The sequence below is a fragment of the Megalobrama amblycephala genome, linkage group LG1 (assembly GCF_018812025.1).
Source record: "Megalobrama amblycephala isolate DHTTF-2021 linkage group LG1, ASM1881202v1, whole genome shotgun sequence".
Lineage (NCBI taxonomy): Eukaryota > Metazoa > Chordata > Actinopteri > Cypriniformes > Xenocyprididae > Megalobrama > Megalobrama amblycephala.
In genome coordinates this window covers 68723948-68868126 of record NC_063044.1, presented here as the reverse complement: position 1 = coordinate 68868126, position 144179 = coordinate 68723948, and the positions used below count along the sequence as shown (strand labels likewise).

Here is a 144179-nt window from a genome sequence, read left to right as displayed (position 1 = left end):
CATTTATTTATTTATTTTGGCAAGGCCAGAGAATGTTTTGGCAGGACAAACAAATATATAGTCCATATTTTTGTTTTTTAGCTAGTGTAAAGAGCTGTCCATGCCAGTATCAACCCTAATCATGCACTATAAGGCCCGCTCCTCTATATCCAGTCGTTTAGCCGACGACCTTCTGACATCGAATGGTAAACCCAACAGGTCAGTTGTCATAGTCCAGAGAACCGAAGCAGCACGAGAGCATCTCTTATATGATTGGTGCCCCACTGTCACATGGGTTTGATGAATAAGTGTGACACCAGCATCAGAATCTCAACGAGCAACAGTTTTTGAACGGCCTTGCATGTAGGCTAACCATTTTCAGAAACTAAAAACTTTAAAGAAACTTTAGAAAATAATAAAAATAATTTAAAAACATAAAAAGTCCACTCAACCACACACAAATTAAAATCAGCATCAGGAGAGTCGGAGCATGTGCTACGGAGTTCGACCCTGCGTCTCAATCAGCTTTCTAGGTCGTGAATCAGTATGAATCATGTAAATGAATGTGGCCGACTCCCTGATCAGTGCCCTGAATACTGAACTAGGGAGCTGATTGAGTCTCCAGCAGAGAAGCCACAGGAAGTGATGTGGAACATGGAGTGGAGCTGCTGTTCAGATGTACTTTCACTAAAGTGACGCAGGTGGACGTTTTATCTGTCTCGTTACTGACATTTCAAATGTGACCTGTATTCTTGTTTGTGTTTATGGTTATAACCAGCAGAAAGAAAATGTAGCCTTTATTAGTCGTTTAGAGGAACATGTGTTAAAATTATTGACTAAGTACCCAAAGTCCATGCTTATATTTGGTGGAGATATTAATGTGGCTTTAGATAGCAGCATAGACAGATGGACTCAGCTCAGAATTTCACAAGCTGTTTATTCATAGTACAGCACCATTCTTATTAAAGGTTTATGAGGAAAGTATAGAGAAAACATTACTTCCAGCCACATTATGTCAAGGATTAATAACGCTTATCCCAAAATTAAACAAAGATCTCTTATTAATAGATAATTGGCGTCCAATTACATTATTAAATAATGATTATAAAATAATAGCTTTAGTTCTAGCAAAAAGATTGAAATATGTTTTGAACTCTATCATTGACGAAACACAGTCAGGATTTATGCAGAAAAGACACATTTCCAATAATATACGATTAGTACTAGATATGTTAGATTATTCAGATTTAATAGACAGTGATGGCTTCATTTTATTTTTAGATTTTTTCAAAGCTTTTGACACATTGGAACACAAATTTTTATTTCAGGCTCTGCAAAACATTGGCTTTGGCGATTCCTTTTGCAGAATGGTTCAAATGCTTTACATATAAACGGAAACAGCTCTATCAAATTAAGTAATGGTACTTCATTCTAAATTCTTTCTAAAACGATGAGTTCGTCAAGGACGTCCAGTTTCCCCTTACTTATTTTTAATTGCAACACAGTTCCTTAGCACACATATCAATAATAGTCAGTTAAAGGGCATCACAATTGGCAACACTAAAATAGAAATTACTCAATTAGCAGATGATACAGCCTTATTCTTGAATGATTCGCTTGGGCTCTAATTTATAAGCATAACTTTTCGTCACATAGATGTTTTATTTGGAACAATAAGAACATTTTATTCAAGAATAAGTCTCTGTTTTATGATAGTTGGTTCAGTAATGGTTTATTTCTGGTGGAGCAGTTGTTTAATGAGCAAGGACTTTTGTTCAGGTACTCAGAATTTATTTTCAAATACCAAATACCAATAACCCCAAAAGAATTTGCTATCCCTTCTGGTTTATGTATGCTTTTTAAAAACTCTAATAATTCCATCTACTGCATCCTTTCCTAGACCTTGTGATACTCCTATTGGTCAAATGTGTTTCTCTGAGTCGAAAGCCAAAAATTATAAAATAAGATCTTTATTTCTTCAGAATTTGATTTCTGTTCCTCCTGTCATCTCCTTTTGGAATAACTTGTTTGTTAACCTTAATTGGAAAAAAATCTGGTCTCTACAGCAAAAATTCTTTCTCTGAAAGAAATTTCCTTTAAACTCATACACAGGTTTTACCCTGTAAAGAAGTTTATACAAAGATTTAAAGCTGATCTTGAGATAACATGCTCTTTTTTTTCGAATTATGATGAAACCGTGGTACATTTATTCTGGTCATGTTACAACACTCAGAAGCTTTGGAATGATATTGCTGTGTTTGTCAAGTGTAAAATTTTGCCAGGCTTCTCAGTACATATGAGAAATATTATATTTGGGTATTATGACTCAGACCCCACAAATGACAATATCTGTTTTGTTATAAATCTAATTTTTTTCCTAAGCAAATTTCACATTCACAAATGCAAATTCTCCAATTGTAAACCTGTCTTTTCTGTCTTCCTAAAAGAAATGGAAAATTATTTAAATGTAATTTCAGTATCTACTAGGGGTGTGACGAGATCTCGTGGCACGAGATCTCGCGAGACTAAACTGTGACGAGATTTCTCGTCGAGGCGAAAAGTAGTCTCGTGATGTTGCCATGACAGTGTTAGGATGATTAGGACAGAATATGCCACCGCTACGTTTACATTATGCCTCCACTGTCGTTTTGCTTTGTATTTAAATAAAAAAAAACATTTAATTCAGTTGGATAACGGTCGCCGCCGCTCCATATTTACAGAGTACGCGCGACCGTTGAAAGTGAAAGTAAACGCGCGCGCGCATTCCAACGTGATTTCAATACCCCGCATTTTGAAAGCGGCTCACTGATGAATACAGATATCTCTCAATATGAAAGCTATTTTAGGCTGGGCAGTGTAGTTGTAACCATCTCTCAGCTCTGTATCAAAGAAACATTTGGTCTTATTTGATCTTTGAATATTGAGAGAGTGCGATTATGGTTGCACTTATTGTAAAGTGTTACCATAAAAATGAATAACAGTTTTCTCTTCTTATTATTTACTAGTACAAACAATAAGGTTTCATGTGTTAACATTAGTTAATGCACTGTGAACTATCATGAACTAAAAATGAATGACTATTTTTATCAACTAACAAAGATTAATAAATACTGTAGCAAATATATTGCTCGTTGTTAGTTGATGTTGGTTAATACATTAATGTTAATAAATGAGACCTTATTGTAAAGTGTTACCATTTTTATTTATACTGTTTTTATTTCTGTGATCAGATTGTGGAGAGGAGTTCAGTTAGGAGGTCAAAAGCTGTAGAAGCTCATAATTCATGTACAGTAAGATCTGAAGAGACTGAAATCATACAGAAGAGAAGTCCGTCAGTTGAGTTAGTGGCAAAACCTTTTACATTACTTGAGTATTGTTGTCTTTTACTGCATATGATAATTCAGTCTCAGAAAGTAGAACTGAAATGACATTCATTACAAAATGATTAGTTAAAACGTTTCAAATACACCTGCAGAATATTTTTTCTAGTCATGTATTTCGCCATCTTGTCTCGTCTCGTGAACTGAATCTCGAGTCTCGTCTCGTCTCGTGAGATACTGGTCTCGTCACACCCCTAATGTTGACAGTATTTGTGTGGAGTGAATCATATGAATATGAATCAATATGAATCAGATTGACAGGTCTGAGAGATTTGATTCACACATCTGTTTATTTCTCACACTTTCCTCCATCGTCTGATTCCAGCACTGAGCTTTAACAAACACACACTTCAATCATATTTCATCAACAGTCTGTCATTAATGTCCTTATCAAAGATCTTTTTCAGTTCATGATAGAGATTAAGCTGTTTAGATTAGTAATAAACTATAAGATACATCAATCATCTTGAGCTTTATCAATGAGGCATATGTTCAGAAATATGTTGTTTTGATCATCTGTCAGATCTCTGGCAGTCTTCTTATAGACACTCAATGAGCTCTTTCTGTTTCTGACAGATGACCTCACCATGCAGATCCATGACAGTATTTCTGGAAAATACTATAGTACTCTTCTCTCTTCTTCTCAGCATACATTACAGGATCATTGGCTTCTCTGAACAGTCTGTGTTGGTCAGTGATCGTCTTGTTTGCTCTCTTACAGATGGAAAGAACCAAATCCATGAAGAATTCATTCCTGAACACATAATTCACTCGTTCCTGATGTTGTGTTACTCTTGCCTTGATGTAATCTGTGAGTTGTTGAATGTAGCTGATGTTGTAGCCCATCTTTGAAATGTTAAATGACTGAATCATTCTGTCTGTCTGCTGAACAACATCTGAGACTAATGATCTGATTTGGGCTTCATCTTCTTTAGATAGAGAACCAAAACCAAATATGTGATGCCTTAAATCTCCTGTAATTCCTCTGGATCTCTTTAACCGTATATAATCTGAATAACTGGGCACAGAGAAAATATCACTCCTCCCCCTCCAGTGATCTACAGGAACACTTCCATAGACGTCACTGAGCATCTCTCTCACATCTCTCATTACATCAATGTCTTTGATCGCAGGAGTGTCTCTGATGATCTTCTTCACACTCTGTTCCCAGAACAAATCAGACTCTTTCTTCAGTGTTTCTTCATAATTTGTTTTGTATTTGTGTTTTAAGGCGAGTTCTTTGCTCTTTTCATAGAGAGTGTTTTCATGATGTGCTCTCATAACATCAATCTTCATCTTCAGGTCTCGCTGCTGAAGAACCTCATTTAATTTCCTCTTTGTTTCTCTCACAATGTTTTCCTGAAGGTCTTTGATTTTGATTTCAAATGATGTTTTCCACTGAATCAGTATATCTTTATCTCTGTCATACTCAAAGAACGCTGACATTGATTTTTTCACTTCTTCACTTGTCTTCTTCAGTTCTCTTTGAAGATCAGTTTGCTCAACCTCATGAATCGCTCCATTTTCTATTTTGTTGTGTAGTTTGTTCTCAGTTTCCATCATGGCACTGCGAAGACTCCAGGTCCACTTCCTGTATTCTCTCTCCAGTTTCCTGTAGGCTGAAATCTCCAGAGAATTTCTGAAGCTGAAGACGAATCGTTCATTCAGTAAAGCCTCCCAGAGATCTTTAATACAATCTTTTAGGTGTGTCAGTGTCATTCCATGTGATCTTGAGGCATGAGACATAATAGTTTTCTTCAGTTCTTGAATATTCTCACAGTAGTTTGGGTTTGGTGGAGCCATCGGTGGGTTTCCCTCCCAGAGCTGAGCGAAATACTTCACATCTTTCTGGACATCAAATCTAATGACATCACTGAAACATTCTGCATCACAGACTTCCTCTTTAGCAGCGAGTTTTGTCATCTCATCCAGTTTATCCTGCAGTCGTCTTCTTCCCTCCATGTTTTTCTCTCCAGCTGTGACGTCTGGAATGTTCTGATGCACAAACACACAGCTGGGATTCAGTCTGACCTTCTTCATCCTCAGAAAGGCCTGAACAACAATCTGAAGAACGTCCTGCATCTCATACGGGTTTTCTCCAAAGATGTTGATCAATGTCAGATTTCCAAGACCAACAACAAATGTGGCCAATTCATTATCATGATCTCTTGTTGATCTTCCAGTCAGTTCTAGAGCATGAAGACCTTCAGTATCAACAACCAGAATATAGTCAAAGTTCATCTGTGTTTTCATCTCGTCTGACACTCTGAGCAGCTGCATGAAAGCTCCTCTGGTTCTCCTGACAGCACTGACGGCAAACTGGAGTCCAAACATGGCATTCAGCATGGTGGATTTCCCAGAGCCACGAATCCCTAAAACTGACAGCACAAAGACTCTCTGGTCTCCCAGTTTCTGGATGAGTTGATCTAGAACAGCAGAGATCCAGACCACAGGAACATGAGCAGCATCTCCATCCATCAGCTCCAGTGGAAATCCAGAGATCATCATCTCTGCTGCAAGACTCGGGAGAGAAGAGAAGTCAAACTGCAGGTCTCTCTTGTTCCTCCTCACATATTCACATGATTCATAGATCTGACCGATCTCCCTCATGATGTGCTCCAGACCAAAGGATGCAGCTTGAAGATCCTCAGATATTCTCTCAAGTTCAGTTTGTTCAACTCTAAGTTGTTCAGATTTATCATGACTGTCTCTCAGCTTTAAGATTGTTGACCACTTTTCATCATATCTGTGATGTAGAGCAGTGAGATCAGCTGATGTATATTCATCCAGGAGGATTCTGATCCATTTAAAAAAATAAATTTTCTTGCATGTAGCATCTGAGTGAATTTCTTTAATAAAGACATTCATAAACTCACTGATGTCAGATTCATGCTGCTGTGTGCGGATTTTCCTCATCTCTGTTTGTTTTCTACATATTTCCATTTCTAGTTCATCTCCTCGAGGTCGATGTAGTTCTTTGTTCTTCTGACTCCACTGATGCCACAGTTTCCCCTGATGAGGCAGAAATGATTCTTTGATTTCTGTCAGATCTTTCTTCTCCAGTAAACTCATCATCTGCTGTGCTGCTGCTCTTCCTCTCCTGCAGTCTTCATCGTCTTCCTCATCTACTCTGATGTCTGAGTGTTTGGACACATCTTCAAGTCTGAAAGTGGAAGATGATCCTGAGAGACAAACATTTATTGCTCTTCTGAGTTCTTCAGATACATCTGACTGATTTCTGTATTTCAGACCAGTCTTGAATTTCCCTTTCTTTATCTCAGTTATAGTAGATTCATCCTCAGTAAAAAGACAAATGAGTGGCTTTCTGATTCTGAACAAGTTTTTAATTATTTCTGCATGTCTGTCATTTCTGTCCAGTCGTGGCAGAAGAACAACATTGACTGAGCTAATTTCAGTGAGGATCTGCAGCTGTTTCTCATGGTCTCCTGCATCACCGTGTAGATTACAGAACGAAACACAGTCACTGAATTTATCCGTGTTTTTCCCAGAGGGGCAGAACCAGGCGATCTCCACCACTCCATCCATCAGGACTCTGGTTCTGCTGCTGCCTGGGCAGTTCCTGTGGAAGAACGTGTTGTGTTTCTCATTGATCAGACTGTTCATCAGCTGAGACTTGGATGAAGACACAGAGCCAAACCTGAAGAAAAACACCATTGGAGTTTCTGCCTTGTAGATCGGCTGGGTTTGACTGATGATCTCATTGTTGGTGTTTCTGATCCTCCAGCTCTTGTGGATTTGTCTGAATGTCCAGAGAGGAAACTCAATCTGTTGTGTGAATGGATCAGGAACAAGCAGAGGCAGAGCGTACTGACACTGGGACAGTTTAGTGACCATCAGCTGCTTCAGGAAACCATCAGCACAATGAAACACGGCCATCTGGACATCCATCGGGTGGATTCGCTCAGACTGACTGGTTCCTTCTTTAGACAAAGAGATTTCATCAAAAATATCAAACTCATCTTCAAATGAATCATAGTCTATTTGTTGTGTGTGTTCATTAGTATCTCTAACATGAATGTATCTTGCTCTGTAGTTCATCATCAGTATTTTTTGTAGGAAAGTGTGAAGCAGCTCTTCTTCAGCACAAAACTCATGAGACTGTAATGAATGAACAGTTATCTGAAGAACATCTGCAGCTCTTAGTTTGTTGAGGTGTCTGACTTCAATGTGACGTCTCTGAAATAGATGCTGTATTTTTTCTGCCATTCCAATGTCTTTGTTTTCTCTCTGTGTAATAGACAAAACAATAATACAATTATTTGAGTTTTTCAGTACTCACCTTTAACTGCTTGTTTCCTTGTACTTTGTCGAAAGGCATTTGATTTTAACACATTTCACTGGTTAAATCATGATAAAAAGTTCATGAGAAATAAATAATCTCATGAAGCTGAATATATTTCTATTCAGTCATTTAATAAATGTTTTTCTTTAGCTGATATATGTGACCTGTGCAGGCAAAATTAGTCACAATAAGCAAATTTTCACAAATAAGTTATTATTATTGTCACATTCTCTATTAAAAAAAAATGAGTCCAAAAGAATCAGAATGGGCAATGATAATCATGTAATCACCGTCTCGAAGGATGAAGTTCGGAGGGCCCTAAAGCGAGTGAACATCAGGAAAGCAGCCGGGCCTGATGTCATTTCTGGTTATGTACTGAGATTCTGCGCTGATCAGCTCACCGGTTTGTTTATGTCCATCTTAAATGAGTCACTTGCTACCTCTGTGGTTTCCTTCTCCTTTAAAAAATCTGTTATCATCCCTGTGCCCAAGAATAAACACTCTTACCTGAATAACTATTTTCCAGTTGCCCTCACATCAAAAGTCATGAAGGTTTTTGAGAGACTCCTCCATCCCTGATACTCTGGACCCTCTTCAGTTTGCTTATCGACCCAACAGATCTACTGAGGAAGCCATCTCTCACATCCTGCACTCTTCCCTCACACACATTGACAGCAACAATGGGAATTATGTAAGGCTGCAATTCATTGACTGTAGCTCAGCTTTCAATACAATAGTCCCCATTAAGTTAGCTTCAAACTCAGGGATCTTGGCCTGAATACTTCACTCTGTGACTGGATTCAGGACTTCCTGACTGGCAGACCTCAAGGGGTGAAGGTAGGCAAGTTCACCTCCAACTCAATTACCCTGAGTGTCGGAGCTCCTCTGGCTGTGTCCTGCTCTACTCTCTCTACACACATACAAAAAAAAACAAAAAACCTGTACACAGAATCTCTCAGTCTACAATCTGCATTTAGAAGGATGTACTGTAACTCCATCATTGACAGTTAAAGATCTGGGTGTTATATTAGACAGCAACTTGTCCTTTGAAAATCATATTTCATATGTTACAAAAACAGCCTTTTTCCACCTCAGAAACATTGCTAAGATACGGAATCAGGGGCGGAGCTACGGGTGGGCCTTGCCCACCCAGTCAGATCCAGGAAAATATATATATATATATATATATATATATATATATATATATATATATATATATTTAAAAAAAAAAAAAAAAAGTTCTAACGTTTAACAATTCTTCAATAACTTTTTTAAATTTGATTTGTTTTTTTTCATGCATTAAAACTCTTATTAAGTTATTATTAAAACTAAAAAATATGCTAATTCGTCTCTTCTTCAGTTACGTCAGTCGCCAGTAGTAGCTATGTTCTTCGCGCAAATATCCAGGTTTCAACCAGCAACGCCCTTTTTATATTTAAAAAATGGCTAACCAGCTATCTATGATGCATTTAATATAGAAAAACGACTTGACAAAGATGACAGGATGTCGTAACAACTTTTATCGTTTGAACGAGAACTAACAGATTCCTAAATGAACGATATCAGCATCTTCAATTCAAAACCCAGCCGACTTTGACTTGTTTAGAACAGACATCAGCCATACAAGGTAAGCTATAGGTGTAGTCTGGCCCGCCGTGGCATGATAATCGTGCAATGCAATATTTTTTATGTAATTTGTGAGCAAGGGGATTTCTGAAATGTTTTAATAATTCAATATAATAGTGCCGAGATTCTTCAAAGCAGTGAAAAAATACAAAACTTCGCCACAATAATTAGTGTGCTGTAAAGGTATCGTTGTAGAAATTTTGGCAAGTGTTTCTGAGGTTCTGGGTTCTAATCTGCCCTCATATCTTTTTTTTGTTGTTGTTGTTGTTGTTCTCATTAAAACCAAAGGTGTTCATCAGTGATTGTACATCAAGAGCAAGGACACAATGTGTGCATTTTGTTTTGTGCTTTTACCAGAACGAAACGCTCGATTGTCTGTGTGAAGACTGCGCATGTGCACGAGCGCCAAGAGATGTATCCCTGCCTCTGCTGAATTATTTATATCCCCGGTATGATGCTACTCCACAAACCACCACAACAAAATACCAAAAAAAAAATATATATATATATTTTTTAAACATCGCCAAGTAAAACGCTGCGTTTATATAGAACTGTCTCTTTAGGACCACAACAAACGGGACACTTTTCAGACGCGCATTCCGGCTTCAACTCAGCACCAGGCGCAAGTCAAACGAGCGTGGAAAAGGTGCTGATGACGACGAGGGAGCTTCAGCTGAACAACAGTGAACTGCGGTCAGATGAGATGTTGTCAGGCTATGTCAGTAAAACTCAGAAAAATAAACATGACTGTCCAATCAGCCGTTATACTGTGCTCATGGCGCGCACTCAAGAATTGCATGCGCAAATGCGCCGGCGCGCACTACATAATTAATTTATTATAGCTTAAATAAAGTGCAAAAGAAACTACGAGCAATGACCGTCATTGTTCTGTTGTAAGTCAGTTCTGTTAAGTCATGAAATTGCCAAACATGCAATTAAAGCTGCCTCAAAACTGTGCATGCATGTATTTGTTGATGTAACAGATGTTATATCAATTTATTAATTTCACTCAAAATCTCTCCCAGTATTTTTATATTGATTTTTGTTATTTGAGTTGTTTTCTACGCTTATAAGTTCATTTTCTTCTGTGTTTGTAGTAATTGTTAAAAAAGTGGTACACTGCTCCTTTAAAAATTGAGTTCCGGTCGCTTTCCTATCAGTTCGCAGTAAACGCAGCTGAAGGAAGGTGAGTTCTACTTAAGCTCTGTCTATAAAGTTTAAAATTAGCTATTAAATGACAGGAAACAATCTATTTTTGTGTTAAAAATCGTTCTGGAACATGATGTATTTGTTTTGAGTGAAATTGTCTGTTTTGACCGGCAGGTTGATGCTAAAAAGGCCACAGATTGTCTTTTGATTTTGTTTTCATTTTTATTATCACAGAATAAAAACAAGTGGTCTGAGGAATCTATGTTGTCCGGTCTCATCTATAAACCACAACGCAGAGTGAAGGCGCAGGCCGGTCACAATGGTGCCGTGACTTTTCTCTGATGCAAGTCATCGTGGATCCTCTTTGATCAACATCAGCTTGGTCGCCGAGGTTTGCTGCATTCTGGAGCGTCCGAATTCTGCCTGTACCTGTGCTGAAGAAAAATAAAGTTTGGGCATTAGACTGCACATAATTCAGAAAAAGACTGAAAGCTCATATTTTTAGAAGAAAAAAAAAAACGGAAGAAGAAAGGTTTTGAAATTGTTATACCATTTGTGTTTGATTATTTGGTTTTGCATTACTTTTAGCTATGTGCACATGTGAACAGTTTTTTTCTGTGGTCATTAACTGTTCTAATTTACCTTTGATTTGTAAATATTCAAGATGTCACAAAATAGTGATAAGACAAGTTACTCTCCTAGTGATGGGCAGTGTTGGGGAAAGTTACTTTTAAAAGTAATGCATTACAATATTGCATTACTCCCTAAAAAAGTAACTAAATGCGTTACTTCGTTACTTTTTATGAAAAGTAATGCGTTACGTTACTTTTGCGTTACTTTTTCTCACCGGGGCTGGGCTTGCTTGTTTGTTTTTTAATAACAACAAAAAAGTTCTATTTTTGGCAAAAAGGCCCTTTCACACCAAAAGTGAAATCAATAAGCCTCAGGCTGAAGGAAATGCACATTTACACCTGTACAGTAGAGGGCGCAGCTCAAACAAACCTTTCAGCTGTGCTGCTATTCTGGATTAAAGAAGAATATGATACAGAAGGAAGTTCTAGTTCTTATTTCTAAATCTAATCTAAAGTATTTTTTGCTTATTAGTATGGTTGAATTAGGTATATTGAAGGTCAGCAGCAAAGACATTGGTTAATAATTGAGATTAAATACATAAAGTATATTTGTTTAATTTAATATAGTTTATTATTACAGGTTTGCAAAAATTGTTTTTATTCATTTTGAGGAATACTGAATGTTTTCGTGCAAGTGAGATGAGTAAATGCATGTTCACATTTAGTCTAAAACTACAATAATCATCATGTTCACACAGCGCACACAACACCCTCTGCACTTTATTTCTCTCAATATGGGGACAGGAGATCTGTCAGTCGATAAATTTGAAAAGTAACTTGCGTTACTTATTTGAAAAAGTAACTCAGATATTTTGTTGTAAATTGAAAAAGTAATGCGTTACTTTACTAGTTACTTGAAAAAGTAATCTGATTACGTAACTCAAGTTACTTGTAATGCGTTACCCCCAACACTGGTGATGGGTTTGAATTGGGTTTTGCTAGGGTTCGTATCTTTGCTGAACTTGAACAGACACCACTCAGAAGGACAATTAATATTGGTTCTCCTGAATTCTGTTCTACCCGTAACCCTGCTAGAGTGCAAGCTACTGAATCAGAAAAGTGTGAAGGTGCTGCTTCAGACAGTCGAGATTACAGTAATGCTGATTTAAGTAGTTTAATCACACAGCTTGCTCAACAAATAGGGCAGTCAATATCTGATCAGCTGAAAAAAGGCAGTGAAAAAATGAGTGTCCTGATATTCACACGCAGAGCGCAGGGACGAGCCAAGTTTTCATGGAGTCATGGAGTCACCAACATGTTCTTTTTCCAACATTTGTGTTATGGTATGAAGTTAGTGATGAAGCCTGATGTTAAAGCACCTCCATGTTTCAGAGGGGATGAATCTGACAAATTATCAGTACACGAATGGGAAGAACTCATGGATGTTTATTTGAGGAAGAAGGCGTTCCTTTAGCTGAACAAGCTGACGAAATCATGTCGAACTTGATGGGGAGAGCTAAAGAATTAATCAAGATAGCATTACGCAGCAATCCATCACTGAACCCAAAAACAAACCCGAGGATTGTCACAGACATACTCAAACAGCACTTCAGCGAATTAACATATTAATCTATGCCGCTTGCAGACTTTTATGGTACTTTACCTGTAGCAGGGGAGAATGCAATGGAATATTGGATTCGGCTTAATAAAGCTGTTGATGTCGCTGACGAGTGTTTGAGGAGACAGGGCAGAAGTATTGAAGATCCTACCCGTGAGGTGACGCAAATGTTTGTTAAACATTGCCCTGACCAATCTCTTTCTGCTATCTTAAAGTTCAAGTCTGCTGATAGGTGGACGGCGGCCGAAATACAAGAACGTCTTGATGAATATCAAGCTGAGAAAAGAGCACAAATGAAGGCACAGTCCAACCGTTCTTCCTTTGCGAAAACTGTGGCTACTAATGCCCAAATGCCGAATTTGGATGATGGGACATCTGGGATCGAGCCGAAAGTGTCAGCAGGTCAAGGTGGGATACCAGTTACTCCTACAGTTCAGACAAGTGACAGCTGCACTCAGTCCCTTATCAGCCTTCTCGATCGTGTGCTGAAACAAAACATGCAAAGCCCTTCTGTACCTGTAAATTCATTCAGACATGGGAATGTGAGCAGGAAGTTTTGCAAAGTTTGCAGAGGCATGGATCATTCTACAGTTGCACATTGTAGAAGAGACGGTTTATGCTTGTTTTGTTTTGAACATGGACACAGGAAAAGAGAGTGCCCTAAGTGGAACAGTCCTGACAGTCTGGAGGTGAACTACTCACCACAAGGAGCTGGTCCTTTAAACCATTAGACCCACATTTGGAGAGGGGATGTGTGGGTGAGAATCAAACCCTCATAAGTGATCTGGAGCAGTATGAGAATGCATGCCATACAGCATTTGATGGAACTTGTGTGATATACGCACAAAATATGCAGAATATAAAAGCTTTTGATGATCTTTTCTATACTTCTGTGGTTGTGAATGACCGGTTCCACATGAGAGGAATGCTTGACACTGGCTCCATGTCTTGTACCCTCAGTGAGACAGCTGAACAAAAGTTGTTGGCTGAAAATGTTGTCCTGGACAAACAGTCGCTACCTGAGAATATAATTCTTGTTGGTGTTGGGGGTAAGACCGCACAGCCAAAATGTTTGTACGAAGTTACCATGACAGTGTATGGTATCAGCTGTCGAGTTCCACTTCTCATTGTTCCAGGACAACATGATGATTTAATTCTCGGCACCAACTTGATCAAGCACACCGTGAATCAAATGAAGAACACAGATGAGTATTGGGACTTCATATCGCAAAGGGCTACTCAGTTATCGCCGGACGGCGAACACTTTTTGGATGTGATGTCAAATCTCACACGCTGGCGACATGATGAGATACCTAGCAAAATTGGAACAGTGAAGCTCCAGCATGCTGTCACTCTTGCTGCAAGACAAGAACACTTAGTGTGGGGAAGACTGCCCAGCAAAACTCCATTGTCCCTTGGGAGCACCATTCTCGTTGAACCAACTTCCTCCAAGACTATGCCAAGCTGATCATAATTAATTTTGGTGGCTAGAAAACAAAGAAGAGGTTAAGCTCCTTTGCTAAGAATTGTGATTCTTTTGGGATTCCAAAGAATAAACAGGAGGATTTTAAAGGTGTTATTCAACAAATAGAATGGGATGATCTTTTATTGGGTGTTGACCAGGAGGAAGATAGTCAGATTTTTACAAGAAGACTAGAAAATATTATTAAAGATTATACCTGCAAACTTAATCATAGAAAGATAAAAAATAAGGTCCAATGGATAAATGTAAATATTTTGAATTTGATGAAAGAACGGGATCAAGCCCTAAAACTTTCACTTAGAAGCAAATTGAGCCATGATAGATACCGATTTAATATGTTAAGGAATTGTGTGGTAAAGAAATTAAGAAAAGCCAAAGCTGACTTCTTCCTGGCTATAATAGAAAAAGCAAGTGGCAATCCAAGAATGATCTGGAATGAGTTAAAAATATTAACAGGACAACATAATGTAGATAGGAAAATTTTAGAACTTAAAATAAAAGGAAAGATAATAAACAATCCAGTTGAAGTAGCAGGAGAATTAAATCATCACTTTATTGACTCTGTAGCAACTATTGCCCGTAGTTTTTCGCCTGAATACATACAGGTTCTTCTCAAAAAATTAGCATATTGTGATAAAAGTTCATTATTTGATAAAAAATTAAACTTTCATATATTTTAGATTCATTGCACACCAACTGAAATATTTCAGGTCTTTTATTGTTTTAATACTGATGATTTTGGCATACAGCTCATGAAAACCCAAAAAATCTAAAAAAATTAGCATATCATGAAAAGGTTCTCTAAACGAGCTATTAACCTAATCATCTGAATCAACTAATTAACTCTAAACACCTGCAAAAGATTCCTGAGGCTTTTAAAAACTCCCAGCCTGGTTCATTACTCAAAACTGCAATCATGGGTAAGACTGCCGACCTGACTGCTGTCCAGAAGGCCATCATTGACACCTTCAAGCGAGAGGGTAAGTGTGGCAAAAAACGCTGCACAACGAGAAGAGGTGACCGGACCCTGAGGAAGATTGTGGAGAAGGACCGATTCCAGACCTTGGGGGACCTGCGGAAGCAGTGGACTGAGTCTGGAGTAGAAACATCCAGAGCCACCGTGCACAGGCGTGTGCAGAAAATGGGCTACAGGTGCCGCATTCCCCAGGTCAAGCCACTTTTGAACCAGAAACAGCGGCAGAAGCGCCTGACCTGGGCTACAGAGAAGCAGCACTGGACTGTTGCTCAGTTTTGCATGTCATTCGGAAATCAAGGTGCCAGAGTCTGGAGGAAGACTGGGGAGAAGGAAATGCCAAAATGCCTGAAGTCCAGTGTCAAGTACCCACAGTCAGTGATGGTCTGGGGTGCCATGTCAGCTGCTGGTGTTGGTCCACTGTGTTTTATCAAGGGCAGGGTCAATGCAGCTAGCTATCAGGAGATTTTGGAGCACTTCATGCTTCCATCTGCTGAACAGCTTTATGGAGATGAAGATTTAGTTTTTCAGCACGACCTGGCACCTGCTCACAGTGCCAAAACCACTGGTAAATGGTTTACTGACCATGGTATTACTGTGCTCAATTGGCCTGCCAACTCTCCTGACCTGAACCCCATAGAGAATCTGTGGGATATTGTGAAGAGAAAGTTGAGAGACGTAAGACCCAACACTCTGGATGAGCTTAAGGCCGCTATCGAAGCATCCTGGGCCTCCATAACACCTCAGCAGTGCCACAGGCTGATTGCCTCCATGCCACGCCGCATTGAAGCAGTCATTTCTGCAAAAGGATTCCCGACCAAGTATTGAGTGCATAACTGAACATAATTATTTGAAGGTTGACTTTTTTTGTATTAAAAACACTTTTCTTTTATTGGTCGGATGAAATATGCTAATTTTTTGAGATTGGGTTTTCATGAGCTGTATGCCAAAATCATCAGTATTAAAACAATAAAAGACCTGAAATATTTCAGTTGGTGTGCAATGAATCTAAAATATATGAAAGTTTAATTTTTATCATTACATTATGGAAAATAATGAACTTTTATCACAATATGCTAATTTTTTGAGAAGGACCTGTAAATGTGTGTCCAGTTAATACAATGGAGCCTGCTTTTAGTATAAGGCCTGTTACTGAATTAGATGTTATGAAATTGATTAGATCTCTTAAACCTTCCAGAGCAAAAGATAAATAAATATGGTATGGATGTAGTTAAGCTTAAAGAGTCTAGTTCGACATTAATTAAACTTATCACTAGAATTATTAACCTTTCAATTACTCAGGGTAAATTTCCAAGTGTTTGGAAGCCAGCCATTGTTGTCCCAATATTTAAAAGCGGAGATCCACTCTCTATTGTTAATTATAGACCAATCAGTATTCTACCCACTGTTTCTAAGGTTATGGAGAAATTGGTTGCAGAGCAGATTACTTGTTATTTGAATGATAGTTCTTTTACTTTGCATCCAATGCAGTTTGGCTTTAGAAAAAAAAGTACTCAACTGAGACAGCAAATTGTTATTTTATAGATAATATTAAAACTCTTTTAGATAAAGGTGGTGTAGTAGGAGCTGTGTTCCTTGATCTGAAGAAAGCCTTTGATACAGTTAATCATAGAATTCTCATATCAAAGTTATCTAGTTTTAATTTTTCCTTGCATACACTTAATTGGATAGAATCATACCTGTCAGATCGTTCTCAGTGTGTGCGAGTACAAAATTATCAATACAAAACTGCTTTATATTTTGCTTTATATTTAAATGATCTTCTTTCTATATGTTCTGGTACTAATATACAAATGTTCACAGATGATACTGTTATTTATTTACATGGTAATACTTTGTCACAAGTTTCTAATGAACTTACAAATTCTATGGCTAACGTATCAGCATGGTTAAAAGAAAATTGTTTACAACTAAATGTGTCTAAAACAGTATGTATGTTTTTTTCTAAGTCAAACAGTATTATTAATGAGCCAGATGTTTTTGTGTCTGGGGTGAGGCTGCAGGTAGTTTCTCAATATAAATACCTTGGAGTATTGATTGATTCTAAACTTACATTTAAAGCTCAGGTAAAAAAGGTCTGCAAGCAGGTTAAATTCAATCTTTATAATTTTAGGCTCACTAGAGATTGTATGTCACTAGAGGCTGCTAAGATGTTTATGCACTCTATGGTTATTCCTCATATTATTTATTGTCTAACAATCTGGTCTCAGGCAAGTTCAGTGACTCTAAAACCATTAGAGGCTTTATATAAACGTACACTCAAAGTTCTTTATAAGAAGTCTGTATATTTTCATCATTGTATAATATTGAAAAAATATAATTTGCTGAGTTGGGAAAATATGATTAAATATGCCAATGTGTGCCTGATGTATAAGATTATCTATAGTTTAACTTCTCCCCCTCTCAGCCAATTAGTTACCATCAGAACAACTGCTTATCGCTCCACAAGAGGTGCGTTAAGAGGAGATTGCATTATACCACTCCGGCAGAGTAATTTTAGTCAGTCTGCTTTCTCTGTTAAAGCTGCACGGCAATGGAATGCTATCCCAGCAACTATAAGGGAACTAGATACATATCAATTATTTAGAGTTCATGTGAAGAAATGGTTTATTAATAATCAGGTCTGTCAACATTGAATTTATACCTGCTGGCTGTACATTTATTGTTAACTTTTCTTATTTTACATTGAGTTGTTATATTGAGATGGTTTTTATGTAGTGTGTTATGTATTTTAACTATATATGTATTTTTTTAGGGTGACTTGTAACATTCTGTCCAGGGACTACAGATGAAAAATAGCCTTTCGGCTAATTCTGGTGCATTTACAGAAATGTTTTATTAATGTGCAATGTCCCTGTTAACTAAACAAATAAAATAAAACAAAATAAAAAAACAATATCATGGTAGCCCGTGTGATAACATCTATGTGGGGTGATAGGTGGATACCTATGAAAATAACCAACCTGACCAACCTGTCACGCTAAGGAAGAATCGGAAATTGGCAGATGTTTCACCTTGTCTGGCTGCAGAAGATTTCCCAGTCTTTCAGGGCACTGGAAAGATAAAGGAGGTTAGTTCAGGGATGCAAGCTACTCCAAATTGCACTTTAAATTTGACACTGCAAGATGTTGGGTTAAGTGAAATTGACATTGATCTCTGCAAAGTCACTGATGCATCTAAAGAAAAACATGTACAGTTATTAGTGAGTTACAATGATGTGTTTTCCAAACATCCCTTGGACTGTGGAGAAGCTAAGGCATTTGAACACCGTATCCGACTTACAGATGAGAGGCCTTTCCGTTTACCATATCGGAGGATCCCTCCTGCTCATTACCAGAAGTTGCGTCAGGTGTTAACCGAAATGGTGGAGCAGGGGATAATTAGAAAATCAGTCAGCGAATATGCATCGCCCTTGGTGCTTGTATGGAAAAAAGATGGGAGCCTACACATCTGTATGGATTTCAGGTGGCTTAATGCGAGAACACTCAAAGATGCTCACCCACTCCCTCATCAGTCCGATTGCCTTGCTGCTTTAGGAGGTAACAATTACTTCAGCACCCTGGACTTAACCTCTGGATTCTATCATTTGCCCATGCATGAACAAGACAAAAAATACACCGCTTTCATTACTCCCATGGGACTAAATGAGTATAACCGCATGCCTCAAGGCCTGTGCAACAGTCCAGCTTCGTTCATGCGGATGATGCTGAGCATTTTTGGGGATATGAACTTCAGCAGTTTGCTCTGCTATTTAGATGATTTGCTTGTGTTTGCACCTAGGGAGCAAGAGGCTTTGAGCAGGCTTGTAATGGTTTTTCAGCGGCTTCGGTTACATCACCTCAAACTGAGTCCCAAAAAGTGTCATTTCTTGCGTGATTCAGTGAAGTTCTTGGGTCATATCATTTCTGGCTATGGTGTCTCTGTGGACTTCACGAAGGTGGATGTTATATCCAAAATGAACAAATTACAACTTATGGAGGAAGATGGCTTCACTCCATCAGCGCGAATAATCAAGTCGTTTTTAGGAATGATTTTCTACTATCAACACTTTATTCCTAATTGTTCTTCGATCGCCAAGCCTCTCTTTGCTCTAACTGCAGGTCAGAAGAGAAAAGTTAAAGGAAGAGTTAGGAAGCCTGTTGGCACATTCAGAAAGCTGAATCCAAGTGATTGGACATACGAATGCGATATTGCTTTCAATACACTCAAGGAGAAGTTGTTGAACTGTGCTGTGTTGGTACATCCTGATTTCTCTAGGCCTTTGATTCTTTCAATTGATGCATCTCTGGATGGGTTAGGGGCTGTGCTATCCCAAGTTCCAGTTGGGGAAGAAATAGCTCGGCCAATTGCCTTTGCCAGCAAAACCCTGACCACGTCACAGAAGAAGTACCCTGCGCACAGGCTCGAGTTTTTGACTTTGAAGTGGAGTGTGTGCGAAAAGTTCAGGCACTGGCTCAAGGGGCACAGCTTCACAGTTTGGACTGACAACAATCCACTTACGCACATTATGACTAAGCCAAAACTCGATGCCTGTGAACAAAGGTGGGTTTCAAAATTGGCCCCTTATTCTTTTGACATCAAACATATTGCAGGAGTTAAGAACATTGTGGCTGACACCTTAAGCAGAGATCCATTTGCAAGATCAATTAGTCATAGGCTCATGAATGAGAGTTACAACCGCTTACTTACCGAAGCTGATGCTGTAGAAGAAGAAGGCATACAGGATGTGTTTCGTCTGAAGGTTGAGTGCCACAAGATAAGTGATCAGATTGGATGTCAATCAAGCTGTCACGTGCAGTTATGTGATCCAGCAGCTGTTAAGACACTTTGCCAAGTCCAAGGTGATTGGGAAACAGCAGCAGTGACACGAGCAGTTCAGTTAGTGCAGTTAGTTCAGCAGGCTGCAGCCACTAGCCAAAATGAACAACCTCTGCTTATGTTCTCTCATGACGAGTTGGAGAGAAGTCAAGAGCTCGACCTTACCATTTCCAAGGTACTCCCTTTCGTACTCCGTAAAAGACGCCCTTCCAGACGAGAGAGAGAAAAGCTCGACTACAAAGCGTTGGCTCTTGTCAAGCAATGGGATCACCTAAAAGTGTGTGATGGATTCTGTACAGGGTAACTAAGGACCCAATAAGCAGACAGAAGAGACATCAGTATGTTCTGCCTCAGAGCATGGTAGAAAAAGCCCTACATGGTCTGCATGATCTTGCCGGTCACCAAGGACAGGCTAGAACAGTTCACTTGGCAAGACAGCGCTTCTTCTGGCCCAAGATGGAGCGTGAGATCAGAGAATACGTGAAGTGTTGCAAGAGGTGTATTCTGGCAAAAACACCTGAGCCAGCTGCTCGAGCTCCACTGGAAAGCATTCAAACTTTGGTTGGTTGGTTTGTCTTGATTTTTGGAGTGCAGAGGATAACAAACAGCATTCAGTGGATGTGTTGGTTCTGACGGACCATTTCACTAAACTTGCACATGCCTTTCCTTGCATCAACCAGACAGCTAAGCAAGTTGCTCGGAAGTTATGGGATCATGGGTTCTGCGTGTATGGTTTCCCTGAGCGGATCCACACGGAACAAGGAACAAATTTCGAAAGCGAGCTCACTGCTGAATTGTTAACACTTTCTGGGGTCTCCAAATCTCGCACGACTGCATATCATCCTATGGGCAATGGTATCACAGAGCGGTTCAACCGAACCCTAGGGAATATGCTCCACTCCTTGCCCTTGAGATCTAAGGATAAGTGGCCGCAACAAATTCAGACTCTGACCTTCGCGTACAACTCCACAGTACATGAGACGACGGGTTACGCACCTTTCCAGCTCATGTTTGGACGTGTCCCACGATTACCTGTGGATGTAATGTTCAAAGATAGATTGGATAGATTGGCGCCGCCCCCTTTGCTGGCGACTCTGCTACCACTGTGCGTCGAATGTTTGTGTTTAATGTTTTTTATTTTATTTTTTTATTTAGTTTAGTTTAATTTTAGATTTTTAGCGTGATCGGTTCCTGATGACATGATTATGGTTTCACTTAACAATTGCACCTTTGTATGCCTTTTGTGGCTGTGGACATTGATTGTTTGGAACGCCACACAAACACTCCAGGTGATGAGAGAGCCGGGCTTGCAGCCGGAATGAGCTTCTTCGGCTGCGGGTTTCTGCTCCAAGTTTATTGGACCCTGATGTCGATATGTCAGAAATCATGCCCAGGGCCAAAGGAAGGAAGAGAGGGAGCAGAGGTGGTGTCCGGGTTAGAAATCATCGGCGGGGATTTAAACCTGTTCTACCTTCGGTAATTATGGGGAATGTCCGCTCCCTGGTCAACAAGGCGGACGAGTTGACGGCCTGCTTGAAGTTCAATCGTATGTTCCGACAGACCAGTTTAATCTGTTTTTCTGAGACGTGGCTGTCGGACAGGATACCTGATTCTCATGTAGATATTGAAGGTTTCACACTTCATAGGATGGACAGAGAACAAGCAAGTACTGGTAAGAAGCAAGGTGGAGGTGTCTGCCTGTATGTGAATGACCGGTGGTGTCATACTCAACATGTTACGGTAAAAGAGAGAGTTTGTGACCCGAACATTGAGCTCATTGCAGTGAGCTGTCGCCCTTACTATCTACCCAGGGAGTTTTCCCATGTTATTGTTATGGTGGCGTATATTCCTCCATCGCGTAATGGGAAATGTGCCACTGAGACAATTTCGAGGATTATGCATAACCTACAGCATTCTTCTCCTGATGTGTTGGCTATCTTAAATGGGGACTTTAATCACTGCTCTCTCTCCACCACTTTACCGTCTTTTAAACAAATGGTGACGTGTCCTATGAGGGGTGACAAAACTATTGACTTGTTTTATACGAACGTTAAGGATGGCTATGTTACAAAATTGCTTCCTCCGCTGGGTAAATCCGACCATAACCTGATATCCTTGATGTCCAAATATTCACCGGTGATACGGAAACAGTCGACTACGTCAAAGACTGTGCGCATCTGGTCAGAGGATGCCTGTGAATCACTAAGGGGGTGCTTTGAATGCACAGATTGGACTGTGTTTTTTGATGGAGATAGTGATTTGGACAGTATTTCTGACAAAGTGACTTGTTATATTAATTATTGTGTTGAGTCTTTAATCCCTAGCAAACAAATTAAAATTTTTCCCAATAATAAACCATGGGTTACCAGAGAAGTTAAAGCTGCTATTAATAAGAAGAAAGCTGCTTTTTATAGTGGTGATAAAGAAAAGATTAAAGATGCTCAAAGAGAGTTGAAAGTCATTATCAAACAGGGCAAACAAAAATATAAGGCAAGGGTTGAAGGAAATGTGTCCTGTACCAACACAAGAGGGCTATGGAATGGTATGAAGTCTATTACTGGATATGGGGCCAGTAATCCCAGTTTATGTCAACTGGGTATACAGGCTAATAATGCCAACGCTTTTTTTGCCAGGTTTGATGAATTTGACTTTTCTTCTCTACATGAGAATGTTCTTTTTAATCTTAGGCAGAATAGCCTTGAGGATTGTAGCCCAGCTATTAATATTAACATTGAAGAGGTTCGTCAGAAGTTAAAGCGTATTAAATCTAATAAGGCAGCAGGCCCCGATGGTGTTTATCCACGCACCCTTAAAGTGTGTGCTGATCAGCTATGCTCCATCCTTTATTTATTGTTTTCCTTGTCTCTGTCCTCTGCAAAGATTCCAGCTATGTGGAAAACATCTTGCCTTGTCCCTATTCCCAAAAAAGCTAAGGTGTTCAACAACCTTGCCAATCTGAGGCCTATTGCTTTAACTTCTCATATTATGAAGTGTTTTGAGAGGGTTGTATTGGATCACCTGACTAGGCAGGTGTCTGTTTTTCAGGACCCCTTGCAATTTGCATATCGGAAGGGTGTTGGGGTAGATGATGCTTTACTTTTTATGGTCCATAACATTTATAGTCATCTTGAAACTACTGCCAGCTCTGTTAGGATCATGTTTTTTGATTTTTCGAGTGCTTTTAATACTATACAACCACATATTTTAGCCAACAAATTAATTGATTGTAAATTGCACAATACAACCATTTCATGGATTTTAGATTACCTCTTATCACGACCGCAGTTTGTTAGGCTTGGTAAAAATCTTTCTGATACCACTTTAACTAATACTGGAGTACCTCAGGGCACAGTCTTAGCTCCCTTCTTATTCACACTGTATACTGCTGACTATAGGCATAGTCAGCCATCCAGTTGGATACAAAAATTCTCTGATGATACTGCCTTAGTGGGCTTACTTACTCAGGGTGATGATTTGGCTTATAGAAGGGAGGTTCAGTCCTTTTTCAGCTGGTGTGAGTCTAATTTTTTAAAACTGAATGTAGAGAAGACTAAAGAACTTTTGATCGATTTTAGAAAGAAAAAAGAGAAGGTCCTTCCAGTCACAATTAATGGTCAGTTGATCGAAATTGTGCAGTCATATAAATTTTTAGGTGTCCACTTGGACGAAAAATTGAATTGGAAAGAGAATACTAATGTCCTAATGAAGAAGGCCCAGTCGAGACTTTTCTTTTTGAGGAAACTTAGATCATTTAACGTTAGTTCACAGTTCTTAGATGTTTTTTTATCAAGGGATCTTAGCCAGTGTTCTTTTCTATGCTGTACTTTGCTGGGGGGGCAACATACCTGTTGAGGACAAAAATAGGATAAATAAACTGATCAAGAGAGCTGGTTCGATTATTGGTCTTACTCCAGACTTATTAGAGGTCATTGTAGAGAAGAGGACAAGGTCAAAATTAAAAATCATTCTGCTTTTTGAAGGCCATCCACTACACTTTTAAAGAACTTAGAAGCTCTTTCAGTGAGCAATTAGTAATGCCTCGGTGCTCTAGTGAACGAATGAGACGGTCTTTTGTCCCTGCAGAAGTTAGATATTTTAATGAACACTGTTAATTTTTTTCTTAATTGTGGAACTGTATCATGTCTTACTGGTCCTTAATCATGTATTTATTGTTTCTTAATTTAACTGTGTGTTAATTGTGTGCTGAGTTTGTTGGTTGTATTGTCGAAGTTGGTGGCAAATCAGTTTCCCTACCGGGATTAATAAAGTTTTTCAATCAATCAATCAATCAATCAATCAATCAAACAAGTATCGAAGGATCCAGTGATTGTTGATTACAGCAGCTATGTCGCAACTTTAATGTCTCATCTTCACGAAGCAGCTGAAATTGCTCAAAAACATGCTGTGCAGGAACAGAGGAAACAGACAAAGATTTATAACCGCAAGCTCAAGGGAGTACATTTGAACAATGGAGATAGAGTGCTCATTGCCAATAAAGGAGAAAGAGGGAAGAGAAAGTTGGCCGATAGATGGGAACCTACTGTGTACACCATTGTGGATAATGACCCTCAGACACACATATACAAAGTGAGAGATGACAAAGGACACATTAAAGTGGTACATCGAAATATGCTCTTAGACATCAGTTTCTTACCAGTGACTTGTCTTGAGGATGAAACATGTGGATCTTCAGTTGCTGATTGCACAAACGATTCTGACTGCGAGAGCCAATCAACAAACTCCACTGATTCCTTGGAGGACGAAGATCCTGAAAACAGAAAACATTCATTAGTATTCAATGACAATGTCTCAAAGAGTTTGAAATCATTTGATGTACAAATGGAACAGGAAGAAGATGAGAGTGATAGCACTTACTGTGTTGATTCTGCTCCAGACAGTCAAAACCAGTTGCTCCCTGATAAAACACTGAGCGCAGGAACTTCTGATTGTGATAAAGTAATGGCAACAGTTGACTTTACCAATTTAGGTATCACTGACCCCGACTTACCTGTCTGTGATGATGTGTCAGTGTCAGTTCCTGACCAAGCGCAAGGCATGGTTACAACACGAGCTGGTAGAGTAGTAAAAAAAGTAAACCGTTTGATTGAAACCATGGGCCAAAAACCATTTAAAATGGCTAAGTTGTCAGACAGGTTTCGGAAAAATCTCAGTCACTTTTGAGCCTATTCTAATCTTTATGATTGTGTAGGATGATTACTTTCTAAATATATATATATATATATATATATATATTTTTTTTTTTCTCTTCCTTCTTTATCTTTTGAGAAATCTTTTTTCATTAAGTGTAATATACAAAATGTGAATGAGGATTTGTTGCAAAGGTTAAGTGTGGTATGATGTACTTGGCAACATACTTTACTAAGAGGTTTTGAGGTCTGATCACCCTCAAATTTTCTGTATCTGTTAAGACAGATAGCTTTCATTGCTGTAACTGGAATTTTTGCATTGTGATTCTTTAGAAAAAATCCTCTTTCTGTACATGCAGAATTTTGGTGAAATTAGGGGAGGTGAATGTAACAGATGTTATATCAATTTATTAATTTCACTCAAAATCTCTCCCAGTATTTTTATATTGATTTTTGTTATTTGAGTTGTTTTCTACGCTTATAAGTTCATTTTCTTCTGTATTTGTAGTAATTGTTAAAAAAATGGTACACGGCTCCTTTAAAAATTGAGTTCCGGTCGCTTTCCTATCAGTTCGCAGTAAACGCAGCTGAAGGAAGGTTGATGCTAAAAAGGCCACAGATTGTCTTTTGATTTTGTTTTTATTTTTATTATCTCAGAATAAAAACAAGTGGTCTGAGGAATCTATGTTGTCCGGTCTCATCTATAAACCACAACGCAGAGTGAAGGCGCAGGCCGGTCACATTGACATGGTTTTAAAGCTATTGTTATCCAATTCATTGGCTTTAAAACGTCTTAAAAATGCACATATGTACACCAAGGATATCAAATTTTCTCGGGGGAGCAAGCCCCCGTACCCCCCTAGCAAACTACATTTTCTGACCTCTGAAATTATGAAACCTTGCGTATGGCCGGCTTCTTATGAAATCTGAGGTAAACGTGTATTTATACAAATGAGCGCACTTTTGGACTAAAAGTTTGAAAATAAATGGGACCAAACGCGATTGGATGTAGAGGTTTGTGTCTCGTTATTCTATTATTAACTACCGATTGATTTTGCATTTCTATCAGATATTAAGAATTATTAGTGTCATTGTAGTGTTGCAAATATCTATCTAATACTTCAAATCTCAAGGTTAAATCTTTTTTTTTTTTTTTTGTAAAAATGTTTCTGTAACAGCTGCCAAAAATATTATATAGCTCCATGTGTTTTTTTTTTTGTTTTTTTTTTACAAATTTTCCAAAAAAAAAAAAAAACCCTGGCTGTGTTTAAGTTCATTTGTGATTTGTGTTTCAGAAAGATTCTCGCAGAAAAACAGCTGAAAGCGCACCCTGTTTTTTATTTATTTTATTTTACAAAAGTACAAGGTTTTGTTGTTATTGTGAGCGTACACGAATAAAAGTAGACCATTTGTAGTCTTGATGAAAGGCTTGTTTCTGTCATGAGGAGAAAATCCACCAGAACGCGCCGGCGCGTTCGTCGGCCAGAGGGATAAAAATAGCCAATTTAGTTTCATATTTATATTTAAATATTGGGCCATAGCCTAATATTATTTTTTTTAAATGTCACCTATGTTGATTATGAAAAGTGAATAGCATGACGGATGCACAATGTCGGGAGACATGCAGCGGGTCAGATATGAGTTTGACCACTTCATTAAGTTTTGTTTTATAGTAAGCCTTTCTTTAAAGTGAATTTTGTTTTGTAGAAATTGTATCTTAATTTCAATCAATGTTTCATCAACCAATTGCCTATATTTAATAAATAGGAAGAAAACCAAGAACGTCGAGTGGAATTGATTGAAGTGCGTATGTATGAAAGTTGTTAAGGTGTGGATCTTAATATTGGTGGCAAGATTGTCCAGGCAGAACAATAAATCACTTGGTCCATGTCCACAAAAAGATTCTTTACTGTTGTCTTTGTTCATACATCAGTATGAGTGTGTGGTTCTATAAATGAACAATAATAACAATAATGAATATATATAATATATACAATTATGAGGCAGAAACAATAATAACAATAGCAATGATACATAGCATACAGATTTGGACATAGTTAGAAGCCCAGCAGGTGTATATTTCCTCAGATTATACATATATTCACTTTAAATCAACAATCAAATAAAGCAGAAATAAAAATCTCCACATCATATTTAAACAGCTGCATTCAAAGTCTGCTATTCAGCGTGTCTTATGCTGAAATGAATGCGCGATTGAAGTTACGTGCGCATTGACAACTTCAAAGGGATTAGCGAACATTTAGTCTTGCAATATAACGTAGAACTAACTAGATCTAACAACAGATACATAATAGGGTATTTAACTACTTACTTTTAAGATGTACGCACACAGTATGAACAAAAATCAGCAAAAAATCGGACCAGATCAGCACGATCAAATGACGCAGTTTCAATACAAGTCTGGACACGAACAGTCTTTAGGCTTGTTCGACATGCATCGGCGCTGCGCAGACCGATCGGCGTATGACATCAAAGTACCGCGAGAGCGATTCAAAAGCATAAGGAGTTGGATGCTCTCCAGTCACTCTCGCGGTACTTTGATGTCACACGCCGATCGGTCTGCGCAGCGCCGATGCATCTCGAACAAGCCTTTTGATTGACATTCAGTTCTGCTGATTTAAACCAATGAAATTACAGAATACTAGTCAGGTGATTCAAAGATGATACGTGCATCCTGCAGTGCAATATAATAAATATCCAGCGGAGGGCGCTAACGTCATTATTAAAGCTTGGCCTTTTGTACAGCGCAAGTGTTTCTGCTGCCTTTGAATAAGGCTAAAGCAATATTCTGTTTTTAATGAATTTCTTAAATAAATAAATAAATTCATTCGATGAATCTGAACATATGTTTACATGAACGCTAAATAAAGTGATCGGGTTAATGTGTGCACGTTTGTCACTTTTTTTTTTTTTTTAGAATCGTAAACTGATTTTTTTGTTATTTTTATTTATCCATATAGCTGCCTGTTACCATGCCAGGTTATTTTCAAATTTGTGATTATTATTATTATTATTATTAGGTTATTTTTTCAATCGGTTGGTGCTGTTGGTTCATGTTGTAACTGCAGTTTTGTCTTGTTCTTATCTCGTAGATTTACTTGAATTAATATTGTCACGTAATATTATATTAAATAATGTAATTTGAACTTGCCATTACTTGACTTTTTGTGAATTGACGCCACTGAGGGTCGGCCCATCATTTTTTTTCCCTCCCAAATTAAGCTAGTTGAAAAACATGGGATAATGCAAATTATTCTGGCCCACCCACACTTTTAGAGGCCCACCCACCATCCACTTTCTGCCTCCGCCACTGTACGGAATATGTTATCTATTTCTGATGCAGAAAAGTTAGTTCATGCTTTTCATGACGTCTCGACTAGATTACTGTAATTCATTATTAGCTGGTTGTCCTGCTTCTTCAATAAACAAGCTACAATTAGTACAAATTAGTAAGTCTTGACTTACCAGGTCAAGAAAGTATGATCATATATCACCAATCTTATCATCTCTACACTGGTTACCCATTAAGTTCCGTATCGATTATAAAGTATTGCTAATGACCTATAAGGCTCTAAATGGTTTTAGCTCCTGTGTACTTAACCGATCTTCTATCGCCCTACAATCCTTCACGCTCTCTAAGGTCACAAAACTCTGGAGTTCTGGTTGTACCTAGGATATCTAAGTCCACTAAAGGAGGGAGAGCGTTTTCACATTTGGCTCCGAAACTCTGGAATAGCCTTCCTGTTAATGTTCGGGGCTCAGACTCGCTCACCCAGTTTAAATCTAGATTAAAGACGCATCTCTTTAGCCAAGCATTCACATAATTTTCTGTTTGACTAGAGAGTACATCAGCTTCAGTTTGGATCCAGCCTCTTAAGAGGACCTCAGATGACCAACACCTGTGAAGAGATGGCGCCAACTCCTGCGAGGACCTCAGCAGATGCAACATGCACATTCCTAAATTTCTATATATCCTAATTATTTTTAATATGTAATTCATTTTTCCAGGAGCACATTGGTTCTACCTTCAATTAAACTGCTATCAGTGTTTGTAAATTAATTGCCCAAATTATTACATTATTAGATAACTGCATTCTTTAAATTGTAATGTTGATATGCATTCTCTATAAAGCTGCTTTGAAACAATATGTATTGTGAAAAGCGCTATACAAATGATTGTGAATTGAATTGAACATGACTGTGTCTCCACTCACAGCTCCACTTCTATTATCAAATTTGCTGATACTGTGATACTGTGTTTCTTAGCCTTATCCGGCAATAATGAGACAGCACACTTGGACGAAGTAGAGAAATTCACATCACGGAGTGAGGATTACTGTCTCTCTCTAAATGTGAGCAAAACCAAAGAGCTGATTGTGGACTTTAGGAAGAGACAGCAGGAGAAGGTGAAGGTGTGGAGAAGGTGAGTAGCTTCAAGTACCATGGTGTCAACATCTCTGAGGACCTGACTTGGAAATCACACATTCAGGCTCAGGTGAATAAAGCCAGGCTAAGACAGTGCCATCTGTGACAGCTGAGTAAATACAGGTTTTGCCAGCAATCCTGAAAACTATTCAGGAACCATAGAAAGTGTACTAACTCAGTGTATTTCAGTGTTCTGTGGGAACAGCTCCAGTCAGCTGAGCACATCTCAGGGTCTACTCTGCCGTCTCTGCAGGACATCTACCTCAAACGCTGCAAAAGCAGAGACGCTAAAATCATCAAGGGCTCCAGTCATCATGGTTACTGTCTTTTCATCCAGCTGCCATCTGGTAAGCACTTCCATAGCCTGATGGCCAAAACTGAGAGACTGAGAGAGCTTCTTCCCCCAGGCCATCAGGCTCCTAAACTCAGTCTCTTAACCTGTTAACCGTCACTGGCACGCCGACGCACCAAAGCTTCTTTGTTTAAATTAGCTCAAATTTACTGTTAAATGTGATGCAATTACCTTGACAAACTATACATCATTAAAAAGATTTAAGACTCAAGCTTCTAATTTTAATCTTTATTTTACTCTCAACATCGTATAGTGACCGTTATTTGTTAATATGAGTCGGGAGTTATGAATATGAGAAACGGAGTCGTTACCTTTTCATTGAAATATGATCATATTTCAGCGTCAGCCTCAACCATTGAGAAAAAACTCCTGTGAGATCGTCATGAAAAAACTCGACAAAATAACATCCCCCAGGGCTTTTAGAGTAATATTTATTCAATTTTTACCCAAAACGGGCCGTTGTCATCATATTAACGCTGTATACACTGATCTACTGTGTTTTCAACTCACACCTGCAGCCGGAGGGCGCTCTGTACACACTTAGAATAGGCCAATTTCACACTTCCGGGTTTTGGGCTTCCGGAACGATCCACGCAGTGTAAAAGTTTTTCCGGTTACAGTGATAGATAGCCTCGATCAGAACCAGCTCGGGAATCAAAGTAGTTTTTTTACGAATTAAATGTCATGAAAATGTTTGAACGTTCTTGGTGAATTATTTGTGAGACTATAGAGCTCTCATTAAGAGCTAAATTTAATAAATAATTCAAAGTGATGGCGGTTAAACTGATTGTATTCTTCGTGTCTGTTTGGCGCGGCTGTGCATTAGCGCGTTCCATGTGCTGTAAAGACAGTGCCTGCTTCTCAACGTGCATACTATCCATCCTTAATAGTAGTCTATGTGTAATATTCAGTACTATTTAGGGTGGATAGTATGCACACTGGGATGTATAGAGTGTTTTTAGCGACGTTCTGGGGAAATGATCAGCTGGCAGCTCCCTTGTCCCACAAGCCTGATCCTCTGATTCATGAAACAGGACCGCTAGCTCGCACCTTGGGTATTTCTGGATATAAACACTTCAGTCTCTCATTCATATTTTCCTGTCGTCATCATCTTAAAGTGTGTATTATACACAGTATTATTGTGCTGTTGCAATATTAATGCAAAGACTAATAGTTGTGTATAGTGTAGTGTTGGAAATTAATTATGTTGTAGTTTAATCATTTTAATCGATCAGGATTAGTCATAACATATGCTTGAATGTGGGATGTGATGCCATATGAGATTAACATGCTACATATTTTTAAAATGTATTAAACTCATGACAATATTATGTAGGCTATCTCACGACTTTATATCCCCCATTAAAGTATATATTGGGATTTCATTTTTTTAATGAATAAATTATATAAATAATGTTCGTCGTGCGTGATCCGATCGGGGAAATTGCTGAATGAGTAGCTGCGTAGCCTTTACTGTATGACAGCTGGTAATATAAATCCACCTGCCGGAAAATTCGAGCAACGGTCTGAGTGGCCGTATAACTACAAACAAATAGAAAATAATTTCTTTGTAGATTATACAATAGAAACTTGGAAAACAGACAAAACAGAAAAGGTTTTCTCAATATTTGAGAAAAGAGCATATCAATCTAATAGCCGTAGACGCATAGCGGAATTAACTTCACCCTGCCTCACGTGATTTCCGATTCTTGTGAAAAAGGGCTATTATGACACGAGGAAGAAAAGATCATGTGACCTTCCAGGCTTCCCTACATCGTTATGCTATGCTATATAATCCTATGTTATTATCAGGTATATTATGTGTAAATTGACACTTTTGAAAGTAATAAATACACGATTGTGACGATATGTGGTTTATATGTGTTCCCTTTTAAAGGCTACACTCTAAGCTGCGCTTTATTCAGCGCAGTGGGAACGTCTTTAGTCGTGACCAGCTGTGAATATATGTGTAAAACACTGTTCCACTCTGTGAAGTTGTGTGTGAACGTTTGTCTCAATCTGTTCCTCCTTTCACTCTGCAGTGAAAGTGAATGTTGCATATATATACATATATATATATATATATATATATATATATATATACATATATATATATATTTATATATTTATTTATTTATTAGGGGTGGGCATAGATTAATTTTTTTAATCTAGATTAATCTAGATTATAATCTAGATTAAAATGGCTCATTTGAATTCTGCCGAAGACATTCAGAATATGTGAGATACCCAAATTGTCCCTGCGTCCCAATGTCCATACTATCCATCCTAAATAGTATGTGAGATTAAAATAAGTGTGTCCCAAAGTATGTTGAAAAGAGTATGCCAAAAGTCCCCAGATGGTCTACTATTTCCGGTAGATTTTCGAAGTGTGGATCCGTGCACACTATTGAGGCTAATATTGCCCACAACCCATTGCGCGTTGTACGAGGATTCAGTTCAGAACTACAAACACGAGTAAAAAGTGTTAAAAACTACAAAACATAGCGAATATGCACGATCGACGCTGAGAGGTTGTTTGAGGGACTAATAATCAGTTCAAACTGATAGAAAATATTTTGCTACACACTCAAAAGTAAGTACTTTTTTTTTTCTTCACAGAAAGAGTACATACTTTTGGGCGTAGTATAAGTAGGCGAATTGGGACGCAGCAAATGACTAAAAGTAATCTGCCATTTTGTCCGACAAAGCAGTCAGGAGTTAGAAGATTAACCTCGGTGGAGTTAAACTTGAAAAATTGTGTATTGACATCTTTCCACGTTTGAAACAACATTGATTCTCATGTTCATTCATGTTTATATGAATGCCACTTGAGCTGAGGCGCTACAGCAATCTGTCTCGACCATGGTCACGACACATTAAAGAGCAACAAAACGGTTTTTATTGTTTTAATTTCTTAAACTACACAGTTTTAAAGCTGGGACTTTGTTTAATATCATACCTGCTCTGTCTTGTCTGTCGACATGTTGTCAGTGTCCTCTTTGCTCCATGATGCATTTATCACTGTGTGGCGACACAGCGCCACGGCTTGACAGACAAAGCAACAGTAACTAAGGGGGGCAGGTCTTTGCGAAGGGTCAATTCATCCGCGCTAAAATATCAAGGTGAAAGTCATCATAGCTTGCGTAGAATACACCCAGCTCCCAACCCCACTTTGAGAATAGATTAACGGCGATATTTTTTTTATCGCCCGATAAGAGTCTCACGTTAACGCAGCACGTTAACGCCGATAACGGCCCACCACTAATATATATATTATATTATATTATATTATATATAGAGAGAAAGTATGACTGAACAAGGTAGACGGTGTGTTCCTCCGTGTTCGCGTCCGATCGCCGAAACGGATGCACATTCATACTGTTTTGTTGTTTGGGGGAAGAGCACGCTGTCCTTGCGTTGGAAGGCGGCGAGTGTGAGCATTGTGAATTGTTCACAGTTAAGATGCTTCGTGCTCGTCTCTCTTTCTTCCAGGGATCAATACCCGCATTACGATCGTGGGGCTCGCAAATGGATCTCGCTGATGAACGGGAGACGGGTCCTGCCCTTTAGCCCGATTTGTCACCTGACTTGCGGATCTCCTCGCGAACTCCGGTGCTTCTTCAGCTCACACGGGGGACGATGATTCTCTTTTCGAGTTTGCTGTCTCTGAGCGTTCCTCACATGATGATAAAGCCGTTGAGGAATTACTCGAGGTAGTAACTCGAGCTGTGGCTAGATTACAGCTAGACTGGCCACAGGAAAAAGAGACCCCCAAACCATCTAAGCTTGAGGATAGGTTTTTGTCCGGTGAAGCACGGGGGTATACGATGATGCCACAGGTTGAAGAGACGCTGGCGAGCTATCTCTCGCCTGTGTCAGCATCATCGTTAAAGAAACCTACCCTCCCCACAAAGCCCTGTAGAACCACCTCGGCGCTTGTGGAAAAAGCTTTCCAGGCTGCAGGTCAGGCAGGTGCTGCGCTGCACACTATGACAGTGTTACAGGCGTACCAGGCTGACCTGTTGAAGGATCTGAGTGCTGGCACTACCATCTCAGAGGAGGCATTCACAGAGCTTCGTCGAGCCACAGATCTGTCTCTCCATGCCACCAAGCAGACGGCGCGTGCCATCGGCCGTTCTAAGGCTGCTATGGTTAGCACGGAGAGGCACCTGTGGCTAAACCTCACGGGCATCAAAGATAAAGATCGTGTCTTCCTTCTTGTTGCCCCCAGTGTCACCTTCTGGCCTGTTCGGAGACTCAGTCAACACAGTCGTGAGCAGGTTTCAGGAGGTGAAAAAATCAGAAGAAGCATTCTTGAAGTTCCTTCCTCACCGCACTCAGGGGGAGGGTCAGCCACCCAGCCCCAACCCGGTCCTTCTAAAAGAGAGGTTCAGAAGCAGAGTGTGGCGAGCCGAGCTCCCCCTCGTAAAGACTGGGGACCGTCTCGCCGCCCTGCACAACCTCCCAGGCAGGACCTCAGGACTATTCTTCTTCTTCAGAAGAAATCCTGACGGTCTTGCGCCCAGCCCTGTGGGGATGACCCCCCTCAGGACGGGGCGCGTATTACATCTAAAACCTCCTCCTTCCCAACATCTCCACATAAACCCTCCTTCCCCGCCACCTCTGGTGCTTCGGGGGGGCAGCAGTTTCCAGCGAAATGTTAGGTGTTCCGTTAGCTCCTGTAATACATCAGGACGCGGAACACCTAGTATCCCCTCAAAAGGAAGTGTCAAAATTAGTGCCCATTTCAGAAAGCCTGGCAGCGTGGAAACTACTGCCAGGGATTTCTGCGTGGGTTCTAAAGACAGTAGAATTCGGATACAGAATCCAATTTTTCCGTCGTCCTCCGCGTTTCAACGGCGTGGTCTCCACTACCGTGAAGCCGGGGCAAGCGACGTTACTGTCACAAGAGCTGCAAACTCTTCTGGAGAAAGGGGCCATAGAACGTGTTTCCCCTCTTCAGAGAGAGTCAGGTTATTACAGCCGATACTTCCTAGTTCCCAAAAAGGATGGGGGGCTGCGTCCAATTTTAGATCTTCGAGACTTGAACCGTTCAGTCAAAGCTCTCAAGTTCAAAATGTTAACAGTAAAGATGATTGTGTCGCAAATCCAACAAAGCGATTGGTTCGTCACGATCAGTCTCAAGGACGCATATTTTCATATCGAAATATTGCCACAACACCGGAGGTTCCTGAGGTTCGCTTTCGGGGGCGAAGCTTACCAGTATTGGGTTCTTCCATTCGGCCTAGCCCTATCACCCCGCACATACACAAAATGCATGGATGCAGCACTGGCTCCGTTGCGACTCCAGGGCATTCGCATTTTGAATTACATAGACGACTGGCTAATATTAGCTCAGTCACAATCAGAATCAGAATCAGAATCAGAAAGAGCTTTATTGCCAGGTATGTTGTTTACACATTCTAGGAATTTGTTTTAGTGACAGAAGCTCCACAGTGCAACAGAGTAACAGCGACAAGACAAGACACATAATAAAACGAATAAAATAATAATATACAAATTTACAAGATAGACAAAGTGCAAAAAAAGCAAAAGACAATATATATTATAGACAATTGTATGTACAATTATGTGTGCAAATTGAGATATAAATAAGTGTTTTAAGTAAATAATGTGTAATAGTGTTATGTGTTCCGTGTTTGTCAAGTGTTCATGAGATGGATTGCTTGAGGGAAGAAACTGTTCCTGTGTCTGGTCGTTCTGGTGCTCAGGGCTCTGTAGCGTCGACCGGATGGCAACAGTTCAAAGAGGGAGTGTGCTGGATGTGAGGGGTCCAGAGTGATCTTCTTTGCCCTTTTTCTCACTCTGGATAAGTACAGTTCTTGGAGAGTGGGGAGGGTTGTGCCAATGATTCGCTCAGCAGACCGGACTACCCTCTGTAGTCTTCTGAGGTCAGATTTGGTAGCTGAGCTGAACCAGACGGTAATTGAAGTGCAGAGGATGGATTCGATGATGGCAGAGTAGAACTGTTTCAGCAGCTCCTGTGGTAGGTTGAACTTCCTCAGCTAGCGAAGGAAGTACAACCTCTGCTGGGCCTTTTTCACAATGGACTCGATGTGGTTGTCCCACTTCAGGTCCTGGGAGATGGTGGTGCCCAGGAACCTGAATGACTCCACTGCTGCCACAGTGCTGTTCATGATGGTGAGTGGGGGGAGAGCAGGGGGGTTTCTCCTGAAGTCCACGGTCATCTCCACTGTCTTGAGCGTGTTGAGCTCCAGGTTGTTAAGACTGCACCAGACAGCCAGCTGTTCAACCTCCAGTCTGTAAGCAGACTTGTCACCGTCCTGGATGAGGCCGATCAGTGTGGTGTCATCCGCAAACTTCAGGAGCTTGACAGAGGGGTCTTTTGAGGTGCAGTCGTTGGTGTACAGGGAGAAGAGCAGTGGGGAGAGAACACAGCCCTGAGGGGCGCCGGTGCTGATGGTGAGGGTGCTGGATGAGAATTTTCCCAGCCTCACTAGCTGCTGCCTGTCTGTCAGGAAGCTGGTGATCCACTGACAGACAGAGGTGGGCACGGAGAGCTGAGTTAGTTTAGGCTGGAGGAGTGATGGGACGATGGTGTTAAAAGCAGAGCTGAAGTCCACAAACAGGATCCTCACATAAGTCCCTGGTCTGTCCAGATGCTGGAGAACATAATGCAGTCCCATATTGACTGCATCATCCACAGACCTGTTTGCTCGGTAAGCAAACTGCAGGGGGTCCAGTAAGGGTCCAGTGATGTCCTTCAGAAAAGCCAGAACCAGTCTTTCAAATGACTTCATGGCCACAGACGTTAGAGCCACAGGTCTGTAGTCATTTAGTCCAGTAATTTTGGGTTTCTTTGGGACGGGGATGATGGTGGAGCGTTTGAAGCATGAGGGGACTTCGCACAGCTCCAGTGATCTGTTGAAGATCTGTGTGAAGATGGGGGCCAGCTGGTCAGCACAGGTTTTCAGACAGGCTGGTGAAACGCTGTCTGGGCCTGGTGCCTTTCTTCTCTTGTTTTTTCTGAAGACCTGGCGCACGTCATCTTCACTGAACTGAATTGCAGGTGTGGGGGAGAGGGGGGTTGATGGAGGTGTGAATGGTGATTTTTCAAACCTGCAATAAAACCCATTCAGATCGTCTGCCAGTTGTTGATTCTCCACAGAGCTGGGGGATGGTGTCTTGTAGTTGGTGATAACTTTCAGACCTTTCCACACTGAAGCTGTGTCATTAGAAGAGAACTGATTCCGAAGTTTATCAGAATAATTCCTCTTTGCCACTCTGATCTCCTTTTCCAGTGTGTATTTGGCCTGTTTGTACAAGACTCTGTCCCCTTTTCTGCGAGCATCTTCTTTGGCCTGACGGAGCTGGCTGAGTTTTGCAGTGAACCAGGGTTTGTCGTTGTTGTAAGATAAATGAGTCTTTGTAGGAATGCACAGATCCTCACAGAAACTGATATATGATGTAACAGTCTCTGTGAGCTCGTCCAGATCGGTGGCAGCAGCTTCAAAAACACTCCAATCAGTCCATTCGAAACAGGCTTGTAAAGCCCGCTCTGTTTCGGTGGTCCATCTCTTTACAGTCTTTGCTACAGGTTTAGCTGATTTCAGTTTCTGCCTGTAGGTTGGTATGAGATGAACTAAACAGTGATCAGAGAGCCCCAAAGCTGCCCGTGGGACAGAGTGATATGCATCCTTTATTGCTGTGTAACAGTGATCCAGTGTATTACTGTCTCTGGTGGGACAAGTAACATGCTGTCTGTATTTTGGAAGTTCACGTGAGAGAACCGCTTTATTAAAGTCCCCGAGAATGATAAGAACAGAGTCCGGGTGTTGTTGCTCGCTCTCTGTGATCATATCAGCGAGTATCTGTAAAGCCGAGCTCACGTGCGCTTGCGGAGGAATGTAGACGCTCACCAGAATGAACGAGCAAAACTCCCGCGGCGAATAGAACGGTTTGCAGTTAATGAAGAGTGTTTCAAGATCTGGACAGCACATCTTCTTTAGCACCGTTACATCTGAACACCACCTTTCGTTGATGTAAAAGCACGTCCCGCCGCCGCGCGATTTCCCCGTTGATTCTGCGTCGCGATCTGATCTAAACAGCTGAAAGCCCGGCAGACTTAACACGCTGTCCGGAATGGCGTCGTTCAGCCAGGTTTCCGTGAAGCACAGAGCAGCCGAGTTCGAGAAATCTTTATTTGTCCGGGAGAGCAGAAGGAGTTCGTCCGTTTTGTTGGGCAGAGAGCGGAGATTCGCCAGATGGATGCTAGGCAGCGGCGTTCTTAATCCGCGCTGTCTGAGCTTCACGAGGGCGCCGGCACGCTTTCCCCGTCTGCGTGTCCTGAAGCGTCTAAACAGCGCTGCCGCTCCGCCGACTACAACATTCAACAAAACGTCTGAATAATCGAAATCCGGTAAAAGATTTTGTGGTGTGTACTGCCGAATGTTCAGCAGTTCATCCCTGGTAAAACTGATGGTGTTTGAAAAACAGAAAACAGGAAAAACTAACAAAAACAGAACAAACACTGAAGAGCTAAGCACTGTGGCTGCCATGCGCGGCGCCATCTTGTTTCTTGGCAGAGAGATGGCATTAAAACACAGAGATGTCGATGGCATTAAAACACAGAGATGTCGTTTTAGCTCATCTAGTTTCTCTAGGGTTTAGACTCAACGAGAAGAAAATCGTTCTCTGGGTTGGACATATTTAGGGGCCATTTGCGGGCACAGTTGTCTCCCGCTCGAGTCGAGACCATTCTACACACCCTGAAAAATGTCAGGCTAGGCCAAGATTGTACTGTTCTACAGTTTCAGAGAATGTTAGGTCTCATGGCATCAGCGTCCTCGGTCATTCCTATGGGCCTGCTGCATATGAGACCGTTTCAGTTGTGGCTCAAAGCCAGGGGGTTTCATCCAAGGGCCAAACCCCTGAGGCAAATAAGGGTTACGCACCGCGGGCTTCGTACCCTGTCTGTGTGGCTCAGACCCCGGTTCCTCACCTTGGGTCCCACTCTAGGGGCGCCATGTCGTCGCAGGTTGCTAACGACGGACGCCTCCCTGACTGGCTGGGGATCGGTCTTAAGTGGCCGTCCAGCCCAAGGGGAATGGGATCAATTCTAGGCAGTTGATGTGCCAGACGAGCTGATGGCCCCAGCTCGTCTGGCACATCAACTGCCTAGAATTGATGGCTGTATTTCTGGCCCTGAAATACTTCCTCCAGCAGCTGAGGGGCTGTCATGTCCTAGTGCGGATGGACAACACAACAGCAGTCTCTTATATAAATCGCCAGGGAGGTGTGCGTTCGCGCCATCTCAACAGGATAGCACGACAGATCTTTCTCTGGGCCCAGGGCAAATTCCTGTCACTGAGGGCAGTGTATATTCCTGGGGACCAGAATGTGGGAGCAGATTTACTGTCCAGACAGAAACTACCGAGCGGGGAATGGAAACTTCTCCCCGACGTAGTGAAACAGATATGGCTGAGATACTATGAGGCGGAGGTGGACCTCTTCGCCTCCCATCAGACAGTGCAATGTCCCCTTTACTTCTCTCTGAGTCACCCAGCCCCCCTAGGTCTGGATGCGATGGCGCATACATGGCCTTCGATGCGCCTGTATGACTTTCCTCCAGTTGCTCTGCTCCCGGGAGTTCTAGCCAGAGTTTGCCAACAAGGGACTTGCCTCTTACTGATAGCGCCGCATTGACCGAACAGAATATGGTTCTCGGAGATAATATCTCTCCTCGACGGCTCGCCTTGGGCAATACCGAGCAGGAGGGACCTTCTGTCTCAGGCGCAGGGGACAATATTTCATCCCTGGCCGGAGATGTGGAATCTTCATATTTGGCCCCTGAGGGGAACCAACTGAGGGACACAGGACTTTCACCTGAAGTTATCGAGACTATTTTAAATGTTAGAGCTCCCTCTACTAGAGCAAGTTATACCAATAAATGGGGTGTCTTTGAAAGATGGTGTACTGCACATAATGCAGATCCAGTAAACTGCCAAATTGCTACAGTTCTGGACTTCCTGCAGGAAAAGTTATCGACAGGTACATGCCCCGCCACTCTCAGGGTTTATGTGGCCGCTTGCCATGCTCCGATTGACGGGGTACCATTGGGCAAGCATGTCCTGCTCTCTCGCTTCGTTCGAGGAGCTAGGCGGCTTAGGCCCCCTTCTAAAACCAGGATCCCTTCATGGGACCTAACAATAGTCCTAGAGGGTCTGGTTGAGACCCCCTTTGAACCGTTAGAGTCAGTTTCTGACAAGCTGTTAACTCTGAAAATGTTTTTTCTTATGGCTATAACTTCTCTCAAAAGAATCGGGGATTTGCAGGCTCTGTCCATTGTGCCATCCTGCTTAGACTTTGCCCCAGGTATGGTGAAAGCTATTTTGCATCCTCATCCTGTCTATCTGCCTAAGGTTCCTTTTTCGAACTTGCATCCGGTCGCTCTTTAAGCCTTCTGCCCTCTGCCGTTCACAACGCCGGATCAGGAGAGACTTTACAGACTGTGTCCAGTCCGTGCTCTTCAGACTTATGTCCACCGCACCAGCCAGTGGCGTAAGTCAGAGCAACTGTTTGTTTGTCATGGCGGCCATAACAGGGGTGCGGCCGCCACGAAACAGACCATGTCACATTGGGTGAGAGATGCTATTGCCCTTGCTTATGAGGCGCGTGGTCAAACTTTGCCAACGGGCATTAGGGCTCATTCCACCAGGGGGGTTGCCTCTTCTAGAGCTATAGCAGGGGGCGCCCCCTTACAAAATGTTTGTGATGCGGCAGGTTGGTCCTCTCCGCACACATTCATAAGGTTTTATAGTTTGAATGTTCATGTTACTCCGGGCTCTCATGTCATTGAGTCGACATCACAAGCTAGTGTCTAAGACTCTCTGTGCTTGTGACACACTTCACAGCCAGGGGTTCTGGGCACACAGTGCGGCGGCGTGGGTATTTTCGTTCCCACAGCACTGAATAAAGCCCAAATGTAGCCTTTGAAAGGGAACGCCCTGGGTTATTTCACTGTAACCCTGTTCCCTGAAAAGGCGGGAACGAGAAGCTGCGCTTTATTCAGCGCTGTGGGAACGTCTTTAGTCGTGACCAGCTGTGAATATATGTGTAAAACAACATCAATAAACTTGACCTATATTTATAGCCTTGCGTGACGTCATTGGAATGCGTCGTAGCGAGGCTATAATTAGATGTGCCACCTGTACATCAGCAGATATTTTGTCTGAAGAGCAGTCCAGGGACATCTCAGTGCGGCAATGAAGCGCAGCTTCTCGTTCCCGCCTTTTCAGGGAACAGGGTTACAGTGAAGTAACCCCGGGGCGTTCTTCACGACATGTCAGGTATTCATAATAGTAGATTATATTTATATTGCAATGCTAATCGAGATAGCTTTTCTCATTGTGCAGAATAGCCTAAAATGATATATTTTCTGTCTGATTTTTGATCTGAAGCCACATCACATCACAAAAGGTTATTTAACACTGATCACCGTGTTTTTTTTCTTATCAGTGTGAAAGAGACTCAAAATACTCCGTCAATGTTGCACCTACAATTAAGAGTTCTACACCATTTTAATCTGTGGAATATCTCCTTTTATTTGTGTACAATCAGAGTAAAAAGAAAATGCTGTGCTTTTTGTAAAATAAAGAAAATAAACATGATGCGTGATCTGTCATTTCCCTCTGAACGAACTCCAATCTGATAGTTCTCAGAAAATGAACTGTAACTTAGTGAATACTAATCACAAAAAAATCATACTTATGTCTAACAAAACGTTGAAATGTCAGGTAAAACAAACATTATGTGTTTATGTAATCTGTATGAAAAGAGAGCCATGTCAGAAGTCGGTGATTCAGCTCATTACCCACTAATGCAGCCACGCCCACGGAGTGAGCGCTATTCAGAGGCAAATTCAGTGGCAACACATGCATACATCGTCTCAATCGTGTATTTATTGCCCAGTGTTTATCTGGATGTAAACGCCATGGTTAGCAACCTCTGGAAGACATGCAGGCTGCGTCCGAAACTGCCTACTTCTCTACTATTTAGTAGGGGAAAAGCAGTAGGCGAGCGAATAAGTATGTCAGAAGCAAAAAGAGTAGGCGAAAATTACCTGGGTGACGTACTAATTCTCGCGAGATTCGGCCGTGCGCCTTCTTAAAGTGCGTCCGAAACCGCCTACTTACCTACTATATAATAGGGGGAAAGCAGTAGGCGAGCGAATAAGTATGCCAGAAACCAAAGTAATCATAAATAAGTAGTCGAGAAGTTCCCGGATGGCCTACTGCTTCCGCCCAGATTCTGAAGTGTTCCTCGATGGATACTTTTCTATCCCAGGAGGCCACGGGAGAGGATACGTCATATCAAACACGGAGGAGAAAAGCGACGCGGATGCTGTCAAATGTGAGTACTGAAAACCAAAAACACATTTGTTGAGCTACTGTAGAGTAAACTGCTGAATGTGTAAAGATGCAGTATAGTTGTGATTTTACTGTAAAAACATGTTTTAATTTGTATAGATAACAGGGAGCTCTAGTAAACACACATAACTTAATTCTCCGAAGAGGATACATCTTAAAGATGCTTACTAAATGTTTATTTAACATCTGACAGGAAAATAATAAGAATATATAAAGTATTATGACTTATGCATGATGGATTATGTTCCATGAGTGATGTGTGTGTGTGCTATTATGTAGAATTCACTGTTGTCTACACTGTTTACATTACATGAATGCAAGTAATGTAAATAAACAAATGTACACTTAACTAGACAGACATAAGTTATCTATTTTATTTGTCTGTTAGTACTTTTAATAAAACAAGGAACATTTGTGTTGGATAAAAAGTGAGTTAAAACAAATCTTCAACTACCTCAAAATTTAAGGATTTGTAGATTTGAGCACATAAATCTCAGAGGAAACTTGAATCTTGTCTGATGTTACAGGGACAGAAATTAATACAAAGTCTATTTAAATCTTAAGTTGTAGTTTATTTTAATTATTGTAATTTCAAACAGAGTTATTACAGCACTTTTCTGATTCTTGATTCATTTGTTGCAGAGCTTTGTGTTGGAGCAGGACCTGCAAGGAAAGATGACAGTGCCATTTGTGAAAGAAAAAAAAAAGGAAAACCTGAAACAAAAATATAAAGTAAGATAATTTTGTTACTTCTAATACAGAAATCAGATGACATTGTGCTGCTAAAATGACTGCTTTTGTATTATGATTGTGTATTTTTGTAGGATGTGAATGTCCTCAGATGGGTGTGAGCACTGAGGATGGAGAGACACAGCAGATCCTGGGAATGGTTCAGTGTCATGGATGAGACTCTCCATCACTCCTCCTGCCCTTACTGCCTCATCTGACCTGATGTTGATGTGATTTCTTCATCCTCAGTGAGTCCACAGCCAGCGAGAGCATCTAGACAAAGACCAAACAGTGAGGATGTGATTTTGGGTCAAGTTTGTTCTGCTGGTTTCAGTTCATACACTGAAGCTTCAAAAGCATCATCAAATAATGTCATGAAGCTTCTGGACGTCAGGCTCCATTGACTGATATTGTAGAAACTAGCTGGACAAACTTGATCAAAATCAACTTTTGTGTTCAGAAAAAAAAAAAAAAAAAAATGAACACAGGGATTGAACAGCGTGAAGGCAAGTGAATAATGACTGAATTTATTTGTTTGGGTGAACTAACCCTTTATGCCCTCAAATAGCGTTTGTGCTCGAAACACTAACAAAAAAGGATTTAAAAAAAATCTAATTTACATTTGGCAGATGCTGATATCTAAAGTGACTAACAGTGCTCTTATTACAGGGATGATCCCGTTGGAGCAACCTGGAGTAAAGTGTCTGGATCAAGCACACACTGGTGGAGACGCTGCAGAGATCAAACCAGCAACCTTCTGCTGACCAGCTCAGTGGTTTAGGCCACCACACCACAAAAGTCATGAAGCTACGACAGAAATGATCATGTAATTGTAAAAATATGAAATGAAGTATGGCAAGAAACTGAATGCTGACATGAATGAATTGTAAAATGTTTTAATCTGTTTATTCAGTCATGCTGATGGAGAGCACATGAATGTTTGCAGCAGACACAGCAGAGCCAGATTGTCCCGCACATCTTCTCCCACTCTTGCTTCAAGCTTGTGGGGTTCAGAGGATCATCACCATGGTCTTCCTCATCCTCTGGATCAACGATGTCCCCATTGAGAAGAGCAGCAGTGAGGGACATGATGATGAAGTTGTTCATCAGCTGCTTCATCAGAATAAAGCTGCAGAATCGGCACAGCTGTGTGAGATGACAGCAGGACTGTAAATACGTAATTGTTAGAGCAATACATTTGAATAAAGCTTTGTTTCGTGTGTTGTTGACTTGTACATGCATTTATTTAATTATTGTCATTATTACTTTTAGTAATTCTTTACTTATTAATTATGCTATTATCAGTAAATGTATATATTTTATTACTTAATGCTTTCATTGACTGTAAATGGAGATGTATTCACATCAGCTGTATTTGTCTAGTGTGTGTTCATGCACAGCTGTCATATAACAAAACATTACATTTTGCTTGTTTTACTAAAGAAGTAATATAAAAAGTAATATAAATAAGTTTTGGTTTATGGTTAATGTTGGGGTGTGCTAGCAAAGCAATTCATTCTGAGGTAATCTTAATTTCAAGTAGATTTTACTTAAATTTTTTGAGTATAAAATAAACAGTCTTCTTCAAAGGCGAGATCTTCGAGCAGCTGCTGATGTCTTCTTTGGCTTCAGACATTGCTAACACTGAGGAAAACTGCACTAGGTAGGGTTGTGGAGTTACTGGTGCTGTGAGGTGTTAGTGCACCTGTCACTTATCTTTATTTTATTGCAGGACCTATAATAACATACAAGATCAGGGAAAATACCAGTTGTATCTTTAACAATGAACAATAATAATGAAAAAAAAAAAACATAAAAATGTGTTTTGTATACATCATCATTTGAAATTATATACACACAAAGCATGATGACAAGGTTAAATATTTTGAATACATAATGCATAAAAGTATTTATTTATTATTTGTAAGCCTGAGGGATGAAACGAGCTAATTCAACAAGAAAAAGGGGAAAAATTTTGATTTATGCTTGTGGATGGACATTTTTGCATATAAAATAAAGAAATTAATATTCACACGAATTTGGGTATTTGTAACAAAAAATAAACTCACATTATAAAAATATAAGAACTTTAAATGAACCCAAAATATATTAGTTGTAGCCTACTACAATTACAAAATTACTGGCAGCTGTTTCTTCAACAAGACCACAAAATAAGCAGTTTATCAATATCAAGATATTAACAGGTAGAAGAATTAAACCTGTAATTCATATCTTTTAAGTTGTTGCACTTGTGATAACGTCGTAGGTCACATGATGACGTCAACATGGCGGATTATTTTCGGATCTCGCATACTCAACGAGATTTGGCTGTTAAGTACCTACTCTTTTGGCGCTCGTTAAGTAAGTACTTATTGAAATTAAGTACCTACTCATTGAGTAGGCGGTTTCGGACGCAGCCGCAGTTAGTTCCTGTTTTCTTTTCTTCTATAGATTAATTTTAGATGAGTTTTTGTTTCTTTAGCGCCCTCCAGCTGCAGTATGAATTGTAAACACCATTCATGGAATAGCCTCTTCTTCTTTAGATGAATTTGTGGACTAAAAATGCACAGAGAGCGCCCTCCGGCTGCAGTATGAATTGAAAACACCAGTGCTCATTGTGATGCTAATGAATATTAAATAAATATTATTCCTCTGTATAGAAAATTGACATAAATATATGAGAATCCAATATTTCTCCAAATGTGCATGCTTTTAAACTAAAAGCCTATATTCAGACTCTTTGCATCACAGAAATACATAATATTTTAAAGTATAATATAAAACCATTATTTTATATTGTAATAATATTTTTCTGTATGTTTCATATACCATGATGAGCTTGAGACATCACAGAAGGTTTTTTTTTCACAGCCTACCTGACTGAAATGCCTCATTAATATGCAAGTCATTTCAGGTCATTACTATGGTTACATGGTTTTAATCTTATAAAATGTCGTGTTTTGTTGGTGTGCTAAGCTAACATGCTAACGAGCCCAGAGATGCACCTGTTCTGAGCTAATGCAAATAAATAATATTGAATTGTACAGCTCACTGATTTTTGTTTTCTTTTTTTCAAGAAGGGCATTAGATACAGTTTCAAAGAAGGTGAATTGAGAAGTTTGGTGAAAGAAATGAGGGATTAAATCTTGAATAGGACATTGTCAGTCTAATTATAATATAGACAAAAGAAAAGAATAATTAGAGAGTATATTTATAGTATACTTTATGAGAATAAAGATATTTCATTAAAACAAAATTCTAATAACTTTTCAAAAATTTTAAGCTATTTTTAACTATTTTCTTCATTGTGACAATAATTAATTATGACTTTACAATGAACTGTAAAGTGTCTGCTTTCAAATGAGACCTTACTTATGCTTTTAGTGCAAAGGGTTCATGAACTGTATCTGATTTCCCTTGTGAAAAAGAAGTGCACTTAATTGTATTGAAAGTGTACTTTGTGTGTACTTCAAATCTTAAAGTATACTTTTTAAAAAGTGCACTTGCAGATAATACAATATAATTAAATTTAAAGGCCACTTAAGTGTACTTAAATAGAATATACTTTAATGACAATATTTATTATCATGCTTAAGTGCACTTTTTAAAAATGCACTTCGTAATAATGTCAAATTAAGTTGTACTTAAAGAAAGTACACTTTAATGACAATATTTATTAACACGCTTAAGTGTACTTTTTAAAAATGCCCTTTGTAATAATGTCAAATTAAGTTGTACTTAAAGAAAGTACACTTTAATGACAATGTTTATTAACACACTTGAGTGCACTTTTTAAAAATGCCCTTTGTAATAATGACAAATTAAGTTGTACTTAAGGAAAGTACACTTAAATGACAATATTTATTAACACTTTTTTAAAAATGCACTTAAAAATGCACTTATGTAATAATGACTTAAGTTGTACTTAAAGACAGTACACTTTCATGACAATATTTCTAAACATGCTTAAGAGCACTTTTTAAAAATGCACTTAATTTTTACTTAATTATGACTTTATAGTGTTAGTTTTCTACATAATATTTGACAAAATGTTTTTTTTTTTTTTTTTTTTACGGAGTGCTGTATTTGTGATACTTAATGCAACAGTGCTATACTTTACATATCTGTATAATACTTATAATATCATTGTTGTTCTAAGTTGATTAAACCTATTTAATTGCAAGCAAAAGTTTAACAGATCTAAAAATTAATTTGAATTCATATTCAGTTAAAATACATTTAATTTTAAGTGTATCTCCCTCCAAGCATACGCAGACACAAGTGGTTCTCTTTTAACTGGTTTAATTGAAGGCTTCAATTCTTCAATTCCACCGTGAAAACTAAATAACAAATGACAATGTAAAAATCAAATTGGCTTGAAAATGAAAATGTGCGCAACAGATATGATGACATTTTATAGACACAAAAAGCAGACAAATAAACAAAATACCTCGTTGGCTGCATGCTGAACGAAAGGGAAATAATCTTTTAATTTTCCTTGAGAGTGTTCAAGTTCTTTTTGTAGGGAATAAAACTTTTTTGGAGCATACAAAATGTCCGTGCTTGCCGCTTGCTTGCAGGAGCTGAGAATCTGACGTGAAGTCAGCATTTGCGCATAAACTTGAAGCAAGCCTTCAAAATAAAAGTACTGCAACTTATAATAAATAAAATAATATGACTTTGTCCTGCTTCGGTTTATACAGTAATCTGAGCTCCACTGTAGCAGGACATGATGGAGGAACCTTGAGAACCACACTCTCACCTTTGACCTCTTCAATGACTGGATAGGCTGGTTTGGATGGAGGAGTAAAGCAAACACCTTCACCACATTCACTTTCATACAGAAGAATGCAGGAACCAGGATTATTCACCATTTCCTTTGATGACACAATAAACTTGGCTGGTTCACGGTCTTTTGAATCTATCAAATTCTTAAAAATCATCAAGTTTCTCCTCATAGTCTTCTTAATTTCAGTACTGAGCCAAGACTTCTGCTTGAAATCAGGATGTTTCTCATCAGTTTCTTCTTTTGTTGAAGGATTCAGATTGGCCTTTTGTTTAAGAAGGAGCCTGTCTGAGCAGTTCAATGATGTGAACGTGTAACTGACCAGATTTCCAATCTCCAGATCCATCAAGATGGCATCTATGTTGACTTCTACCTGTGCACCAGCATCCTTCAGCTGTCTGAGGACTGTTTTAATGATCTCAGACTCTCTTTCTCTCTCTTTCAGCCATTCTGTGAGGTCACTTCCTCTGAATGGAGATTCATCATGCTCTTTTAGAAGTTCATTCAGCGCAGTTTCCTTTATCACATTCCCACGGATGTTTGGCAGCAAAGAGCCAAGTTTACTCATGAGCCTCAACTTATATGTGTAGCAGTTCTCCTTCATTTCCAGTATTTTATCATGAAATGCAGCAAACATCAGAGCAGGAGAGTCTTTCAGAAGGTCACTGCATTTCATCTCAGCAGTATTTAAACTCTCAATCACTGATTCAATCTTCATGATTAGATCCATGCTGATGTTTTTCTGAAGTTTTGAAGCTCTTGAGTGAAGTTTATCCAGAGGATAAAGCCAAACTCTCAGAGGAACCCCAAGGTCTTCCTTCTCTCCCAGGAGTTTTTGATTTTCTTTCATCAGTTTTGGAAGATCAGCAAAAACCTTCATTGCATCTTCAAAAGAGGTCGGGTTAGACGGTAACTGGAAGTCGCCATAAAATGTACAAGTGAAGTTGCTGACTGCAGATTTCTGATTGTCATTCATGCTGAAATCAACGTTCGCATCTACTGCAATGATGCCCTGCAGTTTCTCAAGGACCAGTCTTACTTCTCCTTCTACTTTGGTTTTGTCCTCATCAGATGAAACTTCTCTGTCAAACACAAAGCAGGCGTCTGCTCCATACAGTATTGCCGTCACTACATGTGTGGCGATATCGTTATCATCGTCGGAAGATTTTCAGGAGGCAACTGATTCACGGTCAGTTCATCAAACCTGCTGGTTGAATGATAATGCAGTGTCAGTCTCTGCTGTAGGAAAGACGTCTTGGTGTCTGTGAGATATTTCGCTGCTCCACTAACTTGGATGAGATCACCTAAAAGACTCAGTTTGAGTCCACCGTCAACATTCATTAATTTAGATTTGTCCTGAATAGAGTCTGAAGCTGTGATATTGAATCCTGTGTTAATCTGTGTACTAGTGCTTGTATTTTGCTTCAGCTGTTCTTTATCCCAAAGTCTGATCCCTGAAAAAAAAAAAAAAAAAAGTGTTTTAACTCTCAACAGTGAATTAATTAGTAAAATTACAGCATCAGTAAAACAAAGAAAGGGTATACATCATTTTCTGTGTTTCGCTCCATGTCTCCAGAGCTTTCAGTGTGTACATAACCATGGATGAGTTTGACACATGCTCAGTACAATTGCTTTTATATACTCTACCAGACACCAGAGGGCAGCACTTAGTCTCTTAGCACTCAGTCTCTGCTAAGTACAGTTCCCTTTCAAAGGGTTCACTCCAAGCTGCACTTTATCTATGGGAACATCTTTAGTCGTGACCAGCTGTAAAACATAATATATGTGTAAAACAACATCAATGAAATTGACCTATATTTATAGCCTTGCGTGACGTCATTGGAATGCGTCGTAGCGAGGCTATAATTAGATGATCCACCTGTGCATCAGCAGGTCTTTTGTCTTCAGAGACCATACTGTGAAGTGTGTGTGTGAAGCAGCTCTGCTCAAACTCTTTTCTTCCTTCATCGCTTTGTTAGGAGTTAGATTTGACAGGCAGTACGTAGAACTTTCTCTCCCTTTGTTCCTTTTTCAACTCTGTCTGACAAGTGAAAAGTGAACACACATATATGATATATATTATATATTTGAGAGAAAGTCATCTCTGAACAAAGCAAACGGTGTGTGTCTCCATGTTCCCGTTCCATCTCCGAATCAGACACACACCAGTATTGTTTTGTTTGTTTGGGGAAGAGCACGCTGCCCTTGCGTTGTAACAGGGTGAGTGCGAGCATTGTGAATGTTCACAGTTGAAGTGCTTCGTGTTCGCTTTGCTTATTTCAAAGGGGCAGCACCCACAATGTGATCATGGGGCTCGCATGGTGATCTGGCTGAGGAGCGAGAGACGGGTCCATACTTTATTGCTCTCTCTCTCTCTCTCTCTCTGGATCGTGATGTCCTTCATGAGACCGAAGTGTGCCTCGGCGCTTCTTCGGCTCGGGCAGAGGACAATTAAGTGTAATGTAATATGAGTTTGGTTCTATGAATATGGTTTGGTTTGGTGAATATGGTTCTCGGAGATAATATCTCTCCTCGACGGCTCACGGTTGGCAATACCGAAGGGGAGAGACCTTCTGTCTCAGGTGCAGGGGACAATATTTCATCCCCTGACGGAGGTGTAGAAACCTTCATGTTTGGCCCGTGAGGGGAACCAACTGAGGAACACAAGGCTTTCACCTGATGTTATTGAGACCATTAAATGCTAGGGCTCCCTCCACTAGATCAAGTTATGCCAACAAATGGGGTGTCTTTGAAAGATGGTGTACTGCACACAATGTAGATCCAGTTAACTGCCAGATTGCTACAGTTCTGGATTTTCTGCAGGGAAAATTATCAACAGGCACATGCCCCGCCACTCTCAGGGTTTATGTGGCCGCTCTCTCGGCTTGCCACGCTCTAATTGACGGGGTGCATTTGGGCAAGCATGTCCTGCTCTCTCGCTTCGTTCGAGGAGCTAGGTGGCTTAAGTCTCCTTCTAGAACCAGGATCCCTTCATGGGACCTAGCAATAGTCCTAGAGGGCCTGGTTGAGACCCCCTTTGAACCGTTAGAGTCAGTTTCTGACAAGCTGTTATCTCTGAAAATGTTTTTTCTTGTGGCTATAACTTCTCTGAGAAGAATTGGGGATTTGCAGGCTCTGTCCATTGTGCCATCCGGCTTAGACTTTGCCCCAGGAATGGTGAAAGCTATTTTGCATCCTCATCCTGACTATCTGCCGAAGGTACCTTTCTCGACCTTGCATCCTATCATTCTTGGAGCCTTCTGCCCACCGCCGTTCACGATGCCGGATCAGGAGAGACTTCACAGACTGTGTCCAGTCCGTGCTCTTCAGACTTATGTCCACCCCACCAGCCAGTGGTGTAAGTCTGAGCAACTGTTTGTTTGTTATGGCAGCCATGGCAGGGGTGCGGCCGCCACGAAACAGACCATGTCACATTGGGTGAGAGATGCTATTGCCCTTTCCCATGAGGCGCGTGGTCACACTTCGCCAGTGGGTATCAGGGCTCATTCCACCAGGGGAGTTGCCTCTTCTAGAGCTTTGGCAGGGGGCGCTTCCTTGCAACATGTCTGTGATGCGGCAGGATGGTCCTCTCCGCACACATTCATAAGGTTTTATAGTTTGGATGTTCATGTTACTCCGGGCTCTCATGTCCTTGAGTCAACATCACAAGCTAGTGTCTGAGACTCTCTGTGCTTGTGACACACTTCACAGCCAGGGGGCCCGGACACACAGTGCGGTGGCGTGGGTATTCTCGTTCCCATAGCGCTGAATAAAGCGCAGCTTAGAGTGTAGCCTTTGAAAGGGAACGCCCCGGGTTACTTCACTGTAACCCTCTTCCCTGAAAAGGCGGGAACGAGAAGCTGCGCTTCTTTGCCGCACTGAGATGTCCCTGGACTGCTCTTCAGACAAAATATCTGCTGATGCACAGGTGGCACATCTAATTATAGCCTCGCTACGACGCATTCCAATGACGTCACGCAAGGCTATAAATATAGGTCAATTTCATTGACGTTGTTTTACACATATATTCACAGCTGGTCATGACTAAAGACGTTCCCATAGCGCTGATCTAGCGCAGCTTCTCATTCCCGCCTTTTCAGGGAACAGGTTTACAGTGAAGTAACCCGGGGCATACTGTACTGCTAGTCTAGGTCAGGTTAAAGGATTAGTTTACTTTCAAATTAAAATTTCCTGATAATTTACTTTTTAGATGTTTATGTTTAGATGTATTTTTTCATCCAAGATGTTCATGTCTTTTTTTTTCTTCAGTCGAAAATAAATGAAGGTTTTTGATAAAAACATTCCAGGATTATTCTCCTTATAGTGGACTTCAATGGCCTCTCCAAGCGGTTGAAGGTCAAAATTACAGTTTCAGTGCAGCTTCAAAGAGTTTTAAACGATACCAGATGAGGAATAAGGGTCTTATCTAGAGAAACCATCACTCATTTTCTAAAAATCGGACGCAGCCATCGTCTAGCATTAGCTCTCTTCTTCTTCTTCTTCTCTATTAGAATTAAGGCAGTGTAGATGCTGCTAAGTGTATTACTCCCCTCCACAGGTCAAAGTAAGAACTAAATTCTCATATACAATAAGCTAGTGTAAGTATGGATTAGAGGGCAGTAATACACTTAGCAGTGTCTACACTGCTGTAATTCTAATAGAGAAGAAGAAGAAGAGAGCTAATGCAAGACGATGATTTGTGGTTAAAACGTGTATAATTTTATTGTTTTTTAGAAAATGAGCAATGGTTTCTTTAGATAAGACCCTTATTCCTCATAGAACGTTTTGAAGCTGCACTGAAACTGTAATTTTGACCTTCAACCGTTTGGAGGCCATTGAAGTCCACTATAAGGAGAATAATCCTGGAATGTTTTCATCAAAAACCTTCATTTCTTTTTGACTGAAGAAAGAAAGACATGAACATCTTGGATGACATGGGGGTGAGTAAATTAATATGCAAATTAATAGTAATTAATATTTCTCAGTTTTTTTGTTTTTTTTTATCACATTATTATTATTATTAATCTGTGATAATGTTATATGTTGGTACCTGGTATGAAGGCGTCCTTTCTGCAGTCATACAGCATGCCGAGCTGGAAGGGTCTCCCAAGAGCCACTGTTTTGATCACATTCACTCCCACTGACTCCATACTAAAAAAAAGAAGAAAAAAAAAATATGAGTGAATTGATCTTTTGTTAACTTAAGTTGACTATTTATTGTATAAAGTTTGAGTGTTTCTGTTACAGTCGAAGTGTAATTTATCATTATATATATATATATATATATATATATATATATATATACAATTAACTGAAAACTCAACAATAAGGTTACATTAGTTAACTACATTTGTTAAAATTATATTTTAATACTTTTCACAGCATGGTTCTGTAATCTTGGTTAATACTAATTTAAAAATGTATTAATATATATTTTTAAAATGATAGAGTTGTGGCTCTGGTTATGGGCAGCCCCTCATTTCTTTTTTTTTTTTTTTTTTTTTTTGGTTAGGACACTAACATTTTTAAGTTTGTGTTTTTGTGCTCGCCATCTAACATTACACTCTGACACACTGTATTTCTCCGCTGCCTAATGACAGTTTGATGAATCCACTGCATTTAGCGGGGTCATTTTACACATATTTGGCACTCTCTATTGTGTTGCGGGTGTATTGTTGATGTGTAAAAGTTTTTATTTATTTATTTCTTTTATTGAATTTTAACAAGAACAAAACATAGTTTACATACAAGAGTACATATAACCATACATGTCAGGGGTAAAACAAAAAGAGAGAAGAGAAAACAAGGGGAAAAAAAGGCATTTTTCATTTCTATTAAACAACTGTATTGTTTTCATTGCTTTTAAGTTTTTTTTTTTCTTTTAGATATTGTCTCTAAATATAATTTAACATCAATTTTAAATTGTTCGAAATTTGGCATTTTTTCATTCTATTTGACCATGAATATAGTAACGGGCAATTATAATAATTAAATCAAATATTAACAAAAGATTTTGATCAACATCAAATGAAAAACATCTTAGCATAACTTCAACTTCTTCAAAGAGTCATAGCTTTTCTTGGTAAGTAAATATTAAGTTCTTTCCAAAACATTTGGGTCTTTGGACACTCCCAAAATAAATGATTAACAATTTTAAATTTTACAAAACCCACAAATATCTTCCATGTTCACTTCAAAACGCTGTACCACAAGTGTCTTACTGGGTAAACTGGATGAAAAAAAATTCATATGAAACCTCTTTCACTTTATTTGTGATGCAATACTTATGAGGTGTCATCCAAATGTTACTCCAATCAAGACATTTTTTAAATAGAGAATGATAGTGAGTAGTAACAGCAAGTATACTTTTAGATTGAAGAAGGGAGCACAAGAAAATATTATTACATCCAGAACTTGTGAAATCCTTGCCCTGCAACATAATACAAGAAGTAAAGTCTTTAGCTGTTTGTAAAGAATGATTATTAATTCTAATAGCCTCAAAATTTCCTTGGGAATTGCCTGTAAAACCAAACAATATTGGACAGGATCGACTAAAAAGTTCAAAGTATAAACAAATTTAGGATAATTGTATAAAACACCATCCTTTTTCATCAGCTGTTTAACCCAATATTGACATGTAAAAATCTAGACCCTGAATATAAGACAACCCCATTTTTTCAGATGCATTTCCAAAAAACATAGTCTCATATCTGTAACAATTTGGTAAATTCTAAAAATGAATAAATGTATATATACAACAATTTACCAGTTGGAGTGCCCTTAAAGGCCACCGGGAAGCACTATATCACAGACTGAACAAAAACTACATTCCCCAGCTATGCTTTGCCCTGTATCAGCACTGATCATCAGCAGCTGTTTCTCATTAGCTTGTTAGCCATGTCTATAAAAAGCCTGGTTCATGCACTCACTCTTCGCAAAACACTGTACGTTTTATCTTATACTGCAACTTTAAGCCAGTATACTGGTTTTCCTTGTCTTGGTAGTGATGGGAAACCGAGGCTTTCTTAAGCGTTTGAGGCTTTTATCAAATTGTTGTGAAAACGGTTCATTACTCGAAGCTTTTAACACTCTCGGGTCGGCGGTCACGCCGGCGTGATCACCGCGTTTTTTTTCTAACCAGTGTGAAAGAGCAGGGCAGGACTTAGGGTGGTGGGGGCCCCTGGGCTTGAGTCACTTTCGGGCCCTACCTTCTATACATTACTTTAAATAGAACAAAATGATACATACACAAGCTATGTATTAGAGCTACACAATTCTGGATAAACTGAGAATAAAAATAGAGATCACGATTCTGAACAAACAACTAAACAAAATAACATAATTTATGTTTATTGCTGAAGTCTATAAAAATGTTTAATTAATCTGAATCATTTATTAAAAAAAACTTAGGTTTGAATGAATGATTCAATTCCTCAATCAAATACACTTGTTTCATAGATGAATCAGCATTTTGAACGAATCTCCTGAATGAACGATTCAATGACAAATGTTTTTTAAGTCATTTGTCGCCATCTGGTGGCGTAACAATATAATCGATCCAATCGTTATTTGAAGTGCAAAGCTACTTTCAAAAGGTGACTAGTACAGTATACAGAGTTACATGTTAAAAAAAAAAGACCGTTATAATTTATTTATATGATCAATGATTAAAAAAGTTTTTCTAATAAATAAATAATGATTAAAAAAGTTCAAAGTGATCATGGTGTTTATTGCAATGCACAAATATCTTGGTCAGAATGAGAATAAAACACTTATTTACCTGGAAAACATATTGAAAAACAAACAAATACCTTGTAAGGTTGCAATCATTACAAATCATTTGTATTACATATAAATAGCTAAATCTATGAGTGTATAAATCTTTNTTTAAAAAAAATGTTCTTGGTAAGTACTGACATATTGTATAGATTATATACATCTCCAGTATACATATAGGCAGTGTTAGGCTGACTTTGACCTACAGTATGTCTACTACATCACATAAATTACAATCTTAGAGAATAATATATAACAAAATTAAATAAGCATTTTCTCATTACCATGGCATTTTAAAGATCATTAGATGTAATTTAGTACTCTAGCAAAAATACATAAATAGAACTTCATAGAACATGCCTAACTTTGTTCAAATTTAGTGGTAGGCTAATATAAGATAGCAATTTTAATATAGGAAGTGCTTTCAATTGCAAGAATATAGCAAAATAACTCATTGAACAAAGTGCAAGATAAATTGTGTGTGTGTGCGTGCAGTACGTAAGTGTTGTAGTGAAAAATCTAAACTATGCACACACATTAGAAATGTACAGTCAATAAAATAAAATAAAAATAGTACACTATCATATCTTAAGAAAGCAAGACATCAACAACAGAATCCAGAGGCTGATCATTTAAAACAACAACAGGCAAGGTAGAGAAAGAGAGAGAAAGGTAATCAGGTTATGACTTCATGTATGTCATCTCATTTTAAAGATATTAACATAGTACTATTTAGAAGTGGCATCTTCTGGATTTCTTTGCAGCAAAGTCTTTGATCAAATCAGTAAAATCCACCTTACGTAGAAGGTCACTCTCAATTGACATCAGAGTGAGATTATTTAATTTCTGCTGGACAATTGTGGATCTTAGTCTATTTTTTACTAGTTTCAGTTTGGAGAAACTGCGCTCCCCACTTGCATTTGTGACTGGTAATGTCAGGTAAAGTCTGAGAGCAACATCCACGTTTGGGAAGATGGTCTGTAGTTTTCTTTTTTTAATGCACAAAAGAAGTTCCCTAGCAGATGATGGCTCATCATGGCAGATGAATTCTTTGAACTGGATGATTTCTTCGCAAAATTCATTTTCCAGGTCAGTGTGGTATCTCTTCTGTAGATCTGCTGCTTTTTTATGAAGATGTTCTGCAGAGAGGGTAGATATGTTGTTCAGGAAACCAAAAGTGCTGTTGAGGTCATTATAGGACTGAAAACGGCGATCAAGTTCAGCCAGCAGCCTATCCATCACAACTAGAAACACACCAGATGAGAACCGTTCTCTTCCTGATAAGTGAACCTCAGGTGTTGCAGACTCACCCACGTGAGTCTTGCGTTTTCTTTGTCTTTGTGTGTCTTGTTTGTATGTTTCTGAAACGGTGGGAGACATCGCTTTTGCTTGGTCTTCAAACAAATCAAATTCATCTCTCAAACCAACAATATATTCCCGCAGTGACCTCACCAAATCAACAGCATTGCACAGGTCCAGGTCTACAGCTTGAAGTGCAACACTTGTCCCATGAAAGCGTTGGAGAACATAATTCCACATAGTGCAAAGAAAAGCAGTCTCAAGTCTGTTCATTTTTTTATGCAGTGACCAAGCATCATTTTGTGTTGTCGGGTTCTGTTTGCTGTCTTCTGCAATGTTCATCAGTGACTCTTGAATATTGGCATAATTTCTGCACAGTGCCTTGGTGGCCTGTGCATGCGCAGCCCACCTGGTGTCAGAGAGAGATTTTAGGGTCTCAATGCGGTGGTTTTCATTAGGCTGCAATCCTGCAGTTACCACCTTCCATCTAGCTGTGGATTTCGAGCAGAAGTTGAACAAAGTCTGAATGAAGTTAAAAAAATCGGCGGTCTCTGTGCAGCAGTTCACGCTATTAACTCCAGCCAGATTAAGCGTGTGCGCGGCGCACGGCACCCATTCTACTAGTGGATTAATGTCTTTGATGTGAGCTTGCAGCCCGTTGTACACTCCTGCCATGTTTGCGGCATTATCATAGCACTGTCCACGGCAGTTACTAATATCTATGTCCATCTCATGTAAAACTGTGAGCACTGCATCACAGAGTGCCTTCCCTGTGTGGCTAGATATAGGGAGAAATTTTAAGAATCGCTCTTCTACGAGGCCCTCGGGTGAAACATACCTTATAATAAATGTAAGCTGATCAATGTGCGTCATGTCGGGAGTTGAATCGATGCAAATGGAAAAGTACTTTGTCACTTTCACTTCAGCAATGATTTCAGAAAGCACTCTATTGCTCATTAGCTCGATAAATTCGTCACATGTTTTTGATGAGAGATATGAGGGGGTTCCTACCCCAGCGTTGCCATATAACTGTATGTGTGATTTCAAGAATGGGTCGAATTCACTGATCAGTTCCAGGATTCCCATGTAATTCCCATTGTCAGCTCGACCAAATATTTCACTGGAGCCTCGGAAAGCCAATCCCCGCTCTGACAGAAATTTTACAACTGCAACCACTCTTTGCAAAACTTCACTCCAATAATTGCATTGCGACTCGAACTGCTTTTTAAGTTGAGAATCTATAACTCCGTCAGCTGCTGCTCTGTTGATGTAATTAAACATAGCCTTTCTATGACTGTCACTATTCTCGTGCTCGGCAATGCGTCTGGTAGCATGTTTCCAGTCATTATAGCCAGACTCAAAAAGGGATTGACCGTCACCCTCGCCAAAAAGGCGGCAAGCAAAACAAAACACACAACCGGTGGATGGTGAGTAGAGCAACCATTCTCTGGGCAAGTACTCACCATTCAAATGCTTGCGTTTGAAATGAGTTTTAGAAAACAGTCTCTTCTGATGTTTGTAGTGGCGTTCAGAAGCCTTGACATTAGCATCCTTATTTTGAACGGACTCCGGACCTTTTCGCGCCCAATAAGCACGCACGCTTTCATCAATTTTACCCCAGCGAGCAGGATCAGTGGATAAAGAATCTGTAGATGGACATTGTTCGGTCGCTGTTTCTGACTGAAGAGATGATGATTCATTGATGGGCTCCCATGCTCGTGAATTCAAATCGTCTCCAACCGTTTCTTCCAACGGGTTTGGGTTGTTGTCCCCTGGATTCTCCGCTTGCACATCAAGCTGTGGTGTCATGGGTGTAAAAAAGTCCAGTAATCCTTTTCATTTTACTGATAACTTCCTTTTTGCGTTGCTGTCTTTCATTTTTTTAATTTTCTTTTAAGCGCGCCACTCTGATACTGTTTGTCCGCCATTACATCACTGTCTAATGCACAGGTTTTTTCAACGGCAGTAAACGAGGCACTGCGTAACTGCCAATAACCAATCAGCAAACCTCAAGATGACTGACATTTAATTTAGCTAATTAAATTAAAATTTTCATTGCAGGGCAGGACCAGGTAACAATGCTAGTCCAATCAACAAACTTTAAATGAAAAATTAAATGACTCACATATTATTGAAAAAATCTAACGTAAATGGGCGGGGCCCATGGGCTTGAGCCCAGTCAAGCCCAATGGTAATTCCGGCCTTGGGTAAGATCATATTTACTGTTTTATGGTTTTTAGATGTTATAAATCATTAAATATAGTCCATACTTAGATTATAAATGCATTTGTTTTTTCTAGAAACCATCTTCATGGGCTCGTTGTGATCAGAATCATCGAAAATGGCGACACTTCCTGGTAAAAACAAAACAAAAACACTGTTTAGCCTACACCGTTAAAGTAATAAGAAACAATTTACTTGGATTGTCTTGTAGTGTGAAGAGCTTATTTAGTTCAGAGATAATGTTCTTCGAGAGTAATATGAATATCAAACTTGACATTGAGCTGGAAAACAAATTAATGACATTTTTACTGACGGTTTTAATATCATTTGAGTTCTGTTGTCTTGTCTGTAGCAGATAACTTGTATTTTGCTCCTGAACTTGTGGAATGATAATACACTGGAGCAGGAGCACTCTAACTTCCGCCATTTTCCATAAACATATATTTATATATTTGTACTGCTGAATGCAAAGGAAGATATTTTGAAGAAAGGCTGCTTTTGGCCAACATTGACTTCCATAGTAGAAAAACAAAATGGAGTCATGGTGGCCCAAAGCAACCTGGGCTGCGTTTCCCAAAAGCATCGTAAGCCTAAGTTGATCATAAAAACGATCGTACGAGTGATCTTAATATTAAGGCCTGTTTCTCAAAAGCATCGTAACTTAAGTAGCACTTGAAAATGATCTTTTCTTTTCATATTAAACAACAAAGACTATTTAAGAGAAATACAGTCAAAACCTTAGCTATGTTCTACACATTGCACTTGAATGAAGGTGTAATCTGCCGGTTGTCCTGTAGGTGACCTCATAACTCTGTCTTCTTACGATGCACTTAGAGCTTTACTATTACTCCAGAGCACTCGTAGATCTACGATCATTTTCAAGTGCTACTTAAGTTACGATGCTTTTGGGAAACAGGCCTTAATATTAAGATCACTCGTACGATCGTTTCTACGATCAACTTAGGCTTACGATGCTTTTGGGAAATGCAGCCCTGGTTACTTAAAAATGGAAAACTCTGTCATCATTTACCCATCAGGTTGTTCCAAACAGGTATACATTTCTTTGGTCTGTTGAAAACAAAGGAAGATATTTAGAAAAAAGTTTGTATCCCTTTAATGATTGAAATGAAAGTTTTCTGCTGGCCTTTAGACACATACATGTATTTCTAGAAGTTACATGCCATATCAGAAAGTGGAAGTGTTTTGTGATGGGTTTTGTGCTCTTGAAATGATCTTTGCAGATTGATCTCATGCACTGTACAACATCAGGAAGTTCAGGCCCTTCCTAAATGAGCATGATGTCCACGTCACACCTCTCTTAGTCGCTGCTCGTATCAACTTCAAGACATTGATACTTGTGTACAGAACAGCCACGGGCTCCGCACCCTCCTACCTCCACTTCCTCTTACAAACCTACATCCTGTAGTCAGAGAATAAAAACAAAATTAAAACATTTTAAGCTTAAGAGAACATATAGCCTAATGCACTCTAAAAAAATAATGTTTATGTAAATTTATGCAACTGTTTGCATCAGTCCTTTTGAGTTATGAAAACTTGTAAAGAAATTCATTTCAGCCAAAGGAATTAGCTTGTAAATTGAATGAACAAAGATATTACTTGTCACTGGCATTAGTGCATTCATTGCTCAAAGTGCAGCCAGTGTTTCAACATATAGACCAGAGTTTGAGTCTCAGCTTGACTGTCAATCCTGTTTCCCTTTCCTGTTTAATATACAGTATTGCCTAACAAAGGTACAAAAAGGCCAAAAAAAAAAAAAAAAAGTAAGCTTTCACTTTTTTTTAATTTCCCTTGCTGTTCTAGCCTGTGCTTTATAGACAACTGTTTTTCAAGGTAAATGTATCTTATTGTGGATCGATGAACACCAAGTCTTTAGCAATCATTTTGTGTTCTCTCAGGTCTTGTGAAAGGTTTGTGTACCTTCTTTAAAGGGCAATTTTCAATCTCATCTCCTTAATTTAGTGAAGATCAGACCACAATTTTTTAAATTAATCAATGCAGAAATCCAGGTAATTCCAAAAGGTTCACAGTTATTTTTCCTTGCAACTGTGTGTTTGCCATAGTATTGATTTCCTCCCAAAGATGTTTTAAACCTTTATACTATATATTTTACAGATTTGGTCAGCCAGAGATGTACAGACATTATGAAATAGTCTGCGCATCTCTGTGTGACAAGATATTTCATATACAAAATAAATAGGTTACCGGTTCTGTGCAAAAAGAAAATGCGTCATCACAGAAAACACTTTCACTTTCTGATACGTCATGTGACTGCCAGGAACTGTTATCTGTGTCTATTAGTATAAGGGGGTCTGTAGAGAACGTTCAGAACCTCTGGAGTTGGACAGATGAGACCCACACAGAGAAATCAGCACTCAGGTTTGACTTTAATTGCTTAATTTGATCGATTTAGCAATTATCAGAGTTTGGGCCGCAGTACCACTACAACATAAAGGAGGTTTCACACCGGAGGCGGTCCATTATCAGAAAGACACATGGAAAGCGGCAAATCGCAGGCTTATTTGGTGGAAGACGTGTGCAATATTATAAATATTTATTGTTTGAGTACACATTCCGTGTTGTGGTGGTTCTAAATATTATTATATGGCGTAGAAATAATAAAAGATCCCGCTTTCACATGTGCTGAAAAAGCATGTGTTGAGTCATTCTATGAAATGGACGCCATTTTTCAAAATTTTCATTAAGAACAAACTTTTTTTTTTTAAACAAACCTACAACTTGAAAGATATGTTAATCCTCCAAAAATATATATGTATAAATATATAAAATATATATATAAAAAAAATAAATATATAAAATATTTTGTGCCTTAGGTGGGAAATTATATATATATATATATATATATTACAGTACAGTCCAAAAGTTTGGAACCACTAAGATTTTTAATGTTTTTAAAAGAAGTTTCGTCTGCTCACCAAGGCTACATTTATTTAATTAAAAATACAGTAAAAAACAGTAATATTGTGAAATATTATTACAATTTAAAATAACTGTTTTCTATTTGAATATATTTGACAAAGTAATTTATTCCTGTGATGCAAAGCTGAATTTTCAGCATCATTACTCCAGTCTTCAGTGTCACATGATCCTTCAGAAATCATTCTTATATGCTGATCTGCTGCTCAAGAAACATTTAATGTGTACAATTGTACAAAATATTTGTGTACAATATTTTTTTTCAGGATTATTTGATGAATAGAAAGTTCAAAAGAATCTGAAATCTAATCTTTTGTAACATTATAAATGTCTTTACTGCCACTTTTGATTGATTTAATGCATCCTTGCTGAATAAAAGTATTCATTTCTTTAATTTCTTTTCAAAAAAATAAAAATAAAAATTCTTACTGACCCCAAACTTTTGAACGGTAGTGTATAATGCTACAGAAGCTTTGTATTTCAGATAAATGCTGTTATTTTGAACTTTCTATTCATCAAGGAATCCTGAAAAAAAAAGTACACAACTGTTTTCAACATTGAAAATAATCATAAATGTTTATTGAGCAGCAAATCAGCATATTAGAATGATTTCTGAAGGATCATGTGACACTGAAGACTGGAGTAATGATGCTGAAAATTCAGCTTTGATCACAGGAATAAATTACTTTGTCAAATATATTTCAATAGTACACAGTTATTTTAAATTGTAATAATATTTCACAATATTACTGTTTTTACTGTATTTTTAATTAAATAAATGTAGCCTTGGTGAGCAGACGAAACTTCTTTTAAAAACATTAAAAATCTTAGTGGTTCCAAACTTTTGGACTGTACTGATATATATATATATATATATTTCCCACCTAAGGCACAAAATCTTTATTAATATTATCCTTTTTATTCAGCCAAGCCAGCCAAGTGAATGAGTGAATTAATGAACCAAACAGTGTTTCCAAGTCTGGGGTTTTCCTGCAGAATTGGGCTAGGCTACTTGTACACTGTTGCCGCGGGTTGTTTTTCATGTCCACGGGTTGAAGCAGGCCCAAATAACATGATATTTAGCTCTTGGAATGCACATTTTACCAAGGAAACCCTGCCAAAAAACAAAACAAAAAAAAAACCTTTTACCCCACAGAACATGATTTTTATCGGGGTTTTTTATGGGCCCTGCCTAACAAAAAAAAAAAAAAAACAACAACAAATAAACAATGTAAAAAAAATTAAATAGTTTCCTGCTTTTGTTCTTGGTGGCTATAAGGCTCAAACGTGGGGAGTAAAGATGGTGATCAAGCCAGACTGTGCTTTTATCTTCATTTCGACGTTTCATCTGGGATCTGTTGCACACAATGGATTGTCTGTAACTTGTTGCCGACCAGCCCCTTTTCAAAGTTGGCCAGAAATTATATGTCCAAAACCAGCCCACAACACCCTTTTTTACTTATATTTCAACAAGAATATACAGATAAATAACAAATGACAAACAGAAGCTCTTATGCAAACATTTTGAAATCTAAATTATGAATAGGCACTTGAAAATGCACCACAAATTAAAAAGTCAGTAAATTAAAATGGATATCACACAGCAGTATGGATTATACTCTTCTATACATTATTACACCACTGTATGAAAATGATTTTGTCATGACTTTCTTTTAATTAATATTTGTAAAGGGGATTGATACGTAACAGTCGGTGTTATGTTGAGATTCGCCTGTTCTTCGGAGGTCTTTTAAACAAATGGAGGAAGGAGGAGGAAAAGAAGGAGGAAGCAATGGAGTTTGAGACTCACTGTATGTCATTTCCATGTACTGAACTCTTGTTATTCAACTATACTGAGGTAAATTCAATGTTCAATTCTAGGGCACCTTGAAAATATTTATGTTTATTATGTTATATTGGAATGATATAAATATCTACAAACACAAAATGCAATGACATTATATCTATGGGAAATTACATAAATAAAAACAGACAAAAAATAAATGTTTTAAACTCAACTAACTCCATCAGAGTGATGGATATCCTAATAATTAACTAGTTGTAGTGCAACTTCTGCATATCCATCAGTGTTTCATGTAAATTTATAAAAATGGATTACAATAATACAAAACTAATGTGGGCAGTGTCATTTGAGATCAAATAGAAAATGTATGTTCAGTATTTCAAAATTGCACCCAGCTTTGAGGCTGCCAGTAGGGTGAAAAACATATGGCTATGGCTATCGTGGATGAACATTAATCTTTTACATTTACGGACATCAATTTATCTGCTAACTCTTAGTTAACCATTAATATATCAGTGAAGCAAAGATGTAACATGTCATAGACAGATAATAAAATGTAATATTTGTTGAGTATAATTTAATAGGTCGTCGCAATTTGCAAGCATGTGTAATTAAACTTTAATGACGTAATTGAAACAGTGCAAGTGTGCAAAAATGTTAACTAGTACGTATATGATTAATCAAAAATGTCATAGCGCTACAGGCTGCAGTGAGGACCTCTTGGCCCATACAGCTCTTTGTGCGGTGGTTATATTATAAATAGTGTTTATAATATTGCATACATTCGCTGCAACCAAAAAAAACCTGCGATTTGGCGCTTTCCGTGTATTACTCACTGAAAATGAACCAAACACTTTAGCTTTCCATTTCCGCGACCCGTGTGTGAAACTGCCTGTATGTCTGAATGGTACTTCCGGTGTGGTGCCGAATTCCTACCCCTGCCAAATTATTATCCACCTAGTATTGGTAGGTTTGGGATTAGGTGTAGGATTAGGCAATCAGATAGCGACTTCAACAAGGGGTGTAATAATTTCATCTTTTAAATTGGTTCATGTATCTTAAAGCCTTAGAAAACGGTTCAATTTTACTTTTTATTTAATATTTTGGTGAAATCAAGCTCTCAAAATTAATTGAGGAATTGTGAAATCGGGCTACAAATATCTTTACCATTGTTCAAAATCCAATGCCTAGCACATTCAAATATTGAAATTATAGCGATGAAAAAAATATAGCACACGTACGTCTGCAAGATGTCTGTTAAATATCACTTCATCTGGAAAGCATCTGATAGACGTCTTTAAGATGTCAGTTTTGTATTCTAAATCATAAACATCTTAAAGACATCTTCTAAACGTCTATTTGACATCTGACAGAAAACGTCCTATAGACGTATAGCAGATGAGCAAACACTCTAAAAAATACGTCTTCCAGATGTAAACACACACATCAAATAGACGTCTCCAAGATATACGTGTGCTATCAGGGATTAGTATCAGGGCTGCATTTCCCAAAAGCATCGTAAAGGCCTGTACACACCGGGACGAATATCGCACGCGTTTATCGCCAGCGTTTTTCGAGACGTTTTTTGTGTTCACACCCAAGCGATTTTCACCAAGTCGTGTTTTACTGTAACTTCAGCAGCTCCAGGCACGTGAACAAAAGCACCAATCTCATTGGTCGGCCAGTTTTTAACGCAGCGCGTCAAACCAAAAAAACGAACCCGAGGCGTTTTTTAAAAAATGACGCTTTTACGCCTCGCATGTTTCGCGTCGGTGTGCACACTCACATTGGCGCCTGTTGTTTAGTCACGAGGCGTTTTACGTCGGCGAAAATCGCGCGCGATATTCGTCCCGGTGTGAACAGGCCTTAAGCCTAAATTGATCGTAGATCCTACCCAGATGTGTTGGTGGTGGTCAAATCATAACGTCGTTAAACACGTTTAATTAATCTCATACATTAACTACAATAGTCAAAAATATAAAGTTACACATGTTTGTGAACATACCTAAAAATGATGCACGTGATTAATTTTATTTTCTTTTCCGCTTCTCAATGCCAGACTGCTGGGGCACGTTCAAGCTCAAACCGGTGTGCAAAGTTTTGCTACGTTTTTCGGGTTGAACGACAAGTTTCCTGGAAACGGTGTGCAACGGGTTTGAGATGGGTGTGTCAGAAATGTCAGCCCAATCAGTGGCAATATGTATATAAACCACGCAGTATTAAAGAGACAGCTCACACAATGGGAATTAATGTAACATAAAAGTACTATACTTATATATTTTGCTATTGTACACTTTAATAAACTTTTCTATACTCCTCTGATTATATAATGGTAAATGTTACAATATCAAAGCACAACAACAGTGATCAGCAATAATGATGAGCCTAATACAAACAATAAAAATAATATAGATCATAACATAGTCTTGGAGGTAAGAAGTGGATTATCCTTCATCTAAAATGTTTGTCTTTTCATCTTGAAATGCAAGGCAAGTGTTGTATCACAATAATTAGAAGTTTCAACAAATCCCTTCACTCAATTTGGATGTTCTCTTTTATTCAGGATGGCAAGGGCAGTGACTGTAACATCGAGTGTATTTTGCAGTATTTATACCGACTTCATCAGGCTCCGAAATTTATTCAAAAAGAACACAAAGAATGGCCTTCTCAGCTGCCATAGTTTCAACGCTTGCGTCATCAGAACAGAGTGTTCAACGCACCTGGGAGTTTCCTACGCAAACTGCGTACTCTGCGTATATGGAGCGGTGGTACAGACTTGATAGCCTACTCAAAATACGTGCTACAAATTATTTAACAATTAAAATAAAATTGCCTGTATGTATAGTATTTTATGATGTTATTTATACTTTGTAATTATACATTAATGAAAACAAATATTTTGCAGAACACGCTAGCTTTGCACATTTACAATGTGAGAAGAGCAAAATTACACATTTACAGTGTGTAATTTAGTAATATTACTATCTGCTGTGACCAGCAGATGGCGCTAGTGTACTACCACATGTATGGATTGTCAAATACCATAAAGTTTTTCATTATTGACACTGAGTCTGTTATTACGAGAAATATTCTCAATATAGTGAGATGCTAAGGCATAATTATAAGAAACTTTCTGTATATTTATTTTTTACTCAACTGTGGCAGAAACGGGCTTCCATATAGGGCCTACCTCTGATGTTTGCCTACTCTCGACGTGTTGTGTGGTATATGATGTGACCTATTAATTTTTGCCATTCCTTCCAGTTATATAATGACAGATCCAAATCGAGATGATGCCATGGACACTTCTGCAGAGATAGACTGTGGAGCACATGAACAGTGTAACTCTGATACATCAGACAACAGCATGGGTAAGAGAACAATATTTGATGTTTTTGCCTTGTTCAATAACACTTGTTTATATATTGTGGTTAATTCATGTGTTTAACAACAGTTCTCTGGTGTTTATTATAGAGATCATATTTCCCAATATGACCATTGTAATAACTGGAAATTCTTCATCAGTCCAGTTTGGAAATGAAAACATTCTACTAGGACAAAAACAACCAAATATTGAAAATGCTGCAGTATCTGGGATTGTTCATTTACAGAAGAAGATATCAGAACGTCAAGTCTCTATGATCAACATGATTGACTTACATGATGAATACCTGGACCATGACCATGTGGATCATCTCATTGATGAGCTAGTGAATAAAAATGAAATTCACGCCTTCATCTTTATTGTGCGACTGGGTCAATTAACAGATGCTGATAAGATGGGTCTTGAATGGCTTCAGAGAGTGTTCGGTGACAAAGTTCTTCAGTTTGTGATGTTTCTCTTCACTTATGAGACAGGAGAAGAGTGTGACTCTATAATAGATGATCTGAAGAACAACCCTGTTCTGGAGCAGCTGCTGGAGAAATGTGGAAGATATCATACCTGCAGCAAGATGATGAACAGCCATTCAGAGATGAGAGAACTGATGAAGATGATTGATGATCTGTTTAATGAGAATAAACAGCAGTGCTACACTGGAGAGATGTTCAACACTGCATCAATTAGGAGAAAAAAGCTGGAAAACAGTGAACATGGTGAGAAAGAACACAGATGTTTCCTGAGGTCACATGTTGCTTTTCTCTCTAATGTTTATTTGCCGCATGACTTACAAAACATCCAAAATTCCAAAAAAGTTCCTCTTTTATGCTTCAGAAGAAGTATGGCACACACACATCATGTCGCCCCTATTTAGCTAAAACAGCTCTGATGTGTCAAGGCATTCCCTTCAAACATTTCAGAATCTTGGATTGTAATGCATCCTGATTGTCCCAAAGCCTTGTTAATGTGCATAAAGACTTCATCCTAGTCTTTAAGATTGTACATTTTAATTTTAGAAATGGTGCCAAATGTATTATATATTCTTTTAAGCGTAATTTATGATTCTGGAAAATCTGGATTTTGGAAACCCCAATTCAGACAGGATTACTTTCAGGACATATGCACTTTAAAAATAAAATGGACATCTGTAACATCCATTGTCTGTTCAAAAGGGATAAGCAATATCTTTAAAAATCACAGAAATGGGTCTGTCTGCAACCCAGTCTCATATAAATTACCTATCAAGAATATAATTAAATACAATCACAGAAGGGTAGAGACACTGGATGTATAAAAGTAAGGCGTTTATTTTCACAACCAGATGTAACAACAGCAAGCAGGTGATAAAATAGCAATACTGAAGTAGAATAGAGATGAATAGAGAGATAATACTGTCCTTAGTAGTTGCGGGATGATGAATGATGATCAAAGATAGTATTCCACACAACACGAGGGTGAGGGACTTCACACACATCAAGAGTTGAAACATAAAGGACAGGAGACAAACAGAGCCACATCTAGATTCCCAACGAGGTCCTTATGGGGAGCATACTTGTAAGATACTAACAAGCCCAGACAATGAGTGTAACTGAGAGTGGGTCCTTTATACTGAACATAACGAGTGAGATAATGGCGTGCAGGTGTGCGTGATCAGTACTCTGGTGACAGAGAGCGTTGTGATTGGTTGATCGTGGAGCCTGGCGTGTCTGTGACAGGAGTGAGATAACATGTTTTAAAGGGATAGTTCATCCAAAAATGAAAATTATCCCAAGCTTTATCCTCCCTCAAATCATCCTAGGTGTATATGACTATCTTCAGACAAACACAATCAGAGTTACATTTAAAAATATCCTTAGTTCTCCAAGGTTTATAATGGTCATGAATGGCTGGTCAAATTTTGAAGACAAAAAAAATGCATCCATCCATAAAAAAATTAATCCATACGACTCCAGGGGGTTAATAAAGGCCTTTTGAAGGGGATTGATGTGTTTGTGTAAGACAAATATCCTTATTTAAAACTTTATGAAGTAAAATAACAAGCTTCTGATGGACGACCGTACGCAGAATGCGCACGTCAATTTGGGCGGAAGAGCAACCTTTGACCCCACACAATGACAGCATAATATTTTCCCCAAACCAGTTCAGCGGAAATCCTGCCATGCAACCAATTTCATTGGCTAATGTAACAGTGATGGGTAGGTTTAGGGATCAGTGTTTGGTCTAGGCAATCATTACCGTGATTGATATGGCCAATGAAATGTTTAGAATTGGCTCCAGGGCAAGATTTCCACTGAACTGATTTGGAGAAAAAAGACATGCGGAGGGCGCAGAGGAGAGAGCAAATCAAAACACCGATAAGGAATTAGAAGTCTAAAATGAGAAATGTAGAAGGATTTCGAAATAAAGGCCTGTACACACCGGGATGAATATCGCACGCGATTATCACCGACGTTTAACACGTCGTGACTAAACAAAGGGCGCCAATGTGAGTGTGCACACTGACGTGAAAAACGCGAGGCGTAAAAGCATCATTTTTTAAAAAATGCCTCGGGTTCGTTTTTTTTTTTTTTGGGTTTGACGCGCCACATTAAAAACTGGCAGACTAATGAGAGTGGTGCTTTTGTTCACGTGCCTGGAGATGCTGAAGTTACAGTAAAACACGACTTGGTGGCGCTCAAGCACAAAACGGTCTTGCCAAGCACATATTGATACCAAGACGATGAAGAGGAAGTAAGTAGACGAGGAAGACCCCTACAAACCCTCCCTGCATCTCAAAACAGCTCCCTAGTTTCCTAGGTCGTGTATCAGTATACCATTTAAATGAATGTGGCCGACTCTCTGATCAGTGCCCTGACCAGTGAACTAGGGAGCTGATTGAGACACACGCTATGGGTGCTCTGACAGTTCTTGGCCACACCAATAGATATGTATTATTTCTGTATTTTTTACGTTTTTTTCTTTTAAATTCAAGAAATATAGTTGAGAATGTCTATTTCATAAATATGTTTATTTGCACTACCGTTCACTTGAGCTACTGTCATTGTGACTTGTTTGCACTACCGTTTCTGACTACCATCTCTCATATGTTATATATGCCATTTAATATCTGCATTTTTATCTTCTTTAACTTTATTAATATCATAAATATGTTTATTCGCACTACCGTTCAGCACAAGCGCCACATACTGTCAGGGAGTGAATTTGCACGTTCACTCTGCGCATCACCAGTGAAAACTGCTCGGGTATGAACACAAAAAACGCTAGCGATAAACACGTGCGATATTCGTCCCGGTGTGTACAGGCCTTAAGAGAAGAGGAGCTTGAGTTTGTTGCACAGCCCTAATTGTTTGAACCGCAAGAGGAGTCTAAGCTTATGATACTCCTACAACCTGCATCATACATCACGTCAGAGGATTACTCATTTGGTGCAAGTCAACTTGCACATTTTGTGTACGGTCGTCCGTCAGAAGCTAGTTAGACTAGTGAATTTATAAAGTTTCACTTTAGAAGGCCTTTATTAACCCCCTGGAGTTGTATGGATTCATTTTTTTTATGGATGGATGCATTTTTTCATCTTCAAAATTTGACCAGCCATTCAACAACCATTATAAACCTTGGAGGACTAAGGATATTTTTTAAATATATCTGAAAGAAGGATGATTTGAGGGTGAGTAAATCATGGAGTAATTTTCATTTTTGGGTAAGCTATCCTTTTAAGTGCTTAAACCTATATGCAGCAGGTAACATGAATAAGTCATTGAATTTATTGAAGTTTATTTTATATATGTTTTTAAGACTTTTCTAAATAATAAAAAGAATAATAAAAATGAAATAAAATAAATGATGAAGCTGCTGTACTGGACATGGTCCGTGTACTTTTGCGTCCATTCGTTTTTCCTTTTTTAAACCAGAAATGAAATATGGAAAATGGGGTTTCTTTGTTTTTTATTTTAACACTTATGAATAGAATTAGCAGATACGATGTAATTTTCTTTATGCAATATTATTATTTTGTGAAAAATAATATAATTGATATACAACTTGTTTTTTAATATGTAAAACTGCTAAATTTAATTTACAGTGTTTTTAATTTACAGTGTCAGTGGCTAAAGCGCCCTCTAGTGGCTTTTCCTCTGGTGTCAATAGATTGACTCGCTTCAAGAGCCTGCCTAAATGACATTGATTAATTTTCATTTGTTAAATTACTATTGTTATTATTTTTTACATTTTTATTTTAACCTGAACATTACATTTCTAAACCTTGTAGCCTCTTGTTTAGCACTCTAACATGACCGAGTTCCCGCTTGTGGTCTCAATGCCCTCGTTTTGCTTTTACTCTGTTTTATATGAATAAAGGCCAAAACGACATCTAAATTACTGACTTTTTCGTCTGGCTCTGTTAGGTGTTTTATATTATTTTATATTGAGAAATTGTTTGGTATTAGGAGTCTATAGCTATGCTATTGCTGTTCAAATTGAAAAATATAGCCTACCAACATTTGTGATGACAAAATTATACCCCAATATGTAATTTTCATGAAGACATAATTCCCATACCCTTTGCCTCAGTGGAGGTTTGACAGGAAATATTTTTCAGTTCTCACTGAAAGCAATGCGTTTCGGCCACGTCACTGGGACATAAACTATTTTCTCGCACATTTTCTTGTCATCAACAGCATCTAAGGCTAAGACAATGGCATCGTGGAAAGTGGAAAGGACAAAGTGGATGGACAATATGTTTATGTTAAGCATTTATATCGGTTTTCTATAACGCTAAACATTGAAAGAGCGTCGATCACACGAAAATGCGTATCAATAATACGAGTGTGCAATGTCGTGGAATGTTTACGCCAAAAAGAGTTTTGGTGTGCATATGGTACGTAGTTTTTCGCGTGCATATGATATGCACTTTATGGCGTATTATACGCACGAACCCCCCACCCACCCCCATCCTACCCAAGAGCGTGTCATATACACGCCATAAAGTGCGTATCATATGCACGCCAAAACTCATGTTGGCGACCGCAGTAAAGATAGTTTGCGGTTTGATATTCAGATTTCTTTTGGCTATAAATACGCAGTGCGCTGTCATAGACATGCAAATAATACCAAATATCGTTCTCCATGATTTGTGAATTAAGGTGACGCTGTCCTTTGGGCTGAAATCAGTTTTTTTTTTTTTCGTAGCGACTCTTAATTTTATAATGGCTATAGCTCCAAATGTTGGACACTTAGAGGAATGAAACTGGTGTCATCTTCACCAGCTTGATCTGTGAATTTTTTCACAGCAAAGCTCTTGTCCGTAAACCCCTTGGAAAGTCCGCCAGTAAGGAATGTGAAATAAAGGCGTTCTTCATGTTTAACGTCTATTACCAATGAACACGCAGACTGCTGGAATAAAATAACATTGTTTTAGGTCGAGCTCGATTTGTGAAAACTTTCACAATAGCTTTTTATCTCGTGGTCGTGTTTCTCTTTGCTCTGCCCCCCGTTTTTTGTATAATATGATATATATATTTATATATATATATATAAAATATGATATATATATATATATATATATATATATATATATATATATATAATTATATAAATGACCTTGTACAGATAATGTACATCACTATTCTCATCTGTGAAAACTTTCACAGTTCAGTACGGGTCAGCTGACCCATCCCAGGGTCACTAACATTGCTATTCTGATCTGTGAAAACTTTCACAGTTGAGTTTTGGTCAGCTGACCCTTCCCTGGGTCACTAACATCACTATTCTGATCTGTGAAAACTTTCACAGTTCAGTACGGGTCAGCTGACCCATCCCTGGGTCACTAGCATCACTTTTCTGATCTGTGAAAACTTTCACAGTTCAGTACGGGTCAGCTGACCCATCCCAGGGTCACTAGAATCACTTTTCTGATCTGTGAAAAATTTCACAGTTCAGTACTGGTCAGCTGACCCCTCCCTGGGTCATGTACATCACTATTCTGATCTGTGAAAACTTTCACAGTTCAGTACGGGTCAGCTGACCCCTCCCTGGGTCACTAACATCGCTATTTTGATCTGTGAAAACTTTCACAGTTCAGTACGGGTCAGCTGACCCCTCCCTGGGTCATGTACATCACTATTCTGATCTGTGAAAACTTTCACAGTTCAGTACTGGTCAGCTGACCCTTCCCTGGGTCACTAACATCACTATTCTGATCTGTGAAAACTTTCACAGTTCAGTACGGGTCAGCTGACCCCTCCCTGGGTCATTAACATCGCTATTTTGATCTGTTAAAACTTTCACAGTTCAGTACTGGTCAGCTGACCCTTCCCTGGGTCATGTACATCACTATTCTGACCTGTGAAAACTTTCACAGTTCAGTACGGGTCAGCTGACCCATCCCAGGGTCACTAGCATCGCTTTTCTGATCTGTGAAAACTTTCACAGTTCAGTACTGGTCAGCTGACCCCTCCCTGGGTCATGTACATCACTATTCTGATCTGTGAAAACTTTCACAGTTCAGTACGGGTCAGCTGACCCCTCCCTGGGTCACTAACATCGCTATTTTGATCTGTGAAAACTTTCACAGTTCAGTACGGGTCAGCTGACCCCTCCCTGGGTCATGTACATCACTATTCTGATCTGTGAAAACTTTCACAGTTCAGTACAGGTCAGCTGACCCTTCCCTGGGTCACTAACATCACTATTCTGATCTGTGAAAACTTTCACAGTTCAGTACGGGTCAGCTGACCCCTCCCTGGGTCATTAACATCGCTATTTTGATCTGTTAAAACTTTCACAGTTCAGTACTGGTCAGCTGACCCTTCCCTGGGTCATGTACATCACTATTCTGACCTGTGAAAACTTTCACAGTTCAGTACGGGTCAGCTGACCCATCCCAGGGTCACTAGCATCGCTTTTCTGATCTGTGAAAATTTTCACAGTTCAGTACGGGTCAGCTGACCCTTCCCTGGGTCACTAACATCGCTATTCTGATCTGTGAAAACTTTCAGAGTTTAGTACGGGTCAGCTGACCCTTCCCTGGGTCACTAACATCGCTATTCTGATCTGTGAAAACTTTCACAGTTCAGTACGGGTCAGCTGACCCATCCCAGGGTCACTAGAATCACTTTTCTGATCTGTGAAAACTTTCACAGTTCAGTACGGGTCAGCTGACCCCTCCCTGGGTCACTAACATCGCTATTTTGATCTGTGAAAACTTTCACAGTTCAGTACGGGTCAGCTGACCCATCCCAGGGTCATGTACATCACTATTCTGATCTGTGAAAACTTTCACAGTTCAGTACAGGTCAGCTGACCCTTCCCTGGGTCATTAACATCGCTATTTTGATCTGTTAAAACTTTCACAGTTCAGTACGGGTCAGCTGACCCTTCCCTGGGTCATGTACATCACTATTCTGACCTGTGAAAACTTTCACAGTTCAGTACGGGTCAGCTGACCATCCCAGGGTCACTAGAATCACTTTTCTGATCTGTGAAAACTTTCACAGTTCAGTACGGGTCAGCTGACCCATCCCTGGGTCACTAGAATCACTTTTCTGATCTGTGAAAACTTTCACAGTTCAGTACGGGTCAGCTGACCATCCCAGGGTCATGTACATCACTATTCTGATCTGTGAAAACTTTCACAGTTCAGTACAGGTCAGCTGACCCTTCCCTGGGTCACTAACATCACTATTCTGATCTGTGAAAACTTTCACAGTTCAGTACGGGTCAGCTGACCCCTCCCTGGGTCACTAGAATCACTTTTCTGATCTGTGAAAACTTTCACAGTTCAGTACGGGTCAGCTGACCCATCCCAGGGTCATGTACATCACTATTCTGATCTGTGAAAACTTTCACAGTTCAGTACAGGTCAGCTGACCCTTCCCTGGGTCACTAACATCACTATTCTGATCTGTGAAAACTTTCACAGTTCAGTACGGGTCAGCTGACCCCTCCCTGGGTCATGTACATCACTATTCTGACCTGTGAAAACTTTCACAGTTCAGTACGGGTCAGCTGACCCATCCCAGGGTCACTAGCATCGCTTTTCTGATCTGTGAAAATTTTCACAGTTCAGTACGGGTCAGCTGACCCTTCCCTGGGTCACTAACATCGCTATTCTGATCTGTGAAAACTTTCAGAGTTTAGTACGGGTCAGCTGACCCTTCCCTGGGTCACTAACATCGCTATTCTGATCTGTGAAAACTTTCACAGTTCAGTACGGTTCAGCTGACCCCTCCCTGGGTCACTAGAATCACTTTTCTGATCTGTGAAAACTTTCACAGTTCAGTACAGGTCAGCTGACCCTTCCCTGGGTCACTAACATCGCTATTCTGATCTGTGAAAACTTTCACAGTTGAGTTTTGGTCAGCTGACCCTTCCCTGGGTCATGTACATCACTTTTCTGATCTGTGAAAACTTTCACAGTTCAGTACGGGTCAGCTGACCCATCCCAGGGTCATGTACATCACTATTCTGATCTGTGAAAACTTTCACAGTTCAGTACAGGTCAGCTGACCCTTCCCTGGGTCACTAACATCACTATTCTGATCTGTGAAAACTTTCACAGTTCAGTACGGGTCAGCTGACCCCTCCCTGGGTCATGTACATCACTATTCTGACCTGTGAAAACTTTCACAGTTCAGTACGGGTCAGCTGACCCATCCCAGGGTCACTAGCATCGCTTTTCTGATCTGTGAAAATTTTCACAGTTCAGTACGGGTCAGCTGACCCTTCCCTGGGTCACTAACATCGCTATTCTGATCTGTGAAAACTTTCAGAGTTTAGTACGGGTCAGCTGACCCTTCCCTGGGTCACTAACATCGCTATTCTGATCTGTGAAAACTTTCACAGTTCAGTACGGGTCAGCTGACCCCTCCCTGGGTCACTAGAATCACTTTTCTGATCTGTGAAAACTTTCACAGTTCAGTACAGGTCAGCTGACCCTTCCCTGGGTCACTAACATCGCTATTCTGATCTGTGAAAACTTTCACAGTTGAGTTTTGGTCAGCTGACCCTTCCCTGGGTCATGTACATCACTTTTCTGATCTGTGAAAACTTTCACAGTTCAGTACGGGTCAGCTGACCCATCCCAGGGTCATGTACATCACTATTCTGATCTGTGAAAACTTTCACAGTTCAGTACAGGTCAGCTGACCCTTCCCTGGGTCACTAACATCACTATTCTGATCTGTGAAAACTTTCACAGTTCAGTACGGGTCAGCTGACCCCTCCCTGGGTCATGTACATCACTATTCTGACCTGTGAAAACTTTCACAGTTCAGTACGGGTCAGCTGACCCTTCCCTGGGTCACTAACATCGCTATTCTGATCTGTGAAAACTTTCACAGTTCAGTACGGGTCAGCTGACCCATCCCAGGGTCACTAGCATCGCTTTTCTGATCTGTGAAAATTTTCACAGTTCAGTACGGGTCAGCTGACCCTTCCCTGGGTCACTAACATCGCTATTCTGATCTGTGAAAACTTTCACAGTTCAGTACGGGTCAGCTGACCCCTCCCTGGGTCACTAGAATCACTTTTCTGATCTGTGAAAACTTTCACAGTTCAGTACAGGTCAGCTGACCCTTCCCTGGGTCACTAACATCGCTATTCTGATCTGTGAAAACTTTCACAGTTGAGTTTTGGTCAGCTGACCCTTCCCTGGGTCATGTACATCACTATTCTGATCTGTGAAAACTTTCACAGTTCAGTACGGGTCAGCTGACCCTTCCCTGGGTCACTAACATCGCTATTCTGATCTGTGAAAACTTTAGTATAGTGATGTACATGACCCTGAAAGTTTTTACAGATCAGAAAAGTGATTCTAGTGACCCTGGGATGGATCAGCTGACCAGTACTGAACTGTGAAAGTTTTCACAGATCAGAATAGTGATGTACATTATCTGTACAAGGTCATTTATATATATATATATATATATATATATATCATATTATACAAAAAACGGGGGGCAGAGCAAAGAGAAACACGACCACGAGATAAAAAGCTATTGTGAAAGTTTTCACAAATCGAGCTCGACCTAAAACAATGTTATTTTATTCCAGCAGTCTGCGTGTTCATTGGTAATAGACGTTAAACATGAAGAACGCCTTTATTTCACATTCCTTACTGGCGGACTTTCCAAGGGGTTTACGGACAAGAGTTTTGCTGTGAAAAAATTCACAGATCAAGCTGGTGAAGATGACACCAGTTTCATTCCTCTAAGTGTCCAACATTTGGAGATATAGCCATTATAAAATTAAGAGTCGCTACGAAAAAAAAAAACTGATTTCGGCCCAAAGGACAGCGTCACCTTAATTCACAAATCATGGAGAACGATATTTGGTATTATTTGCATGTCTATGACAGCGCACTGCGTATTTATAGCCAAAAGAAATCTGAATATCAAACCGCAAACTATCTTTACTGCGGTATTTTGGCGTATATATTCTACGAGATTACACACGCGTACTATTGATATTCTCATGTGATAGTGTTGTGCCTTCATATTCAGCCTGGCCTACTTGTCTGCATATCTTTATTGGTCATTTTAATATCAGTGTCTTAATGCATTAAGCGTTTTCTTCATAACTGTGTTTTATTTTCCAGGAAAAAGCTTAACGTGTTATTAATTGTGTTCATAGTGGGCTGCTTATAAGGTGTAGTGAATTTGCTCCGCCAATATCACCTACATTTATCCACATTAAGCGCTTATTTTTCATGGTGAGTGGTTAGAATGTCCAGCTTTGCTGGACGCGTTTGCCGCCATATATAGCATCTCTTGGACATGCTGCAGTATCGGACCCCTCGTGAGTGAGAATGGGGTGGAAATCAAGTCAAGTATTCTCATGTTTCAGAAACATGGATCTCGAAAGTGTGGGAGAAATAACAATTTTACAAAAGAAAACTTGTAAATTGACATTTATTCGACTTTAATCTGTCCTTTTTTTAATTTTGGTTTATAAAGATGCAAAACGGAATAAACAAATATCTGAAAAGAAGTCAATATTTATTTTGTGCACAAGAAATTTGTGCATTCGGTTTTAATTTAAATTTTGGTATTTACCATAGCATTTAAAAATACATCAACCGTTCGTTTTTTGTTTTTCTTGACGTGGTTAAAAACGAAAAAGGAATGGACGCAAAAGTACATGGACCGGACACTCACATTCTGTTTACTTTCTGCTTCTTTTAAGATGATGAAGCCAGAAGAATGGAGGACACCACAACATCAGAGACTGGAGAAAAACACAAGGTGAGCGCCTGGACATTTTAAGAATTAGCTGCATGAATAAAACACAATACATTCTTTTTTAATGTTTTACTTTTCTGTTTCAATCAATGACTGATGATGTGGTGGTTAAGCAAGCAACAGTATTCACTTTGAATCAATTTTAGTACAAAAGGCCGAAGGGACGCTGACACAAACGTGTCTCCGGCAGAACACAACACACACACAGCTGCGTTTCCCTTTTATTGCACAGAAGCGCATTTTTAAAGGATGCGATGCCAAGAGAGAGGCCAATTTGCTTTCCCAGATGATTAGCAGCTGGAATCTGGAGCAAGGGGAAGAGAGAAAATTGAGAGGGAAAATAGGACATACCCACAAATCACAGTTTAATATTATATACGTCCGAGGACATAACATAATAAATGAAAGCCATCTATCAGTAATACAAATGTCAAGGATAGCTGCATTCACAGTCACTGCAGTTGCTTACAGGTTTAAGCACTTCCCCACTAATATGGGTAAGTCTTGAAATGTTTGATTTATTCAACAGATTAAAACATCTGCTTGAATATGTATCTGTATGAACAGCTGAAGTTACAACCACATTCAAGTAACCATAGTGACATAATCAAAAATGTTTTATTACAGTTGACAGAATGTTTTTAAATAAATGAGTCCATAAATAAAAGGTGTTGTCACGCCCATAAAATAACAAAATGCTCTATGAATGCAACTGTATGAAGTGGCATTGCCATACTAGGCATTATGATGTTGATGTTTAATTAGAAATAAAGTCAATCTGGTTAGTAATAAGTGAAGGTGGTTGTCAGGGACTTAACTCAGGCCCCGTTTACACGTACATGGTTATTTTGAAAAACGGAGACATTTCCCTTCGTTTGCGCCTTTCGTTTACACGCAAACGGAGAATTCGCCTCTGAAAACGAGTCTTTCTAAAAACTCTGGCCAGAGTGGAGATTTTGAAAATCTTCGTTTGCACGTTTGCATGTAAACTGAGACAAACGGGTATTTAGGCAGCCCACGTCACAGTATGAGCCAGAGCTCGCACATATGTCAAAAGTGCGACCTATGTTTACATGTGATCATGGAAGTGTTCAGAGTAGCAGTCGCATTTATGTTGGTGCAAACTCTTCTCGTGTGTTTGCATTTGCAAATACAGCTGCTCCATTATGTCGAGGAGCAGAGACGAATGAGTGCTCGGAGATCAGCAATTTTGCAACAACTTTGAATCACTTCAAGAGGAATTCGGGATTCTTTTTCGGGATTCTGATTGGCTTACGTGGGCTTGAGCTGCTCGTTACACTCTTGACATCATATATACACGGGTACGTGTAAATGAACACTTTTCTGAAAACTGACATGTGTGCACAATGTTATTTTTGAAACCGGAGAGGTTGAAATGTCCGTTTATGAAAATAGCCGCCCACGTGTAAACGTAGCCTCAGTCACGCACTCAGTCACCACCATCATCAATCACCACGTTCACCAGATCACAATCACCTGACTACTGATTCCCTCCACCTGTCAGCAATCAGCTCCAGCTCCTTAAATACTGCACTCCATCTGTTCACTCACTGTCTGGTCTCATCCTTACCTTGTTGTGTTCCTGGATTGTCTTAACTGTGTTACTCACCTATGGTTCCCGTGCTGTCCTGGCTCTCCTTAGTCTAGTGATGGGAAACCGAGGCTTTCTGAAGCGTTTGAGGCTTTCATCAAATTGTGCCGAAAAATGGTTCATTACTCGAAGCTTTTAACACAGTGCGCATTAGTGACATCTGGTGGTCAGACTTGTTTTCTTCACCATATCTAAATCATTGCGGAGCAGATCTACGGTTTGAAAAATCACAAATTCAAATCCATGACATACAGATCTAATCTGATGTAATCTCATCTAAATTAATTTGTGACAATGAGACCACAACTCGTGTCATGTGTAACCTGCATGATCAACAGATTCACATATTTGATTAGTAATATAAAATACAATGATGTGATCATAACTGACATTAGTAGTTAAACAATATTTTAGATGAGCTGTTTAACCCTTATGTTCTGTTTGGGTTCTCTGAGACCCCAGCAATAAAACATGATTAAATGCATTTTCCTTTATGTAGGCTATCAGTGAAGCGCGAATGTTTTCAAACCAGCTGTCTCGACTTTCCGATACTGCATGACGTTTGAAGCTTCAAACGTCATCAATCACGTGGTATTGTCATTTTGATACAAGCATCGGTACAGTGTGTGATACAATAGTGCTTTGAAAACTGTGTCGGAGCATCGAAGCCCCGGTATCAACCGTCCCATCACTACCTTAGTCCCTGCTCTTCTTTGCTTCTTACCTCGTTGTTTGCTAGATCACTTGGAAAGGAAACAAAGACTGCATCAGTATCAGATAAGCTATACCAAGACTTTACTATACCAAACCCACTTACCTGGACTGCTTTCATTGCTGTGTTGATCTATCGTCTGCTTTCAATAAACCTGCTGTTGTTTACGTCACTTACCTTCGTGTACCTCGTCTATCTGCTGACAGTGGTAATGCTGTTTGTGGAGTTGTTTAATCTTCCTCTGCTAAGATCTTTTATCTTCAGTTGATTTCCTATAAGGCTGCAGCTGAAGTCAGTTGTAGTTCTTGTTTTTTTTTTTTTTTTTTTTTTTTTTTCCTCCTGTTCTTGGTGTTTCTCTTTCCTTTGATTCTGCTTGTTAACAGCAGCTATCTTCAATAATGCTCAATCACTTAATCACTTTATCTCATTAACTCCAACACTGATTTAGTGTTCCATTTAACAGCCTGTAGTGTGTACACTGAAGAGTGTTCATTTCATGTGGGCTAACCCATGTGGGGCCTACATGGCTGTGCTGGCTGGAAAGCCAGTGGGACGGTGACAGTTAAGGGGTTAAGAAAATTATGATTGCTTATTCATTAATAATAAAAAAGAAAGGAACAGTAAATCCACCCCTTCAGTGTCTCCAGTCTTGGAATATAAAATGCATTTTGATGAGTTTTGATCTTATTTTCATGATCTGACAAAGTTACAATGTTTCAATAGTATATATATATATTTTTTTTTTTTTTATTTAAACAAAGATATTCACAATATGACATTTAAAGGGATTTTCCACCCACAAATGAACATTTTTTTTTTTTTAATTATTGCCCTCAGGTCATCAAAGATGCAGGTGACTTTTTTTTTTTTTTCAGTAGAACAGTAAAAATAATTTTTAGCTGAAACCGTGGTCCTTTTGTGTTTCATAAAATTCAAGTCAGCAGCTGTCGTCACTTGGTGAGTGAATAAAAGCATATCAGGCAATGAGAAATGATCGATCTGTGCAAGAAACTAAACTTTATAACATTATTACCTGTAATCCATAGCCTCAGGCAAACAGAGAAGTCCAGTTTGGACAGTTTGTTTTAATGAACTGGTTCAAACAATTGATTCATGAATAAACTAGAATCTCCGGTTCACGTTTGTGCAAATCACTGGCTCATCAGTTCTTCAGTCTGAGCTCAAACTGTTTCCTCAGTTCAGTGACTGTCAGAGTAATGGAGCACTGAATGAGTTGGAAAAAACAGCATCATAAGCTCATAGACGCCAGTATATTGGCTCATTTCAAGTCAGGCATGTCCGAAACTGAGTTTTGATTGAGTAACTTGTGGATCTGTGCTGCTTGAGCTGCAGACTGTTTCAGACAGCTCAGTATGACTTGGTGATCTGGTTCATCTAGTTGAATAAAAAGAACCGGTTCAAAGAATGATTAATTCAAGAACCAGACATAAATCCAGACCAGGGCCGGCCCAGACCATTTTGCCCCGCCATTGTGTTCATAATATGTGACCTGATCCAGCAAAATGAGTCACAGTGACCCAAATTTCAAAATTGAGATTTTGGTATCAAAGATGAGACAATAAGCTTTAAAATGATATCCTAGTCAAATTCATACCTTGAATGGTTTTAAAGATATAACCATTTGAATTATGGTCGTCTGCCCTCTTTTTCAAATTGAAAACCTGAGAAAATCGCTTTTAAAGTTTTTTTTGCCCGTTTTTTTGTTGATATCTTTCAAAATCCATTGCATTAAAAGGAATAAACTATATATTTTACAGCTTAATTTGACCAAAGACATTTTTATATATATAAATGCTAAACCAGGCTGAAGCTCAAATTATTTGAAAGTATTTATTTGAATTAACACTTTAAGACCTGAAGGCTTTTTTAGAGGGTTTTTTTTTTTTTTTCCTGAGCGACACACACAAAAGTAAAGACTCATAACTCCAAAACTCTAGCAAGGAGAGTCAAAAGGTAGGTATCATTTGATAGAAAACATTTTAAGAAAATATAAATTACATTACATTTGGACATTTTCTTGCTGAGAAACAGCTGATAAAAGACAAAAATATATATATATTTTTTTAAATAATTTTTATTTTTTTATTATTTGACATGGAATAACTCAGAAACACAATAAGATCGCTAAAAAAATATTTTTTGGTGATGCTCTCCTATATGTGAACTGCATCTGGTTCAAATTTCGTGGTGATAGCATAAAGAATAGTTTGAAAAATTGTTGTTCATTTTTTCCGCAGCCAGGTGGCGCCAACGGGCGGTAAACTCCGGTTTAGAGGTGCTTCTCAGCACTCGTTAGGAGTTTTACAAAATGGTTAGATGTTCAGTTAGCGGCTGTGCTGTTTTTGTTGTAAACGCATATTACTCAGACTCATTAGAGGGTAAAAAACAACGCAACAGAAGCATGTTGGAGGCTTGATATGAAAGTTTAAAGTCTTTGGTTTTGTATGCAAAAATAATTTTTGTGCTACCTATATGGATTCAATTTTTATTGGCTTTTAAAGAGAGACACGCAAATGGGAGTTTTATTTTATAAGGCGCGCTAGTCTGACAGGAGGATGGCTGGACCGATCGCGTGCCTGTCAGTCGAAACGGGGCTTCCCATTGTTAAAAATCAGCGTTTAGGTCAGTGTGTTTACATTTCTAAGCTGTTTGATTGATTCTATACAACGTGTAACACCATATTTGTAGAGCAGAGATAATGACATTTCAGGGATACCGGGAAATGCTCATAAGTGATGAGAGGAGTTGAGAAGTTAGGGGCGTCCAGCGAATTTAGTAAAACCATGTCAAATTTAATAGCCATTTAAATACCTTTACTCAATTGTCTGGACTACGAAACTTTGGGAGATTATTTTTGAAAGTCTGTTCTTTGAAATTAGTCTACAAAAAAAATTTGATTTTTTTTTCATTGTTTTTCCACATTATTGGCCCATATCTTAAAATAGAACGTTGCGACTTCCGACTCATTTCGCCAGATCGGGTCACATATATTTAAAAAAAGGCTGATTATGTTTAAACAACACAAAAAAAGGACCAAAAGACAGCCTAAACACAAATAGCAAGAATAATTACATCTAGCATTCATGCACAAGCTATTCATTGAGCACTAGCAAAAGTGTTCATTTTCCAGTAGATGGCAGCAATCTTCCACTAAATATTTTCAACATGAATGAAACTGAGAAATGTCTTCCTTAATTTGAATTTTACATATTATTTTATAAATATAATTAGGCCTACTAATTTTGGCACATAAATTTAAAAAAATGCCATAGGCCTATATACCCCCCCCCCCCCCCCCCCAAAAAAAATAACTGTAGTGTAAAAACATTAATAAATAAGTGATATTACATACTTTTAAAAAACTGACATGATTGTTTCACAATCCCACTGTCTGGAGCCTCTGGAGAACCCAGAACACCTGTTTGCATAAAGTTTAAGGTAAAAATAACTGCCATTAATTCGTGAACATTACTATCTTACTACTTTGCAATTAGATAAACTGTTAATTAGTTACATCACTTTACCTTTGTTTTTATCCCCTTTTTTCCTATTCTTTTCATCTTCCCTGCATCAGAGGGCTTCTGTCTTTTTGACACTGTAAGCTATGCACACTATAATGCTAATTTATAATGTGTCATCATGTGAATTCAGCCATCCATCACAATCAGGGAACTTTCATCGTGTCTACCCCTGGCGTGAGTTAAGCACCCTCAAACGAAAGCAATGCTGTCTACATTGGATGTGGCGAGAGATGACACAAAACAACAAATTTCCAATGGTAAACTGATTGCACGTGACTAATTTCTGATACACTTCAAGCAAAAAAAAAAAAGGGGGGTGTACTCACACTAGGCGTTCTGACTGTACCCGAGCACATTTGACCCCCAAAGCCTGGTTCATTTAACAAGTGTGATTGCTCCGTTCCGTGCCCGGGTGTGGTTCGTTTAGCCACCAGGGTATCCAACTTATTCATTCCGGCGGAGGATGGTGAAGGGGCCAATGAACCTAGGACTCCGCTTCCAATGAACCTAGGATTCAGCTTCCTACAGGGCAGGCGCATCCTAATGTCCTTCTGTCCTGGCTAGTAGTTGGGTGCTTCAGAACGTCGAAGGTCAGCTGCCATTCTATGCCTGTGTAGGGTTCGTTGGAGTTGAAGATGTGCTGAGTCCCAGACCCTCTCGCTCTCCTGGAACCAGTAATCCACTGCTGGCACATCCGACGGTTCCCCGGTCCAGGGGAACAGTGGGGGTTGGTAGCCGAGTATGCATTGAAAGGGAGTAAGCCCAGTGGTGGATTGGCGGAGAGAGTTCTGGGCGTACTCGGCCCAACCCAGAAACTGGTTCCAGGAGTCCTGGTGGCCGTGACAGAAGGTACGTAGGAAACGGCCGATCTCCTGTATCTTCCTCTCCGTCTGCCCATTCGTTTGGGGATGGTAGCCAGAGGAGAGGCTTACAGTCACACCTAGGAGCTTGAAGAAAGCTTTCCAGACTCGTGAAGTGAACTGTGGTCCGTGGTCAGATACAATATCTTCAGGAAGTCCATAGTATCTGAAAACACAGTTAAACATTATTTCAGCAGTTTCCATTGCTGTGGGCAATCCTCACAGGGGAATTAGATGATATGACTTTGAGAATCGGTCCACCACCACCACCATGACACAGGTGCATCTGTCGGAGACTGGAAGGTCTGTGATGAAATCCACTCCTAGGTGTGACCAGGAGCGATTTGGAACGGGCAGAGGAGGGAAGATGGCACATTCCCTGCACCCTTGCACATACCTCCTGATGTCAACTGCCATGTTCGGCCACCAGAAGCATTGTTTTAACAAAGAGAGGGTTTCACTGACCCCTGGGTGGCCAGTGCCCAGTGACGTGGATGAGGGGAGTGCGCTGTGTCTGGGTGACGTATTGCAAACCTTGTGGGCAACCCGGCGGGGTGTTGGTAGAGGCATTGGACTCGGGCAGAGTTTCTTCAGACCAGACGATAGGATTCACAATAAGTTTCTCTGGGAGTATGGGCTCTGGATCTTCTGTATTCTCATCAGGTCCATGAATGCGGGAGAGAGCATCAGCCTTGACATTTTTAGATCCTGGTCGATAGGAGATCATGAAATTAAACCTGGTGAAGAAGAGAGCCTCGCTCGACGGGGATTTAACCTCTTGGCGTCTCGTAGATACTCCAGGTTCTTATGGTTCGTAAGAACCACAAATGGATGTTGGGCTCCTTCGAGCCAATGCCTCCACTCCTCCAGGACGAACTTGATGGCAAGAAGCTCCCTGTTCCTGATGTCATAATTTACCTCCGCTGGGTTGAGTTTGCGGGAGAAGGCACATGGGTGAAGTCTACTGGGGTTCTCCTGCTGCTGGGATAGGACTGCTCCCACTCCTGTGGTGGAAGCATCATCCTCAGCGATGAAAGGTGTATCTGGGTCGGGATGGACCAGGAGGGGAGTGGAGGTGAAAGCTCTCTATAAGGTGTCATAGGCTTGGGTGGCGGCTGGGGTCCAGGACAGATACTTGGGCTTGCTGCATAATAGGTGATGGGGTGGTGATGATACTGTAACCTTGGATGAATCTACTATAGAAATTGGCAAATCTTTGCAGTTCTTTTATGGATGTGGGGATGGGCCAGTCCTTTATGGCGGAGACCTTCCTCTCGTCCATCCGGATGCCACTGTGATGTTGTAGCCAGGGAACTGCACTGAGGGCTGGAGGAAGATGCATTTCTCGGCCTTAAGGAACAGGTCGAAAGCCCTCAGGCGTTGCAGGACCTCCGCAACGTGGCGGCGATGGTCGGCCAGGCTCCAGGAGTAGATCAGGATGTCGTAGACATATACCAGAACTGACTTGTGCAGGAACTCCCGGAGCACCTCATGCATGAAATCCTGAAATACGGAGGGGGCGTTGACGAGTCCATAGGGCATGACAAGATACTCGTAGTGACCAGTAGGGTCACGAAGGCTGTCTTCCGCGCTGTGGAGGTCCAACTTGGTGAACACAGTGGCATCTCGGAGATGTTCCAGTGCTGATGGGATGAGAGGAAGTGGGTATCTGAATTTGATGGTTATTTTATTGAGAGCTCTGTAGTCTATGCAGGGCCGCAAGCCTCCGTCCTTCTTCGACACAGAAAAAAAAACTGGAAGCAGCAGGGAAAGTAGACGGATGAATGTAGCCTTGAGACAGAGCTTTGTTGATGTAGTCCTCCATGGCCTTCTCCTCCGGGATGGAAAGGGAGTAAATTTCCCCTCTAGGCACTGGCTCACCGGGAATCAGATCTATGGCACAGTCCCATGGCCGGTGTGGAGGCAGCTTGGAGGCCTTCTTGGGACAGAAGACATCACTGAAGTGGGAGTAACATTTAGGAATGTCTAAGTGGACATTCAACAGAAGTAGCACAGACTTGGATTTCTTCAGAACGTGGAGAACTTGGAACAGGAAACTCAGGAAAACAGTCATTAAAACATTGATTATCCCACTTCAGGATCTCTCCTGTCCTCCAGGAGATGATGGGGTTGGGCTGCTCCAACCATGGGTGCCCTAATATCACGTCAGCTGTTGAATCCTCCAGAACCAGCAGGTGGATTTCCATACTTTTTTTGTGAAGTATGCCGATCTGGAGTTAAATGGGGCAGACGCTGTAGCACACTTGTCTTAGAGGTGTTCTAGTCACCGAGTGGATTTGGTAGGTTTTCGGCATGGCAGTTGTTTTGAGCTGAAGCTGGCGGCAGAGGGCTCCAGAAATGAAATTCCCGGCTGACCCAGAGTCGAGGAGAGCATTAACTGGAAGACATAAGTCGGCAACAGTAAGGTTTACAACAATGGTAAGTGGTTTCATCTTATTTAACGTAGGCATGATAACACTCACCATGGGTCGTGCAGGACAAGTGGGGCATTCAGCAATGTATTGCCCAGCTTGACCGCAATATAGATAAAGGTTCTGGGTCAGCCATCTCTGCCGCTCAGCTGATGAAAGACGAGAATTTTCTATTTGCATGGGCTCGTTGGCTGGTTCTGGGGAGCTGACGGATTCTGGTCGACGGAGGATGGATGGGAAGAATGACTGGCCCTGGTGCTCTTCGAGAAACGACTGCATACGAGTGGCGAATCTGATGGAGAGTTGAATGAAACGTTCTAGCCTGATGGAATCCTCGTATGCAGCAAGATGCAACTGCACGCAGGGATCCAGACCTTGACTGTATGTGGAGATCAGGGCTTGTTCGTTCCAACCACTTGATGCTGCTAGGGTTCTAAACTGGAGAGCATAGTCAGTCACAGACATGGAACCTTGTTTTAATTGATATAATCTCTCACCAATCGATTAATCCCAGGCAGGTTTTCCAAAAACTTCTTTGAAATGAGCAATGAAGCTTGACAGAGACTGAACAATGGGGTTTTTCTGTACTGTTTCAAATACAAATTATATTCACAAATGCATACAGTCTCACACTCACACAAAACTGTTTTGAATCATGTGCTGCTAATGTAACTCCAATTTTATTCATGCCATGTACATTCAAGTTCACTCAACTACATACTCAGAACGTCATATGCATCCTCATCAGTGAATGGGCACGGAATAAAATCATAACACAGAATTAATGAATAAAGGATAACATGAAACACATACAGTATACTGTCTGTTGTTCGGCCGCCAGTGGGAGACATGGTGGTCACGGAAATGCAACTCGACTGTTAGAGCCATAACAACATTAATAATTTTGTAATATTTTTTCCTTATATTAAGAATGGTTATGTTTTCGAAAAATGTGTATTTTGAATTATTTGTATTTGTATCACATGACTGTGGCTAGTTATATACGTATTACGTATGCGTAAAAAACTTTGAGGAAGAGTACCTAAGGAAGGAAGGGTTGGAACTAGACAGTCTTTTGACCGTGAAAATTCCTTGTTTTGGAAACTGGAATAAGTGTAGACTTTCTTTTTGATTTTATTTTGTAATGTAACAAGACAAAGAAAAAGTAAACATTTACAAGAAAAGTATTTGATTCATGCGTCAAATCCTTTGTGCCACACCCTAATGGAAATGGTGAAGAACAAGGCTTGGATCGCCATTACATCGACTAAAACGTGAACTGTGCACCGTAAGTCTTTTTTTATATATACATTTGCTAACAACCAAATCAGTCGTGATGAGAAACCGTAATCACGTAGTTAGTGTGGACGGCTATTAGGCTAACTAACGAGTGTGACAGACGCCTGATCAAAGCTTGTGTGTGGTGCCATTATAAATTATTATAAATGACCGACCGATTACTAATTATAATATAAATTATAATTGTAAATCATTATAAATTGTAAGCTAATCATTATAAATTGTAAGCTGGTGTGTGGTGGGCGTTCTGGCGCAGTATGGCTGCCGTCGCATCATCCAGGTGGATGCTGCACATTGGTGGTGGTTGAGGAGATTCCCCCTTAATATGTAAAGCGCTTTGAGTGTCCAGAAAAGCGCTATATAAATGTAAGGAATTATTATTATTATTATAAAGCTTATTAGTTTTTGTTAGTAATCAATAGGCCTACTCCTAGATGACCAATACTAGCTTTGCTATCGCCTGATACATGATAATAATCTGTACAATATTGTGATCTGAGCAGTGTTACATATCGTTAGTTAACACCGGCCTCCTGCCCTGTTCTCCAATGGTTCTCCTCACACCACAGCTCAATTTGTCTCCTCTGACCGTTATTCTGTCTAATCCTGGCCTGTCACTGCTCTCTTGACCACATAGCAGGCTAATTATGGCTGTGGTCCATTATATGAGTATGAATAAACATTTACAATTTCCTCAGCATCTGAACTGTCATTGCGATCTATTGTTTTCCTTTTGTTTATATTGACCGCACTCCCTCCCGTTACGTCACTTCCGATTAGGCATTTTTCAGATGCGGAAGTAAAATTTTCTCACAAAAAAACGACTCCAGTAGCCTAAGTAGCATATTTATATGTGTATTTTAAAGAAAATCTAGTTCCTACATTATTTTTCTATACATTGAATCACTGAAGCTCTAACCTGCAAAATGCACTTTAAATATATTAGGCAGTGTCTTAGCATAAGTGCATTTCTTCCTGTTTTCTTCCATTCCAAAAGTTGCATCGTATATGACGTAAGGGTGCTCCGTTAAGTGCAATGTGAGTGCAGGCCAGCAGGGGAGTGGGGAGGGGGGACAATCGCACTCGGGCTCATTTCAGAGAGCCTAGTGTGAGTACACCCTTAGTTAAGTTTTTTTGGGGAGCTTTTGCTTTATTTGGTAATATTTTGAATTAATAGTTTTAAAATAGTATTAAAAATAGTAAAATAAAAAATCACTCAATTTGTTACCCCTATGTATGAGTGGCGCCCCTAGCATTTGCCTATTCCGCCTATGCCATGGGCTTGCCCTGATCCAGACTGTTTGCCTGAGGCTATGGATTAAATGTAATAATGTTGTAAATAATATTACGTTTCTTGCACAGACCGATCATTTCACTTCGGAACACCTCAATATATCGTCAGGAGCCACAGATATATGTGACCAGTCACGGAAAGTAGGGACACAAGTCGGTTCTGGGGCATTTTGAGTTATCCATAGATTCTGAAAGTGTAGTCTCCAAGCTTTCCAACGATGTGTAACACATGAAAATCTGATAATATTTGGAGAAGTTGTGGCCATTTGAAGGTAGGCACTCAAGAAAGCTCTATAGGGAGAAAAACGCCTCTAAAGTTGCAGTTCTCACCTGTTCTCACCTGCTGGGAGTGACAATAGGGCTCATTTACATCTCATTTAGATAAGCCATACCCCCTGTAAAGCTGCATGGACAGCATACCACATGAGAAAACAAAAGAATCACATAATAATGACCTGAAATGACTTGCATAATAATGAGGCCTTTCAGTCAGGTAGGCTGTGAAAAAACCCTCTGTGATGGTGTATATCAAACATACAGAAAAAACAGCAATACTGTGAAATATTATTACAATTTAAAATAATGGTATTATATACTTTAAAATATAGCCTAATGTATTTCTGTGATGCAAAGTGTCTGAACAATGTTATCTCTATGGCATTTCATATAGGCTTTTAGCTTAAAAGCATGTACATTTGGAGAAATATTGATGGATACTCATATGTTTATGTCAATTTTCTATACAGAGGAGTAATATTTCTTCAATATTATTTGTCATCATTATGAGCGCTGGTGTTTTAAATTCATAGGCTACTTGCAGCCGGAGGGCGCTCTGTACAGCTTTAGTCCACAAATGCCTGCTAAAGAAGAATAGGCAATCTAGGAAATAACCGAACTAACAGAGGCCAGAGATCGCTAACTATGGCTATTCAAAACACTTTTCAAGACAATAAATACACGATTGAGACGATGTATGCATGTATTGCCTCAGTATTTGCGTCTGAATAGCGTTGGCTCCGTGGGCGTGGCCACATTAGCGGATAATGAGCTGAATCACGGACTTCTGACATGGCTCTCTTTTCATACAGATTACATAAACACAGAATGTTTGTTTTCGATTTGACTTACACGATTTAAAACTTGACATTTCAACGTTTTTTCAGACATAAGTATATTTTTTTTGTGATTAGTATTCACTAAGTTACAGTTCATTTTCTGAGAACTATCAGATTGGACTTCGTTCAGAGGGAGACGAGAGATCACGCATCATGTTACTTTTTCTTTATTTTTCAAAAAGCACAACATTGTGTTTTTACTCTGAGTGTATACAAATAAAAGAAGACATTTTATAGTTTCAATTGATATATTACTTATGTCTCTATGACAAAAAATGACGGAGTATTTTAAGTCTGTTTTGCTGCAATGTGAAAAAAATCCTGCAAAATGCGCCGACGCGTTACCCGACTCCAGAGAGGTAATGTCTTATGTCGCTTTCATCGTCGCTCAGATCGTCTTCAGAATCAGTGAGCACTTGTTCATAAGCATCCGGCTTGTCGAAGAAGTACTTCAAAACATTTTCAGTGTAACGGCCACGGTTCTTCATTGAATTTTGATATCAGCTAGAGCTGGCCAGAGCGCTGCATAATAAGTAGCCACGCTTTCCAGTATGGAAATACACACAGACAATGACACGCCCATACTGCGTGCTAGAATCTCAGAAAAACAAGCCGATTTCGACCTCAAAATGTACGCTTTTAAATATACCAATACTGCTATCTCAAACACGGAAAGGCTTCTTCATGATCTCAACTAACAGATTCTGCAAAAAAACGAAAATCACCAATTTTTAAAAAAAATGCTTCTTTCTCATTTTGCTCAAGAGTTGTGCTGCCGACTTGTGTCCCTGGTTTCCGTGACGGGTCACATATGCTTTTTTTGACTCTGAAAATGTGATGGTAACCATTGACTTGCATTTTATGAATCGCCATGGTTTCAGCTAAAAAGGACCATGGTTTCAGCTAAAAATCTTGTTTACTGTTCTACTGAAGTCACCTACATCTTGGATGGCCTGAAGGTGAGTAAATTAGCAGCAAATGTTAATTTTTGGTGAACTATCCTGTTAATTTTACTTGGGCCCCATTTAAAAAAAACGTAAGTGAGGTCAGAGTAAAAATTATAGTTCTTTAAGTGGGGTCTCAGACTGTGTCTTCTAGTGGACACTTTGGGAAATGCCATTAACATGACCGATGTCTGAAGCATGTGTGAAAACACTCCAATTTATTGGCTGACAGCTGCCCATGATGTCACACTGGAGTGACCGGAAGTATAAGAGGGCACCTGTAAAGCACTTCATTAGATTTTTGTCTTCAGGAGCCATTTGTTTGTTCAAAAAAGAAATGCATCTGTGTCCCAGGTTTCTTAAGTCTCAGGTTATGTGCCTCAGAGAGGAGCACGCACGTTCAGTGCTTGAGGGATGAAAAATTTCCAATGAGGAAGCTCCACTCACACCTGTCCCTATTCTCTGTGTCTCGTGGTTCGTGTTCTGATGCTACCAAGGCGCGGTGGAAGCTCTGGTCATGGTGTTTGCTGGTTGAGCTCACAGAGAAGTTTGAGAAGGGTTTGAATCTTTCTAGTCATCCAATCCAGCGCTCTGCTGGCGTCATCAAGTTACGATGAGGTTCTGGATGTAGTTGGTGATGACGAGGAAAGTGTGAGCACTGAATCACCAGCCACGCATATAGGGAAATGTTGGAAGTTATGGCTCATGCTACTAAGAGATGATAAACAGAATCCCACTCGTGGCCGATTAGACAAACACTTTCTGACGGTTCATGATCAACCTTTCTCCCTGATCTCTATTCTGAGTTAGAGAGATCATCAGCTTGGCTACATCTTGTCCAGCACTCAAATTATGCTAATATGGAAGGATCAGCTGAGCATGGATTTGTGAAGATGCTGCCTGTGGAAGAGCGGGCTATCTCTCCCAGGGAGAGTCATCTTCTTTGAAGGCTCCTGTCCTGCCATCCAGGCCACTGCAAACCACCTTGCGGTTGAATGGCAGGGCTTATGTGGCAGCAGGTCAGCCTGGGGGGTTCTACAGACTATGGCTGTGTTACAAGCCTACCAGGCAGACCTGCTAAAGGGTCTGGATGAAATTAGGGGTTTGTTCCCTGAGGCTGTCGAGGAGCTGCACAACACTATGGATCTGGATGTCTGTGCCATCAAGCAGACTGCTGCTGCCATTGGGCGAGCGGAGGTGGCAGTGGTGGCCATGGAGAGACATATGTGGTTGAATGTGGCGGATGTAAGGAGGAAAGAGAATAACTTTCTTCTCGATGCTCCACTTGTGCCTTCCAGGCCTTTCAGCACATCCATCAAGGCGGTGGTTGAGAAATTAAGGGAGGCGAGGGTGCAGTCAGCAGCCTTCAGGAGGTACATTCCTCACCAAACCAGATCATCTACCAAAACCTCTGAAGGGGCTGGTGCATCACGATCTGAGGATTGCATGGCCACTCATGCTCCTCCCCCTCAAGGAGTCAAGCATAGAGGAGGCGTGATGCTAAGAGTGTCAGAGAGGACCTTAGGGAAGTGAAAGACAAAATGCACACTGATAATGAACACTCTGACACTAACACTACATAGTGCCTTTCTGACAGTTGCCCCTCCCCCCTTCCCCTGCAGGGTGTTTACCTAGCTGCTGCTTACATCAGGCTCTGAGACTGGACTAATGATGTTTTTGGTGAGCTTCATTTGCTGTTGTGAGCCTACTGATAGTTCCGAACCACCTATTGATGGTTCGGTCTTCCCCCTGAGTAGTAAGCTTTATTTACCTAATATATCAAGGAGCAGGATCAAACTGCCTCCTTTTCAAGTAGGTGGTCCTGAGTTGGTGTACCCGTGCCATGCCTAGGGTCAGCCTGTTTCACATCTCCTGCAGACAAGAAACTTAATGACGTACTTTAGAGGCTCCCTCTTATACTTCCGGGTTCCTTCAAACATAAGTAAATAATCCACATTAATGTAATGTTGTTTGTTTATTCAATAGGGAAAAGTCAAAAACTTAGGAGCAACAGGAGTTGGATCAGATATATTTCACAGACTTAATTTAGAAGACCATCTCCACAATAAACTGGGAGCTGCAGATGTTCTTCAGATAACCAAACATTCATCACTGTCCCATGAGTCTTGTGCTGAAGAGGAACTGATTCAGACTTTCATATACAAAGTACTAATGATGAACTACAGAGCAAGAAGCATTAAAACTAAAGAGACCAGTGAACAGGATGACACACAACAAAGAGAGAATAACACATCTGAAGATGAAAGTGATATTTTTGAGGATTTTAAAGAGACATCTTTATCAAAAACAAGCCAGTCTGAGGGAATTGAACCGATGGATGTCCAGATGGCCTTGTTTTATTGTGCTGATGGTTTCCTGAAGCAGCTGATGGTCACTAAACTGTCCCAGTGTCAGTACGCTCTGCCTCTGCTTGTTCCTGATCCATTCACACAACAGATTGTGTTTCCTCTCTGGACATTCAGACAAATCAACAAGAGCTGGAAGATCAGAAACACCAACAATGAAATTATTAGTCAAACCCAGCCAATCTGCAAGGCACAAACTCCAATGGTGTTTTTCTTCAGGTTTGGCTCTGTGTCCTCATCCAAGTCTCAGCTGATGAACAGTCTGATCAATGAGAAACACAACACGTTCTTCCACAGGAACTGCCCAGGCAGCTGCAGAACCAGAGTCCTGATGGATGGAGTGGTGGAGATCGCCTGGTTCTGCCCCTCTGGGAAAGACACAGATAAATTCACTGACTGTGTTGCATTCTGTAATCTACACGGTGATGCAGGAGATCATGCAAAACAGCTGCAGTTCCTCACTGAAATGAGCTCAGTCAATGTTGTTCTTCTAACAGAACTTGACAAGAATGACAGAAATGCAGCAAAGATCCAAAACCTGTACAAGGACAGAAAGCCACTCATTTGTCTCCTTACTGAGGATAAATCTGCTGTAACTAAGCCAAAGAAAGGGAAATTCAAGATCGGTTTTAAGGACAGAAATCAGTCAGATGTATCTGAAGAACTCAGAAGAGCTATAAATGATTGTCTCTCAGAATCATCTTCCACTTTCAGACTTGAAGATGTGTCCAAACACTCAGACATCAGAGTAGATGAGGAAAAGGATGAAGACTGCAGGAGAGGAAGAGAAGCAGCACAGCAGATGATGAGTTTACTGAAGAAGAAAGATCTGACAGAAATCAAAGAATCATTTCTGCCTCATCAGGGGAAACTGTGGCTTCAGTGGAGTCAGAAGAACAAAGAACTACATCGACCTCGAGGAGATGAGACAGAAATGGACATCAGTAGAAAACAAGAAGAGATGAAGAGAATCCGTGAACAGCAGCAGGAATCTGACATCAGTGAGTTTATGAAGATCTTCATTAAACAAATTAACTCAGATGCTGCCACAAAGATGTTTTTCCTTAAATGGCTCAGAATCCTCCTGGATGAACATACATCAGCTGATCTTTCTGCTCTACATCACAACTATGATGAAAAGTGGTCAAGAGTCTTAAAACTGAAGGAGAAACATGATAAATCTGAACAACTCAAAGCTGAACAAACTAAACTTGAGAGAATATCTGAGGAACTTCAAGCTGCAGCCTTTGGTTTGGAGAACATTGTAAGGGAAATCGGTCAGATCTATGAATCATGTTCATCTGTTAAGAAGCACAAAAAAGACCTGAAGTTTGACTTCTCTTCTCTCCCGAGTCTTGCAGCAGAGATGATGATCTCTGGATTTCCACTGGAGCTGATGGATGGAGATGCTGGTCATGTTCCTGTGATCTGGATCTCTGCTGTTCTAGATGAACTCATTGAGAAACTGGGAGACCAGAGAATCTTTGTGCTGTCAGTTTTAGGGGTTCAGAGCTCTGGGAAATCCACCATGCTGAATGCCATGTTTGGACTCCAGTTTGCCGTCAGTGCTGGCAGGTGCACCAGAGGAGCTTTCATGCAGCTGATCAGAGTGTCAGATGAGATGAAAACACAGATGAACACTGACTATATTCTGGTTGTTGATACTGAGGGTCTCCGTGCTCTAGAACTGACAGGAAGATCAACAAGACATCATGACAATGAATTGGCCACATTTGTTGTTGGTCTTGGAAATCTGACATTGATCAACATCTTAGGAGAAAACCCTTCTGAGATGCAAGACATTCTTCAGATTGTTGTTCAGGCCTTCCTGAGGATGAAGAAGGTCAGACTGAATCCCAGCTGTGTGTTTGTGCATCAGAACGTTTCAGACATCACAGCTGGAGAAGAAAACATGGAGGGTAGAAGACGACTGCAAAAGACACTGGATGAGATGACAAAACTCGCTGCTAAAGATGAGGTTTGTGATGTAGAAAGTTTTAGTGATGTCATTAGATTTGATGTTCAGAAAGATGTGAAGTATTTCGCTCAGCTGTGGGAGGGAAACCCACCCATGGCACCACCAAACCCAAACTACTGTGAGAATATTCAAGAGCTAAAGAAAATGATTCTTTCTCATGCCACGGAATCTGATGGTGTGACACTGACACATCTAAAAGATCGTATTAATGATCTCTGGGAGGCTTTACTGAATGAACAATTCGTCTTCAGCTTCAGAAATTCTTTGGAGATTTCAGTCTACAGAAAACTGGAAACTGAATACAGCAAGTGGTCCTGGAGTCTTCGCAGTGCCATGATGGAAACAAAAAGCAAACTACACAACAAAATAGAAAATGAAGCAATTCATGAGGTTGAGGAAACTGATCTTCAAAAAGAACTGAAGAAGACCAGTGAAGAAGTGAAAAAATCAATGTCCGTTTTTTTTGAGAATGACAAAGATAAAGATATACTAATTCAGTGGAAATCATCATTTGAAATTAAAATCAAAGAGCTTCAGGAAAACATTGTGAGAGAAACAAAGAGGAAATTAAAAGAGATTCTTCATCAGCGAGACCTGAAGAAAAATATCGATGCTCAGAGGACACATCATGAAAACACTCTTTTTGAAAAGAGCAAAGAACTCGCCTTAAAACTCAAAGGCAAAGCAAATGATGAAGAAACACTAAAGAAAGAGTTTGATTTGTTCTGGGAACAGAGTGTGAAGAAGATCATCACAGACACTCAAACTCCAATCAAAGACATTGATATAATGAGAGATGTGAGAGAGATCCTCAGTGACGTCTATGAAAGTGCTTCTGTAGACCACTGGAGGGAGAGCAGTGAATACAGCAATATTTTCACTGTGCCAAGTCATTCAGATTATGTTATTTTTAAAAGGTCCACAAAAGGTGGGATTAAAGGGGCTGTAAAGGGTGCTTGCAAAACTGTTAAAGAAACAATTGGATATGCTCAAACTTTGTCTCTACAGAATAAAACAAAAATAAGAACATTAGTCTCAGATGTTGTTCAGGAGACAGACAGAATGATTCAGTCATTTAACATCTCAAAGATGGGCTACAACATCAGCTACATTCAACTACTCACAGATTACATCAAGACAAGAGTAACAGAACACCAGGAAGAACAAGTGAAATATGTGTTCAAGAATGAATTCTTCATGGATTTGGTTCTTTCCATCTGTGAGAGATCAAACAAGATGATCACTGACCAACACAGACTGTTCAGAGAAGCCAATGATCCTGTAATATATGTTGAGAAGAAGAGAGAAGAGTACTATAGTATTTTCCAGAAATACTGTCATGGAGCCGCATCAGCTGCTGTTTTTGGTCAGATCATCTGTCAGAAACTGAAAGAGCCCATTGAGCAGAGCGTCTACAAAAAGACTGCCAGAGATCTGACAGATGAAATGATGAAAAACTGTGAATCACTGAATGGAAACAGATCGAATCTGGAGAAACACATCCTGAAGACACTGGCAGAAAAGAAGGATTTTGACAAATACATGAGCTACATTCATAATCCCAGAGATCACGTCAAGAGTTTCATCAGAGATGAAGTCAGGCGGTACATCTCTGATAAGTTCAGTGTCAGCGTTTTACCCAAGATGAGGGAGAACATTGAACTCCTGCAGCAGAAGATCATGAAAGCAGCACATGAATCTACTGAACATGTTCAAGAGAACAGAGAAGATGTTGGTTTGTGGTTGAAGAGTTTCACACAGCAGATCTCAGATGAGCTGATCTTCTCTGAAAAAGACCTCAGAGGAGTGAAACATGATGATGTTGATGATTTCAAACTCCTAGAAGATGTGATGAGACATGAACTTCCTGCTATAATGTCTGACATTAGCAGTAGATTTAGCACTGAGATATTTCCAGTAAATCTGGACTGTAAGTTCAGACCAGATGAGCTTCTGATAGATCACTTCTGTCAGTGCTGTTGGGTTCAGTGTCCGTTCTGTGGAGCCACCTGCACCAACACCATAGAAAACCATGATGGAGATCACAGTGTTAATATACATCGTGTTACCGGACTAAACGGAATGTATTACAAGAATACAAGAAACTTGTCTATTAGCATCTGCACATCAGCAGTAGCAAGTAATCGATCTTTTTATCCCAGTGTCACAGAGGAGAAGACAATCCTCTGGAGAGAGTACAGAAGAGCAGGAGGTGTTTATGCCCACTGGAACATCACTCCTGATCTCTCTGAACTGCCCTACTGGAAGTGGTTTGTGTGCAGATTCCAGAAAGATCTGGAAAAACATCACAATAAAACATTTGAGGGTAGTGGTGAGATCCCAGGTAACTGGGGAAAATACTCAAATAAGGAAGCTTTTGAAAGTTTGGATAAATACATTTAACTGAATCTGCGAACTGAAACGTTTGATTCCAATCTCTACTTCAATAATACATTGTAATCATTAAAGGAATAATTTACCCCAAAATCAGGCTCAAGCCATCCTAGGTGTATATGACTATATTATTTCAGACAAACACAATCAGTGTTGTATTAAATATATCCTAGTTCTTCCCATCTTTGCAATGGCAGTTTTTGAAGCTCCAAAAAGTGTGTCCATCCATTATAAACATAATACATACTACTGTGATGATATTTCTAATTAATAATTTATTTTTTTATTAATCTAAATATAATAGCCCATAACATACTGAGTAAACAACAAACTAATAAACCTATGATATAAGCAGATTTAGCTTTTTCTTAGTAACAGAAGGGTTTGAAACAATCATATTGTAGAATGCTTTGCCATGCTAGGATCTTATCCTTTATAAGCTGTTGTACTCTTTTTGCTAGTGGGATTCTCTGTGATTGATATGAGGTCCTCCAGCTGTGATTAAAGCATATTCAAAGGCATTGTCTTGAGTCTGTCTAATTATTGCTGCACAGTAGGTTAGTGAAACACTAGAGATATTATTTCCTGAGTGATAGGCAAGGCAAGGCAAGGCAAGGCAATTTTATTTGTATAGCACATTTCATACACAATGGCAATTCAAAGTGCTTTACATAAAGAGGAAGAATGAAAATAGAACATAAGAAATAGAAATAACAGTAAAAACAGAGAATTTTGTTACCTGGATGGAAGAGCTAGGAAGTTTCAGGGAGTTTTTTGTTGTTGTTGTCCGTCAGAGTGGATCTAAACGGATCTATCCATCAGAGCGGATCTAACTGGATCTTCCTCACACGTCAGGACCACTGTCTAGCTCTACCTGTTAAGGCACCTTGAACTGATAAACAAAGTTTCAATCTCCTCTTTTGCCAAGACACCTCAAACTGCTCCACACAACCCCAATCCCCCTTCCGGAGATATCTTATCTATGCAACGCAGTTCAAATTTCCCCTTTGGAAAGTGTCCTGACTGTAATCCAGAGATATCTTAACCATGCATTACAGCTCAAATTTCCCCATGGTTTGTCCCCTTATCCAAATTTATCAAATTTTAACCTGATCACAAATGCTTTCTTCCTAATTCTCCCAGCTCTTTCAACCAGACAGCAATATTTAAGATGCATTAAAAGTCAGGAATAACAAGATGATACATAAAAGATATGAAATACATTAAAAATGAAATAAAAACAGGAAAGGAAGGACTGTTGGAGCACACCTGATCTCTTCTGGAAGCTGGTTCCAGCTGCGGCTGGCGTAACAGCTAAAAGCAGACTCTCCTTGCTTTGAGTAAACCCTTGGTATTTCTAAATGACTTGATCCTGATGATCTGAGTGATCTGTTAGGTTTATATTCTATGAGCATGAAAACTGAACTTTTAAAACTCAGGCCTTTTGACAAAGGAATCTCATTTTATGGGAAGACAGTGTTTTTTTGCTTTTGTTTTTAAGCTAATATCTCGACTGCTCTACCGGAGGACTTTCCCCCCCCTGTGTTTTTCCCATGCGTAAAGGAGGGATGGATTTTTTTTTTTTTTTCTTTTTTTTTTCATTTTTGATAGTGCCAATTTTTTTTTTGATAGTGACATTTTTGATAGTGCCAAAAAGGTTGAGAGTTCGACCGACTCAAATTCAAATCTTATTTTTCCTAAATATAAATCAGACTTCATAATTTTTATACATGAATTTTTATTTTTATCCTACATAAGTACTACTGACATACAATTCAAACAGACAAAATTATTGCAAAATATCATTTTTTTGGTAACACTTTACAATAAGGTTCATTAGTTAAACATTAGTTAATGTATGAGCAATACATTTGTTACTGTATTTACTAATATCCATTAATGTTAGTTAATGAAAATATAGTTGTTCATTGTTTGTTCATGTTAGTTCACAGTGTTTAACTAATGTTAACAAGATTTTAATAATGTATTTGTAAATGTTGAAATTAACATTAACAAAGATTAATAAATGCTGTAGAAGTGCAATTCATTATTAGTTCATGTTAACTAATGTAGTTAACTAATGTTAACTAATGAACCTTATTGTTAAGTGTTACCCATTTTTTTATTTAAAACATATCACAAAATAAACGGTCTGCCAATGCTTGAAAGGATGTGTTCAAAATAACACAAGTTTTACACATTAATGGGAGAGTTTAGGGACAAACTCTTTTTTGTGTTAATTTTAACTCATTAAGCTGCATTTTTTTTTAACAAAGTAAATGTGTCAGAAAGGTTAGCACAAAGATGTGTAAATGTGTTAAATTAACACATTATGTGTTGTCCTTCACTGCACACATTGTGTTAAAAAACATAAAATCCTAAACAAAACGTTAGCATTTGACAAAATGAATGTTAATTCAATGGTTGTTTAGCTTATTGTCAAAAAATTATAATAATTAAATATCAACAATTACATTCATAAAACTGCAGAATATAAATACATTTTTAAGCAGTCAAAAATGAAATGTCCAAGGACAAAACTGTTCTTTTCTCATTCTCATTATAGGTAACATGACACATAACCCTTTTCAAAACCCAACACTTTCAAAATCTTTTCACTATTTCCAAAATTTGTTGGATTAATGTACACAGGTGGCCAAAAGATTAAGTATTTGGGTCTTAAAGTTTTTGAAAGAAGATTTCTCAAGAATTATTTATTAATATTATCAATGTCTGTTCTCCTCTAAATTAATTATCAAAATCATATTAAAAAAGCCACATTTGGGGATAAATGAACTTCTCCAAAGATTGGTTCCTGTTCCTGTTCCCTGTTCTGTATGCATTTCTACAAACACAAATGTACTTCACAGGAGATCCCGCTTCCAACACTATATAAAAACGAGAGAGAAGATAAAATTCCATATTAGTGTCAAATTATTTTTAACCTCCTTTTTAACTTTCCCTTTTAACTATAACTTAAGAATATATATTTCTAAGTAACATCTTTTTGTCAAAAGTATATTTAAACATTTCATTTGAACTGTAAATTAAATCATGCCAGATTAGATTTTAATACTTACATATCCTAAATTCTGTCCAAAAATGCTGAGATCCATAGAGAGAAAGACTGCATAAAGATTGATGATTTGGCCAACATTTCCCCACGCTGAATTCAAATTTATGACTATTTAATATAGACCATTATAGGTTGATGTATATCATACCCAGAAGCAGGGCACAAGTGAGTTGATTCAAAACTTTATCTCCCTCGATCACAATGTCAATGTCAGCAGGTGGTCCGTGAAGTTCTCCCCCTCCTTCAGAATAATGAACACCACCATGAAGAGTTGCTCAAGGTCACAGATATTTGTCTGGTTATCCTAAAGTTGTGTACATAAAACAAACCAGTTTCATTGCATTTTGCTACAATTACTACAAACTTATATATTATATATATATATATATATATATATATATATATATATATATATATATATATATATATTTTTTTTTTTTTTTTTTTTTTTTTAAATAAATCAGAAAGTGCTGACATTCAACTCACAATGTACTCGTTGATGAGGTCTTCAGGACTTTCAGGAAAAAAGGGCCTACAGGACACACTCTTCTCAGGTGAATGTTTTCAGTCTGTGATTGTGATTATTTTTCTTATTAGAAAAAATAAAAAATTCTGAATAATCTGTAATAATGAATCAGATTATGTGTAGATATGTGATAGCAAAGGATATGACTTTTTTTTTTTACAAAACTAAAATAATTTGTATTAATGACTAGCCAGATTTGCAATTAATCCTTTAGAACCTAAAGCTAAAATAGCCCGTTTTCACATATTATGTTTTTTTTTTTATTATTATTAAAAAATTCTCAAACAATGTGCTATCTTCAAGTGCAAGGTGTCATTTTTTTCAGAAAACAACTGGCTTTCAATAAATTAGTTATTGACCATTAATATATATGGTGAGTTTGTAAATAGAATAAAAATAGACAAAAAAACCCAATAAATTCTGATTTTTATTTAGAGAAAAAAAAAAAAGAAGAGAGAAATGATGATATAAAGATTACACACACAGACCATGGGGTGAAGCAGAAGCACAGAGCAGCACAGCCTGCTATGGGAATGCAAGGAATTGCAGTAGATGTGGTAAGAAACCCCACGCAAAAGACGAAATATGCCCTGCAACAAAAAGTACATGTAATAAATGTAATAAGAAAGGACATTGGCAGAGGATGTGTAAAACAAAGACAGTGAGAGAAATTACGGAAGAAATGGAAAATGCATTGTTTTTGGGAGCTGTTAATGAGGAAACAAATGAGGAACAGTAGTAACAGAAGTAAAGATTGGTCAGACACCACTTAACTTCAAAATTGACACAGGAGCTGATGCATGTGTGATAAGTGAGGAAACATTTGAACAGCTTGTGCCAAAGAAAGAACTGTAATTTCACTCAGCACCCCAGGGGGCAAACTCAAATGCCTAGGTCAATTTCATGCAAAAATGACATATAAAGGCAAGTGTTACTCGTATCCAGTGTATGTACTTCCAGGAAGGGAAGCAAATAACCTGCTGAGCCGAGTGGCAGCCACAGAAATGGGGCTTGTAAAGCGAGTGAATGAAATAAAAGATGTGTTTCAGCAGGGTGGAAACCTGAAAACAGATCCAGTGAAGATAGTCTTAAAAGAAGGAGCGGAACCCTATGCAGTGAATGTATCATTCAGTGCCTGAAGTCTGTATTCAAACCCGCCGTCAGTCTGAATCTCTCCACACATCTTAGAGATGTTCTTCATGATTCAGCTCAAATGAGGAAAAGCTGTTAAATCACAGAACACATTATTGCATTATATTATTACTGCATGACTAGAGTTTTCTTACAACCGACATTTAAACATTTCTGGAAAAGGTCATTTAACAGTGAATGAAAATGTGAAGAGGATCATCTTCAACAATTTATCACACACAAATATACATTTCTAAAAGAGCATCTATGGAAGTATGTAAGCATTTCAGAGAATATTGGGCATTTAAGTGGATTTACATCAAATGTTGCCGAGACTGTAGCATGTGTTTATTTTAATGTTGTACATTTTGCATAGAAATATATTAAATATGCTGTATGCAAATATCTAGATTTTTAGTTTATAACATATAAGTTATATATAGACCCTTTTACTGTTTGTACACAATGATGACGTAGCAACGTATGCGCGTGCATTTTGGCAACGGAAGTGGTGTTGTTCCCCATAGGTTCTAACCAGTGCCCAAGGAAGTCGACCGGAAGTTGAAGTCGGCCGCGTGCCGCCATCTTGTAGCAGAACTTCACTTGCGTTAGCATCCCATTGACTCCCATTCATTTTGGCGTCACTTTGACAGCGAATAACTTTACATCTGAGGCGTTTAAAGACTCCATTTGTCCATTATTTATTTCTAAAGATACACGACAATGTATAAAGGGCTCCATTACCTTCTATGTTACATTATGGCCCCGTAGAAACAGTTTTTGTAAAAATAAGCTAACGATTGCGTCATAACCACTCGACTCTCTGTCGCACAGTAGAGAAATTACCGTACAGACAGGAGGAGAAGCTCGCAGGCAATAGTATGCATTAACTTAATATGGCGTACTGGCGTTACATTTTAAAATACTATACAAAATAATTAATCAGAATACTTACTCCTGCTCACTCACGCCAAAGAACTCCCCGCTCAAGCTCGCCGTCTCTGCAAGATTAGCGATGGCAGTTTGCACGCACAGCTACTAGAAGATTTACATCTGTCAGACAGGTTGCGGACGTCATCAAGCTTAGTGTGAGTCTGCGCGTCAGAAACGGAAGTGCTAAAAATCGCTAAAAATGGGCTTCAATTGACTCAATTGAGTTCCAATGGGGTCGCTGTGTCCATTTCTTTTACTGTCTATGGTTCTAACGTGTTAGCAACACCGAAAGTGATATATATATCTACATCTTCGTGAGCGGATTAAGCAACACAGACAGATAAAGTTATTTTAAAAAGTTGACTTTATCAAATGGTATCCGGCTATCGGATCCGTGTAGTCGAGTGGATAGAAAACGTTAGCAGATGGCCAAATACAGTGGCCAGATATATATACATAAACCAGGGCTCTCAAGTTTTAAAGACAGGCAAGAATGACAAATATCCAACAACATGACATGATTTTTAAAGTGACCAATAACATTGACGATGTAATACACTATAATTTATTTAGTACTAATAAAATTATTAAGCCTATTTGGAGAGAGAGATGTTTAATGTGACAAAATGTCAGTCATCGTGTGATAACGAAAATATAACTAGGTCTAGACTACTGAGCAGGTGTTTTCAGTGAACAGGCTGTAAAACTGTTGACTAAGTTCAGACACTCATGAAAAACTGATGCTGATTATCTGGGAAACATTCTCTAACAGCAGTCAAGTTGTCATTGTTTGTGTCAAACAAGCTGTGAATTTGTTGTAACATTAAAATAGGAGATCATGACTTATTCTGTGCTCAAAGTGATGCTCAGGGCTCCTGTGGGTGAACGAGGATGATGGTGAACAATTCCAGGATATGCTTTTTTTTCATTGGTTGTTGGTTTAAATCTTACCCAGATACAATAGTGCTATTTTCTGATTGGCTACTGTGTAGCCTCTTTCTTTTTTTTTGATTGGCTGATAAGTGGCAGGCTACTCCAGGGGATTCCTGTCCGGCGCAGCGGCATATTAAATATATGAAAAATTGTTTTTCTGCGTGAGAAATACAATGTGTGGCGGGAGTGCGTGACAAAAGACCGAAATGAGTGAGTCACGCTCAATGCGTTACACTTGAGAGCCCTGAAAAACTTTCAGAGTTGCTAACGCGTTAAAACCAATAGGCAACAACACCACTTCCGTTGCCAAAATGCGCGCGCAACTATTTGATCACGTGGGCTGTAAAAGGGTCTATAGAAAACTGAATAAAGATATTTTATTTGGATCCACTTATTGGATAATTGAAACAAAACCTGTTTCCAAGAATGTAATAGTCATAAAGTGCAGGTCCTTAATACGTTCTTAGCAGAACTTCCGTCTGTTGTGGCCATACCATTAACACAATTCATGTCGTTTTCACACAAAATGCAGTCAATTAACACATTTCTTAAAGGTCCCCTAGAACTTCTTTTTAAAAGATGTAATATAAGTCTAAGGTGTCCCCTGAATGTGTCTGTGAAGTTTCAGCTCAAAATATCCCATAGATTTTTTTTTTTAATTCAAATTTTTTAACTGCCTATTTTGGGGCATCATTATAAATGAGCCGATTCAGGGTGTGTGGCCCTTTAATTCTCGTGCTCCCCCGCCCCCGGAGCTCGCGCTTGCCTTAAACAACATAAAAAAAGTTCAAACAGCTAATATAACCCTCAGAATGGATCTTTACAAAGTGTTCATCATGCAGCATGTCTAATCGTGTAAGTACAGTGTTTATTTTGATGGTTTCCATAGACCTGGCAAATTATTTTGTCTGAGATTGATCCCAGTTATCTAAAAAGACATGGATAAATAAACGAACAAACATTTTCTTAGAAAAACTAAAATCTGAATGTTTATTGTGCAGAAATCTTACTGATTTGTCTCTTGCATAATAATTTGGAACGCAGTGTAGTTTTCTGTCCAACATGAACATGTAGTCAATCAAAGTGCAATGACTGTCAAAATGCTGTCCATGTAAACGTAGTGATTGACTCATGTGGAAACACTAGGAGTTAAAATTGATCACACACCAATCAGAACCTTCGATAAAGAGATAAAAGAGCCCGAGTCAGTTCATTAAGTTTTGGAACAATGGATCCAGAGAGACGTGATTGAAAAGGTCAAGGGCACCAGAGAGGAAGTAATGACCAGAGCGGTAAGGAATGGAGGAAGAGGTGAAGGAGGAGGAAGAGGAGCAAGGAGTCTCAGATGAAATTCGTGCCACTAGTTGACCATGTCCTTGTCCATGCTATGACTATGAGGGAGGCTGGGCATTGAGTTCAGCCAAACTTAAGTTACTTCACCGTCACCTCGATCATAAGAACATTCAGAGAGGAAAACAGGTAGGTGTATGTGGTGAGGGGGGCGTGGTTCAGCGAAGTCTGCAGCGGGAGATAGAGACAGGAGATGAGCAGTGAGTGAGTGGGTTAAATGCAAATGACGAACACCTGTCTCTTGTTGCATGACCGCGAGGCTGGTGATAATCTCCGCAAATGACGTTCCGGAGGACGATTGCATGGCGGCGGCTTCCTTTTCCCTTCCCGGGTTTCGGCACCAGTTTAGCAAAGTTCAATCTCAGGAAGGAAGAGGACAGGGTCGGCTTGACTACTGACTGCTTTATTGTCTTTCACAAATAACAAAAAGGTGTGCAGACAGGCACAAGACGGTCCAAGATCATAACATAAAAATAACTCCAACAGACAAAGTTTCCAGCATCCAGCAGGTTAGCAGTCAGTAGTCCTTCTCTCTCTCAGCCACTCCTGTTGTCTCGTTCCCTGTTCTCAGGGAACCATGGTGTAAAGCATTAACTCGATTAATTATAACTAAAGGGGTAATAAATTACAGTGAATAAGAACGAATCAACTGTAAATGATTCAGAATTAATATTTAACACTTCATCAATTATCCGTCCAGTGAAAAATTGAGGTTAAAGTATTTTACCAATTCTGGATAAAATATTATCCTGTGGCCAACAGTAATAATATTTTATTATGATTATTATAAGCAAAAGTAACCGAAATCTTTCAGTTTAAGGGCAACAATTTGAAACACAGCACAAGACACTTGTATGCGTGAAAAATCAAACAAGACTTTATTGAACTACTTCTAATGATTACTAGAAACTAAGGCTAAACACACACACACACACACACATTCGCGGAGTTGATATGAGTTATGAAGAATGTCCCAACTTCAGTACTAATACTTAAAATCGCAACCTGAGAAAAATCACAAAAGCAGAGCTTTGGCTTGATTATTTCTGCTTAAAGGATTTTCACCAGTTCCAACAAGAGAGAGAGAAGTTTGCTTGTACCTGCATTCGATTTGACAGCTAAGGTAATTGGGTTGTTCCGTGGCTTGTGTTGAGCGGAATCCCGGCTTGGGTTGGCTGTCTTTGAGGTGACGTCTCTCGGGGAAGCCCTGCGTTTGTTTGCGCGGGAGCTTTGGAAGGAAGTCGCCGGCTTGTGCTGCGCTGAAAGCTCTTCTGAGAGACTGGCTTGAGTGGCTCTTGGCTTTGGAGACTTTGGTCATAAAATTAAACGGAATGTTTCAGAGTTCTGGATTTGATGGCTGTTGGATGGAAAAATCAGCTTAGACATGCCCCGTACTGTTTCTTCTTTGTTCATTGATTACATCATGTGACGTTCGTGGAACATTTTCCTGTATTGATTAGTAATTTTATAAGGTTTCCTAATACCTCCCTGATACCGAATTTCAATGTTTCATGCACCCAGCATTATAGAGAATAATAAATCCTGTAATTCAAAGTCAAACATGACACATCTCTTGCACACATATTACTAACCTGACCTAATAAAACAATTATTACAATAATGCATTTGAAGAAAACAACCATATAATGCAACGAATAGACAGGTAAGAAATCACATAGCGTATATGATTCTGAATATAGTTAACCCTTTTAAATGATCTCTCAGCGATTTGATGAGATTTGAGATTGAGTCTGTAAGAAGTAAGTCACGTCACCAATTCTCTTAACGCTGATTAAGTTGGGAAACAACTGAACATCTGTTGCATGTTCATTGTGTGTTTGTTGGGCATAAGAATGAAGTCAGGGAGGGGTAATTCCTTGTTCATTGTCCAAAATCAGTATTTGGTCAAAGTCGTTTGGTAATCTCTGTTGAATGAGGCACTACAATGGTTACATATGTAACCTGAGACATTTTTTGTTACTTTTAGTTATTTGTGTTGTTTAATTTTGTTTATTGTTAAAAAGAAGAAAACATATAATTTCCTGTGTTAAAATGAAAACCTGAATTATTTTATGGCATACTTTAATAAATAAAGAAGATTCAGTATACAAAACTATTTTATTTTGATTGTTTTAAATAAATTAGTATTGTAGTTCATATTTTCTGATTTCCATGGCACGTGTATGAATTTGGTACTTTTACCATAAAGTGACATATCAACCATTTGGTAGAGGCTGATATTTTAAAAATTATGGGATGTGTTGAAAAAAAATATATTGAGTGTGATAACTAGTAACATAAGTAGATAAGAAATGCAAACAAACAATTTTTCAAATGCCTTTTTTTTTTGGTGAGGCAGCTAAAGGGATATAGACCGACCCATTATGGTGACTAATTATAATTAAAGTGACTCCCTAATAAACACAAGAGAACACTGAAAGGCAGAGTGAGATCTCTTAATCTCATGCCCCAATGTTAACATAAATCAATGTAAACACAATGACAACACTGACTGCATACAGATATTTGGGCTTCATAAATCTCAGCAGAAATACTTTGAGCGACTGATCTTTAAACATCTGTAAAGTGTAGCAGCTGTTCTCATTGTCAGACATCATTTGTTCGATCTTCATCAGGAGTTTGGTGACCTGATCTCTGTTGTTGAGATCTTTGTTGTTCAGCAGGTGAAATCTCCCTCCACACTCCTCTGTTAGCTTGGACAGCTCTAAGTTTTCTCTAATTAGTTGTACGGGTGATTCACTGTGAAGCTCGTCTCCATGTGTGAAGAGGACAAATGTATGTTTCATGGTCTTGTCTCCAAACATATGCTTGAATAAGAACAGGGTATCCACATCTTGCTGAGTGAAAGTGTGTAAAGGGAGAACCAGAAGGATCACATGGATTCCCGGAGAACACATGTTCAGCCCTCTCTTCAGCTCCACACTCAGATCAATGTCAGATGAATTAAAGAAGTTTGGAGTGTCCAGTACAGTAACTCTTCTGTTTGACACTTCAGCAGTGTGGGTTTGGCATCTGTTAGTGATGGAGGTCAGGCTCCGCCTGGATGGAAACACATTTTCTCCCAGGATAGTGTTTCCAGAAGCGCTCACTCCTGAACCAGTTTTACCAATCAGCAGAATCCGAAGATCACGAGTGACTAGCGGCTGGTTGACATATTGCTCCATAACTGCAAAACACCAGAAATAGTTACAGCACAATCTCATGGCAATTCATAGTGATTTACATTTTGGCATCCCAGCTAACATATTTTTTGTTATAAGAACTTTCTCCAAATATTCAGTGTTTGTTCTGGGATCGTAGAAAACGTCCAGTTTTTTTTTTACATTACAGGAACATGATTATTACTATTAAAATGTTTAGTTCAGAGTTCAGAGAAACTTTGTCTATCACCAATGATAGAAATTTTTCTTAAGATAAAACGCTCTCTTAATACAACATAATATATACATATGTTGTTGCGATCCTATCGGACTTATAATAGCAACCTGATTCGTAACAAAGCACTGTTCGCCAGAGCTGCTGTGCAGCCAAAATTATATACCAGTTATCAATGTAAAGCTGCTTTGACACAATCTGCATTGTAAAAAGTGCTATATAAATAAAGGTGACTTGACTTGACATAATATCCACAACTCACAATTAATTTTAAATCAAACATCTTTAAGATTAAAGATTAAAAAACAAACAAACAAACAACAAAAAAACAATTATACATAGTTCTAAAACCCACACACAATAACTTAACCTTGTTTAAAATAGTTACTGCATTGGGCACAAAAGAATTCCTGTAAGCCTTTTTCCTAGCCAAAGGAGTTCTAAACTGGCAACCTGAAAAGTAGCTGAAAAACATCATAAAGGAGATGTGTACAAACTGTAATAATAGAAGCTGCTTTCCTTTTAACTGCCACATAATAAAGGTTTGAAAGGTGAAGCTGTGAGACTCCAGTAATCTTTGATGCCTACTTAATAACTGATATTTTTTTTCTTATATTAAATGTCATGACTGATTCCACAAGTGACTGATACTCTGTAGTCATGATGTCCTGTCTAACATTAAATGTCTTCAGCTGTCTCAGAAGAAATAAACGCTGATTAGCTTTCTTGTAGACACCATTTGCATGTTGTGCAAAGGACAGTTGACTGTCAATCACAGTACCCAGATATGATTCAACCTGTTAGATTAATATTAACTGTGTTAAAAGCAGATGTAAAATCCATAAATAAAATCATAACAAACGAGTTAGGAGCATCCAAATGTCTAGTAATAGTATCTAAAAGAGTTAGACAAGCGTTTTCAACTCCCTGTTTCGACTTGTAGGCAAACTGAAGCGGGTCTAAACACTGACCTAGGCTGGCAGAGGGCTCCCCTACTACTACCCTCTCCATGCATTTACAAAGAACTGAGGTAAGTGCTAATCTCTTTAGCATTAGATTTTTTAAGGAACAATAATTATCATCATCTCCTTCCATGCTTTAATGATGAAGAGCTGAGCCACCATTCCAAACAATTGAGCTAAACACTCCTTTAATATATAGCTTCCAAGACCATCTGGGCCTGGAGTTTTTCCTGGCTTTATCCTAGAAAGAATGGAAATGACCCTTTGCTCATCCACACTGATAGGAATGGGACAATTACTGTCATTTATCAGGTCCCAGACCTTCACAGAGCTGATCACACTGAACCTTGCATAAAAATTGTTCAGCTGCTCGACAAAGGAAGTAGGATCTGAACATTGCACTCGAGCTGCATCCTGTGCTTTTCCCATCATCATATTAGGATTCTGCCATGCAGTTTTTATATTCCCTCTTGTACAGTGGGTACGGAAAGTATTTCAGAATTTTTCACTCTTTGTTATATTGCAGCCATTTGCTAAAATCATTTAAGTTCATTTTTTTCCTCATTAATGTACACACAGCACCCCATATTGACAGAAAAACACAGAATTGTTGACATTTTTGCAGATTTATTAAAAAAGAAAAACTAAAATATCACATGGTCCTAAGTATTCAGACCCTTTGCTGTGATACTCATATATTTAACTCAGGTGCTGTCCATTTCTTCTGATGATCCTTGAGATGGTTCTACACCTTCATTTGAGTCCAGCTGTGTTTGATTATACTGATTGGACTTGATTAGGAAAGCCACACACCTGTCTATATAAGACCTTACAGCTCACAGTGCATGTCAGAGCAAATGAGAATCATGAGGTCAAAGGAACTGCCTGAAGAGCTCAGAGACAGATCTGCGCTATCGGGGGAGAAGAGCCTTGGTGAGAGAGGTAAAGAAGAACCCAAAGATCACTGTGGCTGAGCTCCAGAGATGCAGTCGAGAGATGGGAGAAAGTTGTAGAAAGTCAACCATCACTGCAGCCCTCCACCAGTCGGGGCTTTATGGCAGAGTGGCTCGACAGAAGCCTCTCCTCAGTGTAAGACACATGAAAGCCCACATGGAGTTTGCTAAAAAAACACCTGAAGATTCTCTGGTCTGATGAGACCAAGATAGAACTTTTTGGCCTTAATTTTAAGCGGTATGTGTGGAGAAAACCAGGCACTGCTCATCACCTGTCCAATACAGTCCCAACAGTGAAGCATGGTGGTGGCAGCATCATGCTGTGGGGGTGTTTTTCAGCTGCAGGGACAGGACGACTGGTTGCAATCGAGGGAAAGATGAATGTGGCCAAGTACAGGGTTATCCTGGATGAAAACCTTCTCCAGAGTGCTCAGGACCTCAGACTGGGCTGAAGGTTTACCTTCCAACAAGACAATGACCCTAAGCACACAGCTAAAATAACGAAGGAGTGGCTTCACAACAACTCTGTGACTGTTCTTGAATGGCCCAGCCAGAGCCCTGACTTAAACCCAATTGAGCATCTCTGGAGAGACCTAAAAATGGCTGTCCACCAATGTTTACCATCCAACCTGACAGAACTGGAGAGGATCTGCAAGGAGGAATGGCAGAGGATCCCCAAATCCAGGTGTGAAAAACTTGTTGCATCTTTCCCAAAAAGGCGCATGGTTGTATTAGATCAAAAGGGTGCTTCTACTAAATACTGAGCAAAGGGTCTGAATACTTAGGACCATGTGATATTTCAGTTTTTCTTTTTTAATAAATCTGTAAAAATGTCAACAATTCTGTGTTTTTCTGTCAATATGGGGTGCTGTGTGTACATTAATGAGGGAAAAAAATTAACTTAAATGATTTTAGCAAATGGCTGCAATATAACAAAGAGTGAAAAATTTAAGGGGGTCTGAATACTTTCCGTACCCACTGTAAATCTCTCCTCCATTCTATCTTTATATCGGAGCTTGGCTACCCTTGTTTTAAACTTGAGTTCCTTCCTCAGTTCATTTACATGTGTTTTGTCACCTTCAATAAAAAGCCTTTAAAAAAATAAAAAATAAAATAAATAATACAGTGTTTCATATATATATATATATATATATATATATATATATATATATATATATATATATATATATATATATATATCAGTATATTAGTATCACATTTTCACAATACAACTTTTAACACACTTTAAAATAATTGTATTTTAGTATATATTTAAAAAAATATATATTTTAGAAAAATATACTTGAAGTGTAAGTTCAGTTTATTTTTTTAAAGTGTATTTATTTGCACTTTATAAAAATATATTTGAGGTATACACTACACTATATTTATTCACGCCCTGACGAAACTTACCAATTCACAAAATTAACAATGTATAGCTGATATAAAAAACTGGATGACCAGTAATTTCCTACTACTAAATTCAGAAAAAACAGAGATTCTAATTTTTGGACTGAAAACTTCTTCACATACAGTTTTTTCCAGTTGCTAACAAGCATTGTTCAATACTGAAACCACATTTTCAAAACTCTTCACACAGTCAGTGAAACAGAAGTCAATGCAGACCAAACTGTGAACCATCTTTCATTGCTTTCAGACAAAATGCATTCAGTGACCACACTTCAAAATTCAGGAACTCTTTTCCCATTCATACTCCACAACATGCAAAATACTATGTATTTTCAGCACATTTTTCTAATGCTAACACACTGCATTCAAAATGATTAAAAACACATTCAAAACAGAATGATGGCAAATTCTAAGCATTTATGCAGTAATTATTTTAAAATATTCTCAATTTTATAGCCAAAAATTAAAAAAAAAAAAAAAAAAATCATTACAAGCTAATTGCAATTTTAGCTAAAATTCCACCCACTCCAATGCAAGAGAGAGAGCAGACTAGAACCATCACTGCAATTTACTGTAATGAACAACTACACATGTTGTTACAGTAATGTGTAGAATAAATTTTATTTATTCTTTTTTATTATCATTGCAGCCCTGGAGTTTTTTCCCTCTTTTTTCACGTTTTGGTTATAATTTTCAAGTTCTATATTCATATAAAAAAAAAAAGGAATTTTGATTAATTTCTGATTAATTCATGTTACAAATGTTTTCAATAAAGTGAAATTGTGTTACAGTATTCTATATGAAGAACTGATTTATGTGGAAAATCATTGAAACTTTAAAAAAGAAAAGTTCATCAATTATGCAATGCTTTCTGTTGTTAGTGTTTTTTTTTAGGTCAGTGTGTTGTGAATGAAATGTGTGTTTTCTGAATGAGAATTGTTGCCAGAGTTATGTTGGTCTGAGTGAGTTTTGTAGGTGAGATTAACTGTTTGCGCATATGTCGTAGTTTAGATATATTTTTAAGATGGAAGAATGCGGTTTTACAGATGCTAGTAACATGGTCTTCAAATGAAAGATTGGTATCAAAGAGCACACCCAGGTTCTTAGCTGACGACGAAGACTTAACAGAGCAGCCATCAAGTGTTAGACAGTATTCTAGGTTATTACAGTTTTTTCAGTTGCTAACAAGCATTGTTCAATACTGAAACCACATTTTCAAAACTCTTCACACAGTCTGCATTACCAGCATGGATGTTGGCTCTCAATGAAAACTGCAGCACAGTTAGTTCATGCGTTCATGACCTCGAGGCTAGATTACTGTAATGCTCTACTGGGTGGTTGTTCCTCCCGCTTGATAAATAAACTACAGCTCGTACAAAATGCAGCAGCTAGAGTCCTTACTAGAACTAGGAAGTATGACCATATTAGCCCAGTTCTGTCGTCACTGCATTGGCTTCCTGTTAAACATCGTATAGATTTTAAAATCTTGCTAAATACTTACAAAGCACTAAATGGTTTAGCCCCCCAGTACCTGAGCGAGCTCTTAATGCATTATAGTCCTTTACGTTTATTGCGATCTCAGAATTCAGGCCAGCTGATAATACCTAGAATATCAAAATCAACCGCAGGCGGTAGATCCTTCTCCTATTTGGCACCTAAACTCTGGAACAATCTTCCTAGCATTATTCGGGAAGCAGACACACTCTGTCAGTTTAAATCTAGACTAAAAACGCATCTCTTTAACCTGGCATACACATAACACATTATCAATTTATATTTTCAAATCCGTTAAAGGATTATTAGGCTGCATAAATTAGGTCAGCCGGAACCAGGAACACTTCCTATAACACCAGATGTACTCGTTACATCAGAAGAAGAATGGCATCTACACTAATATTAGTCTCTCTGTTTATCCCGAGGTTTACCGTAGTCAACCGGATCCGGGCCGTATCCAGATGAGACCAAGGACCTGCGCCTTGACACGACCACAACACAGCCCTGAAGTATCAGCAGAGATCGAGTCAACTAGATCATCCATTTTGAAGACATCATCAACACGACAGCCAGTGCCACAGTTCCTCAACAGACCGTCCATCCCGGCGTGATGAATACGATCCTCAACTGGATGGAACTGGAATACATACTTTGAATGTAGCGATCCTATCAGACTTATGATAGTGACCTGAATCATAATAAAGCACTGTTCGCCAGAGGAGAACTGGCCCCCCGACTAAGCCTGGTTTCTCCCAAGGTTTTTTTTCTTCTCTCCTTTATAACACTTGTTTGCCACCTGATGTCACCTGATGGAGTTTGGGTTCCTTGCCACTGTCGCCTTTGGCTTGCTTAGTTGGGGACACTTGACATTTGACTTGACATTTGATATTCAACAGTATTCTTGACATTTATTCAACAGTGCTTCTGATCTGCCTGTATTGACACTATTATTTAAGAGCTGCTGTGCAGCCAAAATTATGTACCAGTTATCAATGTAAAGCTGCTTTGACACAATCTGCATTGTAAAAAGTGCTATATAAATAAAGGTGACTTGACATGACTTGCCCTGACTATTCCTCCAACTGAGACTGGATCTGAATCTGCTATTTCTCAATATTTCAGTGATCTGCTCATTAAAAATGCTTAATTGTTTCAATATTTGTTTTATATATATTTTCAACAATTTTGAGCTGTTGTTTTTTCAGAAGGTTTTATCCTATATTTAATGATTGGAACATTGGGTCTTTAATTCTGACTTGCTGTGTTTGAAAATCATGATCCATGATTTTGGTATGAAGTAAGCTTATATGAAAAGAAAATGTAAGCATTTTAGAAATGTGTTAATTGACTGCATTTTGTGTGAAAATGACATGAATTGTATTAATGGTATGGTCACAACAGACGGATGTTCTGCTAAATGTGTTTAGAGTTTTGAAAATGTGACTACAGATTGGACAAAAGTATGTTAGCAATTGAAAAACAACTGTAACCCTTAAACAGGCAAGACTGTAAATGATTATCAGAAAATTATTTCATGTTTTATATCATCTGCACTTAAGTGAAACATATGCATAGGATCTACCCTAAACAGCCAAAGTGTCTTAGGAGATACATAATTTTCAAAATGCAGTAAATAACAGCATGAGCAACATCTAACTTAATTTTCTTTTTCAACATCTTAAGACAATGCTCACAATTAATATTAGCAGTTGTTTTACATTTTTTCTGAAAAAAGTAAGATTAATATATATTTACTTATCACAAAATATGAATGTCCTGGATTTAGGTCAGGCTGACTAATTGATCTCAAAAAACAAATCATGTGCATATTCAAGATCACCAGCATATTCAAGACAGAGTCAGGCTATGATAAATTATTTGATGAAAAAAAAAGCTCTTATGCCCCAAACAATATGAGTAATGAGTATATATCTTGTGGTACACGTTGCCTTTTAGGGTTAAACACAACAATAGTGACATGCTTCATGTAGCATACAAAACACATTAATTCCCAGCATGCATTGCAGTATGAACAAATTTTGTAGCTGAATTATTTCTTGATTGTCACCATTGTTGAAGTCTGTGTGATGAGTGTTCATGTCTAAGTGTGTCTTAACATTCAAATAATTTTGCACAAATCAGTTTAGTATTATAAGTGGTTTTTGTCACATCCCTAGTGAAAAAAAAAGTATACTTTATTGTATTTTAAATATATTCCCATTTTCTATAGTACATTGCAAATATACTAAGAAAAAATGTACTACCTTTAAATATATAAAAAGTATATTAGTATCACATTTTCACAATACAACTTTTAACACACTTTAAAATAATTGTATTTTAGTATATTTTTTAAAAATATATATTTTAGAAAAATATACTTGAAGTGTAAGTTCAGTTTATTTTTTTAAAGTGTATTTATTTGCACTTTATAAAAATATATTTGAGGTATATTTTAACAGTGTGCTGAAAATGATCATTGTAACAATGCACTGAGAGTATATTTAAAAAATACATTATTTAATATCCTGAAGTTGTAGTGTATCTAATGTTAAATTTGAGTATATTTTTTAAGTTTACTTCTTCATCCTTGGAATTCATTATATTACTTGTGCTATTTATTTCAGTATGAATGCATTACAAGCCCATTTAGTAAATGCATTGTAGCCTATACAATTTCCAAATATGTGTAAATGTTTATTAAGTTTACACTGGCAGAATCATTTTACAATCGTACACACAAATCTATATTAAACAACACACCAGCAGCACAAGTAATGTTACTTGCGAAAAAATATGTCGAGTGGTTGAACTTATCGGAATTCAAATGTCTCTTCAACTTGGTCTGTGACCAATCAGATTTTGTTGCTCACTGCCTTCAGCCATTCAGAGCTGCTGACGTCACGGTCCTCGTCTGAATCCCCTCGCTCAGTCACTCAGGTGAAGTATAATGTCGCAATGTTTAATTTATTTAATAAAACACTGAAAGCGCAATACATCGCTCAATCTTGGGGATTCTGATCAGTTCAATCAAGTGACATCGCAGCCTGACCGTGATGGCGACGACAACTGGCTAATCTAATGGCCTACGCGATCCTGAAAGAACCGGAGAAAAGTGCTGCTATTGGGAGGTGAGTTGTAGTCTAACAGTTAACAAACTTTATTTTATTTTCTTTAACAAACGGAGAGCGATATTTTGGCTTAATATCTCCTTTTTGAGTTTGTGTGTGGTGGTTTATGGCACATGTTTGTATGCAGCACCAAAACATTCATATGGTCAAATCGGCCCGTATTCTGTACGATATTAATTCATTAAGTGTTGAATGCTTGACTATGTACCGAAAACAATATCGACATGCCATTCTGACACAGTTCCCTGATGCTAATCCTCATTTACTGTTCAAAAATAGTATTGGTTCAATGCAGTGGTGTAGTCTAGTTTTTTGTAGTGAGTATACTGTGATTTTCCTCTCACAACCTCATACTCACGCGTCCCCATAAGCACCACCACACCCGCTAATGCATATAGTATGTATCTGATCTAGGCTAAATGTAATTGAGGGCATTCTGAAAGACTGCTTATGTGTGTGTTATCAACATGTCAATTTATTATAATCAATACAAGACTTTAACAGCCAATGACATTAACAGCTCTGGACTGATTTTCTACTGTTTAGTGTCAATCACCATCTAACTCAGCCAGTTAAGATCTACATTTAGCCTTAGATGGTATATGAATATGGTCTCTGGATCATAGGTTTTATCAGCTGGCAAATTTCAATGCACATTTTAGAGTTAAAGTTGCAACTATTATTACAAAATGCTGGGTTAAAAACAACCCAAGTTGGGTTGAAAATGGACAAACCCAAAATGAACCCAAAATATGTTGGGAATATAATAAATTATTTAAAATATAATAATTCAACGATAAACATTTATTAAATTGTTTATTAATAAATTATCACCTTTTGATTATTATTGTTGCCTCTAGTAATTGTCTGATTTTTAATTTCCAACCTATTTTGGGTTCATTTTGGCCAGCCACAGTCATTTTTAAACAATAGTTGAGTTAAATAAAACTGCCCAGCACGTTGGGCAAACAACCCAATGGTTGGGTTTGTCTATTCTCAACCCAACTTGGGTTGCTTTTAACCCAGCATTTTTAGAGTGTACCAATAATAGAAAGATGAGGATTATCAGTATATCACAATATCACCCTGTTTGGACTGCTTTGCACCGTTTCCTGCCAGTCTGTCATCATAGTTATGCATTTCAATTCACTAACTTGAAATTCGATTCAATATCAGTTATTTTGGATATACTGTATATCAGGTCAGTATATGGCAAATTTCCTCAAGAAAAAAAATCTCAACTAATGCTGTAAAATATACATCAGTTACATTAATATTGAAGATTAAAACGAACTCGTTTGCATACGGCCTTAAACTACACTTAAGGATTTTTTTGTAATAATAAAGTTATAATAGCTCACTTTAAAATAATTTCTACTCCAATTCGTTTTTTGAAATATAAAACATTTAAATGGTGGCTGTCAACTTGACAGATTTATTCAAACATGCATTAGGCTATATAGGCTATTTAAGAATATTAAAAATTATAATGTAATATGGTGCATATATTTAGCTAAATGCTCCTCTCTAGAGTTCATTTTTCTGGCTGACTAATGAGTTTATGGTCACTGAATATGTTGGTACTGAGGTAACGTTAGCCTAAATGTGACGTTATGACATTGTTTACAAGCTGTAACGTCTTTCCGCGGTTGAAACACTGATTACGCGAATACACGAAACATGATATGGATTTCAGTAAGTTGAACTGTATCTTTTATCATACCTTCAGAAGTTCATTCATGCGTGCTTTTTTAAGTGGGTATACGGAAATCCTTAACCTTTCCTAGTGGGTATACGGCGTATACCTGCGTATCACATAGACTACACCACTGGTTCAATGCAGGATTTAGACAGACTATTGTAAACGTGAATAAAGTGTTGAACATGCTGTCTTATATCTTTGGTATATTCTGTCAACAGATGCTGTTCTTCACGAGTCTCTGCGGTCATCATTGTGCCATCAGACACAATGAGAAGCTCATCAGAAAATGGAATATAATGTGTAATTTGTATTTGTGTATAGAGGGTCACCATGGTCCAATATTTTTTTTCTTTATTGAAAAACATGGTAAGTTTTGCTGAATCTTATTTTAAGTTTAAATAAAAACTATTGGATTTGTTAATGGAATATGTCTCTTCATTAGTGATATTCTTACATTTTATTTAATTTAGTGGCCTTGAAAACAAATGCATTCAACTTTGGGAAAATGTGTTAAACTGTATTTAATTAGTAGCACAATTATAATACTGTATTGTGTGAGATTATGTATGTAACGTCTGGATGGATCCGTTCAGAGTCAATAAACTTTGGAGTTTTCCGAACGCTTTTAACCTGATGAACTTTGTTTGTAAATCACTAAATCGGCTCCGGACGACTGTGACTTTCGGCAGGTTTGTGGACCTGTGAGGGTAAACAGAAAACTGCAACTTCCTCACTTTGGTGACTTCAAAAGGAGCACCCCCCCCCCCCCCCCCCCCCCCCCCCCCCAGAGACTGACCAGATCCACATTCCAACACCCACACACACAGGCACACACAAAAACACACACACAGACACATACAGAAACACACAATCATACATTTTTGACTGTATATGTAAAATACAACTATGCTGAAATATATCCATCATGTATTTTAGGGCCTATGCATGTTTCCTAGTGTTTAAATGAGTGTATTTGTGCTAGTGTGCATTTTAATAGTGGAATCTTGTCTGTAAACCATAACTTCTTTTATATGCATTTCTGATGTATCGAGTTTGATCTCTCCGTAAAGCTCCGGACTCGAGCTATTCACTGAGGTATGTCACATAGCTGACAAATGCATTTTTCTGTGTGTTTAATGATACTGTGAAGAAAGCACTCCATCTCGAAATCCAATCTGATAGTCATTAAGTATGCAAATTCAGCTAGGAGACCAAACAAAGGAACTTTGCCCGCCAAATAGTGCTGCGCATCTATTGGTCGCTACAATTCAGGAGGTGTGTTAGCTTGGGTTTCCATAAAAACAACGACACACACCTTCTCCGTGGTTCTCTCTTTGTGTTCTCCCGATTGTCTCACGAGCATCTCATGCATGTCTTTCCCGGACATCTCCAGTGACCATGCGCTGCCATCACGCTCAGCTTCGGGACCGCCATCTTCCAGCGAAACTCACTCTCAAGTCCTCAGTTCAAACCTTCCCGCGGAACGGAAGAAGCCAACGAACTGCACCAGTGCTAAACTGAAATTCGACACGCACAACCAATGCAAGTATACTGACGTTTCTCAATCTTAGATGATGAAACTGATTTCCGCGCTGGCCTCAAGGACTGTTTTGTAAGTTTGCTACTTGCCTTCTCTCTTTCCTTCTCTACTTCCACTCTTGTACATAGGTGTGTATATTCTTGTATATATATTTAGACGTATAATCTCTGTAGTCGTAGCTGCATATATTAAACACTTAATTCATGCTCGATTGTTCTGTTTGTTCTTTCAACTGAAGACCAAGTCACTTTAACGTTTTTGATCGTTTTATGCTTTGATGCTATAATAGGAATATTCTCTTGGCCAGAGAATAACTCCGTTTATAATATTCTGTGAGGGGCTTAGTTTGCTGGACAAACGAACAGTTTATCTAAATAATTATTAAACCAGGACTAATCATACATGTAATTGATTATAATTCGTTGTAATTAATTAACCATATATGTTTAATTCCCCCTTGGGTCAATATGTGCATAATAATTCATAAAACCTTGTGAATTATTATATTCATATTCCACCCATAAATTGATTAATAACCGCTACATCGTTACATATTATTTTTGGTGGAGAATGCGGGCAATGTTTTAAACTTGGTTTTTGGTAGAATGTAGAATATGTAGAATAATTTGTGTGATTTAATGTGTAACGTGCCGTCCCTCACTTTGAAGATACGTTAACAAAGCTGCTTTGTGTCTAAAAACACGGTAGTAAATTGTTGAACGTGAAATACACTGCAGTCCATTAATATTTCAAGCTCGTATCTGTGAAGGACGACAATCTTTGCAGTAAGTTACAGTTTTGAATATTAATTTCCGCTTGAATAAAAGAATTGAATCGTGTTCAGCGAAGTTTAGAGAGTCGTGGCGAGATTCCTGCGATCCCTCTTTCAAGGCCTTATTATATTTGCCACTATTTATCTGAATTATTTGTGTCGTCAAATAATTCACAATATAGCTGGCGCTCCTGGGTTACGTCGTTTGGCCTAGCTACCCAAACCACGTGATCCCCCTTACAAATCTAATCGGAGAGCAGTTCATCTGGTTTATCGATTGATGTGTAAAATTTTGGAGCTGGTCCACGTTCTGATCCAACGTGACCTGTAACAGCGGCGAAGAAACCCCGCAAAAGTTACATATTCGCGTGCATTAAAGTTTGCACCATAAGGGACTGATTCCCAAAGTTGTGTACCCGTGAGTAAAACGGTACATATATATAGTTATTGTAATCATGATCGTGCAGTTAAAACAGCCGTAGAATCCCACAAGCGCGCTCGTTTTAGATCACGAATTAAGGAAAGGGGATGCAGTAACTCTGATCCGACGCCAGAGGGCAGTCTGCTCAGGTGTGGCACCCCTCCCTACTTATTGGTTGTGTGGACTCATTGACGCCACCGCGTGGACGTTCTGAGTTAAAGCCGCTCCATACTTTGAACTGAAATTATCTCCAAATTGTCTTTGCTTCTCTATACTGCGGGGAGTTGTAAAAGTAATTTGCTTTTGGTGGTTATGCTTTCCAATCATTGTTGGAATGTGGTTTACTGATTTAAATTTAATTTAAACACGTTTAAATTTTTAATTTAAATTAAGTTTCCCTTCCAACAAGGGAATTCACTTTCTGAGAGTGCGCCCCCTGGTGGACACTGCCAGATAAGTCAATTCTCTTTTCCTTGTATTCTTTTCCTGTGTTCACAAATCTACTCTATTGTATTTTATTTTATTTTAGTTTAGTTTATTTATTTTATTTTTATTCTACTTTGTTTTATTTCATCTATTCCCTTTTTGTCTTTTCTCTCTCTTTCTCTCAAGTTATTTCTTTATTTTTACTTTGGAAGTTCATTCCCTTTTGTTACTTAATGTTTTATTTTATTCAGTCTTGGTTCTGGGTCCTGTTTGTTATTGGCTGGCAATAACATTCACGCACACCCAAGCCTCCCTATTTCATACACTTATTTTAAATTTAATTAAATAACATTTAATTGAATTTTAAAATTAAGTAGTGTCAATCAGTTGGCATTTTGCTCATAAAAAAGCAATTCTCTTCAAGGAAACTTACAAATAGGGAAGGCTTTCTCCTCTCTTTTCCCTTTCTGTTATTCTATGCACTTATTCAAATTCAGTTGAACAGAGTTTGATTCGAATTTGAGTCAAGTGCCTCTGGACTGTCTTCCTTCTCTCCCTTTTCCCCATTCTGTTATCTCATGCACTGGTCTGAATTCAATTAAACAGAGTTTAATTCAAATTTGAATCAAGTGCATCTGAACTATTTTGTTTTTCTTTACCCCCTTTTGCTCATTTCAGTTCTAGTTTAACTAGTTCATTCTGACTGTCATTTTAGGCTCATTTTCTTTCGTCATACACACTTAATTATTTAAATTTGGTTTAAACAAGATTTAAACTGAGATTTAAATTTACAATTAAGCTGTGTTTGGGTGATCACTTGTGTATTTGCAGATAAGGCCCTTCACCGCCTGGTGGTGAGTTGATGGTCGCCCCAGTGAGTTCCAGTGAGTGGAGCTGCCTGGCCTGGCGGTCTTGCACTAACTGTGTGTGAATCGGGGACATTCTGACCTCGTATCACGGGCAACACGCAAGGACATCAGCGAGTTGTGTATCAGGTACAGGGAGGCAACGAGACCAGGGTGACAACAAACGGCAATTTTGTTTAATTTCCCTGCTCAGGCTTCTGCACGACAGAACCGCCCCTTTGGAGTAACTGCCCGTAAAGGGGACAGTTCAGGGAAAACTCAATTTTGACCGGTCACTTGGGCCGTTGGCGCAAATACCTTGCCAAAGTGCGCAATTGTGCTGGTGTTCCCTGTTTGAGAGGTTGCAACATGGTACAAAGGGGACAGGTGGCCACGGACACCGCAGTCGAGTGTTTGAACGTCTAGAAAAGGTTGCCTGCCATTGAGTTCTTATCTGAGCACCCACAATTCACCCAAGCCTAAATTAGTGACATACAGTCACTTCACCTAATTGAAAGCCACAGAATATTACATATTCTTCGATTATTCAGGTGCGGGCCAACCCTTATACTCTCGATCCATACCATCCCTCTAGGTTTTATGACGCAACAGTGCACTCGCCTGACACCGTCATAAACCCAGCTGGAATAGGAAGTTTAAGTTTCACTTCTCCCCTCTAGCCCTTCTGTTTTAGTTTATTGCTATTCTATTTTTATTCCTTTCTATTTGTTTACTGCTCTATTTCTCATTTAATTGCATCCACCCTGTTCTGTTTTGCTTTTCTACTGTGTTTGTTTCTTTCAGTTCATGTAAAAGCAGAGCCTGTGAGAGCCACCACGGAAAACTGAGTAATAGATAGACGACCGAGCAGTGAGAGTCATGAAAGGACTCTTAGGGCTACCGCCTGTCGAAATCTTTATTCAAATCCGGCACTCACCCACACAAATTGACCCGCGTGGTCCTTTTGGCTATCGACAATTAAGTGTTTAGCTTACATTCCACTAACTGTCTGCACCAGTTAACTGGAACCAAACCAAAGAATTATATAATCATGCATTGTTATAAGTCGTTAGTTCTGCGCGTGCTTGCATTGGTTCTGTTTGTGCTGTCTTTCTCTCGCCAACAGCAAGCTAACGTGTTCAGAGCAGCCAGCCCCAGCACCCACGGGGACCGACTCAAGACCTGGTTGGGCTCCCTGACCAGCATGTTCCTGCCCAACGCCGCTGTGGATCCCCAGCACCCAAGCAACGAGCAGCTGGACGACAACCTGAAACGACTGATGGCCCACGATCCGACGCCGAGTTACAAAGAATGGGCGAAAGTCATCCGAGCCATCGCCCACAACCTCAAGCTCCAGGCGGAGGATGCCCGGCGGAATCAGGCCCAGATTCATTGTCACCACGATTAGCGACGCGTCGAGACCCAGGACCAGCGTTGGACAGCGGATGAATCCAAACCCGAGCTGCAGGAGGAGCTGCAAAGACTTCAAAAAGCCCTTGCAGAGCTCCACCTGGAGGTGGAGCGTAGAGAACTGACTGAAAAACTCCAACACAGCGAAGCTCCCCTAGCCAAAGCAGAGACTAAGCCGAAAGACAGACACACTAAAGCCCTGACCTGTGAAAATCATCTTAAACAGGCCCAGAAAGGAGTTATGGCTCCGAAACAACAAAGAAACTATGTGAATGAACTTGACACTGGTTACAGAGAACTGAAAAGTGGCATGGGAGGGAAAACACACATCACCGGGTTTCCCCTAACCAGTCAAGAAGCCCTAATTCCAAATGGGGTTAAAAGTCCACTGCCCAAAACGTCCAGCGGCCAGGAAACTTTGCCAGCAGCTGTCACATCCAACTGCCAGCACCTGCGACAGGCTCTGATCCAAAAGCTCTCTGACCCTGCATCAGATCAAGGGCTCCCTGCTGCCATGGACCTAAAACGGGGCAGACTGAAAAACCCATACACTTGCTACAGCCGACTGCAAATGGCCTACTTCAGAGCACGTGGTCAGCCAGCAATGGAGGAAGATTTCATCTTCAACACTCTGCTTCTCCGAGAGCTGCACCCTGCGGTGAGTGATCATCTGGCAGCCTTGGCCTGCTCACGCAGCATGTCTATTCAGCAGCTGCGAGACTTGGTCAACGAAGCTCAAGCCAAGCAGAGAACTGCGTCTAAAAGGACTGTAGAAAATCCAACCAGTTATCCAGGCTCCGATCACTACCTTTTTGACAGACTGAGAAATGAAGCTGAAAGACAAAATCAGACTCTCAATTCACAAAGATGTGAGCTGAATGTGCAGTCGCACAGTCCAAATGAGGTCCACCTTGAACACACAGCTCCCACGCACCACACCACTGGTCGAGTGAGCCTGGTACCTCCTGTGTGCGTAGCGCAAATGGACACGTTTCTCTGTTTCACCCACAAAGACCTGCTAGACTGTTTTGAGCCCTTATTGAACGCCAGACCACTGAAAATCTGGGCTCAAGTGTGTGAACTTCTGCCTTCCCAGTCACCCAGACCACCTGAGCCAGACGGTCAGGTCACAGAGGTCGCGGGAAATCTCACAGCTAGCCGCGGGAACTCTGTCTCAGAGCACAGTCCAAGTTCGCTACCCGGCGCACTTCAACTCACCATAGACTGTAACTCCCTCTGCTCCAAGGTCACGACAGACTCACAGCTGAACTACAACAGACATTATTCTCACACTGTGGGCAGACAACTCAGCCTTCAGCCACACGCTGTTAAGTGCTCCCATTGAAGGAACACCGGACCTCCCATCTGTCAACATGCAAACACGCAAACACGCTTCCCATTGGACTTTCGTCTGTCAGCCACAACAACTGCCAAGGACATCCGCGTTTTGAACTTGAAGTGGAACAACCGGCGTCTAAGTCATCACTTCCTGGGCCTTCCAGACCTCCTGATGCACACTAAAGTTCATATTGACAATGCTAAGGAGTTAGTGTGGGCCCCAATGACTGTACAGCTCCCTGTTGTTCCTGCCAACACTGCCAACTTCCTGTCAGCCCAGCACATCCAAAAAGTCTGCGTCCTGATCAACATACAGGAACCTGTAGTACCACCTTACACCAAAGGGGGTGCTGTTTGGCTCAACATACAGGAAATTGTAGTACCACCTTACACCAAAGGGGGTGCTGTTTGGATCAACATACAGGAAATTGTAGTACCACCTTACACCAAAGGGGGTGCTGTTTGGCTCAACAGGCAATGTGGTCAAACCCTAAGCCACACGCTGGGCTCCTTCACACTTTCACCTGAAGGCGTGGAACTTGGACCCACTCTAAAAGCCACACCGCTAACTGAAGTGTCACCCTATGTAGCTCACAGTCGGCTCAACGAATGCATGGTCACAGACATCAGCATTCCCAAAGCCCACCATCTAGAATGGATAATGGACCACGGCCCCTATGACGTTGAACTCAGGTTAACAGTCGTTAACTTAGTACCAGCTGCCATGGTCCCAGAAGGAAGCTTAAGCAACACAAGTTTCACAGCATCCTTCAAGAGCATCTCCATCACTCACATCAAACTGGTACCCACAGAACAGGTGCGCAGAACGGAGCTGATGGAGGACCAACACCTCGCTGTACCCACAGTCGCTAACCAGCCTGCCTGTGAAACTCAGGAATGCACTGCACCTCTGACAGCCAACCTGACAGCTAACACCACAACAGAGGAGCCATTCCCAAGGTTTGATCCTAAAGGCCAACAGATCCAGAAAGATGCAAGTGCCCAGAAGGTCACATCGCCCCACATGAACCAGTGCAGGAGTTTGTTCATTCAACAGAAGGAAAAGGTGTTATCTGCCCATGCAACAGCACCTATTCAGTCCCTACCTGGTCCATTGTCAAACCAGACAGCAAGTGGCGACCCACCAGCGACTTCAGGAAGCTGAACCAGCAAGTGCCACTGCCACGACGTGCCAGAAAGCACAAGTCTGCACGGAGCAGAGACTCAGTTGCCTGCCAAAACTGCTATAACAGCACACCAGCATTGACACTTAAGATAAAGGTGCCCCAACAACAGCAACCAACCTGTCACAGGTACCTCAAAGAGAATGCGTGCCAAGGAATGCCCACGGCCTACGTCGATGGACGTTCCTACATCCATGAGGGCATCCTACAGGCAAGTGCAAGGGTACGATGGTTAAACAACCAACCCTGCCAATCACAGAATGGCAGGTGGGGTCCCCAATCATGTCAGTATGGTGAAGCAGCAGCTACCCTCATAACTCTTCAGGTCTCCTCTGTCCATAACATCAGAGAACTCATGTGCACAGACTCACACTATGCCAGACCTTGTTTCACATGCCATCTTCTGGGCTGGAAACAAACTGGTTTCAAGACTGAATGCAACAAGCAGGTGAAACATCAACACCTGTTCCAGACACGTGATCACCTCACCCAAGCACACGACACAATCGCTTACGGGGAAAAGGTGAAAAGACGCTTAAAGCAACCAGGGCGTGACAAAGGCGTGAACGACCAAACTAATACCCTTGCCAAGACTGGCACCCTGCATAACAAGCTATGGTCACACCCACCCCATTCACCCACCCTTAGTGTGGCAACAACAACCCGCAGCCAGCGGACTGTTCCTGCAACATTTCCCGCCTTACTGCCACTGACAACCAAACTTGCCAACACTTCCATGCGAAATGTTTTGCACCACCACTCATACCCCTCCAACCTCCCGTTCACGGCATCTGGTCCCATGACGGCCCCTGGCCACAAACGACTACATGAGACCAACCACATGCTGCGTGTGGGAGTGAACTTTCTAAAATATGTCCCTGATGTCCTCACAGCGCCAAAGCTTGTACTGCCACAGGGCCAAAAGGGGGGTGAACTGATATACACCCACGACACATCATGTGCCAAACACCATGGCACCAGAACTATTTATGAGACTTTGAAACAAGTGGCGTACTGGCCCAGCATGCAGCAAGATGTGGCAGAGCACGCCAGAGGATGTCAAGTTTGCCGTCACGTCCAGACTGCAAACGCAAATCGCCGAGCTCCACTGCAAAACCGAGGAGTCACGTTTCCACGGTCAGTCGACCAGAAAGACTGGACTGTGAAACCTCCTCTGATGCTCATGGCCATCACAGACACCATACAGGAGTCAACTCAGGTGTTCCCCACGGAACTACTGATGGCACGGCAGGTGCCACTGCCATTGCACCTGTACCAACCAGGAGACTTGAGTCTCATCACAGCCTGCTCCCCTCACCAGCATCGCAACAAGCTCCGCCTACAACTGAGAAAACAACTCGCAACACAGAGCCAAACCCTGCAAACCACCTGCAAATCCCGGAAAGGTATTGTGGTGGTTCTCTGTACTCACAGTTTCCTGCTGATCCAAACGGCGAACTCAAGGAAGCAACTGTTTACAGTCCTCCAGAATGACTTTGCCCAAATCAGCTGGTTATAGCTCTGCTGACAGACCTGCTGCGAGAAGTTAGCTTCCCTATGGACAGAGTGGCTATGAATAGGATCCCTCAGTATCCTACACAAACTGTGCTGGACCTTGCTACTGGCAGACCCACCAAGACTGTTCCAGCCCACCTCACTGACTCCCTGGGTGCTGCCATCCTACTGCATGTCGACCCCGAGCAGAATGAGGTGGCTGTCCTTCTCAATCTACCCAGCGGTGAACCAGATAACATCTCCAGACCCAAAGACAAGGTCAATGTCAGGTGGTGGCAATGTAACACCCATGCCAAGAAACACACCTCAGTTGTGGTAGCCTACCACAACAGCAACCCACGGCTGTGCCTGGCTCCCCACTTTTGCAGGTGTAGTTTCACCAAAGACTTTCAGTACTTCTGCCCAAACCAGCTCTTCCTCAGAAACCACACTGAAGGAATGGGCCAGTTGCAGCCCAGGACCAGCGACACACGCTGCCCGGCCAAGCCTCACACCCCAGTCATCGGAACACAAGCCGAGATTGTGGGTGATCGACTGCTCGTCCACACCCCCACTCATGCTGCCACCCTAACAGCACAACACTGCCACTCGTGTCAACCTGCCCAATCCAAGTAAGTGGATCCAGGTACCCCTGGGTTCCATCCTTCACCGCAGCCATCTGGCAGTGTACTGTCTCTCAAGCAAAGAGGACCAGTCAGAACTGGAAATCCCATCCTCCTCCAGGAATCACCATCACACCTTAGATCCAGGACTGGAACTGAGGACTGCCAAAGGGGGGTCCCAGCTAAGTGACAGTACTCCTATCGATGCAGCCCTCCAAGCACTCTCACGACTGCTTGTCCTGATCAGCTCACCTAGAGCCCAAGCTTGGACTGCTGCCAACACAGTCCTTTGCCTCTCCCTAGCAATCAAGTACGCACTCGCCCTGGGCCTGGCCTTCATTCTATCCAAAGGGACCAAAGGGATGCAAGAGTCCACGGACAAGTGCCTATCTGCCCTTCCTCAAGGACCAGTAGGAACCACCTGCTGTGTGACCATCCGGATCCATGTGCCATCAAACTTGGTTAACGTCCAACGAAGTCCGCACAGGAACTTCGTTGGCCGAAAGGGGGACTAACGTCTGGATGGATCCGTTCAGAGTCAATAAACTTTGGAGTTTTCCGAACGCTTTTAACCTGATGAACATTGTTTGTAAATCACTAAATCGGCTCCGGACGACTGTGACTTTCGGCAGGTTTGTGGACCTGTGAGGGTAAACAGAAAACTCCAACTTCCTCACTTTGGTGACTTCAAAAGGAGCACCCCCCCCCAGAGACTGACCAGATCCACATTCCAACACCCACACACACAGGCACACACAAAAACACACACACAGACACATACAGAAACACACAATCATACATTTTTGACTGTATATGTAAAATACAACTATGCTGAAATATATCCATCATGTATTTTGGGGCCTATGCATGTTTCCTAGTGTTTAAATGAGTGTATTTGTGCTAGTGTGCATTTTAATAGTGGAATCTTGTCTGTAAACCATAACTTCTTTTATATGCATTTCTGATGTATCTAGTTTGATCTCTCCGTAAAGCTCCGGACTCAAGCTATTCACTGAGGTATGTCACATAGCTGACAAATGCATTTTTCTGTGTGTTTAATGATACTGTGAAGAAAGCACTCCATCTCGAAATCCAATCTGATAGTCATTAAGTATGCAAATTCAGCTAGGAGACCAAACAAAGGAACTTTGCCCGCCAAATAGTGCTGCGCATCTATTGGTCGCTACAATTCAGGAGGTGTGTTAGCTTGGGTTTCCATAAAAACAACGACACACACCTTCTCCGTGGTTCTCTCTTTGTGTTCTCCCGATTGTCTCACGAGCATCTCATGCATGTCTTTCCCGGACATCTCCAGTGACCACGCGCTGCCATCACGCTCAGCTTCGGGACCGCCATCTTCCAGCGAAACTCACTCTCAAGTCCTCAGTTCAAACCTTCCCGCGGAACGGAAGAAGCCAACGAACTGCACCAGTGCTAAACTGAAATTCGACACGCACAACCAATGCAAGTATACTGACGTTTCTCAATCTTAGATGATGAAACTGATTTCCGCGCTGGCCTCAAGGACTGTTTTGTAAGTTTGCTACTTGCCTTCTCTCTTTCCTTCTCTACTTCCACTCTTGTACATAGGTGTGTATATTCTTGTATATATATATTTAGACGTATAATCTCTGTAGTCGTAGCTGCATATATTAAACACTTAATGCTCGATTGTTCTGTTTGTTCTTTCAACTGAAGACCAAGTCACTTTAACGTTTTCGAACGTTTTATGCTTTGATGCTATAATAGGAATATTCTCTTGGCCAGAGAATAACTCCGTTTATAATATTCTGTGAGGGGCTTAGTTTGCTGGACAAACGAACAGTTTATCTAAATAATTATTAAACCAGGACTAATCATACATGTAATTGATTATAATTATAATACTGAATATAATATTAATTGAATATAATATTATAATACTAAATATACTTAAAGTTGTATTTTAATACTACTTAATTTCAACTTAAATATACTTAGTACAAAATTAGTTGTTTCAAAATAGCACACTTTAAATTAACTAATCATTAACATACTTGAAATATACTAATAATTAGTCTTGCTGCAAGTATACTTAGCATACTTTTTTTTCACTAGGGATCAGTTGACTTTACCTTCTTCTTCTAAAAATAAGATTCAAGTCCAAACTTATGCAAAAGTACAGAAAAAATTAGTTGTTTGTACCACTTTAATTCAGTCAGTTGACCATTAAAGCAACAGTGTTGATCTGCTTTATTAATGCAGAAATATTTTCTGAAAACACTTGCAATTGTGCAGTATTGTGCAATATGATATATATGAGAAAAAAATTATTTGTGTTGTTTTACCTGCTTACAATTGGACACTTTAACAATATCAATAAAAATTTTCATCATTTTTTAATTTATTTAATTTTTATAAGTTTGTTGCCTCGAGGCAACATTGTACCATAATGGAAAAATTTTAATATTTGGCATTTTCATGTAGAGAAAAATAAATATATTTATTGAAAACATAAATTTCTTTAACTAATGTCACAGACACGCCAGGCTCTTCACTCAGCCAATCACATCGCACTCCCTTTCCTGAGCAACAACACCTGACACTCATCAGCACTCATCACCACTGCAGCATAAAAGACACTTCAGAGCACTCAGTCACTGTCCGGTCTCGTTAAGACATACTTTCTGTTATGCTTACCTTACGGACTACTTACTTGTCTCCATTGTCTTCCAAGATCCCTTGTGTTCTTTGTGTCTTCAGCGAGTTCCTCTGTGAGTCATCTGTTCCACGTCTGTCTGCATCCGCTTTAACCTGGAGTGAAGATCAAGACAAGTATCACTGCCTTGATAGCCATCTGTTAAGAACTTTATCTGCATTCACTTACCTGCACTCTGCAATAACTCTCTGGTTGTTCAATAAACATCTTATATGATTAACCTGTGTCTCTGTCCCCTTCTGTGTGTAACAGAAGACCGGACCAACACCGTCAAACAACCAAGATGAGTCACCAGAATCCATTCCAAGACCCGGTCAATGCACTTCGTCGCACTCTAACCAGCGTTTCCACCCCTGCACCTCCAGAGACCACTTCCGCATTCACCGCTGCTTCTCCTGCACCCGTTGCACCCGCCAGTCCCATGGCCAAACTGGCACCCTTCTCTGGCTCAGTGGAGGACTGCAATGGATTCATTCTGCAGTGTTCACTGGTCCTGGAGATGCAACCACACTTGTATCCCAACGTTAATTCCAAGGTGGCGTTTATAATCTCTCAACTCAATGGAAAAGCACTTCACTGGGTGGAGCCGCTTTGGACTTTGAAAAGTCCCATTGTACAGTCTCTGTCAAGCTTCATTTCGCATTTCAAGGAAGTGTTCGGAAAACCAGCGTGGGATTCAATGATCGGGGAGAGATTGTGTAAACTAAAACAAGGTGCTATGTCTGTTTCTGATTATGCCTTACAGTTTCAAACTCTTGCTGCTGCAAGTGGCTAGAATGAACAAGCTTTGATCACAACCTATTGTCAGGGGCTCGATCCACGTGTGCGGTTGCATCTCGCTGCATACAAGGATTCCATTGGGCTCAAGAAGTTCACCAGGGCTAGTCGCTATTCCCATCCGTCCTCCGTCAGCCAGAATTAGTCAGCTATCAGCCGTCAGCCAGGCTGGCCCAGAATCTGTGCATCTACTGTGTCCGTGCTTTTAGGGTGCCCATGGCTGGAACAACACAATCCCATCATCTCATGGTGGACAGGAGAGATCCTGAAGTGGGGTAATAAATGTTTCTATGAATGTTTTCCTGAGATTCCTGTTCCAAGTCTTCTAAGTTCCGAAGAAGTCCAAGTCAATGTTCCTGAGTTTCCTGTTTCAAGTCATCCAAGCTCCAATGATATCCAAGTCTGTGTCAAAGGTGTGGAAAGTCCACTAGAGAAATGTTCAACTGACATCCCTGCATGTTATTCCCACTTCAGTGATGTATTCTGTCTGAAGAAACCCTCCAAGCTGCCTCCTCATTGGCCATGGGACTGTGCCATCAATCTTATCCCTGGTGAGCCAGTGCCCAGAGGAAGGATATACTCACTGTCAATCCCTGAGGAGAAGGCCATGAGGAGTACATCAACGAGGCATTATCACAAGGCTACATCCGCCCGTCTACTTCCCATGCTGCTTCCAGCTTTTTCTTCGTGGCGAAGAAGGACGGAGGCTTGCAGCCATGTATCGATTACAGAGCCTTAAACAAGATCACCATCATGTTTAGGTACCCACTTCCTCTTGTCCCAGCAGTGTTGGAACAACTTCGCGGTGCCACTGTGTTCACCAAGTTGGAACTCCGCAGTGCCTACAATCTCGTCAGAATACGTGAGGGGGATGAGTGGAAAACAGCTTTCATGACACCTACTGGCCACTACAAGTATCTCGTCATGCCATATGGACTGGTCAACGTCCCCTCCATATTTCAAGATTCCATGCACAAGGTGCTCCGGGAGTTCCTGCACAAGTTTGTCCTGGTCTACATTGACAATATTTTAATATACTACCGGAGCAAGGCCGACCATCGGCGCCACGTTGCGGAGGTCCTCCAATGCCTGAGGGCTCACCATCTGTTTCTCAAAGATGAGAAGTGTACCTTCCACCAGCCCTCAGTGCAGTTCCTGGGTTACATCATTGATTGCAGTGGCGTCCGCATGGACGAGAGGAAGGTAACAGCTGTAACAAACTGGCCCATTCCCACGTCCGTGACAGAATTGCAAAGGTTCCTGGGTTTTGCAAACTTTTATCAGAGATTCATTAAGGGTTACAGTTCCATCACCAGTTCCCTCACCAGTCTGCTCAAGAACAAGCCCAAGTCTCAGTCCTGGACTCCAGCCACCACGGAGGCATTCAACACTCTCAAGAAAGCCTTTACGACCGCTCCCCTCCTGGCCCACCCTGATCCATACCTCCCATTCATTGTTGAGTTGGACCCCTCCACCACAGGAGTGGGAGCAGTATTATCACAGCAGCAGGGGAATCCACCAAAGCTTCATCCATGTGCCTTCTCCCACAAGCTCAACCCGGCGGAGGTAAACTATGACATCGGGAACCGGGAGCTTCTGGCCATCAAGCTTGCCCTAGAAGAGTGGAGGCACTGGCTTGAGGGTGCTAAACACCCATTCACAGTTCTGACAGATCAAAAGAACCTTGAGTATTTACATGATGCCAAAAGACTGAATCCCTGCCAAGCTAGATGGGCTCTATTCCTCACAAGAATAGAGTTCACCATCTCTTATCTCCCTGGATCAAAGAATGTCAAAGCAGACGCTCTGTCACGTATCTACAATCCTGAAGAAAACCTCGAAGATCCAGAACCGATCATTCCTGAGAAACTCTTTGTACTCTCCACCGACACCCCGATGGGTTGCCCCCAGGGATTGCAGTACATCCAACGGACTTCATAATGGATCTTCCAGTCTCTAATGGTTGTACCTGCATTCTAGTGGTTGTGGATCATTTCTCCAAGTCCTGTCGACTAATTCCCTTGCCTGGATTACAGCTGGAACAGCTATGAAGCGAGAGGGTCTGGGACTCAGCTCATCTCCAACTCCAGCGGGCCCTACGCAGGTGCTGGAGGACAGCCGACCTTCGGCACTCCCACGGACCCGATTACCAGCCAGGGCAGAAGGTCTGGTTGTCGACCCGGGACATCAGGATGCACCTGCCCTGTAGGAAGCTGAGTCCTAGGTTCATTGGTGCCTTCACCATGACTCGGAGGATCAACCCTGTCACCTATCACTTGCAACTCCCTCCTGAGTATAAAATTCATCCAGTTTTTCACGTATCCTTGTTGAAACCTCACCATCCCTCTGTTCTTCCCTCCACAGAGCCTGGCGAAACCAAAGAATCCCCTCCTCCGCTTATCGTGGACGAAGGGGCGGCTTACATTGTGAATGACATCTTGGACTCCCAGCGTCGTGGTGGACACCTGGAGTACTTAGTCGACTGGGAAGGATACGGTCCAGAGAAAAGGTCATGGGTCCCCAGAGATGATATTCTAGATCCAAGTCTCCTCAATGACTTCCATGCCAGACATCCAAATCGCCCTGCTCCACGCAGCCGAGGTCGACCACCACGATGTTGACCACCACAACATGGTGGTGGTGGTGGTGGTGAAGGGGGGGGGGGGGGGGTAATGTCACAGACACGCCAGGCTCTTCACTCAGCCAATCACATCGCACTCCCTCTCCTGAATATTAACCAACAACACCTGACACTCATCAGCACTGATCACCTCCGCAGCATAAAAGACACTTCAGAGCACTCAGTCACTGTCCGGTCTCGTTAAGACATACTTTCTGTTATGCTTACCTTACGGACTACTTACCTGTCTCCATTGTCTTCCAAGATCCCTTGTGTTCTCTGTGTCTTCAGTGAGTTCCTCTGTGAGTCATCTGTTCCACGTCTGTCTGCATCCGCTTTAACCTGGAGTGAAGATCAAGACAAGTATCACTGCCTTGATAGCCATCTGCTAAGAACTTTATCTGCATTCACTTACCTGCACTCTGCAATAACTCTCTGGTTGTTCAATAAACATCTTATACGATTAACCTGTGTCTCTGTCCCCTTCTGTGTGTAACAACTAGACATTTAAACAAATATATCTAGTTTTTAATGTATTAAAAGTTTCATATTTAATAAAAAGTAACATTTATATCCAGCTCTTGCCCTCAAGACACATTGTACCATAGTGGAACACAAGTATTATCAAACCATCATATTTTTATGTTATTATATGTAAGGACTTAGCCTATTTATTAGCTCAATTTAATTGTTACAGGGAATAAGAATTGAATCAACTGTAAATGATTCACTGTAAATGATTCAGAATTAATATTTAACACTTCATCAAATATTCGTCCAGCGAAAATTGAGGTTAGAGTATTTTACCAATTCTGGATAAAATATTATTCTGCGGCCAACAGTAACAATATTTTATTATGATTATTGTTATTATTGTAATTATTATATTATAAGCAAGAGGTAACTTGATCTTTTAAGTTTAAGGCAGTAATTTGACACACAGCACAAGAAACTCGTATATGTGAAAATCAAAACAAGATTTATTGACTACTTCTAATGATTACAGGAAACTAAGGCTAAACACACACACATACATACATGCACACACATTCGCGGAGTTGATGAGTTATGAAAAGTCCCAAGTTCAGTGCTAACTTAACTCATAACCTGAGGAAAATCACAAAAGCAGAGCTTTGGCTTGATTCTTTAGGTTTAAAGGAGTTTCACCAGTTTCCAGCAAGAGAGAGAGAAGTTTGCTTGTACCTGCGTTTGCTCTGACAGCTGAGGTAATCGGGTGTTCCGTGACTCGTGTACAGCGGAATCCCGTTCTGGATTGGCTGTCTTTCAGGTGACGTCTTCTCGGGAAAGCCCTGTGGGTTGCGCGGAAGCTTTGAAGGAGGTTGCTGGCTGGTGCAACGCGCTGTTCTGAACGTCTGGCTTGAGCGGCTCTCTTCTTGGGAGACTTTGGTCAGATATTTCACAGAGTGTTTTGGAGTCTGGATGTGACGGCTGTTGAATAATCAGTGGCGCGGCTCGTGGTTGAAGTCGGCGACTGTTAGATGGAAAATCAGCCCCGGTCAATCAGTTCTCAGCTTCTTCTTTTCAGCATGACCCAAGCGACTTTTCAGCCGTGGTCAAAGTAGCGGTGCTTCGGCTACTGGGTTTCAACGACTGTGCTTCAGTCCGACTTCTGACCGATTTCTGACCGATTTCTGACTTCGAGCTATTGGGAAAGCATAGTTTTAAAGGAGGAAGTTAGCTCCGTCCTTCAGATGCGATCCTCCAATGAGATGTTGCTATATGGAGCTTAGACACGCCTCGTCTATTGTCTATTGATCACATCGCGTGATATCTGCAGAACATTCTCCTGTTTTATTAACAACTTTATAACGTTTCTTAATATTTTCCTGATACTGAATTTCAATGTTTCATTCACACAGAATTACAAAGAATTATAAATTCTGCATTTAGAACTCAAACATGACACACTTCTTACACACATATTACTAGACTGACCTAATTAAAACAATGATTACAAGAGAAAGAAAATGCATACGGGAATACAAACATATGATGCATTGAATCCAACATGTTAGTAATCGCATCATAGCAAATGTTATTCTGGATATAGTTAATACTTTAAATAATCGACAATTGTCCCTTTTGAGATTCAAGATTGAGTCCTTAAGCAGAGTTTAAACTTTGACCGGAGTCACGAGTGACCGGGTCAAAAAGGGATTCCTAATCAGGGTAGGTCTGTGAGGATCGTTGTGCATTTAGGTCCGTTAATTAATGTTTCCTGTTCCGTTCGTTTGATACAAAAGGGTTTTGTGAGCGTCTATAAATTTAATGTAATCAGGAAGGCCTCAGAATAGATATTCTCTGTTCTTAAGTCCTGTTACCACTTCTCTTAATGCTGACTAGCTGGAATTAGGAGCTATCCAGTGCCCCCAGGGATTTTGGTGTCAGCAAATTAATCCTTTGTCAAATGAAGCTTTGTTCGATCACGTTGTTCATTGATAAAGTCATTGGTAAGTTCTGTCGAGCGAGGCCCTACATATACATATATAGTTATTATATCCATCCTTATTCTCATATCTATCTTCTCTCTCACCCTCACTCTCTCCCTGATGGATTGTCACTATGATTTCATCTTCCTCATCACAGTATGACCCCTCATTAACTCCTCATCATCATCATCATCACCCTCATAAACTGGCTTTGCTACCTGTGTTTTATACCTTTCTGAAGTGCTATAGAAAATGTGCAGATCATAATATATGCGGATATAGTATGTGAATTAGTATTCTTATAAAGCATTACAAAATCAATAATTCTAACTCTTTTCCTTACAAATATGATACATTTGTATTTAAACCTATTATGCCTGTATGGCCTTATGCGATTCCATTATGGTACAATACACAGTTTTTTTGTTATTTTCTCTAAAACATTTGATGATATATAATGTAAATTACTTAAAAATACTTCTTTACTTGCCAGTGAAGGTGACTTATATTTTTGTGGGTGATTAAATGGTTACAAACAAGTGAAAAAAGCACTTTTCAATGGAGAAAATATGACATGCGCTGAAACAGGACACAAAATGGACCCCTATTGGTCATGTTTTGGTCTTTTTTGCACTTTTATTGATTAGTATTTGAGTTATTCTGTCCTGAGATACGTTTGATCAATCAATTGGTGCCTTATTTTATTAAAAACAAACTAAAATAGACCATGTTGCCTGGAGGCAACACCGTACCATAGATGTTCCTCTAACATCAAGAAAATTTGACATTTTTTTACATTCCCAGAACCAACACTGAATATTTGAAGAACTTTCTTAAACCAAAATCTGTTAGCTGGGTAATGGATTGAATCGTGCTTAATTCATTAAAATTCATTCCATCTTGTTTTCACAATCTGCTTAACCTAAAAAATCTAATGTCTCATGAAATGACCACCTCATAGAAGAGTTCAGTTTTCTTGTTAGATTGGGTTAAATATTGCCCATGTAATCAAGCGTGTAATCAAGGTCTAACTAGGCATATAGAAACTTCAATGCAGGTGTTTTGGAGCTGGTTTGAGCTAAACTCTGCAGGACAGTGACCATCAAGGACCGAGTTTGGACACCCCTGCTCTAAAGGTATAACTTAACTAAAGGTATACCACTTCTAGGCGTGTTTTCTGAACTATACATTAGGAGGTACCTTAAGTAATACCTTCTTATCAGCTGCTCTCTGTGGTGGCGGTGGTGCTGAATTGGTTGATATAGATGGCTCAAGAATCGATAATTCACTCTATACAGGGGCTGCCTCACTGCATTATGTGAGAAAGCGGTGGTAAAAAATGCATTTCAGAAGTAGAAGTTGCTTTTATCAGGACTCATGGGAACTTATAATAATAATCCAAATTGCCAACTAAATCTATGTTGAAATGTATCTATATTCTGGGGGCTTTGTATTCCAGCTGATGGCGCTGTTTTCGACACTTTTGATGCGTTGAAACCATAAACCTTTCCCGAAACATTTAGAGAAAAGCTTCAAAGATTTAATAGGCTTCATTTCTCCATCCCTATAGTTTTAGGCCTTTTTGCAAATGTTTCAGTCGAATTTATCTGTTTTAGCGTTTATTCATTTTGAGCCTGTTTTTAAACATTAACTATCTGTAACATCATGTTTCATGTGTGGAAAAAAACGACAAAACTAGCCTATCAGATTTCTTTTCACCCATATCCCCCACGCCCACACATGGACGCACATACACACGTTTGACTTTACAACACACAAACGCACACCTTTATTTATTGTCATTCTCTCTTGCTCTCATGAGTGTATGCAGAGAGATTTTAAGAATTAATTTAAAAATTATGTAAAAAAAAAAAAAAAAAAAAAATGGCATTCACTTGCGCCCTCTCAAGGTTTGGGACATTTTGTGTGCCTTATGCATCTGATCAAATGTTACGGACCCAAATGGCACCCGTTTCGTAGAATGACTCATATAGTTTTCACTTAAGTAATCCCTTAAAAAAACGTAAGTGTTGCATAAAGCCCCTTAACCGTCAATTCCCTAAGTAGCTATAACGTAAGTTTCGTAAAACTTCACCTTAAGTGTTACACAGAGTGAGCAGGTTCAATCCAAGTCTTATAACGTGACACGATCGATCGCTTTATATGATAAACATTGTACTTTAGCGGTTTATTCACATAAACATTGATGAGATCACATATGTAGCACATATCTTATACGGTCAACGGAAGCGCAAACGTGCGTACATCACACGTAAAAAAAAACCTCTTCGGTTCTTGCGCGCACGTTTGAGCTTCCGACACAGCCGTAATAATATGGATGTCTTTCAATAAATGGACATAAATGATGAGAGAATATTAAAAATATCTTTATTTGTTATTCAAAGATGAATAAAAGTCTAATGGGTTTGAAACGACATGAGGGTGTCAGCAGTGGCGCCTGCAGCCGTGCGGCTGTACGCACTGTGCGTACCTTGAGAGGGCGCAAGTGAATGCCGTTTTTATTTTTTTTTACATAATTTTTAAATTAATTCTTAAAATCTCTCTGCATACACTCATGACATATTGAGAGAGCAAGAGAGAATGACAATAAATAAAGGTGTGCGTTTGTGTGTTGTAAAGTCAAACGTGTGTATGTGTGGGCGTGGGGGATATGGGTGAAAAGAAATCTGACGTTTCGTCATTTTTTTCCACACATGAAACATGATGTTAAAGATAGTTAATGTTTAAAAACAGGCTCAAAATTAGTAAACGCTTTCTAAAACAGATAAATTCGACTGAAACATTTGCAAAAAGGCCTAAAACTATAGGGATGGAGAAATGAAGCCTATTAAATCTTTGAAGCTTTTATCTAAATGTTTCGGGAAAGGTTTATGGTTTCAAAGCATCAAAAGTGTCGAAAACAGCGCCATCTTGTGGCAGGTAAAATGTACGGATAGATGAAATGGATCAACAAAAACAATAATTATTTAGGCCTTTAATAATAATAATACTAATGCATATTGAGTTGTTTGAGGCAAGTAAATTGTGCTGTTATTTTATTGTAAATACTGTTTATATGACAGAACATATGATGATGTAGTATATAGGCTACAGGCTTATATCTTTAAAAAGTTTAGTAAATGGACTTGAACTTCCATATAGTAGTGGTCTGGGTGGGTTCAAGCATTCTGACAAGCAAAGTGAAGTTTCACTTGACTAGAAAAAACGCGAGGATCGTTTCTCTGAAAACAATACCGACATTTCGGGACAAAGCTGCTCAGAGACAACGTAAAAGAACAAAACAAAACAAAAAATTCAAGAAGCATTAAGCACATCAGAGTGCAGTTACATGCATCAGATTTTCTAAGTGGGGAACATGAAAAAGACAGGTCCCTCCCGGGACCTCTCAATTTTGAGTAAACTATCAATTTGAGTTTCTCGTCTCTTTCATATTTAGTTTTCTTTTTTGTTTTTCTTATCCATGATGTTTTCTGTGAAAACTTACCACGATATGTATTAACAAATAACGTGTCCATGGCAACAGTAGAATTTTTTAACGGTAAAACCTGGGATGCTGTCGTTCACTTAACGGTTTCCCTTACATAAGAGAACAGTGTAAGAGATTATATGCAACACCCTTAAATCATTCCCTTAGTTAAGGGGAAATCACGCCTTTAAGTGTCATACTTAAGGGAAAAACGTATAATGTGCTTTATGCAACCGGGCAGCACTTGACCAGCATAAACCAGCTCAAACCAGCTTCAACATATTCCTAAACAGCATTTTTATTTATTTATTTATATATTTATTTATTTTATTTTATTTTTTTTTGGGGGGGGGGGGGGGGGGGGCTCTTTGTCAAATTATATAATTGGTTTATTTTTGCAGCTTCCTATGGAATATAAAAGTATTTTTCATACAGCCTAGTACTTCATTCAAATGTGTATTTAAATGTCTGAAACCTAAAATAAACTTGATGTGGTCGAAAAACACTGAATAGTTGTGATATATCTGTTACAGATATATAACAATCTTTGAATAATTGCATTTTAGTCGTTGCCATTATCCTAATTGAACATGGGGTGTATTACAACTTCAGAATTATATTCGTATAGATTGTCAACAGTGATAAGGGAAACACGTATTAACATACAGATTGAGGTAGGCTATAATTAAGAACGACGTAGAGTTAAAGAAGGTTTCGGGAAATCCAGCCCCGATTCCTTATAATGTTTAGAGAACAATATTACGGCATATTAGTTCAAATCAGTGCTCATCGTTATTCTGCACAGCATAAGCTGACTAGGCTACTTTTTTTATTATTTATTTATTTATTTTTAACTAGCTTTAATGACTACGAATTAAGTTCTTATGAATAGGCTAATACAGACTCAAAAGCATCGCCTTACCTTTGGTTGCTCTGTCTCGGTTGTCGGTCCGAATAGACTAGTATTTATACTTAATTATGCTCAGGTTTGTGTGATCACAGCACGGAGAGAAATGCAGCAGAATGGCTTTGTAAAACAGTTTACAATAGCTTCATCAAAATGGCTTCTGTTCTTTCACTTTCAAATTCCTCTTTTGAATTCCACGGGAAAATTATGTTGTTGTTTGTGTAGATATTTTTCTATAAGGTGAACTAGTTCATGGCTACAAGACTCTGGGGTAGATGAAACAGATGGTTCAGTAGTAAGTAAAGTTTATTTATATAGCATATTTCACAGACAAGGAGGGGTCACAACGTGCATTACAATAAAAATAACATCAAACAAATAAAATAAATATGCATTAATATACTCTACAAATACTATCTATACAAATTTAATAACAGGGAGACCATATTGTTAATTAAAAGCTTGTCCAAAAACATGTGTCTTTAGATGTCTTTTAAAAGACTCCACATAACCCATCGTTTTCAATTTTAAAGGAAGTGAGTTCCAGAGCCTTGGAGCTACTACAGAGAAAGCACGATCATCTCTTGTCTTAAAGGGGTGGTTCAGTGTTTTTTTTTTTTTTTTTTTTTTTTTTTAGGCTTGATTATGTTTTGGGGCACAGTTTAACATGTCTTAATGCTTCGTTTTTTTTTTTTTTTTTTTTTTTTTTTTTTTTTTTAAGCCATATTTTTCATATATTTTACCTTTATTCTGTTTCCATTGTCATATGAACAGCTCGTTTGACTCCTTGCTTCTATGAAGCTGCTCCCTCCGAAATACACAATGGGCTCACATTGGTTAGCTGGCCCAGTGTATCGTGATTCGCTGAACTATCCAGAAACGCCACGCCCCTTACCATTAGTTGTTACGTGCTTCAGTGGAAATGTAAATAATGCCATCTATATTTCTGTATCAAATTGAGCCAAACCAGACCCAGATGAAGAGGGTCAAGCTCTCTGCAATCACGGCTTTTAAAGGACGTTTATGAATGGTATTTCATTTAGTATTTGTGTCAAAGTGTTTATAAGCTGTTACTGCTGTTTGTTGCTTTCAATACAGTTTTATCCTGAATAAAGCTTTACTGTAGCCGAAAACATGATTGAGTAGTCGCACATTTGTAAAGGCAGTGTTTATAGCAT

At 39.6% G+C, this 144179-nt stretch overlaps 3 protein-coding genes and 1 long non-coding RNA gene across 6 annotated transcripts; 2 read left to right on the top strand and 2 right to left on the bottom strand.

Moving 5' to 3' along the window:
• Nucleotides 1-41891: 41891 nt before the first annotated feature.
• LOC125248857 lies at nt 41892-44118 on the top strand. 3 transcript variants are annotated; one of them, XR_007180418.1, is made up of 5 exons: nt 41892-42260; nt 42920-43009; nt 43102-43254; nt 43676-43804; nt 43920-44118. It is a non-coding gene; the product is annotated as an uncharacterized LOC125248857 (long non-coding RNA). The 3 variants fall into 3 exon arrangements; XR_007180419.1 differs by lacking the exon at nt 42920-43009; XR_007180417.1 differs by having other exon boundaries at nt 42920-43254.
• A 3202-nt stretch (nt 44119-47320) lies between these two features.
• On the bottom strand, nt 47321-52942 carry LOC125276022 (verrucotoxin subunit beta-like). The gene is made up of 4 exons (XM_048203455.1): nt 52843-52942; nt 48997-49246; nt 47769-48874; nt 47321-47346 (listed from the first exon to the last, which is right to left on the bottom strand). Exons 1-4 carry the CDS (start codon nt 52940-52942, stop codon nt 47321-47323), a joined length of 1482 nt encoding a protein of 493 aa, XP_048059412.1.
• Nucleotides 52943-61375: 8433 nt separating this feature from the next.
• Nucleotides 61376-99526, top strand: LOC125246123 (interferon-induced very large GTPase 1-like). Its single transcript, XM_048156982.1, has 5 exons — nt 61376-61487; nt 67114-67220; nt 67324-67944; nt 78410-78468; nt 94261-99526. The coding sequence occupies exons 2-5, from the start codon at nt 67121-67123 to the stop codon at nt 99019-99021; spliced, it is 5541 nt and encodes a 1846-aa protein (XP_048012939.1). The 5' UTR covers nt 61376-61487; nt 67114-67120; the 3' UTR covers nt 99022-99526.
• Nucleotides 99527-109312: 9786 nt separating this feature from the next.
• LOC125247842 (GTPase IMAP family member 7-like) lies at nt 109313-143220 on the bottom strand. Its single transcript, XM_048159358.1, has 2 exons — nt 143017-143220; nt 109313-110148 (listed from the first exon to the last, which is right to left on the bottom strand). Exon 2 carries the CDS (start codon nt 110144-110146, stop codon nt 109424-109426), a length of 723 nt encoding a protein of 240 aa, XP_048015315.1. The 5' UTR covers nt 110147-110148; nt 143017-143220; the 3' UTR covers nt 109313-109423.
• Nucleotides 143221-144179: the final 959 nt, after the last annotated feature.

What these genes read in the sequence shown, in the direction of transcription:
- LOC125247842 (XM_048159358.1), bottom strand. Translation starts at nt 110,146, where the DNA reads ATGGAGCAATATGTCAACCAGCCGCTAGTCACTCGTGATCTTCGGATT.
- LOC125276022 (XM_048203455.1), bottom strand. Translation starts at nt 52,942, where the DNA reads ATGGAGTCAGTGGGAGTGAATGTGATCAAAACAGTGGCTCTTGGGAGA. An exon ending in AAAGGACGCCTTCATACCAG is followed by an intron (nt 49,247 to 52,842) that starts GTACCAACATAT and finishes TTTTTTTTTCAG; the next exon opens with GGATCAGACTTTGGGATAAA. An exon ending in AGTCATTGAAGAGGTCAAAG is followed by an intron (nt 47,347 to 47,768) that starts GTGAGAGTGTGG and finishes TTTGTTATTTAG; the next exon opens with TTTTCACGGTGGAATTGAAG.
- LOC125246123 (XM_048156982.1), top strand. Translation starts at nt 67,121, where the DNA reads ATGACAGATCCAAATCGAGATGATGCCATGGACACTTCTGCAGAGATA. An exon ending in TACATCAGACAACAGCATGG is followed by an intron (nt 67,221 to 67,323) that starts GTAAGAGAACAA and finishes TGTTTATTATAG; the next exon opens with AGATCATATTTCCCAATATG. An exon ending in AGACTGGAGAAAAACACAAG is followed by an intron (nt 78,469 to 94,260) that starts GTGAGCGCCTGG and finishes TTTATTCAATAG; the next exon opens with GGAAAAGTCAAAAACTTAGG.